This window comes from Strongylocentrotus purpuratus, unplaced genomic scaffold, assembly GCF_000002235.5.
Source record: "Strongylocentrotus purpuratus isolate Spur 01 unplaced genomic scaffold, Spur_5.0 spur5_scaffold_14, whole genome shotgun sequence".
Lineage (NCBI taxonomy): Eukaryota > Metazoa > Echinodermata > Echinoidea > Camarodonta > Strongylocentrotidae > Strongylocentrotus > Strongylocentrotus purpuratus.
The window spans coordinates 8,588,434-8,704,362 of NW_022145599.1; the positions used below are offsets into that span (position 1 = coordinate 8,588,434).

The 115,929-nt window shown below is 37.0% G+C and overlaps 5 protein-coding genes and 4 non-coding genes across 9 annotated transcripts; 7 read left to right on the forward strand and 2 right to left on the reverse strand.

Annotated features, from left to right (window-relative positions):
• Positions 1 to 12,969: 12,969 nt before the first annotated feature.
• Positions 12,970 to 44,076, forward strand: LOC581157 (collagenase 3). The gene is made up of 8 exons (XM_030984127.1): positions 12,970 to 13,553; positions 13,998 to 14,380; positions 37,389 to 37,597; positions 38,135 to 38,293; positions 39,395 to 39,537; positions 40,172 to 40,352; positions 41,110 to 41,364; positions 41,798 to 44,076. Exons 1-8 carry the CDS (start codon positions 13,419 to 13,421, stop codon positions 41,929 to 41,931), a joined length of 1,599 nt encoding a protein of 532 aa, XP_030839987.1. The 5' UTR covers positions 12,970 to 13,418; the 3' UTR covers positions 41,932 to 44,076.
• LOC100893587 lies at positions 15,538 to 22,870 on the forward strand. The gene is made up of 6 exons (XM_011682257.2): positions 15,538 to 15,768; positions 17,003 to 18,824; positions 19,262 to 19,408; positions 19,685 to 19,885; positions 20,320 to 20,452; positions 20,775 to 22,870. The coding sequence occupies exons 2-6, from the start codon at positions 17,007 to 17,009 to the stop codon at positions 21,092 to 21,094; spliced, it is 2,619 nt and encodes an 872-aa protein (XP_011680559.1). The 5' UTR covers positions 15,538 to 15,768; positions 17,003 to 17,006; the 3' UTR covers positions 21,095 to 22,870.
• LOC105445996 lies at positions 23,665 to 26,821 on the reverse strand. Its single transcript, XM_011682258.2, has 3 exons — positions 26,319 to 26,821; positions 25,583 to 25,699; positions 23,665 to 25,189 (listed from the first exon to the last, which is right to left on the reverse strand). Exons 1-3 carry the CDS (start codon positions 26,485 to 26,487, stop codon positions 24,150 to 24,152), a joined length of 1,326 nt encoding a protein of 441 aa, XP_011680560.1. The 5' UTR covers positions 26,488 to 26,821; the 3' UTR covers positions 23,665 to 24,149.
• On the forward strand, positions 30,409 to 30,518 carry TRNAI-UAU. The gene is made up of 2 exons: positions 30,409 to 30,446; positions 30,483 to 30,518. It is a non-coding gene; the product is annotated as a tRNA-Ile (tRNA).
• TRNAI-UAU lies at positions 30,776 to 30,885 on the forward strand. Its single transcript has 2 exons — positions 30,776 to 30,813; positions 30,850 to 30,885. It is a non-coding gene; the product is annotated as a tRNA-Ile (tRNA).
• On the forward strand, positions 31,114 to 31,223 carry TRNAI-UAU. The gene is made up of 2 exons: positions 31,114 to 31,151; positions 31,188 to 31,223. It is a non-coding gene; the product is annotated as a tRNA-Ile (tRNA).
• TRNAI-UAU lies at positions 31,452 to 31,560 on the forward strand. Its single transcript has 2 exons — positions 31,452 to 31,489; positions 31,525 to 31,560. It is a non-coding gene; the product is annotated as a tRNA-Ile (tRNA).
• Positions 44,077 to 46,639: 2,563 nt separating the features above from the next.
• LOC100889086 (nucleolar protein 12) lies at positions 46,640 to 52,593 on the reverse strand. Its single transcript, XM_030984129.1, has 5 exons — positions 52,248 to 52,593; positions 50,502 to 50,653; positions 49,516 to 49,631; positions 48,922 to 49,115; positions 46,640 to 47,244 (listed from the first exon to the last, which is right to left on the reverse strand). The coding sequence occupies exons 1-5, from the start codon at positions 52,328 to 52,330 to the stop codon at positions 47,088 to 47,090; spliced, it is 702 nt and encodes a 233-aa protein (XP_030839989.1). The 5' UTR covers positions 52,331 to 52,593; the 3' UTR covers positions 46,640 to 47,087.
• Positions 52,574 to 103,782, forward strand: LOC583360 (TATA-binding protein-associated factor 172). Its single transcript, XM_030984128.1, has 40 exons — positions 52,574 to 52,672; positions 53,489 to 53,566; positions 54,074 to 54,197; positions 56,814 to 56,931; positions 57,301 to 57,465; positions 58,117 to 58,280; positions 58,710 to 58,846; positions 61,263 to 61,386; positions 61,965 to 62,123; positions 62,950 to 63,042; positions 63,648 to 63,824; positions 64,347 to 64,487; positions 64,982 to 65,233; positions 65,678 to 65,785; positions 66,467 to 66,616; positions 66,923 to 67,074; positions 67,427 to 67,595; positions 69,811 to 69,921; positions 70,638 to 70,696; positions 71,454 to 71,618; positions 72,158 to 72,275; positions 74,392 to 74,718; positions 75,179 to 75,452; positions 76,263 to 76,369; positions 77,054 to 77,255; positions 77,967 to 78,115; positions 78,668 to 78,820; positions 79,304 to 79,593; positions 80,198 to 80,275; positions 80,736 to 80,865; positions 82,508 to 82,649; positions 83,162 to 83,292; positions 84,104 to 84,226; positions 85,174 to 85,322; positions 85,931 to 86,080; positions 86,871 to 86,948; positions 87,545 to 87,674; positions 88,499 to 88,590; positions 100,338 to 100,446; positions 103,209 to 103,782. Exons 2-40 carry the CDS (start codon positions 53,556 to 53,558, stop codon positions 103,380 to 103,382), a joined length of 5,685 nt encoding a protein of 1,894 aa, XP_030839988.1. The 5' UTR covers positions 52,574 to 52,672; positions 53,489 to 53,555; the 3' UTR covers positions 103,383 to 103,782.
• Positions 103,783 to 115,929: the final 12,147 nt, after the last annotated feature.

Sequence of the window (115,929 nt, forward strand, 5' to 3'; positions counted from 1 at the left end):
GTTTTGACATTTATTTCAAACTGAGTCTCTCTCAAATGGAAATGAATTCGGGAAAAATTGAGGTCATCGAACCATTGGATAAATTTTCATCACCATTTTTTTCCTTCAAATTCTAAACTTTTTGTAAAATTTCCATTTTCTATTTCAAACAAATGACAGAGTCAGCATAATTCATTTGCATTTATCATAATATACGTTCATACTTGACAAACAGCTGTGTCTTTGTAGCCGTTATGCCGCTGGGTGCTCTCTACGACATTAATCGCTATAATTTGAGCCAAAATTGTGACAAAATAGAACAAAATGGCCTTCTAATGGTCAAGATTCATGAGTGATAAGATCAAGCTGTGTCTGTGTTGGACCCTGTAACACTGCCCCAGTTGTTTCGTATTTTTCTTCTCTTGTTTGTTAAGCAGTTGTTATAAAAGATTTCTACATCAGAGCAAGATGCACTCCAGTTGATGTTTTCATTGTAGTGTCATGGTCAATAGTGAAATAAAAAAAACAGCTCAGGGCACAGGACATTATAAACGACAGATAAAGGAATCTCCGAAGAAAAGTTGTAAAACACATCATTTGAGTACATAATACATCCTTGATTATTAGTAGAACGATTCAAGCCCCCCCCCCCCCAACTCGGATTATCATCCCGGACAACTATCCCCATCAGAAATCTACCACCGGACAATTACCTCCAGTAGTATATCCGAGGGTAAAAGTGATAACCATCCAACAGCACAAATGGATACATATACTATGAATATTTAAAAGCTTTTTCGAAAAAGATAAAGAAATCTAAACAGGATTGCGAATGAAAACTAGGATCATAGCAATAGGTGGCGCTATACCACTTTTGATGTAATGTTGCTAGCTCCCCCCCCCCCCCCCAGGAGAAAAAAATCAACAACAACAAATCGATGAATCCCTTACAGTAACGTAAAGAAGTGTCCTAATAATTTTTAATTTGCATACAGGGTTTAGAAACTTGTCAAAGAAGCATAAACGTATAGTATTAAACTGATACTTCAACTTTAAGTTTAAGATATTTGAAGATGTTCAGACAATGCTTGCGATTTTCCGAAATGCACCTCCTTAGTGACGTTAGCAGAAACTGCAAACGCAATTAAACAAATGCATACTCTTTATAAGAGGAAAACAAGGAAAACAAGGGAACAGAGAAAGAAAAGATAATGAATTAATTAACTGAGGAGGAATTCTTTTTAAAGAGAGAGAAATAAATACACAAACAACGATCGCATATACTTTTATAGGATCAAGCCAATTGCAATTTTAATACCTTGTTTTATTGCTATTTTGAAATCGTCAATGTTTGCAAATTTCAAAAGGTAATGGAAAGGTCTATTGAAATGTTTAATAGGTTGATTTTTCGACAGTCTTCGCTATCGTCTATTGAGTTTTTTTATAATTTTTGTATATACTGTATAATGGTTATACGAGCAGTGTTTCGTCTCTTGACTAAAATAATCTTCCTTTTCGATGTTGTGAACTTTTCAAGGGAGGGAAACCAGCGAAAAAAGATTTCAATCGTCTCGAAACTTGTCGGGGTAAAGACCCTGTTCCCCAACTTTATACGTCTCTTCAAAATCAAATGATATAGGAATAACAAAGATGCCAAACGTAAACAGAAACAGAGCTAAGATCTACAGATGTGACAAGGGTTTTGCTGACAGAGGGCGCTATTAAAAACACCGATGAAAAAAGGATCGATCGCTAACAGGATGGATCTGCTGATAAAATGTAAACTTATTATGACATTCTCTTTGTCCCACACTTAAACTCTTTTAATGTTTCCGTCCTCATTAATTTAGGAAATTGTATTCACCTTCATTAGTGATGATACTTATTCCCTTATTCTCCAGTGTCTAAAATAATTTCCTATCCCGTCCGTCGTTCAAGTTCTGTATTTTGTTTAATTATTTCTAATGAAAGCCGACCTTAAAACTGATGGTTTCAATGTCGATACCAATGAAATTAGGATACATCAAGCGAGATCAAAATGATCTTTTCTCGGAAATGCTGTCAAAATAATACATTTCTTTGACAGCGTCCAGCGGTGAGACGAAAATAATAATCCAATTTGCTGTATCGGTACAAAACAGGAAACAAGCCCATACTGCGTTTGCAAATTAAAGTTTACTGAAGAGTCACTGTCTCCTACATACCTATTCCACTACACATCATGATCGTATTTCTAAATTTAGATTAGATTTGATGATTATATTTTCTTAGGTCGTTAAAGTATTATGCTTTTGGGTGAATTAATGCATTTGTTTATAATGAAAAATAACAGGCGTCATGATGATTAAAATAAAATTATATTTTTTCTCACTATAATTATATTTAAAAAAAATATCACATCTTGTATTAAAGGTAGAGTTGACAATTCATGTAAATATGCTACTAACCAAATCCAAAAACTAAGAAATGTTCTTTGTGTTATATTATGTGACCCTTTTTGTCTAAATGATGATTTCTCACCCTGGTCGAATTATTTTTGTCTGTTTTAATACTGAAGCGGGCGGGCTTCATTTAATATTTTCGCTGCCAGAGAGAGATTCTTCGAAAATCTCTTCTGCATTTCACTTGAGCGACACTCCAACAATATTTTGCTAGAAAGGGAAAGCGATTTGCTGCGCTCTCTTTCTCTTTTTCTCTTTCTTGATACACCTGCTTTTGTGTCGTTTTGAGAGAGAATGTCGACTCTTTAACCTGTATAATTCACTTGAGTGACACTCGAAACAATCTTTTTGCTAAAAAAGGGGAAGTAAAGGGGTTTGCTGTCCGCTCTCTCTCTCTCTCTCTCTCTCTCTCTCTCATTCTCTCTCTCTCTCACTCTCTCTCTCTCTCTCTCACTCTCTCTCTCTCTCTCTCTCTCTCCTCTCTCTCACTTTCTCTCTCTCTCTCGCTCTGTCTCTCTGTCTCTCTATCTCTCTCCCTCTCTTAGTACACCTGCTTTCCTGGCGCTTCGAGAGAGAATTTTGACTTTTTGACCAGTTCAACCCCCTCCAAATGGTAATAATGCGCTACTGACAGCAACGCAAGTCTTTTAACTTCGAATATATTTGTAGAAATTCTAGGAAACGACTAATGATCATTCAATTACGATTAAAACCAACCTCTTTATTTCGGACGGCGAAAGTAGATGAAAAAGAAAGCGATGAGCTATAGGAAAGATTGTCTGGGGTTTCGACGATTGTTGTCGCGAGGATGGCACGAGCGGAAAAGGAAATGGACAAATAATGAGTAGAAGATAACTCTTTAGCAATTCAACATCAGAATCAGGATAACGATGATTCTATTTTTCCATCTGTCACAGACTGAGACGCATGCCATATTGATGAATGCTCTCTTGATGAAGTTGTTTTGGCCACCCAAACGGTCATCCGATTGATGACTCATATAAGTCATAAACAGGAAATCCCTTTTTCCATTCTAGAATTGATATGTCATGAGTTTTGTCCATCATTATTTTGCCATCGAAAGGTGATAAACTTGGGGCTCGGATTTGTGATTGACAGAATTTTAAAAAGGCAATAACCTAAAACTTTCCATACAGGAATTTTGGAATAATCGACTACGCCGAAATAACAATACAAAATTCACGAAGTTCGATCAGAAAGGGCGAGGACCAGTCATTCTCTCTGTCTGTCTCTCTCTGTCTGTCTCTCTCTCTGTCTGTCTCTCTCTCTCCGTCTCTGTCTCTTTCTGTCTCTCTCTTTCTCTCTCCCTCTCTCTCTCCCTCTCTCTCTCTCTCTCTCTCTCTCTTACCATGACCTATAAATAAGAGTTTATCAAAGAGATTATTAATGTCAAAGCTTGCAAGGACTCTTATAAAATCCGGTCAAGATCTTTCGCCTGTGGATTACAGCAAATGCGAATATACATCAAGTCTACCAATATTCAAATAGATGCTCGTAGGGGAAGTGGAGTTTTTTTTCTTCTAATAAATGGTGTTAGCCGAGAAGAACAACTCGGCATTTTGCCCAGCTTCATAGCGTCTCCGATATTATTTTTGTAGGTTGTTGTTTTAAATATTCTGTTATTTCTTTCATTTCAGTGAAATCAATATTCTGTAGAAACATGAAAAATAAACAATCCTGAACAAGGTATGAACATAAATTCTTACAAGTCACATGTATACACTTATCTTCGTCATTACGTACTACTGTTCTTTTTACATAAAAGAATGGCAGATAAGTTATACATGTATATATCATAATAATAGTTAACTTAGAACAACAGCTAACTTGAATTTAAATGATATGGCAAGGTCGGAATAAAATTTTAAACATACCTATCATTTCTATCGTAGTAAAACATTACACGATGATTGTTTCGCATGCAAATGATCATTGCCGTCATTATAATCCATTGAGGGGGGGGGGGTGGGGGCGGCGAATCGTAAATCATGAAGAACAAATACTATTTTTCATAGTGTTTATTTTTACATTCGACGGCAATTCTTTTATGTAAAAAGAACATTGCCGTCATTATAATCCATTGAGGGGGGGGGGTGGGGGCGGCGAATCGTAAATCATGAAGAACAAATACTATTTTTCATAGTGTTTATGCAATCGTTAAACGTTCCTATGGCCCGGTTGCTATGGAAAGTTGTGATTCCTTGAATGGATAGAAGCCCAGCCTGTACACAACACTGGCATTTTAAAAGTTTAAAATAGACCATTGTGTATTTTGTTTATCCAAGTGTCCTGCCCAGTCAGAAGGAATTTCATTGGTCTATTTGATGTCATGGATTTTAAGAATTCGTTCTTCTCGAAGTTCCGACATCCGTATTAAAGAAATTCTTAGCGCCCTCATTGTGCACATCCTGCATCACTGTGAAAGTCATTAAATCGTTACGGAACGATTTTGGGTCAGTGATTCAGGAGCTGTCGATACGTCATTCACAAATCAAATCAAGTGCGGTCATACCAATCATTGGGCTAATATTGAGCAATTCAAATTATATCAAAGTGTTGAGATTTGTCTCAATGTGTGGCAATCTTAGTCTTGTCTGCAGGCGCAAACGGGTGACAGTCGTAATGCGTAACAGGGTGTCTGAACGAAAAGACTATTATGCAGACCCAGATGCAGACTGCACGGTTATAAGCTCTTATGTCGTTATTTGACACAGCCAGAGACTGACAGAGTTAGGCTCTGCTAAAGACTTTATGGAATTGTGTTTAAGTGTCAAATAAGAGTCTGTGCCTGGAGACTAATCTCATTCCTACTCCACTCGAAGAAGACGTTTCTAATAACTATAAATTGGGCATATAATAGAGTTGTAACTAAAACAAGATCTTAAAGACTTTCACAAAATCATTTCAAGGACAGTTTCAATTCTCCATTGTTGCTTTTAGAAATCACGTTCGGATTATGTAATATGCCATTATTATGGTTGCACATCGCAAAAGGTGATGCCCTAGGCCATTAATATAATATTGCCAAAATGTTCAATTCTTGAAAGTCTATGCAATTAACTTACAATTTATTGAGTGAGTGGAGTGTACACAATCTGCCCGTAGCGAAACAAAGATGATTATGCTTTTAAAGCCCCACTGCACTACGTATAGCTACTTGCACCATCTATATAGCAAACAATGTCTAATCGGTGACCATTAGTACTCCATGATCCCCTTTTTCTTATGTTATTTGGGAGCTGATTTGATGAGATAACCACCTGTCAGTAACCTATTATTTTTATCTCCAAATAGTAGAACTCTAGTAAGCGATAAGATTTTGTATATATATAGTAAACTTTGGAGGTGTAAGAAATGTGAGAGTGTCGTGAGGATCGTCCTAATGTTCATCTGTCATACAAGCTTTGATAAACTCTGAATTATAGGTCATGGGAAGTGTGAGAGAGAGAGAGAGAGAGAGAGAGAGAGAGAGAGAGAGAGAGAGAGAGAGAGAGAGAGAGAGGATAACTGGACCTCGCCCTTTCTGATCGAATTTCTTAAATTTTGTATTGTTATTTCGTCAGTAGTCGATTATTTGAATAATTTTGAGCATTGCATAATGACATCATTATTTAAGTTAAACTCTAACCTTCTTCGAACCCTCTTAGTCGTCATAATATCATCTGCTCTCCAAATCCCACTCACGATACTTGAATGTATTGTAGGCACTCTAAAACAATCTGTATCCTATCAGTATTTATCATTAATATGATTAATGACAAAAACAAACAGAAATGAAGATATCGCAAAATTTCAAGGTTGTATTATCATTGTGCAGATGGTTCGAGATCAAAACGATGTCACGGCATGCGGAGTTCAAAAAGAACATGTCCACGACATGAAAGTTTCGGATGTAGGTTTACCTCGAAACAGAGCAACTCCGAGAAAATCACATTATCTGGGGTTGTCTTCACTAATTTCCTGTCAAGGAGGGAGCACGACGTGGTAACTGCTTTGAAACTGGCTGAAAGAGGGTTCATAAAAGTCCCTTGCAGAGAAGTATATAGATATGAGGTAGCCTTTTCTCGGATAAGTTTATGCTTGTTATTATTAATTTAATGAGTATTGAAAGTTCATGTTAAAAAGAAACATGAGGTTTGGTTAAACAGCACAGTAGCTGTTGTAGAGGGCTTGTGAGACTCAAGACCCCCCCCCGCCCCAAAATCAGCGAGGAACACGTAGAAAATGAATGCTGAATCCCCAAAGCTCCTCACAACCCAAGTATTAAGCCACCCCAAACAAATTCTATAACCGCGCTCGGAGACAGGAGAAAAGAGTGAAGAAGTGCAACAAAAAAATACAGAGAGTACATGAAAACAAGAGGCACGTATTGCGGATAAAACACACAAAAGAGAAGGATCATCATGAATTTAATTTTGATCCACCCAGACTCATCTAATTAAAAACAAAACAATACATTTTGGAAAGACATTTATCCAGGCAGTCTTCCATCAACTTGCTGACCGGGCCCATCGCTACTTAACTCTGGTTATAGGACAACAAGCAATAGATAATTGGCAATTTTTGTAAAATGTGTACGCCTTGTGAAGTGCCTCGATACAAAAATTTCAAAGTATTTCAAAAGTCAAAATGAGTTGTTCCTCGGTAGGACAAACGTACCTTACCCGACCTAACAACTCGAGGGCGAGGAGTGTGAGGCAGGTAAACTTTGCGGGTCATCCAGTTTGTCTTTTCTTGTTTTGTATTACCCCCCCCCCCCTCATCCTATTGACTGACTTTCAGTTGTTAGCGTAGTCATAGGTCCTCAAGATTAAAACTTCTTTTGATCAACAAACAACAAACAAGGAACGATAAATCTTTAGTTTTGTTCGAGTTGTCCTTCACACTTTCTTACCCGTTTTAAATAATCCTATTCCAATGTACTAAACGCTTGTTATTTGGACATCACTGTAGTTTAATACCACGCTCTGTAAAGTATGTCCGGATTTTGGGCGTCTTATGTAGAGGTCAAAATATACGGATTAAGAAATACAAATCAAGCATAATTATCTTTAAACATGCGTATATGTGTATTGAATCTTCTTTTATTTAAAAAGCGACCTTCATTCTGTAGGGATAAATTGTTTTCGACGAATACAAAACGACAAATGAAAACAACACGAAAGCAGTGAGTTTCTTTGTAGAACATAGTAAAGAAGTTTGGAAAAGTCTAACAGAACAAAGTTTGGATCGGAAAGCGAAATCATAATGTATAGTTCTGTTGTCCCACTGATTAAAATAGTTATTATTTATTTATTTATTTATTATTTATTCGGCAATTCACGAAAAATATAACAATGTAAATATAACAATGTATTAGAAAAAGGTTCATGGTTTTAAACGGTTCCAGTTTATATGAAATAAAGAAGAAGATAAAAGCAATAGATCATCACCTCTTGCATTGTTTTATCTAGTTTTGACTTCCAGACTAAATTGAATTTAAGGAGTCTTTCTGCCTCGAAATTAGAGGTCAGTAACCTATTGGAAACACGAAGAATACTTTGACAGTTTGCCAGCACTAATCACAGTATGTGGTGACCACTGCTCGCCTTGATTGGGTTATCACGGTTAATCAGAGAATGATTGTGGAATATCGCGAGCAGGGGGTAAAGGGGGAAGAGGAGTCGTATTCCAAGCAATCTTTTTCACCTGAAATATTTACAAAAAAAGCTCCCCTATTGTAATTCTTTTTCTTTCAGTAAATTTTTCAGAAGAATAGGTTCACGGTTCTCTGTATTTACTTCGAATGAACTGAGTTTAATGGGAGATTTTCATACCCCTTCTTGTTCTCAGTATTAAAAAACAAACAAGGCAAAACTAATTAATGTGAAAAAAAATCACGAATTTTACTCAATAAACCATTAAATCAAATATCAGGTAAAATTATTTATTTTTATTTTTATATAACTCGCAGATATCATCTAAATTATACTCCTAAATATTATGATAGACCTGTATGCGTTTTGGACAAGTTCTGAAGTGTTTTAAAAATATAAATCGGGATCAGACGGAGAGCTTAAACTTTATTTGAGTGAAAAGACCAAAAGAAATAACGGAAAAAAAAGCAGAGACATGACAAATATTAGGAGAGCAAATAAGGAAAGGGAGAATAAAATTAACGAAATAAGAGAAATGAATGAAGTGTTAGGAGTAGAGAAGTAAAGAGAAAAGAAGAGAAACTATAAGGTTAAAACAAAAGAAGAGAGGAGATAAAGTGGGAGGAAGAAAAAGCCAGGGTGGCGGAAATGAATACTATCAACATCATAGGATGCAAGGAGCCCACCCCACCCCCGTTTGAATCCCCCAAAGCAATAAGACTTGCAATGGCTCACACATCATGAGGATGAGGTATACACCCATTTACCTCTTGTGTGGGAAGGAATCACCCCCTGCCAACGCCCCGCTGTCACTTATCAATTCTTGATATGCCGCTGTATTTAATGTTTGTTAGTCTGTATGACCAAAGAGAGATCTCTTTGGTATGACCAATGTCGGAAGATGGGTGGGTGTTACCTGATGGCTTCATCAATATCGAGGGGAAGAACCGATTGGGTAATCGACTTGACATTAATCATCACACCTCATGCCAATCCTGTGGTCTATTAAACATAATATCTCTCGTCTTTCCCCTTGATTAGGAATCTCCTGCTATGATCAACGCTCAAATTGAAATCCCACCTGCTGGCTTTTATTCAATAATGTTATTTGTATTTCACTCTAAAACATCTAGTTTAACATAACAACCGCTCTGACATCATTGCCATTGTCGAGACTGCGTCCTTTTCCCCCTTTTCTTTTCTTTTTTTTTTGTTAGGAGGGGAGGGGGGGGGGCAAGAACAAGAAGGGGTAGGAGGGGTGGGGTAAATGGAATAAAGTGAAAGAGAGAGGGAGGGGGTCAGGGAGAGGTGCGTATTTGTGTGTTGGGGGTGGGAGAGAGAGAGAGAGTGAAGAGAGAGAGAGAGAGAGAGAGAGAGAGAGAGAGAGGGAGAGAGGAAGAGAGAGAACGGAACACGCAAAATATCGAGACTTAATATAATAGATCAATCGTTTATTTGTAAAATGCTGTACAAACATTATTGCGGCAAAACCGAATTGCGATCAAAACCATTATATTGAATATTAAAAAACGGGTAAATCAAGGGTGTGTTTGAAGACGAATATTGATTTTAAGAAAACAAATAGTTTGAAGATGAATATTGATGAAAAACCTAAATTATTGTGTATTCTTTCATCAATATTCGTCTTCAAACAATTTTTTTCCTGAAAATCCTTGCAGAAGTCAGTGGTAAAATAATGACATCCTCGTTCACTTCTTTATACAAGTGAAGTGAATTTTTGTCATCAGATTTTTTTTGGCTCCCAAAAATTTAGAGAGACTTGAAGGAATGTTGTCAATCGCTCTCATTCAAACTCTTTAAAAATGTATCACATCAACCCACTAATGCAGCATCATTGGTTTGATGACGTCACAATCAGCTTTAATCGATTGATCTTCGGGTAAATGCTCAATAGTACTCATGACACCGGTACTTCCGTAAAATCAGTCATTTATGCATTCTGAAGGTCACATTCTATCTCTAAACGCTAAAAGTAACCTATATTGCGATAGATACTAAGAAAAAGAGAAATCTATGGAATGCACAAGTCGGAAGAACGTGAAAATGATATTACAAACAAATGTACATGTATGGCAATAAGATATGGAACTATTGAGGAACTGGGAAGACGGATGGATCAAGACGTCGAATTAGCATATTACGGATGACCGTTAACCGTGACCGAAGGCTTGGTTAATTACCACTCAGTGGGAGGGGGAGAAAACGGAGGGGGGGGGGGTAGACAAAAGGAGAGAGAGGGGGATTAAGTGGTAAGGCAGACGGTAGAGATTAAAGGACCAAGATTAAAGGGGTGAAGAGAGAAAAAAAAACTAACCAACTGGGTTGAACTTGGTTGAGAACATGGATTTCATTAGCCACTTTCAAATATTTGTAAACTCTTGAGCCCCCCCCCCCCTTCCCTTCTCTTATTTATTCATTTCCCCTCCGGACCTGCCTCTGTTTCGATTTGCCCCTCGGACAAGAACTTGTTATCCTGGCACCACCTGCATGGACAGAATTGGTCAACTTTTCTAACGACCAAGATCGAAGGTTGTCTGAAGATGCTGACCAAATATGGTCGACACTGTATTCGTGCACGATCAATCAAGCGAAGCGTATGACTGTATCAATAGCTCGATCGATATCATCAGTCATGTACCGACTATTTGGTCGTCTGCTATTTTTGGAGTAGGCTTATCAATTCATTTTGACGCTTTAGTGTCCTCGACGGTGGCTCCTGGAGGCGGGAGGGCCGTAACTGTCCTACGCTGATAAACAGCAAACAAAAAACAAATAAACAAAGCATATTGAATAGATGAGTAAATAATAACCCTGATAGGTGGGCTATCTGTCTGACATTTTTGTTAACGCTACGATACATGCAGACTACAATGCATTTTATGAGATTCCAATCTTCGTAATTTTCTCTGTAATATGCAGGATTATCAACAACCATTATAATTCTTGGGGTCTCCTTCAGGGTTTCATCTACAATTAAAACAGTTATTTATCTTCTTTCTTTTTTTATTCCAAGTAGCGGCCTACCACATTATGCAAAACCAAAGTGTCGTTCAGTTTTTATTTTTCCTTATTTGGAATCATTTCATTCCCCCCTAACCATTCTAACTTCCGTACTTTCATTTTCTGATTTCTAAAGAAACATGGCACTCTTATAACGTAATTGCAGTTTTAAGACTTTTGTTTTTACTGATTATTCATAACTTTTTATCCTTAAAAATTAATCAAGTAATAAACATCGAGAGTAAGTTGCTGGCAGGAAGAAGTTAGCGTGTGAAAGGAAGAACCTAAAAATGTCTTGCTACCTACTAAGACGGATCAGTTAAACCGACATCAAATGGTTTTACCAGTCCTTCCTAAGCAGATTATCCATTATTCGATCAGACTTAGGATGTAGTTGTGTCCGGATAGTTCGAACCGTTACCTAATTTCGGAAGTTGTCCATTGCCGGTTTGGCTGCGTGTGCCGCGTGAATGAAGCTGCTGCGTGCGAATAGTTTCACCGGAAATTTTGGGAACGATGATGGTCATATTTCATCTGTTAATTATTTTGACAGGAATTAATAAAGAGGTAATTAACCAGGGTTGTAAAAACAAAGAGAAACAATTAACTTAAAAGTAACCATAAACAAAGGGAATGAAAACGGTCGCTCTGACGTAATACATTGTATACAAAGTCATGTGCAGCGTGGCAGGTAAACAAAACCGCTGAAGATATAGGGTGTAGAACCCCGTTCTTGCGCCCCCCCTTAAAACCCATTCGTGCATACACACTATACACTCCAAAAAAAATGTAAACTTTTAGACCCGAAAGGCACATAAAATTGTGATTTAAAAAAAATTGACGATGGTTCTCCTCTAATTGAGTCCCCTCTCCCCTTCAGTTACAAAATCCTGGACCCGCCCCTGAAAGAGCATACATCATTATTTTTGTTACCAAAGTAGTATAACGTCTGAATCAAAACAAATCATTATCATCGTGTAAACACCAACACGTGTAAGACGTGTGATAGGGTTTAGGGAAGGTATAATGATGCTTTAACAAGAGGGGCGGATCCAGGGTTGTCAGAACTTAGGGGCAACCTTTTTTTCATATTTCTCAGACCAATTCTTTATCAATCACTCCAATCTTACCTGATAGAGGACGGGTGGAAATGGATGGGAGGGGTGTAGGAGGGCGGGAGGGGATGGGAGGGGTAGCCTAGGAGAAACAATTATGTCCCATTATTACTCAAAAATTGAGTAAGTCCCTTCGTTACCCCTACCCGCCTGTGATAGGTGGTTCTGTTAATGCAACTAATGATGTACAGTTGTCTTTCCCTCCTTTTCTCCTTTGTATATTTTATTAATTTAAACAAATCATGAGAATCACATATTTACAAGATTCGATAAAGTGAAGAAAAACAAATGTACAGTTGACTTACAAAATGCTGGAAAATGTTTGCATAATATCAGGTTCGTTCGAATATGAAGATTTGAATAGATTAAAATAGATTTACTTTGATATATTAATCTAGGCATATTCATTTTCTTATTTGTTTTCTTCTTCTCCTGATAGATGTACGAGAAAGATCTTTACGAACATTAAAGTAAGAGAGAGAGAGAGAGAGACAGAGACAGAGACAGAGAGAGAGAGAGGCAAGCAGAGAGATAAGCAGACAGCTTTATTCTTTGAAAAGAGACAGAAACCTAGAAAAAAGGAGAGACTTTTGTTATACTATGTTCTAAATTAAATCAAATCAAATCATTACCCTTCTCTCGCTATCGGTATTCCTCGTCCGTGATGAGTCAACCGCACATGCGCATCGTCGGTCTGCGCAACGGTTAGTGAAGCAGACGATCGAGCCAACTAAACAATCAAATTTACAAATCGCTACCCCCGCCGATAACTTTACCATGACGTCACTCAAAAAGGCGCTCATAAATACGGGTGAACTCGCAAGTTACACAGCATTCAGCAGCAGATTTAGTCACAACAAAAACATTCAGTCGAGAGCCCTGTGAGGAGAAAAGCAAATAACAACTTCATCACTGGAAGATTTAGTTCAGCGTGCATTATTGATTGTGTTGACTTACTAAAGTAGAAACAAGGTCGAATCGAGTGATTATTTGAGAAGGCACACAAACATTAGCTCCGTCGAGTGGACAAGAGCGAGCTTTTAATTCATTCGTGTGGCATAAGTACATCTTCAAGATAACGTCTGCCCAACTTATTAAACTTTTATTCATGGTGATATTGTGAGTTGGACACAAGGGAATCTTAGAACAATCAAATTAACAAGAGATTCGTATTCATAAGAGAGACGGTAGATATTTATTTCATCATGGAAGGATACAGGAGGAGTAAAGCATCATTAAGACATGTCATCGTGTTGGTTCTTTGTTCATGTTTAATGTTAAACCCAGCACATAGCGCACCAGTATCAGACAACGAACTAGCGGACCTCAGGTTAAGTTTGGTAAGTTAAGTTTTTATTCCAAATACATTTGAAAGGGAGATTTTCTCTGATGCATTCTCTCTCTCACACATTCTCTGTTATAATTCCTCTTCCGGTATAAATGATTAAATTTTTTAGTCCGTTTTTGACGCTCGCCTCTATTATCTTCCATCTCGTTGTTGGTGCCCAATATGTACGATTGTTTTCCTTTGTAGTTTCAACCACTTTTATATAAAGTGTCTCTATTAATTCAATAAAACTGGGAAAAATCAGCATTTATATACTATGCTCCATTAGCCCTTTCATGCTTTGTTTTACAAGATAGGAAGGTCAAGTTATGAACAAGAATGAGACAGTTAAGTAATATCAAAGTCAATGAATTGTTATTCGACGTACATAGAATTCAGTCTCATATTGTAACTACCATTTTACCTTTTTGTCTCCAAATCTCGTGGATCACTACAGCCCTTTTTCGAGAAGTACGGCTACCTGTCTACGAGCAACATCGAACCAGGAAAAACTCCAGGTGAGACGCTGGGCAGCGAACAGTTTCAACGCGCCGTCAGCGAATTTCAACGCTACGCCAACATCGACATTACGGGAACCATTACGGAGGACACAAGAGTTATGATGATAAAACCGCGCTGCGGTAACAAGGACACGCAACCGAATAACCGCGTGCGACGTTACAACGTCGCGGGCGGTAATTACCGGTGGAATAAAGAGACGTTGACGTATAGGATAGTGAATTTCCCGACCATGCGTAAAGCTTCTTCAGTCAGCGAAGTCCAAGTTCGTCACGACGTCCGGATGGCTTTTAAGTTGTGGAGCGACGTCACCCCACTTGTGTAAGTACTGTTCTTTTCTTTCTTTTTTGTTTCCTTCATTCTAAGGGTTGTTTTGCGTTGTGATCCTGTAAACTAACCCATAATCTTGCATGCCACCCTGTCACGATTCTGGCTATAAACCTGTTCAAATTTATCTTAAAATATATAGTAAAAACCGTGCTTCGTAATGAGCCATGACCCATTTTCCACAAAACGGGTTAAACTAAAATAATGGGTTGTAGATTTTAGCTCTTTCTGATTTATAGCAACATGCCATTTCAACTACATTTAGTTCCATAGTTTACCCCTTGAGTTTGACTAAAAATTGATAAGGCCAATGGATGAGGTCTCTTAAATTCTATACAAATTCTGAAGAAATAGAAAGTTTGTTTTTCTGCTCTGCTGCACTGCTCACCGTTTATTTACATCCATCCAAATATATATCAGTGCGGACAACAACTGGAATGCCATGAATAGCTGTGGTCTAGAAAATCAAACATTTCATTGATAAATATGCCATGAAAATGATGGATCACTTGCTGAAAATTGTTGGTGAAAATCAAAGATATTGTAGTATTATGCAATGTTATGCATATACCCATCTTGTAGTCATGGAAACAGATACAAATATAAACCTATCTGCCTTATACTATTTACATCGAGGGACACGCATCTGTTGATAAGATGGGCGTGGCGAGGATAAAGTCTACATTTCTCATTATTTGTCACTGGTTATTGGTATTTTTTAAATCTTTATGATACTATAAAGGGTTATGTTGTTCTTTGTATCAGTGTTCAATAATTATTCATCATCTCTACTATCGCTGTCATTTTCTCATTGACATGATCTCTCTGTAAACTCTCAGTAGAAATAATTAGCTTTTTAGAAAGTGAGTGAGAGAGTGAGATGGAAAGGGAGAGAGCGGAAAGCATACACATTTACATAACCCGTAAAGACGGTGGGTAGTGCATTTCCAAGACACGCTCTGACCATAGACCTACCACCAACCAACTGGACAATCATCGCTGGAAAACTGATCGATTGCACCTGTTCCGAGCTGATAGCGCGCTGACCGATGCTTTACTTGCACTTTACTCAGTTTTACGACTTTTCGCCGCGGGGAATGTTTACACTAAACCCTTTTGCTCGATGATGGTCACCGCGATCTCCCCGGCCCTCTTTTGACGATTCGCTTATAGTTTGCATTCATCAACTCGATTTTGTGTTAGCCATACTACGTCACCCGGAAGAAAGTGTCATGCGCAGTATAACATTGGTGTTCATAGTATAGCAGTATTTATGTGCAGTTTCTCTTTACGATACTCCGAACAAGCCTGAAAAAATCCGATTGAATTTCACCAATCCTTCTTGATTTGACATCAATCCGAAGATCAACCGTTCGATAAAGGTAGGTACGACTTCACCTTTCAAAAACTTGCTTAGATTCCCTGTTTTTTCGGATATTTCCGCACATTTCTCCATCGTTTACATCTCGTATTTGTATACTTTGTATTCCCGTCTTCACGTTGAATGTTGTATTAGCGATGTGCAGTTGTTTGCACATTCAGAAAAAAAATACTAAACTTGAGGCTTATTTCACCGATTTTCGTGAAAATTGTAATGGTTACGTCACGCCTACGCATTTTGCAGGGCATTTTCTACGGAAAAGTGTTGCTTATCACATGCAAGCGTACGTACGAGTACGAAATGTAATGTTTACTATAGATTATGCTAACCACCGGTAGAACAATAAGTAAACTAGGTCTAGGCCTATTACAATTTACAAACAAATAATAACAAGCTTTCCCATTGCTCGTTTGTCATTTAAAAAATAAAAGAAAATTGAACTAGAATATGGAAGACTTGATTTTTACTTACATAAATAACCACATGTGGGGATATCCGGGGAAAAGTCTAGCCCAGTATTCTTCCAGGCCAGTGTGTGTAAAGTGCATTGACTGATTGAGTGATTGAAAATGTAAATGGTAACGCCAACGGTTACGGTTTACTTTTTTTTACTAGTTTCAAAGCAACGCATATAAATGATAAGACTAAACAAATGTAAAAGTAAGAGTCTATGTCGACTATGGCTCAATTCTGGTTCGATTTCAGATTCTCTGGAGACTAGACAGGACAGGAGGCTTTATGCCACAGTAGAGTCTAATTTAGTTAACTTTTTCTGTCCCTGGCGTTCCAATGGTTGATAATTATGTCTTATTTTGTATTGTGTACACTGATATGTAATGTTTTCCTTTGCCGAATAAATAATAATAATAATAATAATAACTGGGATAAATGTAATTAAAGCCTTATTATGTAAATTTCAGCATGAAGTTAGATATTGTGATTGACTCATGCTTGTATTATAATTCATGACACCTGAATATGAATGCGAACATCTACATGTATTTCTGCTTCGCACCAGTAAAATTAAAATTGGTTAATTTAATAAATTACATATTTTATATTTTACTTGGCAATGAGTGGTGTCATCTTATTTTAACAATAATAATAATTTATATCTATTGTAGTTTTGGTGTCCAAGAAATATTTATTTAACTTCTTCTGTACCAATTTTAATGATACAATCAAGATGGAATTATATATTAACCATTTCCCTTTTTGTGTGTGTGCTAAAACAGATTGATGATGGCATCTAGGCACGGAGAGCTCCTGAAACAGTATTGCCGGCTCTGTGGAACAAAGACTGCAATAGCTGATAACAGGAATCCATACAAGAAGGAAGCGTTTGAAAGGACTATCCAAGAGGCACTTCATATCGATACAAAGGAGGAAGATGGGGATGTTTTTCCACCCTTTATTTGCCTTACATGCGAAAGGAAGCTGGCACGATTCAAACTTTTGAAAAGGAAGAAGAAGGTATTTACAGTCAACATTCCTTTGAGAGAGTTTAAGCAGCATGATGACACATGTGAGATGTGTAAAGAAGTGGATGGAATTGCTCCGACCCCAAATGTTGTAAAAGCAGGGATGGAAGCAGCGGAGGAGTATGGGCTGTCGTTCAGCAAGCAACATGATCGGATTTTGATCTTCTCAGTCATTGTAAAGGAGCACAATGTCTGCGTTCCAAAAAGCATCGCCATATTTGAAGACAGGACATGGGAAGTTGCCTTTGTGGGCAAGAAAGTAGCACCTTCAGCAAATATTCTGCATGGTATCCCTCTTCTTCTGGATGAAGAATCTGTCAAGGGACTTGTTAGATCTGTAGCCGAGTCCAAGGTATGTGTTGGAAACAAGGACTTTGTTGACTTTCTTAAAAACAAAAACATCAGAGGGTACGTAGTCGATACCAACTCGGAGGAAACAGTCCGCAGCATTAATTGTAAACTTGTGGCCGAGGACAATGGTAAATGCAGCGTGTGTTCCATCCAGAGGAGTGACTTATTATCTATGAAGAATAGGAATAGGTTGTCTTCACCTATGAAAGCACGTGTTTCGTCAAAGGCCAAGTTGCAATCTCTGTCGAAAAAGCAACTGATATCCAGAGCTAGGAACATACAGAAGGACAGAATGAAGGTAAAGAGTAGCCAGAGGAGACTTCAGGACAAAATAAGGAAAATGTTTCGAGAGGAGAGTGTGCCGGTTGGAGACACGGAAGAGATTGAAAAGATGGTGAAAGGTGCAGCGGGGGTGATTGAAGAGAATCTTGTGGATAAGTCGGCACAAAAGCTGTTGTGGGAGGAGCAAACAAAGGCGTTGAAGACAGGAGACAGGAGACAGATGCGATGGCATCCATCGGTTATTCGATGGGCAATTGCTGTGCACAGCAAGTCCCCCGCAGCATACAAACTTATCAAAGACAGTAAGTTTTTGATATTACCTGCAATAGGAACACTTACAAAGTATACACATTACACACAACCGAAAACAGGAGTCCATCACGATATGATACAGCAAACTATCAAAGAGATGAATTTGAAGCACGAGTTCCAAAGAAATGTATCACTCATCTGTGATGAAATGAAGACTAAATCAGGCATAGTGTACTCTTCTTCGACTGGAGAACTCATTGGTTTTGTAGATGTAGGCAGCATAAATAATGAGTTGCGTGCATTTGAAAAGCGCCTAAAGGAGGACACAGATGAACTTGCAAGCCATGCATTCATGATCATGGTTCGTGGCTTGTTTTCTCCCGCGAAGCAAGCTGTAGCCCTTTTCCCAACTTCATCTCTACGCAGCGGGGAAATCTATGACTGTGTCATGAAAACAGTCTTGGCCGTCGAGACAGCGGGGCTGAAGGTACGAGTTGTTGTGGCGGATGGGGCATCGTGTAACAGGAAATTTTTTCGGATATGCACTGATGATGTTCACGGCTACTACACCATAAACCCCGCTGATCAGGACAGAAAAATCTACTTCTTCTGCGATGTTCCGCATCTGTTGAAAACAGCACGCAACAACCTGGAGAATTCTGGATTCAACCGCAAAAGTAGGAACTTGCAAGTAAGTGTGTTAATGAGCAGTGTCTTATTTAATCTTTTTCTTCAAATTAAGAAAAAATACCTGTGGAAATGTTAGTGTACATGAAAATAGAGAAATCCATATTGGAGGTGCGTCCCATGTTCATGTCATGATTTTTTAAAATATTTTATTCCATGTTTATTTCCTTACAATACACACACACCTACAACCTGTACATGTACATTGTATACCTACAGTACCTTTGCCCAATACTCGCTCAAACATATTTGTAACAGATTATAAATTGTACTGTATTTTCAATTATTTCAATTCTGAAATTAAATTTACATTTACCCCTCTCTCTCTCTTTATTCATATAGTCTGTCATATAACAAAGCCTTACAAGTATCAAATTTTATTATCTGTATTACAGCTTGATAAAATGAAATAATTCATGCTATATCTTTGTTTGATTTCAGTTTGGCGAGAAGCACATGCGCTGGACACATCTAATTCAGCTTTATGAATGGGACTGCACCTCGGACTTGCGACTCCTACCTAGATTATCGCATGAACACCTGTACTTGAACCCTTCCCTCCGCATGAGAGTCAAATTAGCAACTCAAGTGAGTATTCAAATTTGGTTTCCACACTTCTTTACAGAGATGACTGAGAATTTGATAATCGTTAAGTATTACATTTTTGTTTTATTTTTAATTTTTTTTTTAAATTTTTAAATTTTTTTTTGCGGGGGGGGGGGGGGGGGGGGTTGCGCCCTGTTAACGATATCATGGACATATTACAAATGTGCAAATAAATGTATATATCTATCAACTACGTTGTCACATGTTTTTTCACAGTAATTTTTTATTTTTGTACATTCTTGTTTAATTATTCTCCAGGTGTTGAGCAAATCGGTTGCAAACGCACTGAAACTCAGGAGTGACAACACCGGGGATACCTCTACCGATGGAACTAGGCAGTTTGTTGAAATGTTCAACAAGTTCTTCGATTGTCTGAACGTGTCCACTGCATCAGAAGGCCAACGGAAGAGAAATCCCAATCTCTTGCCCTACCGTGATGTTGACGATAGCAGATTTGAGGTACGATGTATATAAAGTAGTATAATTCTAGGCACTGGCAGTCTTATTCATGTTAATAAATATGTCTTTATAAAATGACACATTGTTTATGTTTACATACAACATTCAAAAATGTTTGTGGCCATATAAAGTTATTCCAGTGCAAAAAAAACGAAAAAAACAGGGAGGCTATGGGCATTCTGTCCCCAAAAGAACCCCCTGAATTTACAAAGAGTTCAATGCAAAGCGATCTTAGAGTGTGATTTTCACACAGGCTTCAAAATTTCTCCCTCCAAAAATAATTCACTTCATTTTCCCTTATTCTCACCCTATCATGTGGCATTAATTGTGATTTGTGCTAGATAAAAATATTTGAAATATTTTAAGTTCACTGTGGCCTTACGCCAACTTTCTGTTAAATGTTTTGGAATCAATTTTTCAAATTTAAATTTCAGTGGCTGAGAGACGTTTTCTTGCAGTACCTATCTGACTGGGAGAAGGCAATTGCTGATTCACCCAACCTGTCTGCAATTGAACGAGAAAGAAGATGCATCAGCAAAGAGACACGAGATGGATTGAGAATAACTGGTAAGAGTTGCTTGTCTCCCTTCCAGGACTCAAAAGTCATGCCAGGCCACTAATTGTAGATACATTTACTAACTAACATAAGGAACCTTTTTATTTGTTTCTTTTGGGGGGCCAGAAATCAAAATCATTGTGTTTCTAGTGAGTAGTATCTTTTTGAAAATCACAGTTGAAATGTCTTCAGTGATTAGCAGTGCAATACAAACCATAAATATCTGCTAGATTTTTAAATAGATACCATTGATTGATTTATTCTGTTATACAATCCCACTTGATATTAAAAAAAAATTATTGAGTGTTCATTTCTGTTTGTTTATGATTGCAGTGAATTCATTCGTTGAATTGACTAAGGAGCTGTTGGTGGAAGAAGGTGTACAGTACGTCTTGTCAGAGAAATTTTCACAAGATCCTATTGAGGAATACTTCTCAAAACAGCGAGGTGCAGGAGGTTCTAATGACAACCCTACTATTCAGCAGGTAGCAAATAACATGTTGACTTTGCAGGTTGCAGGTGCTGCTGTCAAAGCATCAAAATATGGGAATGTGACCAAGAGTGATGGGACTGATGATGTACAAGGACTCCCACTTCCCAAAAGGAAAAGACATGTTGGCAACATGGAACATGGTAGTAAAAAGAGAAAATGATTGAAGATGATTTCTTGTCATTTTGATTTCATTCATTTTGGCTTGTACATCTATGTGTACAATGACATTTTTTGAAAGACTATTCCATAGAAAGGGACATCAAGATTTGAAACAAAGTCTGTTTACGTCTTCCAGATGTGCCAACCCGAGTCGTTTTAATGTTAAAGGGAATCACCAGGCAAAGAAGAACACATACATTTTGGTAGCGTTGAATTATATTAAATAGTTGCCCAACATTCTGTAAAAGGTTGTGTAATTTATAAACAATACAATTTATTATCACCGTGTAGGGAACCAAAATGGCCTCATGCTTCCGTTTGCACCAAGCCTTTTTCATGTGTTCGTTTGGAGACAATGTAATCGTGGAAGATGCCTTCGTCCTAGACAAATTGTAGATGTTGACACATGAACTCAAGCTTTTATTAGTATGGTAATGTGTTTTCCAGTTTGTTTGAAAACCCATTTTTCTGAACTTGTTGGTGGAAAGGACTACTAAAAATGTTACCTATTATTATATAATAATATTATTAATTATGGGGTACTTGTTCCCTTTAAATTGGAACTTTTTATTATATCAACGTTGCTGCTGAAACGTTAATACATGATTCTTGATTAGATCACCTTAAGGAAATTTCACAAGATTACTGTTTCATATAACTTTCTCAAGTGTAAATGTAAAATTTTTGTAATTACTATGTCAGTTGCCAATCAGCAGGGAATATTGTAGTTGTGTTTAAAGTATTAACAACGATTAGAAATGGGACCCAGTACTGGCCACTTTTTCTTGACGATGGCCTGCTTTGCAATATATCCACAAAAGTGGATCAAAGATACATTTCCATGATATAAGTTGGAAAACATTTTTGTGCTATACAAACAATCAAAATTATTTGTTCATCTCTACAACAAATGTTATTCATGACCACAGATTACCTAATGTAGTCGAATTTTGACGGAATGTTTTCTTGTGCATCTTTATCATGAACTAGGTTACATTACAAACATCCCAGTTATTGAGACAGTGCTCGATACATGTATTACTACCACTGGCATAATGGTTTGGAGGTGTTTTAAATTAACTTCAGGCCATAATTGCTTGACCAGCAGACAAAGGGGGTGTTTCACAAAGATCTTTAGTGAAACTTAACTTGAGGTTAGACTTAGAATTAATGGAGAGCCGTTAATTTCCTTGAAAAAAAAAAATGTTTTGTAATATACGGCTACAAATGGCTTTCCATAATTTTAGTTCAACCATAGAAATAAAGTTGATGGTTCAACTTAGGATCCATGTGAAACTCTCCCAGGCCAAGAAGGAAAAAAGGGTTAAAGTGATCCATTAACTTTGCCAAATTCAACCAAAAGCACTTGGAGCTTTCACACTGCTCTTGTTCAGATTGTGGTGACAGAAGAATTACTATCAGAAAGGTGATACTTTGTGGATACACATAATCAATGTACCATTTTTTCATTGGGTAAACATTGTTCCATTTTGTTTTTAATATGTATATACAAAGAATCTTATATGAGTATATTATTGAAGTCACAAATATCTTTCTGGGAAAATCTTGTAAATTAATGTATCACTTACTTTTATTGAGAATTTGAGATGTGTGATAATTTCAAATGGATATGACTTGTTCATTTTTTAACTGATTCCCATGAGATGTTGTATTGAATTTTAAGTAAATACATGAAACAGCATATACATTTATAGAGGAATTTTTTTATTAAAAAGTTGTTAATAAAAAGCCTTTCAATCATGACAATCATGTAAAACTTGTGTTGAGAGTAATTTATTATTAAAGTCCATTAAAACTTAAAAGGTATATGCAAGTTACCTCAGGCTAGCTCTTGAACTGCATATTGTGCATTACTAACAATCACAGTATATTTCAGTTACTTCTCATGAATTTTATTCCCCCCCCCCCCCAACACACATTCAAAAGATGAAAAGATGATTTCTTGGCGACATATCTACTTGCACATATCTTTTATATACAAAATTTCTTAACCTGCTAACGACTGACAGATTTTTATACAAAATGTATTCTCCATGAACCCAATTATTTTTTCGGACCAGTCCTGAACTGGTTAAATGGAGAATCCTAGAATATTATGTACAGTCGAACCTCTTTAACAAGCTGTTTTGTGAGTTTCCCGATATAATGAGGTCATTTACTTGGTCCGATCTGCTTATTGTGAGGTTTCACTGTATAATGTTAATGTCAATGTTACCTTTATAGATCTACCCATTAAGGACGAGAGCTAATTCAAGGCAAATTGATCATTATTTTCCAGAACAAATTGGCAATAAATACAAATCATTAAAATATAATCAAAGCTGGTAGAGTATCAAAATACATGTAGGGATAAAAAGGGAAATTTAAGCCTTTTCTCCTTGTACACTTCATATAATTAATAATCATCTTGCCGAAGTGTAGGACTACCAAGCTAGGAATAAATGGGCCATCGTCCTTGATGGGTTACTGAAATACCTCGAGTTAAAAAATATATATAACATGAATTTGTAATTGTTATAGTTTATTCTACATGTAGGACAAAAGTAGGACAAAAGAAAATAATTTTTAAAAATTCAGTTAAAAAAAAACATTTCCTTTTCCCTACACCTGATAGACTTCAACATAATAGCAAGTCATAAAGTACACATCATTAGAACACTTATACTCACTAAAATGTAAGCATACTATTTAAAAGAATATCATATTTTATGACGCGCATGTAACTAAGAAAAATAATTCACAACAGTTTATAACGCACATTTCACATACGATGTAAGAAAATAAAGTAAAGGTTCAGCTTACAAATCACATTTGCATGTTAATAACTATAACCACTATAACAAAACTGTATGTGCACAACGTACACCAAAAGAAAATGTGTCTCCTAGAAATATTACATTCATACAGGTGGATTCGAATTTCATCTGAGAATCTAACAACGGGCTCTGACAACTTTAAAGATAACTGTTCTGACAAATGAAGACCTAATACAACATCACAGGCAGTGTAGCGGCGGTTCTACTAGCGGTTATTACTTATTTCTTCAGAAGTTCTTTACGTAGACTCTTCTCCCCTTTAAGAGATGTTTTTTTGGTATCTTTACGAAGTAAATTGTATGCTTTTACAAAGGCAAATATTCGGATTTTAACCCAGTAATTAACAACTGATATAAAAAGGGGTTCAACATCAATTTTTACAGAGCAAGATTGAACCAAGGATTTCCATATTTTTAAGACATTTTCATTATTGCGGCATTTGGCAGTTAGATTTTCTTTGAGATTCTTATTTTTTAACGAACACATATTTTGATTAAGATAACCCTTGGATATCCTTTCCAAAGCCCAAAAAAATCTAAAAACATCATCAGTGACTGTAAAAAGCCCTCCTCTGTTTTGCATCTCCACCCATGCCACTGTGTATGACAAAAATGATGGGGCCATTGTCTGTTTGTCATTGGTTGATCTCCAGGATTGTAGTATCGCCACATACTCCTTGGCAAGTGTCTGCTTGGATCTTTGATACCGCTTTCCTAGGGCGTACGGTATAAACCCAGAAATATATCTAAGGATCTGCGCTTCCCGATCACCATCGTCTTGGCTCTTCTTACGTTCCGTGTCTTCACAGGATGAGTCCTGCCGTTTCCCTACCTCTAATACTACCTTATCTAGTGCCGTCTCAAGGACAAATTGGTATAACAAAGTACCGACAATTGCTTTGGAAGAATCTAGATTGTTATCTTGGAGAAATGTGTTCCATTCCACTTTCTGCTCCTTACATGTCCTCAATGAATGGAACCGTTTGAAAGTCTCATCCTGTAAACCTGAGCCAATGGGAGTCTTGTTCAAATCCTGAACCATATCTAAAATATTGTTTATTGTGTGGGCACAGAGTACTGCAAAAGATGCATCTCCTTTCCTGGCTATCATTTGGCATGCTAAATTCCGCACATCTGAACCATAGCCATGCTCGCCTGAAAATTGTTCTGCACTTGACACGGTATCTAAAATCTCTGCCACAGTTTCCTTCGACGCACCCTGTAGTTCACAACGAACCTCATCTGTCATGACAAAATATGCTGCAAAATAATAAACAAAAGGAAAAACTTAATTTCGTTTTATTACAAAGAGATATTTGACAATAAAATACTTTGAAGTTAAACTATAATAATGTCTCATCAATATTAGGGATGTAGTATTAAACTATGCCAAACAAATTACACTAGTAGGACCACCAATTTAGATGAAACTATCAGGGCTGGAATGTATTTAAAGTCTAAAAAAAAAAAAAAAAAGTATTTTGACAGAAATTACAGTAAATAATAATACGCATTTAACATTCTTCTACCGATTCCCATGCACATACCATCTCCAAACTTGGTAAATATTATAGTCTGAGTAAATTAGGCCAATACAAATTAACTTAACTAAATGTACAAATACTTATGATAGAAATTGATTACAACCAATACCTTTTGTTTTTTTTGGTGGATGATCCTTGCCCTTGGATGTTGCCTTGCCCTTGGATGTTGCCTTGTTCTTCTTTGTTGGACGGTCATTTGAAGCACCTCCACTTTCAGAAGCTGTGGCTAAAAAAAGAAAGAAAAAATAAACAAAAGTCAACACTCAAGAGGACTTCTTTAAAACAGTGAAGAACAAATCCAGATGACGACTTGTGCCTGGTCCTTGATCTGTACAGACATGGGGAAAACAATTATTTGCATTTATATCATTTTCATAATTTTGACAAGAGTGACTTCATATATAAACAAAGTATTGTACAGTTAATAAAATAATCATTACTAAATCTACTTTTTAGGACAATTTTTTTTTTTTTTTAAATTTAAAATGCTGTTCGCCTTCGTGTTAACAATAATTTAATTATTCTGATTAGATTTAGGCCTAGATCTATCTGCTTATCTCTAGACTAGTCTAGGCTCTAGCTAGGTCTAGATTTCTAGAGTTCTTTTGTTTATATTATGTAATTTTAGAGTTACATAGGGTCTAGTCTACGTTTTTTCGTGTTTTTGAGTTTTAAGTGTAGAGATTATTACACACAATCGTTGATTCTTGATTTCAGCTCCGATCATCCGCAGCATCGTCCGTGTCCACCACACACAAACGTTTAGAGTCTAAACATTATTATTTTGCAACATCAACAATAATGGATGGGACTACACAACAAATAATTTTAATAATGCCGGTTACCTGATGACGCACTCCGTTTAAGTTCACTCGAATTATTAGCGGAATCATCCACTGTATGTATGCCAATCTCATCATCATGCGGATTCAGTACAAGATCATTCCAGTCCTCTAACTCTTCAATACTAATATCGGAGAAATCTTCCATCGGAAAGGCCATTGGCATTGCCATGACTATCGCGTACACAGCTGATCTAGTCTAGATATATATTCTCGTACATGCACGGTAAATTGCATCTCAGGCGTACGCTGCTCCCGAGGACCATTCGGAGACGATGTATCGTAATACACCAACGTGGCATACGGTATAGAAGCAGCGTATGCGGAATTTCGCTGCCGCTTGCGACCTACACAGAAACGTAGACATTGAAGAAGCAGCGAATGAATTTCGATTCGACAGCTGGATAATTGCGTAATGATTTACTGCTCTCGCGAGACTTCTCAGCTGTCGCATTCTGCGATCAGGTTACGCGCGGTGACTATCATCTTTTCAGCCCAAACGCTTCGATGATTGTCCAGTTGGTGGTAGGTCTATGCTCTGACTAACTAGATAACTAGTTTAGGACCAATCATCCCCCAATTGGTTTTGTCTGCTTAACCCATCGAGAGCTACGGGGAAACAAGTCACAGTAACTGTGTAATGACTGTCATGTCAATGTCGATTTGGGCGATATCAACAGAGATATGCCAATCAACCAATAGTATGACCAAGGGACAGCTCAGACAAATACAAACGGAGTCCAGGAAATTACGAAATAATGATCTTCGGTTTTCAATGGCATCACTGACCATGTTCTTTTACAGTTTGTGATGATGACGGGTGGGTTTAGGAATTCGAATCACTGTGGACATTGCGAACATTAAGAATAAACTAACAGCATGGTATAAAGGACGAATCCTTTACTCATTAATACTGCCCGAACAATGCATATAAGAAAAAATACATGCCTATAAGATGACTGTAACAAAGCTCATTAATGTTATGCCTAATATCCAGCTGCAGTGGCATATCCAGGAAATGATAAACAGGTGAGGGGGGGGGGGGTCCTCCCCAGATTGGAGTGGGTACATGAGTCTTAACCGGCAAGGATGCTATTTGCTTTTGTCTGATACTTCAAATAGAAAAAGGGGGTATGCCGGCTAGGATACGCCACTGACCTTTGATAAAGAAGGGGCGCTGCGATCACACTTTAATGAGGGTGACCTAACCCTCCTCCCCCTTAGCAACGCCTCTGTAAATGTCTTCCTATCTTTTCTAATTAGCATGTCTATTGTATATATCTTTCAATGACATCTTGAAATTGTTTTATCAAATCCTTGGTTTGGACACGTTTATATAAGATATCTTTTTCAGTGAAAGTGCATTCATAACTATGCAAGGGCGAAATTACAGATAAGAGATAGAAGAACAACGAGTTGATGGTCACTACCAAAAATACCGAGAGGAGTGATGTGGTTTTGCTTCCTTCCTTTTATAGTGTGTGGTAATCATGTTGTGCTGACACATTACGTTGTTCTTATAGTATATAGGCGTGTAAGAAGAAAAAGAAATACATTTTAAGTAGTGGCATATATATACGGAGGAGCAATAGGGTCTATGCCCTCCTCCCCCAAAATAAAATAAGGCTAAAGAAATAAAAGTAAAACAAAACATGAGAGAGAAAGAAGGGAGATTGGGAAAGAAAAAGCGAGAAAAAAAAATTATAGAACGACCCCCCTCCCGTGATTCTGATTGCGTCGAGTTGTCATTATCGAGACTCTGACAGGCATCACTCATAATTATGTTTTAAATGATGGCAACTCATGTACTTTTCTTTGAAAGTTTGAATGTTTAGAGTTCCAGTTTTCCTCCTTCATGAAATAAGTTAATTTGCGTTTACTTAGAAACCGTGCAACAATAATAATTCTTTTAAACAAGAAACTCATCTTGAAGTTCACATTTGAATGTGCCATTCTCAATAAATCAAAATATATAGACACTTTACAACAGGCGATTCATATTGCGGACCTTGAAGAAACAAGAAAACATAAAACGGTTACGGTACAATTGTTTCGATTGTCGTGGTCTACCTCGACTCAACGTTTTCTATAAATTTCGAGAATTCAAGGTAGAAAAAAATGAAAACATAAAAACAGATTTGACAATTCACTGGATACGATTGACAGACACATAAACATTAATCTTAATGCAGTCTTTTGCTTCATTACAAACTACGCCCCGCTATGATACTTGATCAAAAGATAAAATTAAAAACCACAGAATTATACCCCCTATTGAAAAGTAAATTGCCTCGGAATACGTTGAAAATTAAACACAGCTATCAATGATCATACTGTATCGCTTGCATTGTTCCACCCACGTCACGGATTGTAAACTTTATCATTTCTGAATTGATCCTAAGTGGCACTTGCGGTGTCTGTCATACCAATAGACACCAAACAACAAGTTGCCTGTTCCTCTTTAAAAGCTAATGCACATATAAATAGAAGTTAAATGATGATTTCACATAAAAGGTATGCCAAAATCGACGTCAAGTGTTTAAGAAAGAGACATTTGCGATCGAAATGGCTCAAATATTAACTGGTTTTAAAACCCCCATTGTCCATTGTCAATAGTTTCTTTCATTCATTTGGGGTAAGTTCGATTTGGTGTCAGCGCAAGTTGATGCGTGCGGTGTTGTGGTTTTGGAGTAGAATGCTGCCAAACTGTTGTCATTGTAACGGCGGATTCAGCGACGGTGCGAAAGAAAAATAATGACGGTGTAACTTTTTTTTAGAAAAACACGATCAGGAGCATGTTTATTATCATTAAAAGTGTAATATTACTATTAGAACATGCTCAAGTAGTTTCTCTTTTCGCTGCATTTACAATGTCCCAATTACAATTCAATTTACGAACCAGCCGTCAACATGTTTCGAAGAAGAAGAAGATGATGATGATGATGATGAGTCACGTTTTATAAATACATGGTTATTATTTTCGCTCCCTATTTTGTAAATTCATCACACAGACAGCATCTTCTGTATTGCTTTTCGAGCAAATACCAATTAACCCCGATTCGTTAGTTTATCAGTCTAATATCACTGCATGTACAAATATTGTTGTTTGGATAATATACTCTGATATAAATAGTTACAGACTAATGTTGTAAGATTTGCGCAGTAATGGCGATAAAATACCGCAACTTTATATACGAGCGGTGAAATCCAAAATAGATATAATTATGTGGAGAGCTGATTTGCATACAATAACATTTTGATAAAAGATCACTGTGAAAGGAATGAGCGAGATGCCGTTGATAATACTGAAACTACTCATTTTCGCACCCTAAATTAATGATTAGTCTAAAAGGGCACAGGAGCGCATCGCTATAGCATTGTTATGGGGGAGGGGTAGTTAGCTGAATTATTTTTAATCAAGGAATGATAACACAGCAACCAAAATCAGATTCTCAAATTTCCCGACCAGCTTAGGTTAAAATCTATTTGTCAGATTTAAAAAGAAATAGACAACAAGTCAGATTATTAATTTGTGCGGTTTGTCACCCCAAAAAAGTATACTTCCGACAGAAAACTTGTTCTGTGTCGCCACTGTTTTCTAAAATATTCAAATAGAAATGTTATCTATTGTCTGTCTGACGCATGTTCTGTTCTCTCCATCTCATATCGATTAATTTAATGTGATTCGATCTAGATCTAGATCTAGATCTAGATATCTAATATATCTGTAAAGCGCTTGTGCACATCGTTGGATCGGTGTATTGAGCGCTATATAAAAAAACGGATTATTATTATTATTATTATTATTATACCATTTCGGCTTTCATTTAAAGTTTTACATTATGGAAGACATATGAAAAACGAACATAATGATGTTATAGCCAAAAATAAAACATTAAATAAGACATATATATTTAGTACCGTTAGTGTAGAACAAGCAATTCCAGATAACCGCTATTATAAATGAAACAATAATTGTGGTTGCGATTCATTGATTTGCTGTAGTTCTGTGAAAATAACGTAGAAAAAAAAGCAAAAAATGCCCAATGCCGTCTTTGGTTTCATATCTTTGATTGCAGCTCAAAATTAATCCTCTCCAGTGGCGCAATTGGTTAGCGCGCTGTACTTATAGACAGTACCCAGCGACCGACTGTCTACGTTGTAGACTTGCGGAGGTTGTGAGTTCGAGCCTCACCTGGAGAATATGTTTTTCTTTTTATTACGGGGAGATGTGGTTTAGTGATACATGGTCTCAAATAAGCGTTCATATGAATTGGACTGTCTCAAGTTGCGCAATAGTGTATCACGCTATATCCCACTCCCTGTGGCTTATGCGGAGCAGAGGGGTGGGGGGGGGGGGGGGATTGGTGGGTTCGAAACTTGATGAAAAGGATCGTCTTTTTATTAGGGGGAACTTTTGTTCACGGTCTTAAGCAATTAAGCGATTTAAGAATTAACTATCTCCAGTGGCGCAATTGGTTAGCGCGCTGTACTTATAGACAGTACCCAGCGACCAACTGGCTACGTTGTAGGCATGCGGAGGTTGTGAGTTCGAGCCTCACCTGGAGAATAGGTTTACTTTTTATAAGGGGAAACTGTGGCGTTTATGAATTCGACTGTCACAAGTGGTGCAATGGTGTATCGCGCTGTATCCCACTCCGTGTGGCTATACTATAGGCTTAGGGAGATGGGGAGGATTTGTGAGTTTGAACCACACTTGATGAAAAAGATTGTCTTTTTATTAGAGGGAACTGTGGTTCATGGTCTTAATTAATTAAGCGATTTTAAGGATTAACCATCTCCAGTGGCGCAATTGGTTAGCGCGCTGTACTTATAGACAGTACCCAGCGACCGACTGGCTACGCTGTAGGCATGCGGAGGTTGTGAGTTCGACCCTCACCTGGAGAATAGGTTTACTTTTTATAAGGGGAAACTGTGGCGTTTATGAATTCGACTGTCACAAGTGGTGCAATGGTGTATCGCGCTGTATCCCACTCCGTGTGGCTATACTATAGGCTTAGGGAGATGGGGAGGATTTGTGAGTTCGAACCACACTTGATGAAAAAGATTGTCTTTTTATTACAGGGAAATGTGGTTCAGGGTCCTAATCAATTAAGCGATTTTAAGGATTAACTATCTCCAGTGGCGCAATTGGTTAGCGCGCTGTACTTATAGACAGTACCCAGCGCCGTCTGGCTACGATGTAGGCATGCGGAGGTTGTGAGTTCGAGCCTCACCTGGAGAATGCGGTTTTCTTTTTATTAGGGGGATCTGTGTTGCATGGTCTTAACCAAAATTAGAATTTAACTATCACCAGTGGCGCAAATTTTGTTGGGACCGGCCTGTTCTATAGATAGTTAGTAAACCACGCGGTCTGGATGTAGACGTGAATGTTGTGGGTTCGAGCCTCACCAAGGAAAACAACGTTCTCCTTTTTTTTTCTTTTTGTTCAATGGACCCAGTTAAATGGGTATCGGGATCAAAACTAACTTCAAGTTGTCATACCTTTTTGCTATCTGACAAATAGATTTTCTAATCTCAAACAATATAATGTTTGTTCATATTGTGTACGGGTATTTTGAGTGGGCAGTTACCATCCCCAGAACGAAATTGAAATGTCAATCAAAATATTTCGGTATAAAAGAGACGATTTTATGCTTTACCAAGCATGGAACCACCATTGTAATGTTTATTGATGTACAAACTAAATGATATCATTTTGTGTGATAATTACATCAACTATTTCGAAGCCTAACAGTTGGAAGCATTTTTTTTAACTCGCTTTTTTGGAAGCTTGGTTCTTAGAATTAGTATTTATGTCTACCTTCGTATTACAACAATCCTGTATCCAGTACATTAGACAATTATGATCTCGAAATTTCTTTGAAAATGTTATCACCAGCATTCATTCTCTTATTTTCAAAGAACTAAATTATTAAAAATAATCGATGAACTTGAAGGAAGGATACAGGATGTACGTCACACAAGGTAATAATAATATCTTACCTCATAAACGTAATAATTACGATTAAACGCGGTAGAACACAGACCAACACAATGTCCTTGTCCACTTGTATAGAGATCTTTATAGTCGTGTTGGTTTTCAATGGGTCCTGTCATGATTTGACCAAATTCATAACTTTTTTGAGGGATATACAAAGACTTCTTTTCATAATTCTGTCCAGTTTAGATTTTAATGATCTTAGTCTTCTTGACATGGTTACAAAGGCAGGGTCACATCTCTCTTCAACGAAAACAAGGAAATATTCCCTTTTCATATTTGTCTAACTTTTATAACAGGACTATTAATCATTATTGAAGAATAGAATACAATCCGTCTTCTGTTCATGAAAATTGACCTGGATTCGAATGGGATTGACCATGCAGTATGAGAACTATAGAACCATATAGAGCCAAATCTGACATGCGTATCCAGACATTTTTAACGGGGAGGGGCGGCCGCGGCCACTGCAAAACGATATTTTGTTTGTTGGGCTTCCAAAATGGTAGGGGTGGGGTCGCTTGCACATCTTTTCCCTGAATAAAAAAATGTTTGAATACTATAATAAAAATGAGAATTTGAAAAGTGCTTCTTTTTATCATTCAGAGAGTTTGTAGAGAATACCAGATAGATTATTTGGTGATGTCAAACAGTGCTAGATTCTATTTTAATTATCCTTGAATATGAAGTGATTAACAGTTAACACGTGTATTGTTGATGTTCAGCATTGCTATGTGTGTCAGTTACTACGTGGGAAGTGCTCTTGAAATCTTAACATACAATTACTTCACGTATTCTGACGATTTGTCATACACTATTGAGCAGAGTCAATAGAAAGAAGATGCCATTGAATCATGTTCAAACAAAGCGGGAATATTACAGTCAGGTGGACATAATAATTATCATAGATCAACCACATTCATACGTTGGCGTGGACCACAGCGGAATTCAACAAAAGTTCTCCGTCATCAATGCTGCAACTATCAATGAAAGATAAAATAGTATTAGTCAAATCGATTGAAGGTTAAACCTACGAGACCAACATGACACATATATTGAGGGTTCTTGAGCTGATTTTCAGAGGCTACACTATAGCCCTATATATATAGCCCGAATTGTTCGATCTTCCGTTATGTACATCATGTATTTCTGTATTTTGTCGGTCTTGTTGGCTGTCAGTATTGTGGACCTATTCTCTATTTTCTTATGTATTTTCTTTTCGGTCCAGTGACCATTTTATCAGTGTCGGTTTCAAGCATGGCTACCGATCTCCAGGAAAGACCCGCTCTGTTTCGCACCTCCGTGGTTAATGTTCGTTGATGCAGAAGTCATGTCGATACATTTAGATAAGCCAGTTGTAAGGGCGACACATGAAATCAATAATTGAGTCATTTCTTTTGGGGAACACACTGCCCGAGATCGAGACTGATACACTTTCGGAGATGAAAAGAATTAAAAGATAAAAAGAGGACCACCAGGAACGGATTATGGATTAACTTGAAGGATGAATATTGAATGGGACTTTTAATCGGGTATGTTTAACTAAATCGGGCCAAGTCAGACTGAAGTGTGAGATTTCATCTTTTCTGATTCGCCCCCTCTCCGTATATTTTGGAGAAGCATCTAAACCAATACTGTATATTCATCTGAGAAAATAAATAAAATATTCATATAAATGACTGAGACATAATGTGCCAGAATAGATAACCATACTCATTTTAGAGCCTTAGTTTTAAAGAAAACTATCAAGTACTTTAAAGATATTCTATACTTTATAATTATATTCTTTCCGTTTTCAGAATTCTTCTGCTTTAGAATTTAGGCTTGCAGCCATCAATTCACCATATTCAACCTATTACATTCGATTATAATGCTTGTCAAAGTTTACGAAGTATTCTAACCCCTTTTAAATCACAAACGAGGTGTGACCGCTATACAGCTTGTCCAAAATTACAGGGACTAAGTAATTGAACTGCTATTTTACTTGACTTCCATTGAAAACTTTATGGAGTTGCTGACCACATCTTTTTATCGTCTTGAAAAGCCTGACCCGAGAAGAGATAATCTTCAGGCTCCTACCCCTCTTTCACTATTCTCCATTCAAAATGATAAATTTCATATACATTCAATAACGACCTCCATGAAGATAATGGGACCAAAATATAATACTTTTAATGGCTCAATCATCCCATTTTTCAAAATAATGAAATTATCCCGCAACAGGTTTTTGACGCGTGCATTGACGAATTATCTTTGACAAGGTGTTTTATTTAGCACAATAGCAGTGGATGAATACAAAGATGTTTGGAGGTTAATTGTGTTGGGGTAGGGGTCAATTAGAGGCTTGAATTTATTTCGGTCATATCGGTCTGGAGAAGATAAATTGTATTTGACAGAACTGATTGAAACATATTATCATTTTGACCCTCTCTAATTCAAAACGTAGCATTGGCTGCTATGATAATATGGCACAATAATTGTCGGTAATTATTCCTGCACTTTTTTCTGAGGTGATGGTTTTTAGTGGTTGTGGTATCAGTAATGCCATCAGATCGATATGTAAAGCCAATATGCTCTCAAATACAACAATGGCCTCTAGAAATAGAAATTTGTTGGGATACAAAAACGTTATCATTCCTTGTACAGTCTGTGAACTGTTCGGTGGTGTTTATGTATACAACTAATATTATTATTGTTATCAAGCCATAGACATAAAATAAATGCAAACATGTAATAACAAAGAAAAGGATTTACGGTACGTCATGGAAGAATTCATATCAAGGTTAGTCCATTATGACCAATCAATGCCCTAAAGGCTATCACTTTCGAGGTAGTATTTTGGAGGACAAAGAAAAGAGTCTGCAAAATACAAAAAACAAAAGACATTAAAAAGGAAGAAATGCATGTACCAGTAGATCCATTTTGAACTGAATTTAACCCCCTGACTACCAAAATCTCTCATTTTCATAGGCTTAATACAGGGGGAAAATTCAATTTCCGTATAGGCAACGGGTTCAATACCTGAAAAGTGGTGTAAAGTGAGTCCAGCCATCGTTGGGTCACTGAGACGAATGGGGGAAGCTTCTGGCTTATTTTACTCGGGAAATGAAGTGCGCATTTACAAGGCTTTGATGTAAGGAGGGGGGGGGGGGGGGGTGCTGCGAGGTGGTCAAGGCGTTTCTTTCTCTCGTTCTTCTTTTCCTTCTCCCCTTTTCATTTTTTGTTTCTTTTCATTTTTTTTTCATCACTCAATTTGAGGGGGAGGTGGGAGGGGGCACGAAGGCACGTGCCTCAGCCCATTCAAAGCATATCTTTAGTTTTCATTGAAAAGTTTGATCGTTTAGGAGAATCCCGATGGAATATACTGGATGAGACATTCAACTATCTTTTTCCCTGACTAAGATTTTACACAATCATGTTTTTGAAACGCAATCATTCACCTTTGTCAAGCAGTTATCTTCGCGTGACCGAGATTTAAAAAAAGAAGTCATTGCCCCGACAAAAAGCCATTTGAAGTTCATCACCATTAGGTTTCTTCTTTTGTCATAATTTCACTTTTAAATCGAAAAAACCTATTTTGTCATCACCTCTTTTGTAGGCAGGCACTATTTATCCTCACAGAGAGTTCCAATGTTTATTTTTCGGATTTGAATGTGTCATTATTTACATTTCAGATCTAATTGTAGTACCGAGAAAATAATACAGACCTAAAGTGTTTTAACATCTAACCCCCGTCCTTCATTCTACTTCTGTCGGAGCACGACATTTTCATCCTGTTTCCTCTCTATGTTTTCGTTGCGGGTTATACATTTTCTCGGCCCATTTTATCGGTCTTTGCACTATGATTATTTTCTCAGAAAGGAAACAATAGTAAATTTAGAGTTAAACTAAGTCACATGATCATTTAGGGTAATAAAATTATCTAAAAATTAGATAATCACTATCATGACTCATTCAGTTGAAGAATATAGGACGGAAGGAGAAAAAAAATCTGGTAGTGGTTTATGAACGCACTTTTTTATACTCTTGTAAAGTTTATGGGTATAAATCTAGACGCAGTGGCCTAGATATGGGGACACTGGAGCAGCACCCCCCCCCCCCCCCTCATTGAGTAAACGGGAAGGAGAGAGAGAGAGAGAGAGAGGGGGTAGGGTGTAGCGAGGTAGGGGAACGGTTAGGAGAGAGGAAAATGATTAAACAATAAAAATGACAAAAGATGACGAGAGGATCCCCTCCAATCAGTGTCCTTATCAATTCGTCTTTCATTCATCATATCGGACGCCAGTGCCCCCTTAATGGATGGACCCGGGCTACGCCACTGCATGTGTAGACGAAAGAGTTTATGACACGACTCAAACCTTTTTCAGTTGGCGGGTGGTGGATGCCCACATCCTATGTGGTTTATAATTTGGGAGAAAAAACGTCAGTCTCTCGGATCTTTCAAAATACAGTTTCATTTTCGGCTATTATCATTTAACCTCATTTTAATCAAATCAAGGATTGACTGCATTTAGATAATAGATTATCGTGAGTGGTTTGATGAACTTTCTCTCCAGTCCTTTGGTAAATGGGTACCAGGTGAGTAAATGGGTACCTGGTAGGATTATTCCGTGAAATGCACTGTGCGCTGATAACGACTACCGGAGCTAAAGCTAGGGTAATAATTTCCAAAGCTCTTTGGAAGCGCATATAGGGGCGTTACAATGTATTATCAAGAAGTTTCTCATTTTAATCTCCCCATGCACAATGCTCCTGTTTCTCTCTTGAAATGGCAATCATTTTTGAATGATTGTATGCAGTGTTGCAATACATAGAATTTCTCAAAACTTTTTTCTTTCAGGTCTAATTATCACCGTGAAGATTTATTGTACATTTTAAAGCATGACTGTAAATGAATAAAACTTAGTCAGGAGAAGGTTAAAGAAACTGCATGAAAGATCAAGACGAGAATAATCGTTAAATAAAATATGAACTAAATGCAACATCGTCCCCCACTCCCCATGCACTTATGATGATACAGATGTTATTGTTACAAATAAAACGAACCTATCATTATTTTATTTTTTAAACAGATTCATCGAAGTCCATGATGACACAGTCGAAGTCGACATTGAGCTGAAATTCGGTAGCCGTGTTCATACATCCGTATACGGCGACCCCGCCTTTGATGGTGAAGGGGGTACACTGGCACATGCATTCACACCGAACAGCGGATGGGGAAAAACAAACGGCGACGTCCATTTCGATGACGATGAACATTTCACACATAAGATTTATTCTGGTGAGTTGATCAATACTCATGAAATATTTTCGCAAATTTTGAGTCGTAAATGCTAATGTAAAAATGTTCTAATTATTGTTACGAGTAAATTAGTTCACCATCAGTAAAATGTGGGTAAACGGTTTTAATCCAAATAGAATTATAGTGCATGCACCCATTAGCGAGAAGCGTTCAAACCAAAAAAGAAACAACTTCAAGGAAACTCACTTATCAACTCGTGAAGACCTCTTCTTTTCCCCGTGAAAGTATTATTTCTCTCACTTTTCAGAGTGGCGTTTAGGCTCGGGAAAATTAAAAGAACAGGGGATCTGCAACATGCGGGTCTGTCCAGGTACATTCTGCCCCCGTCTTGGGAGGGAGCAATTCACCACTGCCCCTGTATTAGAGTAGAGGACCCCCCCCCCCCCTCTCGCCACCGTTTATCAACTTTATTGTGCGCGTTTAATTAATCGTCTTCGTATTTTCTGCATTCGAGCATGCATGCCATGCAAAATGTGAATAACGATTTTTGATTTCTTTTTCTGTTTGTATAAACAGGAGTGAACTTATTTTACACCACCGCCCATGAGATCGGTCACGCTTTGGGACTCGATCACTCCGATCAGAGGAACTCACTCATGTGGCCATGGGACAAGGGTTACATCCCAAACTTCCGTCTTCCTCTCGATGACAAACTCGGCATCCAGGTCGTCTACGGTAAGGTCAAATGATACTCATGCCATTTATGTTCTTCTCCTACTTCTCCTTCTTCTTCTCCTCCCCCTTCTTCTGTTTTTTTCTCTTCCTCGTCCTGCCATCTCCTCTTTATTCTTCTTCTTCTTATTGTCATCGTTATTCCCGTTTATCTCATTCTCTCTCTCTCTCTCTCTCTCTCTCTCTCGCTCTCCCCCTTTCTCTCTCTCTCTCTCGCTCTCCCCGTTCTCTCTCTCTCTCTCTCGCTCTCCCCCTTTCTCTCTCTCTCTCTCTCTCTCTCTCTCTCTCTCTCCTCTCTATACCTTTTGTTTTTGTTTTAAATAAAGTTTAAGTTTGTATTTTTGTTTATACCCCAAAGACGGCCTGATTATTCCTCTAGGCCAAAAAACGCTTTCCTCTTTCTCAACATTTTTTCAAAAATATTTCAAACTCTATCCAAATTTGCATTTTCTGTCCATTCATGGTCTGATTACAAATTTGTTATGATTATCAAATCCAACCGATCAGGGGGCAACACCAAAAACAAGACCACTAGCGCAAGCAGCTCGAATTCCGCCGCACCAATGCAAGATCAGGATGGGCAAGAACTCCTCGAAGATGGACCAACTCCACAAGTTCAGACATATACCAATTGGCCCACTATATCAAATAATCATTACTCCGAAGGTATAGCAAAGGACAAAATGTCACTAATATAATTGCACATTCTTTGCACAAATGCCGTTCAACTAATTTTTTTGGCACAAATGCTTTGCATGGACTGCGGCTGCTAAATCACAACTATTGGCACTGTTTAAAAAACGCACTGCTGTTCAAACCCAGAACCACAATTTTGCATTTAAGAATCGCCCCATCCCCATTTGGCTTTCTGTGAAACAAAATGTTATACCGGTAGAGAGAGAAAGGGTCGCACAATAAGCATAGATAAAAATGAGCTGCTGTTTAAGATTACTTAAAGGACGAAAACGCAAGATTAACAAATGAAATCCTCAACTTAAAACCATGCAGGGCAAAGAAAGCAAAAACAAGAGAAGAAGCTAATTTGCAAAGTTCCGCCATATTATTCCAAACTTCTTAACTCATTTCCCCCTTTTTTGTTTACAGGAAAGAACCCCTTCCAGGTGTCTACTGACCCCCCTCCCACCACCCCGGGCACCACCACCCAACCCCCTATCTTGATACCACCATATTGCAACACCACCCTTGATGCTGTGGCTGATATCAGGGGTAATCTCATGGTTTTCAAGGTAAATACCGAACCCCACCCCATCTTCCTGTATCTGATAATCTCGGAGGGAAATTATAAATTTGATAAAGGAGTGTATTGATAAAACGTGGAGATTTGTGTAGATAAAGGGGCATAATGTTATGCATGTTTCCTACCAAACACATCAATTTTCTAATCAAATTGAATTCTTTGTGTGCTGTTCATTTTTACTAAAGGACTACGAATGTAATCAATTTAAATTGATCTATAATTCTTTATATAATATTATAAGAAGAAGACATACAGAAACTTATGTTTCATTTATTTCTTTTTGCCTATCCATTGAAGCAATCCTTACAAAATGATTAGGTCGATTTGCTTTTTAAAAATTTGATCGGTGTATTAAATCAGCAATTTCAGTCCGACATTCAAAAATTGTAAACAAAAGCATATCCTGCAGAGTATGGCAGGCATTATGCCCCAACCTAGTCTGGAAAAGACTGCCTCATGTTTGTCCTCGTATCTTACTAATCTTCCTGATTTAACAAAAGAAATTATTGCAAAGAGTAAATTGTATACAACCATAGTGGTTAACTCTGATCCACATTATTATTGGATGTATTTCTTGCTCTAATATTTTCTCAAAATCCATTTTCTGTACACTCTTTGAACAGGATGAGAACATGTGGAGGTTCCGTCCCAACTACAACTCTGAGGGGTACCCCGATCGCACCTTCCCTCTCGTTCCCGTTGATCCAGACATTGGAATCCTGACTGAACAGTTCTTCAGGGGCATCAAACAAGGCATGAAGGCAGTCTACGAGAGGCAAGATGGTCGCATCGTTTTCCTCAAAGGTACGTTGTTTAAGGTGGAAGGTTGAAGCTCTAACGCTCAAGGATCATCACAATTTCTTAAAGAGAACACCTCTGATGCATCATTGGATGTTCCAGATACCAGTATTTCACTCATGTATTATCTGTTCAGAGCAAGAAGGGCATTAACTTGTATACTTTGACACAGACTTAAAGCCCTTCTGTCTTCCATACTTTGTGACACGGACGGTATACCAGCTGATGTAGAGGAGCAATTTGTCATACCCTAAGAGCCTACAAATTAATGTACTGTACTCCTCAAGACTCCAAGACCATCAGAGTACATCTTATCACTAGCAAGAAAATTTTATCCACCCATCCCCCCCCCCCCCAAAAAAAAAAAAAAAAAAAAAAAAATAAATAAAAAAAATAAAAAAAATTCTGCATCTTCTTTTGGAAAGTTGGAATGTGATATTATGTCCTGCACATCCAATTTAAAGCCCCATTACACTACTTATAGCTACTTGCGCCCTCTATATAGCAAACAATGCCTAATTGGTGACCATTGATCCCCCATGATCCTCTTTTTCTTATGTTAATTGAGAGCTGATTTGATGAGATAAACACCTGTCAGTGTCCATGCAGGAAGGTCTGATCCCTCCTGGCCAAACTAGTGCAGTGGGGCTTTAAGGATGGGATGGGAATGTGTGCCCTCAACAATAATCTAAAACTCTGTCGGACATGCACCGCTAACGAAATCTTGTATTCCTCTCCTTACTATCCTCACACATACCAACAGCACGCAAGAAGTGGATATTCCAAGGTACTACCCTTTACGAAGGCCCAGTTCGTGTCAGTCCAAGTCCAGATGGCTACCCCCTCACTGTTTATGCTGCCCTCTATAACAAGGACGATGGCAAGACGTACCTGTTCAAAGGTAGCAAGGTCTGGCTCTATGACGAGCTCACAGGGCAGGTTCAAAGGTCATCGATAACAAAGAAATTCAAGGATCTACACTCTACAGTCAGAGTTAATAGTGCTTTCATGTTCTATGGTAAGTTCCTTTCGGGGGGGGGGGGGGATAAAAGTGCTAGATAATATAGTCTATGGTCTGCATTTAAAACAAGATGATAGCAAATGATGTACTGTTAATGCCTCCGCAGTTATATGGGAGTACTGATTAAGATTAACATACCTCGGTCATAAAATTGTCTTTCTTCCTGTAAATGTACTTATTATTTCTATAATATTGCTACATGTATGAATATTTCTCCAAGTTGTGCTACTTAAGTTATTTCATACAGGTCTAATAGTATATTCTTTATAATTTGTTTTCTGTATAACTTGCATTACTTCATGTGTATGTAACACTCTAAGAAGAAAATGTGAAATGCTACATAAAAGTCAGTTATTGTTGTGATAGTCATAAGTAATATTCTAGAGTTGTAGTAAAGCAAATCTAATCATCATTTCTGTTTCTCCAACAGGTCATAAATTCCTTGTTGATGGACCCGACTACTACGAGGCAGATGTGGCGAATAACGTGGCCAATGTCGGGAAGAGAAACTTTGGAGTAAACATTCTTGGCTGCCCTCCTACAACTCCTCCACAATCATATTAACCCTTCTCGCTCTGCTAAACCAACAAGTAGAGGATCGTAAACTGTATAAAGCACAGACAATCTAGTTTTGAAACTGACTTTCTCAATGAGAGATGAGTCCATGGTTTGGATCATCCAACGTTAACCAGTTGACCACTGGATTCTGTACTTCTCATAGGCTTGGTACAGGATCCGATTGGTTCCTGGATGCAATGGGATAAGGATCTTCAAGAAGAGAACATTCATTTGGAAGGGTGAAGGCTGGCACAGCTGTATATTGAGGATAGGGGTAGAGATTTGCTGAGACTTCTGGAAGATCATCAATAATGCATCTTCCGATCTTCGACGAGATAACAAGATAACAATTCCTTTGAAATCTAAATGTTGCATCTATTTCAAATGTGATATTGCTGTATTGAGAATAAGGGGTGGAGGTTTAAAGGAATTCCAACTGCAATGCTGAAGCATTTGTCCTGAGTTTCGGAATGTTACCAGTTCAGGATCTTCAAGAAGAGAAGCCGGGTGATGGTCGCATCCATTTAGTTGTGAGACTGTAGGATGATAAGGGATTAAGACTTCAAAGAATCAAATTTCTGCTGAAGCAGTTTTCCTGAGAATTTGAAATTCACCAGTTAAGCATCTTCAACACAAGAAAACTCTTTTTAAAGTTGCTTCCATTTAAACATGAAACTGTCAACAGAGAGAGGAAAGGAGGTCAACATTTCAAGGAATCAAAACTTTACAGAGGAAGCGGTTTCCTGAGATTCTTGGAAACTTCTTGTCTTGCGTGGAAATGAAGTCTCAATGCCAGACGCAGAAAGGAAATCTTGCATTTACAACCATTGCCATGTTTACTTGAAACTTTTGACTGCTGCGGCTGTGTAAACCTGCAGAAAGACCTTGTACTTTTCATTTAACTACTAAGATCAATCGTTGAATCTTTTTACTGGTTTCCTCTAAGGTATTAAAAATTTTGCCCACTCATCCTTATCAGTTTCCCACAAGGTAAATATCTGGGACCCGTCTCACAAAGCCCTTTTTCAATGACAACTGACAAAAAACAGTGACAACTCTGCTGATAACCAATCAGAAGCAAGGATTTCACTAGCTTATATTAACAAAAACTGTCATTTGTCACTGATGTCAAGTTTTGTTAAACGGGGGCCAGGTGATGGTCATTCCTTTACTCTTTCCTATTAATATTCAAAGATTATAAACTTATGTTTCTCTGAAGCTCTTTCATTCTAGTTATTGACATGTCACCCAAGTATTATGGGGCTTTAATTTACTAATCCCCGACTGTTTTTTTAAGGAGAGATTCGCTTACGATGTATATACCTTGACCTCACATTTGTGTGACTTTATTCCTGTTTGGCATAACCATAAACTTACCTCTCTCTATCTCTATCTCTCTCTCTCTCTCTCTCCCTCTCTCTAGCACTTCAATTCTAGTTATTGAAATGTCATCCAAGTGGTATAGAACTGTAATTCACTAATTCCTCAGAAAGTTTTTAAAGAGTAACTTACTACAAATGTACATCATATTTGCATGAACACATGTACAGTTTATTCGTCTTTGCCCAAATCAGTCCATAAATCTGAACAAGTTTTTTAAAATAAGTATTAATTTAGGGATTGATTCATATTTGTTTGTATTTTTTGATGTATAAAGGTCAAAACGCACAAAAGGAATCCTTTTTTTGTTGATGAGATCAATCTCATTTCATGAGTATGAAAGTTTCTTCATTGCTCGTTATCTACCTCTTCACCCCCTATCACACACGATGTGGTGAACAACATCGAAAAATTCACTTCCTTGAACAAATGAAACCAGTTCACATGTAAATAAATGGCAAGTAGAATAAAAAAGAATAAAAAGAGAAGCAGGTCACAAAGACCCCTTATCAAGATTATTCTATGATAATGAAATACAGAAAAGTAGACATGTGAAGTACACTTCACTTTATAAGTTGATTGTGTTTTGCCATGCAGGTTTTGGGGATGTGGCTCACTGCATCATGTATGGGTGCAACTTTTGGTACCTATCTTTTGACTATTGAGGAACTACAGTGTATTATTCAGATTGTATTGTTAAGTGCCTTATTTGTCTTTGCCCCTCCTGATGGAAGATAATATTATTCATCATCAAACAGGAATCGTTAAAGAGAGAAAGGCTCATAAAGGCAATGTGATATGTTCATGAATTCAATGCGATATATTCATGATTTCAAGGTAGGATTATAAGAACCTACCAAATAGTTTCATTTCGCAGTATTAAGACCGTTTGTTATAAAGATTCAATATTTAAATGGTGAAAGTATCACATCCACAACCTTTTTTCCAGCTTCCAAATTTTCAGTTCCGATAATTAAAAGTGTTCAGTATTTTAAATGCATACTTTAAAAGAATAAGCAAATTTAGTTCTCAATGTACAGGTATATGTATAGAAATGCTTTATTTCATTAAATAGGAGACTTACATTTCTGAATATGAAATAAAACTGGATATGACAAGAACCAACCACTTTCTTTACATCCAGGTTTACATAACCTGAAGTGGTGAAACATTCTGTAGTCGTAAATATACAGTGAATTAAATATACTGTGATGCTGTTACATTTCAATATGCTATTTTCGCAATTTAATCAAATTGAATGCACAAGTATTTGTTGAGAATCATTACAAAATATTCATTCACCTATTACGAATAAATGTATTTCAATAGTCAGATTGCAAATTGCATACATTAGTTGATGTTAGGTAGGACAAACATTACAACTTGCCCTACCTAGCAACATGTAATGTATGCAATTTGCATTCTGACTATCGAAATACATGTATTTATAACAGGTGAATGAAATAATTTGTAACAAGACACAAAGTATGACAGAGTTAACAACAACAACCAAAAAGTTTTTTTATTAACTTTTACATCACTCTCACATCCGAAACTAATTTCAAACTGACGTATTCCTAGTCTTTGAGGGGAATGGGCCCCTTTCTGTTCTTGTCTTGGTCTAGTTGGCGAGACTGTTGTATTACTTAGCTTGTTTGTGCTCAATAGTGTTCAACTTCCTACAAACATTTGAAGGCTCAGTAACAACTACGGTGATATAACAATACTGAAACGTACAAATTATTTTTCATACCTCAAAGTTGCATTCAATATGGCAACCATAAAGTTCTAATCTGGTAATACTTCCCTGTTATGTTTGTCACTTATATGCCAACAAGCTTATTATGAAAATTAAACGCTTTACTTTTCTGAAATAACTCCCCAAAGTAATATCAAGCAGTGTGGATGTAAAGTTATACTTTTCCAATATACATATTGCATTAATGGGTAATGCTTATCTATTGACCAGTCATGAAATAACAAACACAAAAAGGAGAACAGTTGTAGATATGTAAAATAAAATGACGAAGCCTCTATTTTACTTGGCATATTTACATGTATTTTTGAACGAAATCCATTTTTGATCGATTGTAGGTCTTAAGAAAGTTTTGTTTTGTAAATATCTTGGTTTTAGTGGAGAAACATGTGGTGCTTCACTATAATTTATTTATTCATGCAGCTTTGTATTACATGTATCTATTATTCAACTTATCGGTGGTATTATTCCCAATAAAATTCTTTTGCAGTAAACTTCTAGAAAATTGATTTATGTGTATATTTGTGTTATCCACAGAGTGAGAGTCATGTGTAAAAAGTCTTTAAACTTTTTTTACAAAGTCAGTTTTTGAAGAAAAAGTATGATGAAACCAGCTTGTTGAAATATGTTTTTAAATTGTGAATAAAGAGGAATAAAACCTAATATGGGGAGGGGGGTATGAACAATTCAACAGCAATTCTGAATCATTCTGTGTAATATTGTACAGACACTACACAATGGAACAATAACTTCCAGCCTACTGACTACATTTAAGTGATGAAACTTGTAGTGTGGTGACTGTGGTCATCATATAGCCATGCCAGAAAGCCAGAAATATTTCATGTCTCATTCTTTTTTTCTTTTTTGTTGGGGGGGGGGGGGATAAAATAACAGATTAAACACACATGTAGTCACCCAGGACACACAGTTCGTGAAATCACCATTCTATATTTTGATAAGAAGTTGAAGCCTGTATCATGTTTTACATTTTGTGTTACCATCTCCCCCCTCCCCCCTCACACCCCCCCCCAAAAAAAAAAAAAAAAAAAAAAAAAAAAATCAGATTTCTTTACCTTCACTGTGAGTAGCAAGATACAATTATAAGCTGCCACAAAGCTATATATTCTCCAATAGTGAAATGACAAATAATAAAAGGAATACAAAATTCTCCATGAAATTACAGAGAATGGTCCTTATAAGAATTCAAATATACTTAGGAAATGATAACACAATAAAAAAAGTTAATTAAAAATGCTTCCTATTTGGGATTTTTAATAAAGCAGAAGAGCGAAAAGAAGGTTGAGTTCTGGGGAGAGGTGAAAAATAATTTGTCAGCGTTTTCATTGTTGTAAGGCAAGTGAGGAAGAACATCAGAGATAAAATGTTTCCTGAAAAGCATGGCTCTTCAAATGCCTCCATATTCTAAATATGACAAGTAACAGCATAAAAATGAGGCCCGATTTCTATGCCACATGTTTGTGTAGTCCCATATACATCTTTCTGTGTACATTGCTTGCTACTTTACCAAGACTGGGCCAAATTTCTTATCACTTTGATGAAACCAGAACCTTGCAGTACACACGGATAATATACTGCATGATAAACTTTTTTTAATGGATTCCACACCGTTTCTTTCACAATGCAATCGCATGACCAGAACTCAACTTTATCTTTGAATTCCACTTATGGAATGTTTCAATAAAGGGTCACATCAATATCACTCTACATGCAGCTGATATTTAACAAAAATAACTTTTTCTTTTACAAAAGGATAACGTGGTTCCAATATCTGACCAAATAAGACCAGGACATTGCAATCGATCTGAATTGATGGCATGTCCTCCAATCGATGGCAAACTCGCAAACTCCTATCTCTTGAGTACAGACTTGTCATTGATATCAAGTTGCAATCAATTTGAATTGATTACACAACTGGGCCAGGATATTAATGCGACCTTCTTCAAAATTGACAATATTTACTGATAAATACTAAATATAAAAAGAAAAGAAAATACATTGGCTTTTGTCACCGTTTTGATTTATTTGCTTCGCCTCGTTTGATGAATTTGCCCAATGATTTTTTCTTCATGCTCCTCATCTTTTTGACCGTCTGCTGGGAAGCTCCTCGTTTCTTCTTCACCATTTGTTTCTTGATCTTCTGTCGTCGCTTGTTGAATATCTCTCTGAAAGACGATTATAAAAGAATGATAAAGAATGATAAAGAATATAAGTTTTTCAAATATTCTTGACTTAAATACTTTTTTCCCCATCCTTTTAAAATGATATCTTTTAAGGTTTAAAGGTTGCAGCCAACCTCAAATGCTGTAGAACTTTGCAGGAATTATGAATATGTCATGTATGTCCTATCTGTGAAATTTAAACGTTAGCAGTGTCCTCATATTCAAATTATGCAAGGAAACCCGTTTACTTGCTAGACTTCACTGTCAGACACTATTGAGTGACTGACTGGCTTTTTTTCTTCTTTGGTAATAACATACATGAAAAGAGTTGTAAAGGGTACATGAGCATTTGTTTACATCAATAACCCACTTCTTGTGATGGCCAAGATTAAACTGATTGAATCTTTGTGCAGCATAAAACATATGACCATTCGGTACAATTGTCTGAAAATCAAGACTATTACTTTTGGGCTCTATAGCCCTAAAGTCGATTTGACAACTAATAGTCGTTATTTTCCCACTTGAAGACATTTTCAAGCCCCACCTTTTTTAGGGAAGTTCTAAATTAGTATTATCTTTCAAATGCAGTTGGAATTTAACTTTTTCAATTTTTTGGCCTGCAAATGGGACATAGTACCTTTAAGTTAGTGGATTAAAGTAAAGAGGGCCACTATATATGGGGCAGAAAATAGAGGGAAGTGAATGAAAAAGAGGAAAATAGTTTAAGACAGAAAGATGGACAAAGATAGAGGGCTAGAGAGGGCTGGAGGGGGCTGGAGGGAGAGGGCTAGAGAGAGAGAGAGAGAGAGAGAGAGAGAGAGGGAGAGAGGCGGATAGAGATAGAGAGAGAGAGACAGAGACAGAGAGAAAGAGAGAGAAGAGAGAAAGAGAAAGAGAAAGAGAAAGAGAAAGAGAGAGAGAGAGAGAGAGAGAGAGAGAATGTGAGGATGGAGGGAAGACAGGATTTAAAGAAAACACAAAGGCGTAAATATTCATAAATGAATGATACACGCCAATAAAAACTAAAAAAACAACACATACAGAGAGACAGGGCGTCAATCAAAAATCTAAATTAAGTATACATGTAAGGAAGAACATGATGGGCATTTCAACAATGGACATTGCCTGAACAATCCTCTGTGGCATCTAGGAACAAGCCAGTGGAAAGACAGGCTCCATATTTCGTTAGGGTGTCTATCAACAGAGCTGCCAACCTTGTGCGACCAAAAAAAGGGATCATGATGGCAAAAAAAAGGAATTCATTAAAACAAAACTTACAACCATGTGTGACACACTTCCAATGCAGAATTGTCCATTCCTAATACTGATATTTCCATATTAGGACCAATAGTTTATTTACAAGTAGGTATTTTTTTGTTGTTGTGTTTTTGGTATTATCTGTGTTTTTATTCTTTTATGAGTATATTTACGCCCATCACTTTTTTTCTTTCTTTCTTTTACTATTTGTAAATTCGTACTCTTCATAAATCTCTATTGAAGTTTTCTATTGAACAACATTTTAGGGCAATTAGTTGATGTGCGGTATCTGCAAAAAAAACAACAACAATGTATTTTATGAAGTAAAAAAAGGATTTTGAGGAAAAAACAGAATAATTCCAGGAAAAACGTAAAGGTTGGCAGCTCTGTATCAACGATATGGCATTTTACAAAGTTTCTTACTTCTTTTTGTTCTTTTCTGCTTTCATTTTAATAGTCTCTTCATCTTCACTTGCTTCCTCCTCTTCTTCATCGTCATCCTGGGTATGTCTTCGAATCCCTGCATTATCATCATCTTCATCTTCGTCATCTAGTTCCTCTCCATTGATGAACTCCTCCTTTCCCTCCTCCTCCTCCTCCTCCTCATTGTAGTCAACCTAGCGCAATAAGTAAAAAGTATATAATTAAAGTAATGACTTTAATCAGTGTCTTAGAATTCCTGCATCATGATCACCATAATGTATACCAACCTTTCACAGCAAAATTTAGGAATTTCTCAATGCCATATTAGGGATAAAGTCTAATTTGTATACCTTTTACACATAAATTGTCAAAAATTGGAAGAAACTAGGATTAATAACGTTAGTTTGAAGGCAAAATATTTATTAAAAAAAAAAAATCCTCTAAAGTAGAAATGGCCAACATCCATATCTCATCCTTATCACCATCATCATCATATTCCTTTTCCAAGCAGCCATCAAATTTTTTGAAAATAAAAACAAAATCGTTTCATGGCTTCTTGATTTCTAAATGATGTTAGTGAAGTGAATAAGTTACCTGATTTTCTCCTATTCCTCCATGTTCTTTCTGGAGATCCAGGGTGGTCGTCACGGTTACTGTGTGTTCCGGATGATCAATCACCACATCTTCCTTCTGAGATTCAGTAGCTGGTTCTGAAAGACCAACAAATGTATAGCAAGATTAAACGATTTCCACATTTTCAGACAAAAATTATAAATAAATATTACCATATGATTTCTAGAAAAAAAAATGTTTGTAATGTCCAGATTGATCGGAGGACTTCCAATCAATCCAGATCAATGGCAACTCTTATAAGACTGGGGGGGGGGGGGTGTTTCATAAAGCTGTTCGTAAAGTTACGCATGACTTTACGAATGACTTGTATATGAAAAGCCAAATTATTGATTATTATTTATTAAGTCGAACTGAGCAGATGTAGATTAACATTCTTATTATAACAACCATTTTTAATGCAAAGTATATTTTTTGCCATAAATTAATTGAGGTTATTGGAAATATCAGAAAAAACTTAGGGCATCCTATCTGGCACTTCATATACAAGTCGTTCGTAAAGTCATGCGTAACTTTACAAACTCTTCAGGGGTGTTTCATAAAGAGTTCGTAAAGTTACGCATGACTTTACGAACGACTTAAATATGAAGTGCCAGATAGGATGCCCAAACTTTTTCCTGATGTTTTCACAAAGTGTGACTATATTTCCAATAACCTCAATTAAATTATGGCAAAAAATATACTTTGGATTAAAAACGGTTGTTATAAAAAGAATGTTAATCTACACCTGTACAGTTCGACTTTAGTTGATGCAGTTAAAAATTGATTGAGCATCCCATTTAGCATATACAGCCAGAATTAAGCCATTGCCTACAGGAACCACATGATCTCCCTATATTGAATACCGGTAAGAGAAATCAGTCTTCAATGGGTGAACTCGGTATGAGAATCTGTTCATGCTGAGCTTCAACCCATCAAAAGACGTTACCCGGTAATCAAAATCAACTTACCTGGGAGTCGGATGTTACTCAGCTCTTCTTCTAGCGCCTCTCTTCTCTGCTGCCTCTCTTGTCTTCTCCCCTCCCTTCTCTTCTCGTCCGCTTCTTGTAGAGCAATCTTCTTTCGTGCATTCTTTCTCTTCCGAAAGCCAGTCAGAAAGTCACTGTCAAAGCAACATAAAACATTAGATAAAATCATAAAAATGATGCCCCAGGTGATTTTATGTTGCATCATGTTTGTTCTTTGACTAGTATAAAGGTGACAATATGGTACAGTTTTACAGAGTTTGATTTTCTTGACTTTCCATTTCAATCATATGTTTTAAAGGTTTGAATCCCAGCCCAGCACTAGTAACATCCTTTGGCACTCTCCACCAAGGTCTCCATATTGGGTCACTTTCTTCTTTAAAATGGCAGATTTAAAAAGCTTCTCACGCTACATATATTACCTTTATGGGCGATGTAAAAAATCCTGCAATCCATACAATGTGCGTAACTTTTAGAGGGCATTGAATGAGAAAAAGCTCCCCCCAATGAAAGGATAAAAAATATTCTTATTAAGATTTTCTTTTTAAAAAGGCTATATTTGCATAAATCAGACAATAAATTGAGGTTGCATGGGGTCCAGACAACCAGGTTCCCTGGATAACCTGACCAACTTCTAGCTGTGGTCACCTTGGCTAGGTCGAGTTAGTGCACTTAGTGGGGTGTCTCTCCGGACAATTCAACCAACTTTGTTTTCTCATGGTTTTCATATGAACTTATGACACTTATTTTACTCTGAACTGTCATGAAAGTGATGAAATATATTCATATAAATATCATTTTACAAAATCATGACATATATGAAATAGGATAATTACAGACATATGAATTTAACAGACTTGGGTGTTAATTGTTACGAAGGTACGTACGTAAGCAAATCACGATCACCCCGGTATCAAAATCAGATATTTTAAATTAAATTCCTGACTGATTTCAGAGTGCTTTGTATGAGAAGAAAGAAGAGTCCACTAGCGAACTCCAAAGCAAGTACGTGTGCGATGTTCGTCAGGTGCAGGAACTATAGGGGTGATTTTGTTTACATGTAGCTGCCTCTTAGTCTTAGTAAGAATCTTACTCAGAGTCTTAGTAAGAGTCTTACTCAGGGGTATGGGTGCCAATTAATGCTAGGTGATATCAATATCATATTGCTTTAGATCGACCTACATACATGTATAGCCCTTAATTTAAGGCTAGTTAACTTCAGGTCTCAGGGTCGAACTGTCCGTTGGTCGGGCTGTCCCCGAACCTCTATTTTTATCAGTAAAAGAATGCATGGGAATCATAAACAAGGATATCCTCTTTATCGCGGACAAATAATTGCGTCCTAAAAAATAAGGATCGTCCACATTTTTGCGGTGATGCGAAAAAACAGATTATGCATAAGATAATAACCCCAGTTCACCGTCTACTTTTATGAGGTGTCTATCTTCCCAAAGATTATCGCTCATAACGTGAAAATCTCTGTACCTTATTCTTGGACCAGTGCCCCTAGGTCCTACTGTAATGTATATTGCCATTTATTGGTTAAACATAACATTTTCATTCATTAACTGATTTAGCCTAGCTAGTCTACATCAAAATCGCATTGACTTCATTGGTGACTTTGTATCATGTTTATGTGGACTCTCTCTCTCCTTTCTTTATCAACTTTTATTTAAGACATTCTTCAACATGTTAACTTTAATTAATACGAAAACATAGGGGTCTACTTACTTTCTGCTGGTCTCATCAAATTCCAGTCGAAATTTAGTCTGCTTATTTCTTGGATTTTTCTGCCTGTACTTGTCACTTGGCATGGTGGTGTAGACAAAACCCCTGTTTGATAGAGTCTAGATCTATACAGTGTGAAATGATACAGTTCTTAGCAGTAATAGTTTTCTATGCAGGTTAAACAAAAATCAAGTATAATCACGAAACACAATCGACAAGAATGAGAATGTGCCAAGAATGTCAGGCGATGCAAAATGCATGCACTTTTAACTGTTGTTTACACCTGCGATGTAACCACGTGTGTGTAGCTGAAATGACCTTTCGCATGTCAACTTTACACGATTGACCTTTCAATCGCTAGCTTGAGTTTGCTCTCGGTAGCGATGGCGAATTAGCATTCCCATCTCGGACGTAGACGTAATATTTGGGTAAGTTATTAGCTAATATCGCTAAACAAATTGTTCGTGTGTGATGATATGATTGTCTGCTTTTGATGGAGTGGAAGTGTGCTTTATTAAAGTAGGTATTCTTTCTCAATTATTCCTCAAACTTTCACTCCGTTGAACGGTGACCTTTGTCTGTGTGTGGGGCTCCCGGATCGGGATAGGCATGCCATTGCCTGTTGGTTCCCCTAAGCTTCCCGGGGCTGTGAAGAGAGATTAACGCTGTGACTGAAGTTTGCGTTGTGATATGTGCAGGATGTGTGTGGCTGTGCACTGTCTGTGCTGCAGCTGTGTCTGAGCTGAGCTGCGTTATAGACAGTAATAACCGCCTGGTATGGGGAATTGTATAAATAAAACTGACATTTGTCAACCTTCCCCATACACACATTCATATGCCAGACATTCATAGACTCTGCTCAGCTTAGCAGAACAACTGTTGATACATGTACGGTAGTAGATCTAGTTACCAGAGACATTGGATTGATTTGGTTAGACGGGAGCTTTCGGTCTATGTCCGAGACTACTTCACTTGTATTGTCGATGTACATTGCAGATTATGAATGTAATGTGATGTTGAATATAACATTTTTATCTTTTCATAATATCCTCATTAGTTTTTGAATCTATTTGTTTGATGAGAACAATAATTTGCATTCCTTTTTTATAAATATGAGTGAACTTCTTAAAAAATAAAAATATAGACTACAGCACTACACAGTATAAACTGTAATGAGTGTTTACTTACTGGTAATCCATTTCAAATGTAGGCCTAAATGTGTTTTGTTTTACTTTCATTGATAGAAACCCATGGTATTAAAGCTTCTTGCATTAATTTGATGTCTCAGTGATCAGGAAGATTTAGATTAGAATGGCTACTAGGTAAGTTATCATTTTATTGCAAGATATTATAAGCAGCATGATGTGCAAATATTTTCTGTAATTTGTGTGCATTAGGAAATCATTGTGTAGAACTGTAGATAACTTGTTTAATCATTGTTTCTCCTTGTTTTTCATTGCTCAAGATTGTGAAACATGTATTACAAACGTCAATAAAAAAAGATAAGTAATGATTAGAAAGAATAGGTTCATCCCTCAGCTTTAACACATTTATTTATGGTCCATCTAGGCCTACACTAAGCCACAGAGTTGAAATCAGAAAAAACACAGGCAAAATGATAACTGGAAGAAGAAAAAAAAGTGTGCTTTTGACAGAAGCTGTAAATTAATCTTATCGTATGCTCTTCAGGGAAACACTATGACTAAAATGCAAACAAAAATCCTATTATATTTTCATAAACATATTTCTAAAGTTAAATGTTTGTTTATTTTTTGGCATGACCAGAGATGAACATTCAAATGTTTTCCTCCTTGTTTGTTTTTCTCCAGACTCGACAGACTGTTCCTTCTCCTGGAGACAGGGTCTACCCATGTCACAAGAAGGGCTGCTGCACAACAGCTCGGAGAAGTTCAGAAACTACATCCTCATGATCTCCATATCCTTCTCTCCAAGGTAATTCAAGAAAACATTTAGTTTAAGTAACAATTATCGTTTTCACACCTGGTTCAGATAACCCGGGCTATCCTTAGCCCGAGCTAAGAACCAGGCTAAGGATAGCCCAGGCTAAGAAATTTGTTTTCACACCTGGTAAATTATCCCCGGGTTAACAGCTAGCAATTGCGGGGTTAAGCGCAGCTAGCGCCGCAATTGCCACGCTAACCCTACTCGAGAGCAGCGCCAGCTTAGGCCGGGAACTTGCAGAGCTAAAAACCCTGTTAGCCCCCCCCCAAAAAACCAGGTGTGAAAACCGTAAATGAAATTTTAAAAAATCAAACAATATCCATTTCACAATTATAATATATATCCGCATATATTTATGAATAAATACAAATATGCAAAATACTTCTGGAAGTGAATATATAATTGCTAAGTAATAAGTAAATACAGCATGCTGTTAAATGTCTGAAGCTTTTCCGATGAAGGCGGCGGCGGCGTCAACATCAAAAACTTAACCTAAGGTTAAGTATTTGAATTTTTAATATAATTTTTTAAAGTATAGGTTCTTACTTCTTAGTCAATGAAACTTTGACTATAGGGTAATCAAGTATCCCCAATCATGTGAGTAGAATTTCAGATCACAAAGTCAAGGTCAAAGGTCATTTCAGGTCAACAGACTTGGACTATGTTGTAGCATCATCATCGAAAACTTAACCTAAGGTTAAGTTTTTGAATTTTTGATATAATTTTGAAAGTATAAGTTCTTAGTCAATGAAACTTGGACTATAGGGTTATCAAGTCTCCCCCATCATGTGAGTAGAATTTCAGGTCACTAAGTTAAGGTCAAAGGTCATTTAAGGTCAACAAACTTAGACTTTGTTGTGGCATCAACATCAAGATTTTCAAAATGCTTCTTCTTTATTTTTCAACCGATTTTGATTCTGATTGTTTCATATGATAGGGCTAGGAGGGGGATTTAAAATTTCTACACAGAATCGTGAAATTTATTATCTATGCTAATTTATGCAAATTTATTCCAAAAATAACAAAAATTGCTTCTTCTCCCTCATTTCTTGACCGATTTTGATTTGGTTTGCCTTATCTGGTAGAGCTAAATTTGGAACACTAAACTTCTAAACAGAATTTTGAGATTTTACTCCACTGATTGATTATGGTAATTTATACAAATTTATTCCAAAAATAATTTAAAAATCACAAAAAATGCTTCTTCTCCTTCATATTTCGACCGATTTTGATTTGGTTTGCTTTATATTGTAGAGCTAACTTTGGTACAATAAACTTCAACACAGAATTTTGAGATTTTGCTCCATTGATTATTTATGGTACTTTAAAGGGCATCAATTTTTTTTTTTTGACCAGTTCAAAATTATACCACATAAAATTTACGATATTTGTTGTTGCGAGATGCGGATGAGCGCTACGTCATTGAAGTTCTGGTTTATCATATTGAATTGCATTATGCAGGCGAGACCACCGAGAGCGTTTCCCTTGTTTCCATGTATGTTGGCAATTTTCAGGATCTGAGGCTTTCAGCAAATTTTGCTATTTTGTATATATTTTGATTGATCTTAAGTTCTTAACATTATCACAACATGGGGAACTTGGTTGTTACAAACATACCGGTATCAATCAGATGTATGGTTATTTTCATTCAAGAACCATAACAGTTTGTATCACAGAATTATCATGAAATAATGGTATTAAGGAAAGTTTTATCGCGATGAACACTAATCTATTATACAAGTTTATAAAGCTTGTCGTAGAGGAAGGGTTAAGGCATTACCATACTGGGGAGCTCATATACTTCTAAAATAGCAATGTGAAGATACAAGAACATGAATAAGAGAATGACATCATCATTCTTTGGCTGGGCGAGTATTCTGTGTTTGAATCTAATCCTAACAGGTTTCATCTTACAGTAAAATAAAGATTAATTATTAATTCATGAACAAATATGCGGAGAAGAAACAAGATTAGGGGAAATTTTGTAATGTGATATGAGGAAGGAAAATGTACTAGTAATTAATGATGGTGGTGCAACTTTGAAAGACTTCCTGCTGACAATCCAGCCAAGCTGATAAGGAAATTAAATGAATAACATTCACTACACAAGTATGGCGCAAGGATATTGTAGAAATAAAAAAGAAATCAGATCATAGAATTGTAGTGATGTTGATGGTCTTGTTCTGTGTGTTCATAGGTCAGAATTATTTCTGGTCATGAATTGTAACAAACCTAGATTTTAATGAATATTGTCACCCACATTGCCACATAATGATATTGCTGTTTACTCGACAGTGGGATGTCCGTGAACTTGTACTTTTGAGTTTGTGAAATTATCCCCTGAGCTCTGGCATCTATCATTAATGCAAACCTTTTCTTTTCTTTAATGAATTGTATAGATGCTAACAAAGTTTCGATAAGATTTTCTGAAATGACAGATTTTATTAACTCATTGTAAATGCAAAATCCAAATTACTTTGAAACTCGAAAAATCCCCACACTTGGTTCAAATGGTAAGTTTTTAGGTGAGTCCAAATCTTAAAGAATGCTAATCACTTGATTCTTCACCTAACCCGTACTCAACCTTTCTTTTAATAAACTGGACAGGTTCATGGGTATCTGAAGAGTGGATCTTGGGACACAAGGATAGCTGCAGGGCAAGCTGTGGAAGCCATTGCTAAGAATGTACCACAATCACATCATCCCATCAACCCCATCAAACCAGGTAGCTCCTACTTCAAAGTCTCTTGAAATGTATACCCTATTATTAGTTTCTTAAACTACAAGAATGCAGTATGTGGGAATCCAGTTCTCCAGAGTACCCCTCTAAATATATGCAGACCAATCATAGTCAAACCTGTGTGATACATGTAGTACACATGGTTGTGTGGTGCGATGATAGCAATTTTTTATGTGAAGGTTTATATGAAGGCAAGCTGTCATCCTTGGCTTCTATTTGTATCTTTTGTACAATGTGTGAGTATGTGGTATATGCTCCAATCCACAACATACTATTTGCCTGAAAGACTAAAACACCAGCATAAAATATTGATGAATTATGTGTCTCTTCAACTTTTTTGTCTCGTTTTCTCAGAACCAGGCGTAGATGGTCCACCCAGTATCGGCGTAACTTCTGCCCAGGCCCAACGTGAGGCCAGTCGTCTGGAGTTCTCTAAGTTTGATGTGGCTCGGGTCTTGGAACAAGGTGCCTCTCTCCTTGGCTCAGCAGGATCAGAATATGAGCTTGAAGTTGATGTTGGTACGTACTAGAACTTCTCTCAGTTTCACTTGTTTGTGTATGATTGGGTCATTACAGACTGATGTTTTTTCAATTAGATATGATTACGTAAGTCTGGGACCAACATTTTACATTGCCATCCTGAAGATGTAATTCAGTTTCAAACCTAGGTATGTCAGAGACAGTTTGTAGGTGAAAGCAGATAGCTGGCTGCTCTGCTTACCATACTACAAGACCAACTTACTCTCAATTTGGAAGCCAAATCTTGATACATTTATGTGTCTCCTCAGACATTGGTTCATCTTTTCCCTAGCTTCATGTAAAATAAGTTGTTCCTCCCAGGTATTATAAAGGGTACAGGGATTATTCTTGACTAGGTTTGGGTACAACCCTTTCTCTGCCTTTGCAGATTACAATATTTTACATTTATTAAATTTTGGGACAAAGAAACCTTGCATCTCTTTTAATCAAATACCGGTTCATAGAGTTTGGTATCATGGAGCGTTGTTGGTATCAAGATAGAAAAAATAGAAAAAAATGTTGTTGAACAACATCTTTCATTGTGATACTGATCTAGAAATTGGCTATTCATTCTACTGCAATTGTGGAAAATGTGGAATAATTATAAGCTTTTTTGTTTCCATAATGCTGTTTTCCTGTTTGTGTTTGCAGGTGGTGATCCTAAAGAAAGGTTGGCCAAGCAGAAGAGACTTCTACAGAAGAAGCTAGGTTTAGATGTTGGTCTCATCGGCGTTGAAACGGATGACCTCTTCACCGATGATGACCTGAAGACCCTCCCTCAGACTCCCATGAGCTCAAATCTGTTGAAACCTCCAGTGAGTTCTAAAAACTTCTTTTTGTTCTGTCAATGAAAAGCTTCTCCAATCTAACATATTTTTCCTTGTTCTTCTGGCCCTTTGTTTGTGTGTTTGTCTTTTTTTAAGGGGCATTTCATAATATAGTCATAGGTTATACCTACTACTTTCAAAACATGTTATACATTTTTTCCAACTGAAACATAGATCACTAAAATATCAGATCTTGCAAATCTATACAGAAGATCATTTTGGCCTCCTCAAAATTTTGTCCTGTCTTAGTTTCTTGAATTAATGTAAATATTTTGTTGTGTGTAAAAAAAAAAAAGCTTAAAAGTATGATACTCTGTAATAGACATTTACGTGAACTTTGATTGTTTATGAGACACAAAGCTACTGGTTCATGTTTAATATCTTGTTATCATAATTTTGCTTCACTCTAATATCTAGGCAAGTGCAGCTGACATTGTAGCCCAGGAAATGGCTAGCCTTGGTCCTGGCCTGAGTTCTAGAGAGAAGAACAGGGCTAAGAGAAAGGCTAAGCTGCTAGCTAAACAGAGGTCCAAAGATGGTCTAGAAGGAACCAGGTAAAAAAAATGTAATATATTTGGAATTTTCACGAGCCCTCGATAAACTGCCTTATAATGTGTTGTTGCAGGAGTTAGCCATTCAGTTCAACATCAGTGGTAATCTCTGGCATCGCCATCTACTCTACAGTCGCCGCCAACGAGTAATCTATAGAGGTGCTGTCTCTGAATGGGCTAGAGTTCCAGCTGGTGTCCCCCAAGGGAGTGTGATTGGACCGCTTTTGTTTAATATGTTTATAAACGACTTGACATCTTTAGTCGACTCTCCTAGTGCGTTGTTCGCCGACGACACTATCATATTTAGGCCAATAAGATCAATTGTTGATTCAATTACCTTGCAAAACGATCTCACTAAAGTCTCTAATTGGTGCTTATCTAACCGTATGTCTCTAAATGTCTCCAAAACGAAAGTGATGAGATTATACGCAGCGCGCAAAAGGGTTTACCCGCCTGCTTACATTTTGAATGATCAACCAATTGAAGTTGTCCAGAAAACCAAATATCTTGGAATAATTAATACCAGTAACCTGAAGTGGGATTCGCATGTTGATTATGTTGTCTCACATTCAAATCGTATGTTAGGTCTCATCACTTCTGTTTCTTGGGGTCTCTCACCACCAGCCCTACTTTATCTGTATAAAGCACTTGTTCTTCCGCTTGTTGAATATGGTATACCAGCCTGGTTCCCTGTCAATCGTAATATATGTGACAGATTAGAAAGCATCCAACGTAGAGCAACTCGTCTGACACTAAAACAGTTCCGACAACAGATGCCCTACAATCAGCGTCTAAGGTCACTTAACTGGTATACACTTGAGTCTCGTAGAAAGTACTTGCTGATGTCATTCATTTGTAAATCACTTTACAGATTCATTGACTGTGATGTAGTTATACAAAATATCCTGATGATAACACACCGCCCAAATGAACTGAAGTTTCATCACCTACTTGCCCGAACCCAGTGTTTGAATAATACTGCTTTGTATCTCTTTCCTCGATTCTGGAATTAATTCCCTGCAGAACTTCGTAATAACTTTCTATTGTCACAATATCAAACTTGGCAATCCAAATTGAAGAGCCAAATCTGCTGTCAGTTTTATTAGGTTTTTAGTATATATACATGTGTTTTATCTGCTTACTTTATTGTAGGATGATCAGATATTACCTTTTGTTTTTAGATGATGATACTTGTATTCTCCTGCTTAACCTGATTATTTACAGTAACCTAAAATTACAAATTTTACTATCATCAATTGAACAGCTTCCGTAATTTCTTTGCCTTGTAAGTACATTACAACCTGTTTTTCTATAATTTGTTCGATTTTGTTCGATTCTTGGTTTAAAAATTAACATGCCAAAGGAATAGTTTGTACTTTACAACTCTTGCCAAACATCTGCATTTCTGCCCCTTAATAATTATCTAATATACTGTACAACACAAAGCACATTTGTATATTTTAATTAATTGGAACATAAAATATCCATGTTAAATAACTGTACTCTCCTAGCCTGTATTTTGCTACCAAGATGGAGTCCATCGTTCTTATTTGTTTCACTTCATAATTGTCTAATATGAAGACATATTTTTTGTTGTTGATAACTTGGCTCTTTATAATTTTCGTTAAATAACAGGAAATAATTTCTACTTTATTGACTAATTTGATAATTAGAGTTTGTTCTTTTATCATTGCCATAATGAGTTTTGCTATTCTCTTGTTAGTTGTTACATTTTATTAATGTAGTGATCTCCCATGAGTACTGCAAGTCGAAATGGGGGACATTCACGGTTTCGGTGATTTAGTTTGCCTGCCCCATTCCTGGCAACTTGTAAATGCTCATTGGAATCACGATAATGTTTCTTTTAATGATTTTCAACCTTTATTTTGTATGATTTGTTCTTCTATGTAATTCTTTTATATAAACTTTGTGTTGCCGAATAAATAATAATAATAATAATAACAATCTTCAGAATACAAATTTTATTAGGCCATGAATATAGGGAAATGGAAATGCAAAGATGTAAGATGCCTGTCAAAATATGTTTATTTTGCTGAAATGCACAAAGGGTGTTGTGTTCTAGTGTCTGGAGCATTTGAAGAGAGTGTTACTGCTTATTACCCAAAGGTCTTAAAATGATAATTGATCAATGTAACAAATTGTATGGTTTCCTGATAACTTGATTTAATTTAATTCAATATTTGTAGAGTGCTTAATACTTGCTAGAAAGATTTCTAGAGGCATAAACGTGATCATTTCAGACCGAAGTGATGATTGAAACTTTGCTGTTTCTGTACAGGCACTATCAAGTATCTCATGGGTGCTTTCCCCTGTAAACCTCAAATCCTCTGCTCTTTGTATGATTATACCAGTTTATTTGAGAGTGACATTTCTTGATTGACTCTATCTCTCCCTCCAGCATGGACAAGGAGGAGCCGACCAAGAAGCGGTTGAGAGCCGGTAGTACCTTCGGCAGCCAAGCCAGTATGTCCTTTGACAAGGCGGTGGTAGAGAGCCTTGATAATACCATCTTCCTGGAAGAGGTAATAGCAACAGAGGGAGGGAGGGAGGGAGGGAGGGAGGGAGGGAGAGAAAAAAAAAGATAGAGAGAGAGAGAGAGAGGAAGAAAAGGGGGATTTTTAAGTCTATTGAAGTCTGTATTTATAAACTGCTCTAATGGGACAGGAAAAGCGATTTTGATGGACGGGTGGTCTTTCTATACAGGGTGAGAATCACTGTTCAAGTGAAACAAAATGATGGTTTTTATAGACAAGTGGTCACCAAAGCACTTTTGGTTGTAGTATGTTCAGGGGAATTCTTAGACTGAGAGGTATTAAGCACTCACCAAGCTGGTGAATTGTTTATCTGAAAGGACACAGGACATACGGAATAATGTCTTTGTGAAAGTTTCATCAGTTTTATTGCTCTTTCACTTGATATTGTAATACGGCATTTATTGTGGTTTCATTTCCTGATTTTGCCTTTTGCTTCTGAAGTGGTAGCTGTACACAGACTGTGTTACCTTGATTTCTTTGGCAAACACTGGTAAAGTGTCACAGAAAATGTTAATACCATGCACTTGTTTACAACATCAGATTAACAACTTTGTCTTCACTGACAGCCTGGAGACTGGTCATTTACATCCTTCTGTGAGCAGCTGACTAACGACCTGTTTCACCAGTCCTGGGAGATCAGGCATGGGGCAGCTACGGGGCTCAGAGAGGTCCTCAAGGCCCATGGACAGAGTGCAGGAAAGTCAGCTGATACTTCTGTAGACCAGGTAGGAATGTCATCCCCTCCCCCTCCCAAATAAAGGGTGCTGGCAGGAGCCAGTTAGAAGAGTTTTGCCTGATATCGGGTACTGTAAGTCACATCAAAGTTTCTGGCTTTTTCAGGTTTTTCTTGTACAGAACATATATGAGAGTACAACATGTCCAGGGGGGTGTTTCACATAGACTAAGATTAAATTAAGTTGGACTGAACTATGGCAGGCCATTCATGCCACTGGTTGCTCTCACCATCTGTCTCTCAATTATGATCTTTAGATAATATGTTTTTCTTCAAATATGAACTATTTAAAAATGTAGATTTGTGACCATGATTTGTACGTCCCTTGAGAGACCGATGCCAGTAAATAGTGAGAGAAAACAATGGCATGAACGGCCTGCCATAGAACTTAAAGTCGATCTTAGTCTTTGTGAAACACCCCCCTGGTCTCTTCAGGCTTATTGGGTAAAACCAGCTGATATACCTAATAAAGGATGATGAGTAAATTGTATTAACAGATGTTTCAGAACTCTGTGATTGTTTGCTGTTGAATGAAGAATATTCTGGCCCTGGACAACCAAGGAGAAAAGTATTAGAAAATGTGAATTCAATTTGTTGTCATTATCGTCCTATAGGTCATGGCTGACCCGTTGTGACCCATGTGATGAGACTTTTCTATCGGCATCTGTCTCTTGCGATCCTGTAGAGTGTAATCAATTCAGGAGGTAATAATTCCAAGGTGCCTTTGAACATATGTAGCATTTGAATATATATCAAGTCTTGTAATTGATTTCATTGCTGTCAACAACACTGTCTCATGATTTTTATTCACCCTGCAGGATGTTCTAAATCAGATGTTTTTAGAAGATATGTCACTTCGACTGCTCTGTGTGCTTGCCCTTGATCGCTTTGGAGACTTTGTCTCAGATGAGGTAGGTTTTTATCTCAACAAGCAAGTTAGTAAGAATGAGAAGAGAAGAGGCATTGTACCTCATTGTAAATCCCATTTAGATCAGTAGTATTTGGGCGTTCATAACAGTAATATAATATCATTTTATGCACCAAAGTGTGTTTCTGGTATAGAGGCGAGAGTTTTCATTTCAAAGCTTAAAAAACAATTAAGTAATGAAGTGACTCCATAAATGTGGGAGTGGATGTTCTAAAATGGGCACCTTTCCATCATTCTGAGATCTTTGAATATTTGGAGTCCTTGGTACTATGTGTGAACAATGAACTGATCAATTTCTTTTTCTTTTCTTTTTTCTTTTTTACCAATCTGGACCAAACCTGGACCCTTTTAAGAGCAGAATTTTAAGTTTGAAGTCTTTGTCCTTGTGTTGTTAAAGTTGAATATTTGATAATTCACATTGGAAAACTTTTTGTTTTTAGGAAGAAACAAAAACTTATAGTGTAACATTTAGATCATTGAGTATAATTTTGTTGGTGTCCCTTAGCTCAAACAAATGTTAAATTATACCAGTGTCAGAAGGAAAGTACCAATGATTTATAAGACCAAGTCTTTCACATCCATTCCTAGGTGGTAGCCCCGGTCAGAGAGACGTGTGCCCAAGCTCTGGGGGTGGTCCTTCATCACATGACCCCCGAGGCTGTGCATGGTGTGTGTACCATCCTCCTCCAGCTCCTAGCCCAGAACCAGTGGGAGGTCCGTCATGGTGGGCTTCTGGGACTCAAGTATCTGCTGGCGGTCAGGAAGGTATGATCTCAAATATGTCAGACTTTTTGAAGAAACAATTGATAAATTGTTTCCCAACACTTAAGATTTATTTGATGTTATTGGTATTTACTCTTAGCAGATTATCTGTTCATCTGACATTAGTCACTGGACATAACCAGCCTAAAGTTTTTATTTTTTTCCACAGCAAAGAGTTTAAAAAAAAGGAAAACTAAATTTGAAACTAAGTAAACCTTTATTATGTGAGATGAAATAGAAGTTATAAATCATTAGTGATTTACATTGGACTATGATTGATTTCATAACATTTAAATGGATTATAAACTTTCTGCTAAACCTTTCTCAATGATTTGTGTTTGTATCTACCGGTAGCTAAGTTTCAACTGTACCGGTGAAACTGTCTAAGACAGGAATCTGATTTGGGACACAATTTGGGATGAAAATGAATGTTTCTCCACATTGAATTCTTTACGTAGCTTGCTAATGTCTATCACGAGCTAGAAACATGCATATATCTTGCCTTGTCTCTATGGTGATAACTAGGAAATGACGGAGGTTCTTCTTCCTGCTGTGCTGCCCTCTATCATCCAAGGCCTTCAGGATGTGGATGATGACGTGAGGGCCGTATCCGCTGCGGCCTTGCTACCTGTCACTCATGTACTCATTAAGACAAGTCCACAACAGGTAAGCTCTTGATCAACTTTATGATCATTTGATAGAAGCTATGAACTTGCAGTTCCAGACAACCATTTTTTAGTAATTAATCATACATTTCCAGAAAAGGGGGTCCAATGATTTTTTTTAAAAAGAAGAAGTTTCCATGAACCTTTTAAATTAACAAACAAAATTATAATTCTATGTTCAGTATCTCATTAATCAGAATAAACCTCTGGAGGTTATGATGCGTTTCTATTATTTGTGTGTAATCAATATTATGTAGAATTTATTAGACTGTTTAAGCTTTTTAACACCCTGCTTCGTTCAAAAAATCATTGCTGCATTGTTAAGCAATAGCTCCTGTATTTTGTCATTAATCTTCTTAAACATATAGCCTGTTTATAGGACATCTAGTTTGTATTCCACTCTGTACCTCTTGTGATTTGATGAAGCTCTGAAACCCTATGGAAATCATCCCATAGCATCACCATGGCAACCATTTCTCCCCTTTCTCTCTCCAGGTGATGCAGATCCTGCACACGCTCTGGGAGACCTTGGTCGAGCTGGACGACCTGACCGCCTCCACCAACAGCATCATGAACCTCCTAGCCTCCCTGCTCTCTCATCCTTCAGTCTGTATCCAGTCCAGTCTCAGTCAGCCGCTAGAGACCATGGTGCAGAGGCTGTGGCCCTTCATGAGGCACAACATCGTCTCAGTCCGCAGGGCCGTCCTGGACACCCTTTACACACTGCTCTGTACAGAGAATCCACAGGTATGCACAGAATCCTTCTGCTGCTTTGTCTCTTGTACTTCATGTCTTTATTGTTAAACTTTTATCTACTTCTCATGCATTGTTAGTAATGGAATAATTCTACTGTACAAAGCAAATGATTCAAACAATATCAAATATGTCTTGGGGGAAACCATAAAACCCATACAATTGTGGCATGCATGGCATTAACTCAATGTTCCAAGACTCAAAGTCCTTTTTTCCCTTTAGCTAACAACATGAACAGCTCTTTATGTGTCTTATGAATTATTGTTATCATCATTTGAGAAGTTAGTGATATTCCCCATTTGTCCATTTTTGGGGCATTTCTTCTTAACTTCTCATAATCCATTTATGGTCAGACATTTAAGTATACAATCTTTAAATGAAGGTTTTTTTGAAACATTCCTCATAACATTCTCTTTTCTCATCGTGTCCTGATAATAGATGCCTGTAGCAGCTTGGATTCCTTCTATCCTGACTGACATGCTGAGACATGTCTACCAGAGATGCATCTTGGAGACCAATAGGGATATCCTAGAACTTGTCAAAAAGGTAACAGATCAACTCCTACCACATGGTGTAAACAAATTCTTTCCTTAGTGGGAACATATTGTATGATGGTTCTACAATACATGCCATAGTAACAATTGCTCCTTGGTCAGTATCCTCCTCTTACCGATTCCCAAGTTGAAATCTGGACCGAATACTATACCCTAACCCTAGCCCTAAACCTAAAGTAAAACTCGGGTGTCTAACCCGATATCTTTGAAGAAATAAAGCCTAGACAAATTGTTGCCAGATCTACAATGTTGGGTTAGTGTGTTATCCTTTGTCACTTTTATCATTTGCTGTCTCAAAAAATATAACCAGGCTTCAGGATGATGATGATGATACACAACAACATTCACCTTTGTTGAATGGAAAATACTTTAGTCTGTGCTGGAATAGCATGTGTCTGCATAATGTATGATCTTCAGTCAAAGGCTCATTTGAGATGTACAGGCATATTAAACCAGCTTTGATCAAACTTTATCAAAGCATAGATATTTTAGGTTTATTTATCTGTAGCGTTGTTTAAACAAAAGTTAAATTTTACAAAATGGAAGCAGAATTTATGACTTGAATTTAATACTTACTAAGTTTTTGATGACCTTTTGATGAAAATGACCTTTGATATTGGTGGTTTACTTTTACATCATTAATGATACATACTTTCTATCCAACCACCTGTAGGTCTGGGATGCTCTCCTTCAGGAAACTCCATTTGAGTTTGTGGTTCAAGCGGCCTTCCCCTGGGTGAGCACCTGGCTGTGTCTAGCCATGCAACCTGCTAGAGTAGCCATTGACCCACAGATGATCATTGAAGCAAAGCACAAGCCTAAGGTAATTGATAGCCAAAGTGCGATGTGCTCAAAGTCTAGAGATTTGATGGTAACTGCTGTAACACCAGAAACTTTCACAAAATGATAATAAAAGCCATGGCCACTGTAGTTCCAGAGGCATCACGTTTTCGAGGTCGTCTGTCTGTCCATCTCATTTTTTTCTTTACTACAATAACATGTTAGTACTGTAAATGGATCAAGTATGCACAAGCATGTTCGGATGCATTCAGTAGAGTCAGAGGTGTGTAAGAGTTCAAAGGTCAAAGATCATATGTTCATAACAAGTGTGAAATCAAATTGTTGACAGGAAACGAGCAAGTCACCCGGGAAGTCTTCATGGAAGTGCCAGCAGACGATACTTGAAGATGATGTGGAGTACATCGGAGGGGACATCTCCATGACAGCATCTCAGCTGGATCAGGAAGAAGCTGTCTTGCTTGCAAGGGCAACTGCTGCAAGGTAAATGAAAACAGGAAATACAGCAAAAGCAAAAAAAACAACAGCATTCATTTTGTAATGTGGAGTTCTAAATATGTTTGCTGTACAGAAATAGATTTATCTTGTGATCACGCTTTGTGCACAATTTTGTTTTTCTCTCCATTTTGTAAATTTGGTTTCAGATAATAATGAACCCTACCTAGCTATATATATATATATAATATAACTTGTTACATCTTTAATATACATCTCAATATTTTCCTTAAACTCGGTTGTAATACTCTGAACGCTTTGGTCAATTGTGTGTAACTGTTACAAGCACAGTATAAAAACATTCATCATCACCATTTATTATTTTGTATCTCCTCCTCAGACTCCTCGGGCGACTAGCTCCCTACCTGACCCTCACCATAGCTCCCAGTGAGGATGGTGGACTCGACCCTTTCAGTCAGGTCCTCCAGTTCCATCTCAACACCAAGAATGCAGTGCAGCGGATGCAGGTTGCCATGGTGATTGAAGAGTGGGCCAAAGCAGGACTACAGGTAGGTTGTACAACATCATTTGCAGGAGTTTTCAAGCGCTTGTTGCGCAATGTTAAAGATAAAGTTGAGTTCTGGTCATGCAATTGCATTGTGAAAGAAATGTTTTGAAATCGATTAGAAAAGGTTGATCATGTAGCACATAAGTACTGCAAGGTTCTGGAATCATCAAAATGATAAGAAATTTGGCACAGTCCTTATAAAGTTACAAGCACTGTACACAAAAAGATGTATATGGGACTACATGAACATGTGGCATAAAAATCTGTCCCAACTTGTATGATATTACATGCCATATTTAGAATGTTAAGGCATTTGAAGAGCCATGCTTCTCAGGGAACATTTTTTATCTGATGTTCTTCCACACTTGCATGATACAATGATAACGCTCACAAATTATTTTTCACCTCTTCCAAGAACTCAACCTTCTCTTTAAGCATGACATCTATGTAAAAGGTGTACCGTAAAAATCTCTGTGTATAATGCACACTTTTTTGCCGCTGAAAAAATTAAAAGTCAGGGGTGCGCCTTATACACAGGTACAAAAAAAAAGTGTTTTTTTTTAGTTTTCGATTTATGGCGCTATGCCTGCCAATGTCTCCCAGCTCAGTAATCAGTGTGTTGACTCACCACTCGGAAACTACAAACAACACTAAAATTTGTCTGTCATCTTGGTTTGAAAGTAATCTTTCTAATAGATCTCAATATGTAGTTTATAATAATAATTCCTCAATTTTTTTATATAACAAATGGTGTACCACAAGGTTCTATCCTAGGACCTAGGTTCTCTATTGTTTTTAATTTACATTATTGATCTTACACATTCTTCTAAAAACGACATTGTTACTATTATTTGTGACAAGTTTACAAGCACAAATCAGCGCCTTTAACTGCACCTCGATGTTAAATGAAGGTCCTTCCCCCTTGGGTTTTCGGCAACAAAACAACAACAACATAACAAAAAATTATATATATATATATATATATATTTTTTCCCTCCCCAAAATAGCGCCTTATACATGGAGATTTACGGTATATAGCATATCACTTCATCACTATTTAGATGCAAGATAAGTCCATGGTTGCGTTTATCTAGCAAATTTTTGGCTAGAATCAGGTTTCTCAAACGTCTTTCAGGCAAATTTAGAAGTAGATAAACGCAAGGCCTTTTTCAAACGTCTTTAGATATGGGCATATCTAAAGACGCAAAAAGGTGCGTTTTGAATGTGACATACAGCCAGAATCACGTTTCTGAGAGATCGATAAACGCAAAGCTGTTTTGAACCTCACATACAAATATGACCACCCAGGTGTTGTGTACAAGCATACGTGTAAAGTTGACCTCCGAGAAACTGTCTGCTTCCCGGGTCAAAACAGCTGGGCAGACTCAAGGCCTTTATTTTGAATCGTGAAGGGTCGATAAACGCGACATCCCGCAAATCACGATCGTATAGTGGGGTACGATAGTGGGGTTCGATAGTGGGGTACGATATGTACATATCTAGTGGCAAGCCTAGATAAACGCGCTCCATGTCATGATGACACGATATGTCTGTGTGAGAGAAGGGGAGACTATGCAACATCTCCTAGCCTGCCCACATCTCCCAGACCCTTGCACCGCTGAAGATCTGGATGATCTGACCCCCCTGTGCGATGCAGTGCATCCGACTCTGGATTGGGACAATTTCAACCAAGAGCGAAAGTTGTGGCGTAGTGACACCAGGGGGGTGTTTCACAAAGATCCTAAGTAGAACTTAACACTAAGTTGGACTTAAAAATTATGGAAAGCCATTAGCATCCCTGAAAACATTTTGTAAAAGTTATTTTAAAAGGCATAAAATGTTGATTCAAATCATTCATATTTTCTATTATCATGGGAGATTCTATGTTCTTGATGTGGAATTTTTAAAATGTCTAAAATACTTGAATTTCTGCTTTTGAATATATTTCATTTTAAGGCTCCAATGGCTGTCCATAATTTTTAAGTCCAACTTAGTGTTAAGTTCTACTTAGGATCTTTGTGAAACACCCCCCAGAAGAAGAAGATGAGCCCATGTCTGGTTGTCAAATTGTCAAATAACGTGTAGTGCATATCAACTTTAGGAACCATCTTTTATTCTACTAAAGACGTGTGTTTTATGATAGATTTACTATATTTAATACATAATGAGTTATTTAAATAAATGACTTTAAAAACTATTATGTTTGTTTCTCAAAGAACTGCAAATGCCCTGATGGCCTCAAGTCAACCCTGGTAGAAGTCTTATCCAGTACAGTCTATTTTGAAGAGGTTACCAATCCTTTTATGAAATTACAGCTAGAATGCAAGGTAAGCATTTAATCCTTGTGGTACTGTAGGTGGGAATCTTGCCCAAAGTTTAATCTTGAATATGTTGAATATATGCAAGAGCTTGTCTCTTACAGTGAAATTCAAGATTGGTTTTTGAATTTGTAATGTATGTCTGTAAACTGGGTTGGAGAGTATGAGCAAAAATCATTATGATCATCAAGGAAATGTATTTTCCCACCTACTTTGAGAAATAAGAAAAAATGCTAATGGCAAAGGTGACACTTATTGTAGGGGCTAACCTGTAGCCAAGTGTTAGTATCCAAAGTTCTTTGGAAGTGCATAGAGATATATGATGTTCGTTCGTTTGTTCGTTCGTGTCTCCTTAGATCAAGATTAAATCTTGATCTTCGGAGTAGTTGCTACAACCGGCCGTGTTAGACACGTTGCCCGGATTGCGAGATAAGGACTCTTGTAGCGTGCCCCCATTTAAAACAATCATACAATAACAATTAACATTACATTTAATTAAAAGTATGAAACAATTAAAATTACTCTCATTTTACGGGAAAAAATATTATATATATATATATATATATATATATTATGAATCAATTGATTTGATATGATGTTGATATTGCATTATCAATGATGATGTCAGTAATGGCTATGATGTTGATCGCGACGGTGACATGGATGGTGGTGATGATGCATTTAGAAAGGAGAATATTTTATGCGAATCTGTATTTCACTCATAGAGCCTTGTCGTGTCATGGAGAGCAATCCGACCTGACATCTTGCAAACAAGTTTCCCAAGGTAAGTCATGTAGGAAAAGGTCCTCTCTGACCAAATGTCTCTTTCCTTTTTTTTTTACTTTATCATCTTTAAATAAGAATTGGACAATCCAACAATTGCATGCCACTGTGTGTTGAACTTGTATTTTTTTTAATGCAATCTTTTGCCCGTCTATTTTGTTTGTTGGAGTTCACTCCAAATATACATGAACGTGACTTGGGGACTTATGTATTTTACGACAGAGCTTATAATGACCTTGTGGATCCAAATGTACATGTATATTATATCCTGAAGTAAGAACCGCTTTTTCTATCCTGTCCGTCTCCTAAAAACATGCCATCACAAAACAGGCCAAGTCCAGCAAAACATATCAACTGACATAATAATTTGTTCAGAAAGGGCACCACCTTCTCCATTGATCAATTTGGTGATTAAAAAAGTCTGATAGCTTCAAATAAATCGCACTTGACCACTTATGATTAATCATGTGATATGGATCTAGGAGTGAGTTCAAAATATGTTTTACCATACCCTAAAGCAAGAACCGTATTTATATCTCATCTGTTCTCATGTTCAGTGCCTTTACTGTAGAACAGGCCAAGTCATTGTACAACTCGGTCCCGCAGCACATATCAACGGATATAATAATTTGTTCAGAAATGGCACCACCTTCTCCATACAACATTTTGGTGGTTACAAAAGTCTGTAACGCCTCTAATAAATCATACCCTTGTTAAAGCAAGAACCGTGTTTGTATCTCATCTTCCTCCATGCTCAGTGCCTTTACAGTAGACCAGGCCAAGTCATTGTACGACTCGGTCCAGCCGCACCTATCCCAGACGGTCGGTGGAAGCGATAGCAATCAAGACCTACAGAGCAAGGCTAGACAGGTGCTGGCATCTGTCAATGAAATCAATGAACAGCAGCAGAAACTCAGCATCAGGTAAAAAAATATGTGAATGTTTACTATTTGTTTGTCTGTTTGTTTGTTATAATTATGTATGTATTGTTAATTTTGGGGTCAACGTACTATAAGAATTTTTTTTGTTTGTTAACCCCTCATTCTCATAATTTGTTTTTGTACTACTTATTCTGTATCAATTTCTATTGGTATTACTCTGTTGTGTATTTATTTCTTTGTACATGTATGTTGTTTTTATTGAGAATGAAACGAAGACTGAACTGAACTGAAAAAACATTTATTCAACATAGGAACATTTCTTTGTGGTGTGTTTGGACAAATACCTCACCAACATTTACTCATAACTTCAAGAGATTAATCTAACATGAAAACTTGAAAGGTGATGCAAAGCAATTGTATAGTTTTTATTTTATTTTTCATAGTTGTGGATGTCCCTTAACCTGTTTTTGCTAAGTAGTTTATTCAACCACTTTTATGCAGGAATTGGCACATACAATGTTTACTCTTGTGTGATTAAACCATGTTATTGCCATGAATATCTCATCCCATCCTACTCTTAGAACTCAGTCCTGCGTAACAGGAGCCCTCGTCTCACTCCAAGCCTTACCCGATAAGCTGAACCCACTCATCAGACCTCTGATGGACGCTGTGAAGAAGGAAGAGAGTCCTCTTATGCAGGTAGGGTTACCACCCTCTAGATGCATCAAGTTGTAAGTCTTAAAGGGATTGGGTAACTTTGTCTCAGATTCTAAAACAAAATCCTGGATTTAGCTCATGCTGCAATGATGGCCTGTCTGATTATCAAGATATTTATGATTGGACATCGAAACCAAATTTTGCGTTTTCCTAACGGTTTTCGTAACACTACGGTCTATTGGGGAAAACCAGCATAGTAAAACCGGTCACTCAAAGATTTTTACTTTTTTGAGGCACTTCATGATCATTTTGAAGCGCAAGTTTTTTAGGGCTTCAATATTACACAATATCACAGACACTGATAACACGTAGGGCCATGCATCTCAGATTTAAAATTGATAACCGATGCCTTTAATACCAGAGTGACTAGGTCATCTGTTGATATGCTTGCATCTAGGCTATTCTATTCATAGAATGTCAAACAAATCGAAGAAAATAGAAATTGAATAACCTACATGTTTGCAAAATGCATGTTTTTCATTGCAGAGAAGGGTATACAATCAATGTCACCCTGGTCTATACACATTTTTCTTGAAAGTTGAAATACGAAATACCCAAATTTCCTGTTAGATATTGTCATCTTTGAGCCTTCAATGTGCTAGAGGTCGTTTTAAACCATGTGAGAGAAAATATATCACCTGCCCTTGTACATGTACACTTCATTAAAAAGTTTCAATACACTGTTGATTTTTTATGCCTCCGTTACGAAGTAGCCGGAGGCATTATGTTTTCGGGTTGTCCGTCCGTCCGTCCGTCCGTCCGTCCGTCCGTCCGTCCGTCCGTCCGTACGTCTGTACGTACGTCTGTACGTACGTCCCGTTCTCGTGATCACGTTATCTGAAGAACGGATCAATGGATTCCTACCAAACTTTGGTCATATATGTATCTAGCAAAGTCGATGAACTGATTAGATTTTGGGGTCACGAGGTCAAAGGTCAAAGGTCACAGGGCTCATTATGTATGCAAAAACAGCTCGTGATCGCGTTATCTGAAGAACCGATGGATGGATTCCTGCCAAACTTTGGTCATGTATGTATCTTGTAGAGTCGATGAACTGATTAGATTTTGGGGTCACGAGGTCAAAGGTCAAAGGTCACAGGGCTCTTTATGTATGCAAAACGGCTCGTGATCGCGTTATCTGAAGAACCGATAGATGGATTCCTGCCAAACTTTGGTCATGTATGTATCTTGCAGAGCCAATGAACTGATTAGATTTTGGGGTCACGAGGTCAAAGGTCAAAGGTCACAGGGCTCATTATGTATGCAAAAACAGCTTGTGATCGCGTTATCTCAAGAACCGATTGATGGATTCCTGTCAAACTTAGGTCATGTATGTTACTTGCAGAGCCGATGAACTTATTAGATTTTGGGTAACGAGGTCAAAGGTCAAAGGTCACAGCGCCCATTATGTATGCAAAAACAGCTTGTGATCGCGTTATCATTAGAACAGATTGATGGATTCCTGCCAAACTTAGATCATTTATGTATCTTGCAGAGCCAATGAACTGTGTAGATTCTTGGTTCATAAGGTCCAAGGTCATGGGCTCATTATGTATGCAAAAATAGCTTGTGAACGCATTCTCATTAGAACTGACAGATGGATTACTATTTAACTCTGGATATCTTGCAGAGCCAATGAGCTGAGTAGATATTAGGATCATGAGGTCAAAGTTCAAAGGGTCATATATGTATATGAGAAATTGTTTGTAATCACGATATTCTGAGAACCTGTTAATGGATTACAATTGAACTTGAATTTGAAAAATTTCTTCTGTTTTGGTTTGTAAAATTGCTCTATGACGGAGGCATCATTTTCGACTGCGCGCAGTCGAATTCCATCTAGTTTATTTTTATAATCCCCCTTCTAGTCTGAAAGATCATGATTTATTGATATATTGAATATATTTTAAAGTTTGGTAAGCTAAATGAGAATCAATATAATTTGTGTGTTTATTAATAGTTTTGGTTGGTAAACTACCGTATTAAGAGCCTAATAAATGTTTTGTATTATTATTATTAATATCTTCCTGTTTTAGGAATGGTATCAGATTGAAAATTGAAAATCGAAATTTGATATGACTATTTTTTTTTTAAATAGAAAAGAGGAGCAGGAAACTTGGCCCGCCTCCTGGAGCTCTGCTCATCCCGCCAGCCTTGCCCTAACCCCAAGATCATCAAGAACCTCTGCACCTGTCTCTGCTCCGACTCCTCCATCACCCCTCCCGCCTCCCAGCCCCTCCGGTCCTCCTTCTCCTCCACCACCACTGAGCCCCCATCAAACACCCTGGGGGTGCCTATGCCGGGCCCAGGGGGGTCCAGGTCGTCCTCGCCCATGACGGTCGGGAGCGGGGAGGGGAGCAGCTTGCAGGCGATCATCCCCTGTGATAAGCTTCATGGGGTTCTTACGCTGTCCAAACAACAGCAGGTAATGTTTGAACTATCCTTTGTTCTTCTTGAATAGACAATAGGAGTTTTATCATGATTGGAATAAAAAAATAGAAATAATCAGTATATCTTTATACAACATACACTGCAGGTTACGAAAAGATAATTATATTGATTCCTGTCCTGTAGCCAGACTTACAATTTTACTAGAGATTTATAACTCACAGTTTGGCTCTCAGCAGATTCTTCATGATGTCTGTTTATATAAATGTTTTGTCTTTGTGTGTATTACTACATGTATGACAGTCTATACACCACAGATCTTAGGCAAGGTACAAAAGACCTTGGCCTGCACATCTTCAAATTAAAATAGGACAACCAGGGCCCTGTTTTGAATCAATCGCAAGTCCTCTTATCAATCGCAAGTTTGCAGTCTCCTATCTCTTATTAATATTATCTCTTTGTAAGACTGGGCCCTGTTTTATCTTTTACCGATACAGCAAGCTGTCTGGACTGCCGCCAGCAGACGAGCAGCCTTCATGAAGTCTCGCAGCCGCGACAGCAGCATGCCTGACATTGCGCTGGGCCTGGGCGCCGATCCCGGAGGGGAGTCGTCGGAAGCAATGAAGCAGGCAAAGATCCAGAGGAGAGGGGCGGAGATGGCCCTGACCACCATCACGGCTCACTTCGGCAGCAGGCTGCTGGAGATGATAGGCAAAGTCTGGGAGTCCATGACGGGTCAGCTTGTAGAGCAGATTAAGCCAGGGAAATTTGGTGAGTAAGAGTTTCGAACACTAGCGCTTAGAGACTTTGATGGTGAGCGCTTTATGAGCAACTTTTTATTATTATTATTAAAGCCTCATTTATTCCTATTTGACATTGTAAATTGCCTCCAAAAAAAAAAATAAGTATAGAGACCTTTCTTCTCTACATGCCATTCACAAACATATATCTCTCTTGAGGTATCGGGGTCAAGTCGTTAAGTCACTGGACTGTGAATCACGAGGTCCGCAGTTTGAGTCCCGCCAGGGCACTATTGTCCTTTGGCAAGACATTAATCTACATTCCCCACACTCGACCCAATAATAATTGCGGAACGCCAGGAGTGTCAAGTCTAACACATATGAGCGCTATACAAGAACCCACTTTTGATATTATTATTATTGGCTACTTTTTCCTCTTTCACACAACATCAAACAAATCTGAACCCATCTGGGTCCTGTATTAAGCCTATGTGAATGACAGAATTCAATAGTCAACAAGTTAACATTGTCTTCTGAGAATCAGAAGTCGACAGGTTAACATTGTCTTCTGAGAATCAGAAGTATTGTACAAAGAGTTGAAGCCCTTCTGGGCATCGTTTTCACAAAACCGTCATAAGTACAAGTTCACCAACATTCTTTTGAAACACATGTTTACTTTTATTAATACATGTGTTTCAATGGAAAGTTGCCAAAATGTTACTTACATGTATGACGTTTTGCGTGAAAGGCTGCCCTGGTTATCTGCAGATGCTACATTCAGTTACCAAGATCTGTGTTGACTTTGTTTCTTTGTTATTGTTTGTTTTTGTTGCATATTCAGATCAGGCATCTTTCCTAGACAAGGACCATCAGGCCCAGGAGCTTGTTAGCACTATGCAAGTCTTTGAATCTCTGGCTCCTGTATTACATTCCTGTTATCATCCTAAGGTTGGTATAAAGAAGTCTTATTCTTCTACCAGTCAATCCAGTTTGTAGTACCAATAAGGCATGCAAAATTTGGATGAAAACATGGAATTAATGTAATGGAATGAGAGCCAGGAAGGTATGATGTTCATAAGGCCAATTGCCCTTTTTGTTAACCCCACATTCCCATAAAATATTTTGTTTGCTCCTTCCCTTTGTATTTTTCTTGTAATCGATCCTTTATCTGTATATCATGCATATCATGTTTGTATATATATTGTTTTTTCATGGAGAATGAAATAAATGAAATGAAGGTGTTATCTCATATGATGTGAGCTTTGGCTCTTATCAAAGAGCAGATATTATGCAATTATAAGATCACTTAAAATGTTTTGATACAGGTCATCTTTAAACATTTTTTAAGAGATTAGAGAACAAAACTTGAATCTTAGTGAGAAATGTATAATTCTATTCTACTTTTTGTTGTTTGATATTCATTTATCCCTCCTAATTACATGTCTATTCATTTCTTTGTAATATAGAGGATACATGTACAAGATAATGAATATAATTCATACATATCTTGAATATCTTGAATAGCTTGGTTTTGAATCACCAAAAAATAATCAATGTAAAGTTGACATACAAAAGACTTTCCCAGAAGCTGCTATGTTAACCGATGCAGTTGTGCCTATGAATTCCGTGCAGTTGGAGGAACTCCTTCCCCATTTCATCACGTGCCTGGAGCACCCCTACACATCGGTACGACACATGTCATCCCGCTGCCTGGGAACCATGTGCAAGGTCATCACCACGGCAACCATGAACCGTCTCCTGATGGAGGTCATCCCCATGCTAGGAGCGCAGGAGGATGAGGTCAAGCGAGAGGGAGCGGTGGAGGCTTTGGCATGTATCCTTCAATAAAGCAGGGCTCAACGCTAACCTTTCTGGAAGGGGGTCTGGATTAAACTTTGAATAGTCTGTACGCATGAGCCCTATGTAAAAAATTCCAAATCTTGGGGTCCGGAATTAGATTTTGGGCGCCCATATGTCCTGCATGCCTGCCTGTTGGTGTCAAGCCCAGGATAAAGCCAATACCGGTAGTTTTATTTTTATTTTCAGTACTGCTTCAGACAGTTAACAGCTTTTGAACTAAACTATCCAGTTTCAATGTAAGATACAGTATGCCTTGATTTGTGAATATAGTATTAAATAGAACCTTCCAAAATAGGGAATCTCTACTTCTCATGATTTTCAAATATTGCGGTCACTGGTGTGATATTATGTATAATGGTACGACTAGTGACTTTCATACTTTGTTAAGTTTTAAACCACAGAAACATTGTTGTTTAGTAGAGAAGGTACATGTATTGTTTTACCTTGTCAATCTTGTTATTAGCTTGTTCACTCTATCCGTATTACAATCCTTAGTTTTGATCTAAACAGGTGTCATTGAGCACAATGCTGAATTATGTCATCAATGTTCCAATTTTCCATTTGATTGAGTAGGCTGGTATTCCTGCCATGACTGAAGCCCTCATTTTTTTCTATTTCTCTTCAAATATGTTAATTTTTGATAGTCTTATTATTGGTGATAAATCCTTAGCTTTGATCTTAACAGGCGTCATTGAGCAGCTGGGCATGCACATCGTGCCCTACATTGTCCTCCTGGTCGTACCCTTATTAGGCAGGATGAGTGACCAAGTGGACAGCATCAGACTGACCGCTACTCAGTGCTTTGCCACCCTGATCAGGCTCATGCCCCTAGAGGTGAGACAGCTTTCACTGGTGGTAATGAATAGGGATAGTGTTTGGCCAAAACAAATCTATTGGTTCAAACATTAACAAAAACTACAAATTACCACATGGTTTTTGTAGGAAATTAGCAACAGCCATGATGCTAGAAGTAACAAAAGCTGTTATCAGGGCTTGTATACATTTTGCATGTTAAAACGACTTCTTCAGTTCATTCCTGCGATTTACTTTGAGGAAGGCAAGATGAAAAGCATTAGTATGTCTGCTTTCGTTGCTATTTTTGTAATTTTAAAGTACCAATGATCACTTCAGTTCTCCATAATTAATTGTTCTGAAGGTTTGGTTCTCAGGAATGAAAGCCGTTTTGGGTAGGGATTGCTTTTTTCCTCACAACATAGTTTTTTCCCCCAAGTAATCTAATGTGATCTACTTAATTTTTAGTATATGTAATTTTGTTTCTATATTTTATTATTTTGTTAGCAACCCTAGATATTAAATATTTACTATTATAACACAATGCTGAATTATGTAACGAATGTTCCACTTTGCCTTTGATTGATTGAGTAGGCTGGTATTCCTGATCCACCCGCCATGACGGAAGCCCTCATTGAGCAGAAAAACAGGGAACGTTGTTTCTTGGAACAGCTCTTGGATGGATCCAAAATAGACCCATTCAAGGTTCCTGTTCCTATCAAGGCTGAACTCAGGAAGTACCAACAAGTAAGTTCATCAACCCTTTTCTTTGAAAGTGGAGTATTTCTTGATGAGTTTGTTTCTCCTTGGACAAGGCTCCATACTAACAGGTACCCAGTACACATGAGCCTTTACATTTTAACCTGGGGCCCTAGCGAGTTTGGAAGAGGCCTCATGTACCTTGACATTTGCAGTCTGAACTTTCATTGACAAAAACGTAGTGTGACTTTTGGTATGACAAAGTGATACATTCTTGTATGAATTGTATTCTCTCCCCTCAATCTTACCCCTCCTTCACCATACCCCCTCCCAAACTTTTAAATCAACTGTTACTGTCCGTTTCTCTCTCTTTTTTTCTTTTCTTTCCCTATCATGCTTGTTCTCTTTCTTTTCTTTTCTTGCCCCCTTGAAGTTTATTTCTTGTTAAACTAGTAATTTTTTATTAAATTATTCAACAAAGTAAACAAATTGTACCCTTTTACTCTCACATTCATATCTTCTATTTTTTAGGATGGTGTTAATTGGTTGGCATTTCTCAACAAGTACAAGCTACACGGCATCCTGTGCGACGACATGGGTCTGGGTAAGACCCTCCAGTCCATCTGCATCATGGCTGGAGACCACTGCAACCGAGGCACCGCCTACAAGAAGACCAAGAGCGCTGATAGCTTACCCATGCCCTCTATAGTTGTGTGTCCTCCGACGCTGACAGGTCACTGGGTCTATGAGGTACAGAAGTTCTGCTCAAGTCAGTATCTGAATCCGTTGCACTACACAGGTCCTCCAACCGAACGTACAAGGTGAGATCTTTGTGATATAGATTTTGCAGTATAACTATGTAGCCAACAAATTTTGCTATTTGATAGTTCATCAAAGAGATAAACTATGTCCATTTTTTCTTTACATCTATGTTTACTCTGTAAGTTATTAATCAGATTATTGAATTATATTTGAAATATTTTAAGAGGGGGTAAAAGAATCCAATAGTAAAAATTGATGAAGGAACAAAGAGGTACATGTATGAGGAAGAAGAAGTAAATAGTCTTTCCCGGCTTTGGTTGACTCATGGAACAAGCACTGGATTGCCGCTGTCAACCTCTGAAACACGTAACTGTATTTCATGTTCCATATACTCTAACGATGTGGCAGTTTATCGTTTTTACCCATAGCTGATAAAGAGTTAACTACCTTCATTGTTAAAATAATTTGTTTCAGTTAAGTATTCAAATGCAAAATTAATATTAAAATTAATTGCAAATTATTGTACACTCATTCTTTTTGCCTCTCTCTGTCTCTCTCTGTACCTCTGTCTGTCTTTCTTTCTGTCTCTAACTCTGTCTACCGTCTTGGTCTTTTTATCTCTCTCTTTTCCTCTCTCTTCATTTTTATCTTGCATTCTTCCAGGTTGAGGAGCAAAGTAAAGAAGCATAATCTTGTTATTGTCTCCTATGATATCGTCAGGAATGATATTGACTTCTTCAGGTAATGATGTACAGAGGCTAAACACGTAAAAGTCACCCAAAAAATGATAAAACTGTGCCAGACTGGTTAGGTTCTAATTCAACCAGTCACAGCAAAACTTTGAATGAAATTTATGAAATTTAAATTTATTTTGGCGTTGTCTAATTAAATATGCAATAAATCTTCAGGGGACTATTGAGAACAATTAAGGTCATTAGAAGATTAATTCTACGTTATACAACTTTCTAAAGGCAGTTTGCATGAAACGAGGTCTTCAGATAAATTACAATTTGAGATCTATGTTTTGATGTTTCAATTCGATTTTCGATATCCAAGTCTTCAATTTTGATAATAAGTCTAGATCTGAACACCCAAGGACTTTAATTCCATGTAGTACATGTTCTACATTGAGATGCAAGTTGAATAGGTAGAGAAATGAAAATGAGCACCACTTTTCTTCCCCCGCCATGTGTCTTTGTAGGACGATAGACTGGAACTATTGTATCCTTGATGAGGGTCATATAATCAAGAATGGTCGGACCAAACTAGCCAAGGCCATCAAGCAGCTCAATGCGTGTCATAGACTCATCCTGTCTGGCACACCAATACAGGTAAGGTTGGATCATGTATTCGCCAGTTACATAGTGCATAAGGTACTGTCTGAGCTCCTGGCCCTGTGAAACGTATAAATAGTAATGTGCACTGATTATCTGAAGTTCTTAGACACAAACAGTGAAAATGCAAAATATTGAATTATGATGTGCATGTTGCTTTGGGGCCAGTGACAGTCTGTAATTGAAGATCCTTTGGTCATTGGTCAGGTTCCTCACAGCATAAGGTTTCTGGAGCCACTCGCACAGTGGGAAGGCATCACCCCCCCCCCCCCCCCCCCCCCCCCCCCCCCACTATGAAGCAGATCAAACAGGGTAGGCCTGTCGGTCGGTATGAATGAGAACCAATTTAGCTTTGTAACATCAAGTGGCGTGCTGCTGGAATATTTTTTGGGATAATACTGATTGGCATACTCTGCTGAGAAAGAGGGACGTGCCGGATCTGTTGATAATTTCCCTCTGCGGCTCTCTTTGCAAAAGACCAAAACTTGTCATTAATCTGCTTCTCTTGGAAGCTTGCCGATTTTCCTTCTTGTTTTTTTTCTTCTTCTAGTTGCTTTAGATGGCTGACTGCTTTAATTGCATCAAACGCTTTCCTGTCCTCTGTGTTGCGTTTCCCAAGAATGCATTCTTTGAAAGGGCATTCTTCTTCTTATGTGCTACCACTAGAGTCTTAGGCAACTGTTCCATTGTACATTATTGGCACTCCCATCTAAAAAACTGTTCTAACATTTTATCATACCCTTCATTTGACACACCACAACACAATTTGTGTACCCATTTTTTACACTTTGTACATTGGAGATCTTTCTGATTTACCATTACCGACTTACAACATAAAACACATGGAAATTTCCTAACCATCCTTAGGAAGAAAAAAAATATCTACTATATTAATTAAGTAAAATCACAACACAGAAAATACTAAATTACAAACTTAAATATAACTACAAAATCAAGCAAATACAATAACAATAATGTTGATGTAAGTCCGTTTAGATCGTTTATCAATTGTAAGATGGTCTTCCCATATTGTTCAAGCAGTACGCGACTTTGTAACCAGCATGTCTGGTGGGGTCTTCTTGCTACGGCCTCCTCGAACTCTTCAGCCAGGAGCGCAGCTACTATAATCAGCTCGCAGCGGTGCAGCCGATCAAGCCATAGCGGCAGATCTGCACTACGAGCACACCGGAGCTGTTGCGAGAGGATATGTTGACGTAGCTGCTGCCGCCTACTGTGTACAAGACAGTGATTACGTAGCTCGGACAACACGGCTTCTCCAGCCTCGAGATAATTAAAAGTATCTCAGAATGCAGCTTTTCACCACCAGAATCCTTCCTTTTTTGCCGAGTAGCGACGCTCATTATTGAAGACTTGTAGATATATATTCCACAAAAGAAGATATCAAATATTAAGGATTGAATATGTGTTAAATGTCAGTTCAAAATTCAGGAGGTTGCCAGTAAGACGTGCACACGTGTTTTCAGTACATGTCTTTGCTGTTGCATGGTACCTCACCCCTGATGTTGCCTTACAGTTTGTAGTTTACTCTCAACATGAAAAAATGCTATAGAATTGGCACATGTGACAGCTTTCTTAACCGTCACCATTTTCCTTTTCCTACCTTTTTGATGTTGTGCAGAACAATGTGCTGGAGCTGTGGTCCCTCTTTGATTTTCTGCTGCCTGGTTTCCTTGGAACGGAGAAGCAGTTCATTGCCAGGTTTGCTAAACCCATCCTGCAAAGTAGAGATGCTAAGAGCTCTTCCAAAGAACAAGAAGCAGGTCAGTTACGAGGTTGATGATGATGTTGTTGTCTGGGGCATAGATTTGGGGAAGGAGAAGGGTAGATCGAAGGGTGGTGGTTGTGGTCATTGTTTTGATTTTGTGCCAGCTGCATAGCGCATTTTGGGACCCTCTCAATGCGCTTTACAGATATATATTATTGACCCGGTCATCGGATTCAGGCCTACCCGCACATGATGTATGTACATTCTCCACTTCCTGGGGATCATTCCAGCCAGGCGTCATTTTTACAAGCGCACACTTGCTCATCTAACCACATTAAGGTGATACAGGGGTAATTTAAGGAAGGTAGTTTCAATGGTAGTTTCAGGGGCATTGATGGAAGGGATGCGTGTGGTCCCTTTTGATTTTATGGTACCAGCTTTCTTTGGGACAGAGAAACAGTTGATTTTAAGGATTGTATTATAATTGTAGCATATTTTTATAAATAGTAGAGTTGTGATCCATTTGCAGTTAATTGACACATCTTTGAATAATGTTTCCAAACACAGGAGCGCTGGCCATGGAAGCTCTTCACCGTCAGGTTCTACCGTTTCTCCTGAGGAGGCTCAAAGAAGATGTTCTTGACGACCTTCCACCTAAGATCATTCAGGATTATTACTGTGAGCTCAGTCCACTACAGGTAATTAACTCTCAACATATGAAAGAGAGAGTCTGATGTTTCCAGAAGAATTCATTAAGAATTTGAGACCATCCTTGATATTCTTTTAGGGAGATTGCATTGTACTTAGAAAGAAACAAATAGATCAAATATGCAAGATATTTGTTGGATGTGTAAAATTTATCTATTTTATTTGACCTAGATCAGTGAGTACACTTAGGGGCCATGATTATTAATATTTTTACCTAGTATTTTCTTTTAACCCTGTCAAAAATTAACCTCATTCTTCTCTTTAAGAGATATCAGAGTTGACAATCTCCAGGGTATAATATCTGTAGAGCTTCCAGAGACATCTAGTATATGAATTTTATTCATCATCTATAGTGATCTGTCAATTCATGACAGGTTCAGTGACCCAAACATAATTCTACATCACGTGTCTCACCAAGTACCTCGGTCTTGAGCCATCCGTTTAGCATTTAATATCCTGTTGCTCCACATTCTGCGATAAAATCATCTAGAAAGCCTGTACGAGGTCTTACCCCCTTCTTCTTTCCATGTACATTGTAGACGACCTTCTATGACTCTGATCATCAAGCCATCATCATGCCGCATTTTGTGTCCAAGCCATTTCTTCTGTCTCTCTCTGATCGTTTGAATTCCATATAAATCTAGAAAATTATCATATTCATTGATAATCAATTTTTGTTATGGTTGTGTTTTAAGGTCATTTTGCACCATTTATGTCTGAGAGGGCAGCGAATGGTACACAAGACCTAAATGTGATCTTTTCATGTCCCTCTGAGTTTTGTTTTATGGTTATATCTTGCAGGTTCAACTTTATGAGGACTTTGCCAAGTCTAGGGCTAAGATGGGAGTGGTGGAGACCATCTCCTCTGAGGCTGAGGATCAGAAACCTAAAGCACCTGCTGCTGCCACGGGACATATATTCCAGGTTTGTTATAGTTGTCGAACAGGTTCTTTGATATACAGTAGGCTTGCGGGTGCACCATGTGAGAGAGAGGGAGGATTGAGCAGTCCTGAAAAGGACTCTCGGTAATCTTTCTGTAGGGTGTGTAGTCCTGAAAAGGACTGTTGGTGTAGTCTTGAAAAAGACTATTGGTTTTTTGACATTAACATTAAGGTTCAAAAGGATAATAAGACAATTAATGCTGTAAAAAAAATTATCTTTTGCATTTAGTAAAATTATTATTTAAAAAATAAGGGAGTTTAACATGAAATCTATTGCATCTAAAACATGACAGAGATTAAAAGAATTAAGTGATTTTTAAAATTTTTGATTAAAGATTTCTATTTGGGATCAGTTTTATCTTTCACTTGTCATTGAGTCGTAATTCCGCCTTGAAGAAAATATGAACAGCTTAGAATGTCTTTCTGGTCATCTACTGATGGCTTTGAAGGTGTCACAATTAAATGCATGATTATATTTATCAATTGTTGAAAAGGGGACAAGAATGGGATGAAAGGAAATGGGGGAAGGTAGTTTGCAGGATTATTAAAGTTGGAATATATTGTAAATATATTTTATCACTGTTTCCAAATCTAAAGATTGTAGTCCCTGTTGCATCTTTGTTATGCTTTATAGATGTGTTGTGGTCTAGTGGATGAGTCGTTGGACTGTGGATCACAGGGTCTGTGGTTCAAGTCCTGCCACAGCACTATTGTCCTTTGGCAAGATATTCATCTACATTTGCAACTCTCCACCCAGGTGTAAAATGGGTACCGGTAAGAAGGAATTCCTTGAATGCTGTGAACACCGAAATTGGCTGCCTAGCAGACCCAGGGTAATAGTTGGAGCGCCTTGAGCACCATTTTTGGTGGATATGTGCGTTATATAAGTAACCAATATTAATATTATCATTAATTTATTTTCCTCTCCAGGCTTTGCAGTATCTACGTAAGGTCTGCAACCATCCGTTACTCGTCCTGAACAACAAGCATCCCCAGTATGAGACGGTTACTAAGCAACTGAAAGTACAGAAATCATCCCTCCATGACATCAACCATGCTCCAAAACTCATTGCTCTCAAGTAAGTTGTATAGTAAAAAATTATGCATTCGTCAGTTTTTATATTGTGTGTGTTGTTTACTGTTCAGGGGAAGAGGGGGGGGGGCTCCTCTCTCACACTATCTTCCTTTTCCCGTCGCATCTTACCTATCTCCATTTTGTTTAGTTGACTTGTTTTCTCTGCTTCTCTCTCTCTCTCTCTCTCCCTCTTTCTTTCCCTATGTCTTTCCTCTCTCTCTCTCTCTCTCTCTCTCTCCTCTCCCCCCCTCTCTTTCCCTCTTTCACTCCCACATTTTGTTTCATTTACTTATTTTAGAGCCTCACTTTGCTCTCTATCTCATTTTGTCTCATGTCTCTTTCTTTTCCTTTCTAAAAGAAGCATCATTGACACAAAAACTTGGCAAAGTTGATTACAATATTTTCTTATCGTCTTGATATTCTTTTCTAATGATAACATATATTCTATAGTCTTTTTAGGCTGATGTGAGTTTTACCGTGAATAAATAAATAAAATTTAACAAAAAAATATATATATATTAAAACTTATATAAAAACAGCCAATTTGTCCTGTATATAGAGTGCTCTGTAACTTTAATTAAATGTTTATATATCATTTTTGTTACTAACTAGACAACTGTTATTGGACTGTGGTATTGGTGTGGATGCTCTAGGGTCTAGTCCAGGTTCTGAGTTGACCCAGTCTGTGGTCAGTCAGCATCGTGTACTGCTCTTCTGTCAACTCAAGGGAATGCTGGACATCGTGGAGAAAGACCTCCTCAGGTTAACATTATTTTGTTGCCTTGTTGTTGATGTAAATGTATTTGAAAGTTTACCTAATCAAATGCACATGTACACTGTAGTATTGGTTTGCATGACTTCATATTGATTGTTTTGTAAGGTGATTTCAATCTAAATTCTTAATCTGTCAATGATCAACTTCAGGACTATGTTTCTTTATTAGTATCAGATTTACTAAAAATAATATCGAATATTTAGGAGCGCTAAAAACAATAAGTACCATAGCGCTTACAAATACAAATATATGAAAAGAGGACAAAAATGTACAGTATAGGAAGTATATCACATAGATCATTGGGGGAAAAGGTGAGTTTTGAGGGATCTTTTGAAGGTGGCAAGACAGGTAATTTCCCTTATGGAAAGAGGGATGCTGTTCCAAGTCTTTGATGCAGCTACTGCAAAGTGTTTTTCAGCTGCTGAGAGTCTAGATTTGGGAATGTTAAGTTTACATGTGTCGGTTGCTGAACGAAGATTAAGAGTTGGCGTATATATTTGGAGGGTGTCATTAAGATATTCAGGTGCCAGATGATTGAGTATTTTAAAAGCATACAATGATCTCATTAACATGCCAGTTAGGTAGCTTAAAATCTGTGTGATCTGTCTCAGAAGAACTTTTGATCCATTTACTTGATGGAATGCTGCTATATTTTGTGATAGGAAAACTCTTGTTTCATCATGTAGTTGTATGAATGAGACCAACCTTCGTCCATCAGGATTGTCTCAGTTTGTTATCATTTGAGATGATGTCATATTCAATATTAATATCTTCCAGATCTCAGATGCCATCTGTAGCCTACCTGAGACTAGATGGCAGTGTGCCTGCTGGCCAGAGGCATGACCTCGTTCACAGGTTAGTGTTTTTGTTTGTTTGTTTGTATTTTTTTCAAATAGTTTTTTAAATGTTTTTGTTTGTATTTGTTTGTATTTATTTGTATGTATTGTTATTTGTTTGTATGTATTTTTTATTTGTTTGTATGTTTTTTGATTTGTTTGTATGTTCTTTTAATTGTTTGTGTTTAAAAAAAAATTGTTTGTTTTTTTTTTTATTTATTTAAGGGGCATATTTAAACCCATATTTTCCCCCCAATGAGTGGTCAAAGTCAGAGCGTCTTTATGTGAACAAATGTAATGATATGGAAAATAGGTGGGCCCGTTGCATAAAACTTACCATTGATGGTAACTTTTCCATCAATGGCAACTACCATGGTAACAGGGCTCAACAGCCAATCAAAATCAAGGTTTCCATGGTAGTTACCATTGATGGCAAAGTTACCATCAATGGTAATTTTTGTGCGACGGGCTCAGATGTTTAGTTATAAAGTTTGTTACTACTACAATCTGACAGCCGTCTCCCTTCTCATATCATATCTATGTTGATCTTTAATAGTACTGTTACATTGGGTTTGAAAAGTTATATTATTCAAGATTCGTTTTGTTTTGTTCCAGATTCAACAATGATCCATCCATTGACATTCTTCTATTGACCACTCACGTTGGTGGTCTGGGGCTGAACTTGACCGGGGCAGACACGGTCATCTTTGTAGAACACGACTGGAATCCCACCAAGGACTTACAGGTAAGGACTACTATCAAGATTTTGATAAATCGATCATGGTTTCTTTCATATTTCGATGAGCCTTTTGCTTCCAAGTCATCTGATGCTTTTGACTCCTGAGGGGATAATAACCAGAAATACCTAAATCTTATGGAAGAAGGGTGTTATGGTGAACTGCATACCCAAGCATCTAATCATTAGCAAGTAATCCCCTCTGTATCCATGTACCATGAAATAATATAAATCAAAATATCAAAGATGATGTGATAAAAATGATCAGGGTCCTGTTTCATCCAACTTGTTATCAATAGTTTAAAAAAACCCTGATATAAGCTACTGAAATCATGGCATCTGATTGGATGAGAGCTGATCGTTATTGATAACAAGTTTTATGAAACAGGGCCCGGTTCTCTCTGATGAAGGTGATGATAGGATTTTGATGCAATAAAAGATGAAGGCTATGAAGAAGTAATTTTTAATAAAGATCAATTACAACAAGAAAGGTAATAATCGTGATGATGATGGTGATAAAAAAGATTGTGATGATGATGATGATGACGATGATGAAAGTAATGATGATGGTGTTAATGATGATGATGATTATGATGATGATGATGATGATGATGATGATGGTGATGATGATGATGATGATGATGATGATGATGATGATGATGATGATGATGATGATGATGATGATGATGGTGATGGTGATGATGATAAAAGTAAAGATATGTATGTTGGGGATGATGAGGATAGTAGTAACTATGATAGTGGTGTTGGTGATGATGAAAGCTATGGTCATGATATCAGTGATGAGGAACATTCTTTCCGCTCAATCTCCACAGGCCATGGACAGAGCTCACAGGATAGGGCAGAAGAAGGTTGTGAACGTCTATCGTCTCATCACCAGAGGTACACTGGAGGAGAAGATCATGGGGTAAGTCAAACCATTATAATAGTAACAAACCTGCTTATAAAGACCACACAGGGCAGACAAGAAAAATGGTCTTTATAGGCAGGTGGTTTTTGTGTACAGGTCCCTTTTAGGCAAAGGTCGGTTTGGTCGGTCACACTAAATCCCGACAAGAAATTGAAGTTTTGCACACCACTAAAATTTATCCATCTTCAAACTCTTAAGTATTTAAGTTTTACCAATCATATTCTAGCTCATCCTGAATCAATCCGAACTGCCGATATAAATATGGGTTGCAAAGCAGTTCTTTGCATGGGGTTGTTGTTGCCAGCACAGCTAGCTAGCTACAATAACCCCTAGTTATCCATCCTTCCGACAATAAACCAACACCCTTGACACCTACTGCCTAATTTCATAGCCCCTAGGAAGTTTTATGAGGGTACCTTTAATTGGGGTTATTTTCAAGGGGTAATTATACTGAGGTACTTGACCTGAGGTGATTGCCCTTCGGGGATGGGTGCCAAGCTTTCTTGTTAACATGATCATTCATTAAAGAATTTTTCCCTATCAGGTTCCCACTTCACCTTTAATAGTCAAGAGTGGTAAATATTGATCAATGTCTTGCCCTATACTGGTAGTGCCATAGCAAGAATTCAGATCACTTTAATAGACCATAGTCGGGTGATTATTCATTAGACCCCCAACACTTCTACCCAACAACGCTTCTTCCTTTCAAACACATTTGAACCCTCTCCTTTGGTTATGTGACACAAATTTGAAAACTTCTACAGCTGGCTGAATAGCAAAATGTTCAATTAATCAACCGGATTCTCATTTCCTGTTTTCCTTTAGATACTTTAAATGATAATGACTTAAAGCTGTATGGAACTGAACAAGCCTTGGCTTATGCCAATCTTCAGCAAATGTTCTTGTAATTACTATATTTTAGGCATTAAGAGATGGAAAAGAAACAAAGATGTTAAGTCTTCTTTGTATCCATGTACATGAATGGTATCAGTTGTCACATTACACTTTCCTTGCGACCCATGGTTAGATGAGGAACATAATCAAGTGGACCATGAAATGCATTTAGTTAAATTTTTAATGTACCAATAGCTTTAATCCTATATTCCTGTTTCCTTTAAACAATGATGAGAGAATTAGCTCTTACCGTAAAAACCAGTAACTCTGTGATGTTGAACTTGGGCTTTGATTGTTAAGGAACGCTTTTATTGCAGCAAGGAAGTTTCAAAATGGCAAAAATGACATGTTGCTAATCAATTATTTCTTGGCACGAAACTTTGGCAAATCTCAAACATTGCCAAATTTGCAGGAGTTACATGTATATACATGCGCATGAAAGTTTATGGTTTAACAGAACATTTATGGGATCAAGACGATACAATTAATGTCACAAATTGTTATTCTTAAGGAAAAGTGTATGTTGTTTTATGGGGAAATATAAATCAGAGTTGTGAGAAAGACTAGATTTGGGTTGAATCACTAGACATGTGCTATTTTAGTTCCCAAGGTCTGATTAACAGGTGACTTTAAGTTCTTCACTAGATTTGTGTGTGAGTCTTAGTATGTGTCACGCAATGGTTCACCATTGGTTCAACAAGGTCATAGTCAAAACCATGCCACTCTGTGCTTTTTTTTTAAAGAGTGCATCCATACATTTTATCTTCCTGAATAGATTAGAGCAATGTTTGTTTCCTACTTAGCTCATAAAATATGAAGTACAGTGAAACCTGTCTATAAAAACCGTCCAAGGGAGACAAGAAAAGTGGTCTTTGTAAGCAGGCGGTCATTATGTACAGATTCCTTTAGTACATGTATGAGAAACTATTTCAAGGGAAACAAAAAATGTGGTCTTTGTAGACATGTGGTCTTTCTATACAGGTGTGACTAAAGCATGTTGGACTGTTTATGGACAGGACAAATCTAAAAGCCTGATTCGGTCAGGAAGAGATTATCCATACATGAATCGTTTGTATTATATCCCCCTTTCTTTCTCGGGGGAGGGGGAATGAGGGCTATTGTGGGCCTTTGGGGGTGGGTATTCAGAAAAATATGTTATCTTGTGTAAGTGAAAGTATGGTGAGGTTAGGTATTCTGAAAAAGCATTTTACCTTATGTTGGTGAAAGTATGTCGCTTGGGACAGGCGTGTGGTAATGTCTGCTCAATGCTAGCTACATGCGCATGCGGAAGAGTATTCTGAAGAGTATGTCACCTTGTGTTAGCGAAAGTATGTGAGTTGTCATAACAACTTTAATTTGGGATAAGTCTTTGTGGTTAGGTCTGCACAAAGCTAGCTGCATACATGTACATGTACGCAAGTTGTTGGGAGAAGCACTTGCCCAAGAACCAATAATAAATGTGTGTCAGTGTTTTTTCCATGGAAATTTCAGTTAATTATGAACTTTAAAGACCCTATCTGATGAAGAAAAAAAAAGCTGAATGAACATAAAATACAAATATAAAGGAATGACAAATATTTCCCCTTTCAGGATTGCACAAAAGCAAATTTAAACCTCATTTTCTGCATCCCTCCAAATAACAGGTCAACAGGGTTCAAATTTTCTGCTGTTACGGTGAAGACATAACATGTGGCCCTGATCAGCTCGCTTAGTATTGAAACTGAGGCTATGAACGGTGCTTGATTAATGCAAAGTCATTGTGAATACTGGTATGCGTATTCCACATACCGTAAGATGTTGTCATCAAGTCGATAGTTAGATTTTAGCTGTTACTCCTCTGACAGACACTAAAATACCATATGATTGATATTATTGGAATCTATGGCTGATTAGCGTACAGTTGATATACAAATCATATATTTAATTTTTCATTTCGACAGAGTCTTTAATATTACTTTCCACTTACACAAAAGATATAGTTTACAGAATACAACCCCTCAACTTCACTCATATACCAACTCCTTACTGAAGCTCAATACATGAAAAAAGAAGAGTGTATCAAATTTAGCATTGACACACCCAATGAAAGGAAGTGCCATTGATCAGAATCTGAATAATAAAACAAATATGGGAACAGTGTACTTTATCTAGCTTGACATCATCAGAGATTACTTTTGCCTTTAAAGTTGAAGTTAAATTTTTAACCTTAAAGTCATGTCATTCTCAACATTTAATACTTAGTATAATCATGGACTTGTATTATTGCATAACTTTCTGTCAATTGCTGATAAGGGTATATTTTAGGTTTGTACAAAACAAGTGGAGTAGTAGAGAATGGTGCTTTAACATCGCTGTCATATGACTGATTTGTAAATTAATTTGGTTTTCTTCAAACAAACAAAATGATAAATTTTCAATGTTGATATTTGTGTGATCTTTCGCAAACTTTCACTAACGTGGTTCTTTGGCCTTGGGTTTTCTGGTTTAGTTCCCTGTTCATAACCCCACTCTTTTTCATTTTACAGGAAATACATGATCATGTTTGATGGCTTTGAAATATGAGTAAGAAGTTCCTTAGTGAGTGTTCAGGACACTGGTGTTTTTTGTTTAATAGTGAAAGTATGTTAGTGGTGAGAACAACTGTAAACCTGGATAAGTTTCGTGTTCATGTCTGCGCAAAGCTAGCTGCATACATGCATTCAAATAGTTGGGAGAGAGACACTTGCCTGAGAAACATCACTGAGAAGTGAGAACATTCCTAAGTGGGTAGTCTTGAACATTTTAAATTCTGTTCACATTTGAAATCATTTTCTAACTACACACACAATTTACACAACAACAAATGTTATTCACATTGTAACAGATATCTGACATTTTTTTTAAACTCACAAGATGAATGAATTATTTTGTTATGAGGAAAAAAAAAGAATTTTAGAGACAAATTTGCAAGAATAAACCAATAATGGTTTTCATGTTTATAGAATCAAGCAAATTTGTTAAATAAGGACTTGGATAGTGAATATAATAAGCTCTCTTTGAAGTGAAGCTGGCGTACATTTTCACATTTTCGAATTAAATATTTCATCAATATTCGGTTGAAGATATCCAATGTTGTAAGGATCTGCCAGACTGCCACTCAGAAAACCCCAAAATAGACCAAGATATGAATCTAGCATTCTTACTCCTTCAACGCCCTCCCATCTAGGTACAGGTGGCCTAATTTGATTTAACCTTGTTCTTCAAGGCTCAACTACATAATCATAGGGGAAACCCCTGATTTTTCCCATTCATACTTCCCTGTTAAGAGAGGTTTTGAACTTTCATATTAGTTCTATTACTTTAATTGTCTGGCCCTATCCAACTCTTGTCAACAGGAAAGATGTAATTTCTCAAGAACTTAAAGGAGACCTTTCATCATTAAAATTATGAAAAGTTTGCTCTTGATGATGATTTGGGTTCTATGATGGTAACTATCAGCTTAACAATATTCTATGAAGAGAAATTACAAGTTTATGTACTTTCTATAAAATGAAAGTAAAAGTGATTTGTTAGTAGACTGTGTGCAGCTGTTTTCTCTCATTTATTTTGTTGATTCTCCTGTACTGATCACCCATGTAATGTTGAACTGTTTTTGTTTTCTTTCTTTCTTTTCATTCATTTTTTAAATTTCTTTTAAAATTATATACATATATATTGTATTGTTATTAATATTATTGTTATTTATTTATTTATTTAAAAAAAACATTTAAATTTTTTATTTTTATTTTATTTTATTTATTTATTTATTATTATCATTATTATTATTATTATTATTATTTTTTTTTTTTGGAGGGGGGGGGGGGGAGGGGGACGAGGTGAGTTTTATTATACATATGTGTACTAGCTATACACAAATTATTTTTCAGGTGAAAGGTTCCCTTTAACTCCTGTAATCACTTAAAGATGATGAGAGAAGTGAAACTGAGAATCAAGTCATGTGCATACTCTGAGATAACAGTTGGACTTCGTGGAACGATTAGTTACGATTAAGTGTGAACTAATGATCTCTTGCAATAATATTAGTCCCATGTACATGTAATAAAAGTGTTTTACTACACACACATCCTTTCGTTTAGATTACCAAGAAGTGATATGGCGGAACTTTGAAATAATCCACCTCTAGTACATACAAACCTTAGCTAGATGCTAGAATGAGGAGGAAAAATCATCATTTTTTCTTTGTATTTCAAAGAAAGTGCTTGTACATATGACATTTTTATTTAATGAAATGTTTGTTATCATATCAATCATTAAGCCCCCCTCCCAAAGTTTTCAACCTTTGCGATCCAGGATCATGTCTCTCTATGTGCACTTGTTGAATCATACTGGAACCCCCATTCTCGCCTCATGTCATGTGACATACCACCTGACGAATGTGTCATATGACAGTGTGGATTTTAGTGCACACGTCCATGTCACATCAGATTTTGCGGCTTGGTGTTTTTTATTCATGAATTTTGTTTTCCAAAGTGAGAAAGGCATGCAATGTACAGTAATACATCCATTCTAGCACTGGGATAATGCCTACAGTAGGAAAATTTGTCAAATAAAAGTATCATTATCACACTATTTCCTATTGCACACTATCACCTCGCAAAATACATTAACATGCATAATAGCCATTGCTATGTCAGACATACCTCAGTATTGCCTAGAGAGAAAGATTGTGATGTGCTATTGGGTGAAAGATTGTGTTGCTCTTTATTTGCAGGTTTTCCTTCGTGTAGGTTACCATCATCCTGTGAAAAGAAAAGGCTTGTTCACAATCACATATATACTGCAGTAAATTAAAGGTGTTTTCTTCTAAAGCGTACTTAAATAAGCACTGTGAACTTCACATTTTTGTATCTTAGAACACACAGATTTAAAAGTCAGTATGTGTAGGACCATTGTTGCATGCAGAAACTGTTTTCATCCCCACCTCTGATTCATTTAGTACACACAATAACAAAAAAAACCTACGATTTACCATCGCATATGTGAATGAACCTTAATGAAGGTAATCATCTGAGGATGTAGGTGTATGTTTCATTGGAGTTCTCTTTATTTCGTAATCAATTAATACAGTCCAATGAGTAATTCTCAATCAGTGTCATTGGTCTGTATTTCTACAGAGGAAACACCCTAATCGAACTGCTTTTCCGGGCAAATGTCAATTTTATTGTCATGCAAATCCTTGACTTTGTAGATGTCAACCATAAAAGGATTGTTTTGTTATTAGTGTTCACATTGGTAGAGCTTGAGTTAACAGCAGTCCCAGTGAAAGTGACAATCACAAATCGAGGCAAAACAGGAAGAACGTCAGTATAACGGTGGGATTTACGTAGTTGTTCTGATTTTACTCACCTTTCCAGTGATGTACATTTCAACTGTAGGGGAACGCCCTTTGGTGTCTGTTCATGGTTGCATACATTCTTTGTAAACTTCTACTAATAAGGCTGAATTGATCAGAAATGTCAGTGACTCAATAATGACTCGTGTTTTCTCAGTCTAACAACTCTTTTTGATGTAAAGTACATGTAAGTGGAGTTGCAGTGATATATTTCTGGATTGATTCATTTCAATCTTTTTTTGTTCTATGGTTAGAATAGGATGGTTAGAAGCTCCCAACAAATTCATAGCAATTCTTTATTTTGTGATGGTACTCATTTAGGATTAACAAACAACAATATTTCATCATCCAGTACTTCATGGATTATTTGATTCCCTCTGTATTCTGTAATGATAAAAACTTGTTTGATTTCCCGGTGCTATCATTTTTTTTTTAATGCATTAGTTACTGTGTGAATTTTAAAAATTCTGTTTCTATGGAAGAAAATTATCTTTACATTGTATCCATTCCCACCAGAACAATGAACAGAAGGTTCATTTATATTGCTATTTGGTCCAATGCCAAGTGGGCGAAATGGTTTTGACTAATTGGTCATTGAACTAAATGACTATTGGACTATTTGAGTATTGGACAAATTGGTTATTGGTTGAAATGTTGATGGACGAAATGAGTGTAGACTAAGTGATGTTTAGACCAAGTGGCAATTTACCAAGCAGTACCGTAATGTACAACTCCACTGTGCAGACAGAGTGCAGCAACCACTATAGACAGCCCAACAACTGTCGCTGGTGATGGCTTTGAATAAATACGACTGTTTCCTGGTTGCCGGGGGTAACAGGAAGCAGGGCAAGTGGGTCTGTTTCCCCCCTCGGGCTGGGTAGGAAATCCCGAATTGTCTGAGTCTTATTCTCACACAGCTGATCCGCTCATTAAGGGCAAAGACACTTGTTGCTTGCTTCCGCAGCTCCCTTGAATCATCACTTTGCAGTAACCTGTTTGTTGCAAAAGAATTTTAAGGTTCATGTACATGAATATTTATGGTAGAGCAGTGAGGTACAATGGCTTTTTTTCTTTTCTTTCTTTTTTTTTTTCTTCTTCTTTTAGTATGATGAGTTTGAAAAATGCTATCCTTTGTCTCCTCTCAAAGCAAACTTGAAATGGAATCAATCTCTCGCGAATACATCCTGTAGATTTGGCTGGAGATATTAATTTGGGGGAATTTTAACACTCACGCTGTACTGCCTCAAATGATGTTGCGACTCCAATATTGTCTACTTACGAAAGTCAGTCGGTGGATTTACATGTATCTCTCAGAGAGTAGTCTATACTTGGATAGCTATAATACAGTCATACCTGTTTATAAAGAGCAAACAAGAGAGACAAAAAAGTAGTCTTAATATGCAGGTGGTCTTTATGTACAGGTTCCTTCATTACATGTTTCAATTGGAAACCATTTTCAAGGGAAACAAACAAAATGTGGTCTTTGTAGACACGTGGTCACTCAAGCAGGTTTTACTGTATATCAGTTTCAGAATGACAAATTATGTTTCTAGAAGGATAGACACCTTGTCTAGCAATTAAAATGCAGGCGATATATATGTGCCTTTGTAACTTTTAAGGTTTGCCACAAAGTGCAGCAATTTGGGGGGTTAAAATTCAACCTCACCCATTAAAGTTAAAGACCGGTTCTGGTCATGCGATTGCATTGTGAAAGAAACGTTGTGGAATCGATCAGAAAAGGTTGATCATCTAGTATATATAAATATTGGTGTGTACTACAATGTTCTGGAATCATCAAAATGATTAGAAATTTGCCCCAGTCTTGGTAAAGTTACAAGCACTGTACACAGAAAGATGTAACGGTATATGGGACTACGCGACACGTGCGCAACACGTGCGCGATATCTATCAGGTCCAAATAGATATAATAATTTAACCCAATATATCAATTAGTAGGCGGTTTCTCTGCAAATTTGTATCATCACGTATTAGTCAAAACATATTCTTTCACATGATTGGTAATAAGAGCTTCCGTTTCATTTTTTGAGAGGAGGGTGTTTCCAAAACTGGATTTTACCCTGAAAATTCCACCTCACCCATCAAACCAAGCAGTATATGCACAGACTGTCAGCTCTCCTTATGAATGAGAGCAACATGTTTGAGGTTGAAGTTGAGGTCGTCAGGGCGTGGCCAGCCAGTCTCTCATGTTGTACTTAGTTGATCTTTTAACAAGCTCAGCCCTTCCTCTGCAGACAAGACAAAAACAATATCCAACTTCCCTTCCACCGCCATGTTTACCGACATGGGATAGCAATGTGTGTTCTTGTTTTTTAGCTTGACTTTCCCACGGACTATGATTATTTTTTTTTCCTTTTTTTTTTAAAATTAAAAAAAAAAATCTTTAAAAAATGTTTTAACCATTTATGATTATTCTGTCTGGGAATGAAAACTTCTTGAAAGTATAGTTAATAAGAATATTTACAAGAATATAAATTTGCAGTACATGTCGATTGCATTGTGTGTTGATGTTCACCCGAATGTGTTTGACCACATCATCATTTCAGTTCAATTGTGTGTGTGGGAGAGGGGGGGGGGGGTGAGCTTCAAAATCGAATTATTCAATCTACTTAGGAACCACAATATATGTATAGGCAAGCATAGACCTACTTCTGAAATTAGATAATGGGAAAGATCATATTTTCCACTTTATCTCTGAGGGAAACCATGTTGTAAGAAGAACATTATTCCCCACAAGGTGAAAATGGTGCACATATTGCTGGCAGACATGAATATGATAACCAGAGTAACAGAGTTTGTTAACCAAAGTGCTTCAGAAAAGTACTGTTAGTATTTCATCAAGTTGCCGTATATGAATTTGGTAGTCTTTAAGGCTGGTTGTAATTGCTATTGTCAATTGGTCCTGGTACTATGACAACAATAACAACAAGGAAAGAAGATTGTCTTCTTCAGGAAGCCTGCCTGATTAAGTTGACCTTGAGAATGACATTCACACAAGCATCATATATATATATATTGTTATATATATTTTATTGTCTCGCCTGCGTAGCAAAAAGCGAGACATAGGCGCCGCTTTTCCGGTGACGGCGGCGACGGCGACGGCGGCGGCGGCGTCAACATCAAAAACTTAACCTAAGGTTAAGTTTTTGAATTTTTGATATAATTTTTAAAGTATAAGTTCTTAGTCAATGAAACTTTGACTATAGGGTAATCAAGTATCCCCAATCATGTGAGTAGAATTTCAGATCACAAGGTCAAGGTCAAAGGTCATTTCAGGTCAACAGACTTGGACTATGTTGTAGCATCATCATCGAAAACTTAACCTTTCCAAAATTTTTCAACCGAATTTGATTCTGATTGTTTCATATGATAGGGCTAGAAGGGGGATTTAAAATTTCTACACAGAATCGTGAAATTCATTATCTATGCTAATTTATGCAAATTTATTCGAAATCACAAAAAAGGCTTCTTCTCCTTCATTTTTCGACCGATTTTGATTTGGTTTGCTTTATATCGTTGAGCTAACTTTGGTACACCATATTTCTACACAGAATTTTGAAGTTGTTCTCCATTAATTAATTATGGTAATTTATGCAAATTTATTCCAAAAATAACAAAAATTGCTTCTTTTCCCTCATTTCTTGACCGATTTTGATTTGGTTTGCCTTATCTGGTAGAGCTAAATTTGGAACACTAAACTACTACACATAATCGTGAGATTTTGCTCCATTGATTATTTATGGTACTTTATGCAAATGAAATGAAATTATGTCCCTTCCAGGGCATCAAATTTTTATTTTTAGACCAGTTCAAAAGTGAACCACATAAAATTTCCGATATTTGTTGTTGCGAGATGCGGATGAGCACTCCGTCATTGACGTTCTGGTTTATCATATTGAATTGCGTTATGCAGGCGAGACCGCCGAGAGCGTTTCCCTTGTTTATTTTAAAGGTAATTGAATTGGAAGAAGAAAACAATTTATTCCAACAATACAAATGATGGGCATTGTTCTAGAGAACACAAACGTACATTGAATTGGCTTAGTATCAAAGTAAAATAACCAGGACAAAGTAAAATAACCAGGACATTTTCCATCCTCACAGGTGTAAGAACTCTCCCCCCCCCTTTTTTTTTTACCCCTTTGACATGTACCGGCACTGTTAAAACTTTTAAAACCTCTTCTGTACCAAAATCAAGAATTCTTAACTTTCTTTTGATATATATATCAAGGAGTTGATTTTGAGTTTTTTATTCTCTGTTTCTTCGTTATATGATTTTTTTTTCCCTTCTCCTATGGGAACAAACTACAGCTCTTGCTTGTTTATGTTTCTAAAAAGAAAAAATGCTATTTTGAGCATCTAGACACAACATGACTAGCCTGCCCACACCATGGAAAAGTCAAAGGTTGACACTGCATACATTTATGTATGTAAAACAAGTCTCCAGAACCTTTGCTCTTATTTTTGTCTTAAAACTTGTTATCAGAGTTTACATTCAACAAGGGATTATCTGACTACTTTTGGAGTCAGAGTCAGAGTAGAGATCCCATGTCTGTGAAAGTATTATTGAATGCTTTATATCTCATGATCGGCATCTCTTATTACAGGAATTTTTAATTGCAAAGATATGATTTAAAGGTATCTGGAGGTCTTCCAACTTCCATTGATGAACTAAGAAATATCTTGATAATAACAATAGTATTATTATTTTCTTGTATAGCGCATATGGCATTGTGTGTGCATGTATGATGTCTACATGTTAATTATTACCCTGGCTATAGAGCCAGCCTAGTTATCAGCACATAGCATATTTCAAGGAAAAAAATCTTGCGAGGTACTGACATATACATGTACATGTACCTCACCTGGGTTGAGTATGGCAATTAAAGATCAATGTCTTGGCAAAGTATGTTTGTGTAGTGGCAGGGACTTGAACCCTAAATCGTAGTACTTGTGCACTAGACCATAGCACCTCAGAGAACAAATAATTCAAGTGTGATGTCATTTGTAATCATGAGAGCAGATGAGAATGGTGAGATAAATAATTCCTAGTTTCTAGTTTCTCTTTTGGATGGATCCCAAATAGGAAGGAGGGAGTTGATCGAGGGGGAATATATACAAATCGTTAGTTAACATCCCATTGGAATCACAGCCCAATAGTGTCTCCCCGCCCCTGATTTAAAGCGCCTGCTCATATGAAGAGTCTTCCTTCAGATCTTCAGGTCTGTCGAGAAATCTGTATTAAATCGTTTTCCTTGGTCAATTATCTATCACTAATTGTGTTCCTAATCCTGTCGATGGAATATGTGGTGATATCCTGAACCTCGCACAAAACTGATTGTGTTGTTTCCAAATAGGAATGAACAACTACCAGTTAACGTACATGAACATGCATGTGCCGTTAGATTTGAAATGTGATTATCGCTTCATTCCTGTTCTTATCCTTATTTTTCTCTTTCAGACTTCAGAAGTTTAAGCTGAACATTGCTAACACAGTCATCACCCAGGATAACTCCAGTCTACAGTCTATGGGAACAGAACAGCTCCTCGACCTCTTCAACTTAGATATGGTATGTTCCTTTCATTTATACATTTCCAAGCGACATGTCGAGGGGTCAGTGACACAAAGACGTAACTCCATTTTGGCCATTTTGAGCACTTGGGCCTTTAAGGAGTTAAGTCTATGTTTCACTAGCCATTGACTTCAATGCGGTGTTGGGTGGAGTTCAGTCTTTGTGCTTCCTGGAAAGCCCTCATTTTTCTGAACATATTTATATCAAATACTCATTTTGGCAAAATATGGAGCTACGTCTTTGTGTCACTGAAGCCTCAATGTGTGACTTGGCGTGTATTACGTCTGACAAATTGATAAAGAAATAGTTTTGCTCTTCAGAGAATTCTTAGAATTATGAGATACATTATATTCAAACTTTAAGACCCTAATTGGCATCATAAAAACTTGATACGTGTAGTTATTATAATTTTAAATAAAGAAATGGTTTTGCTCTCCCAAGAATTCTTAGAAATATGAGATACAGTAAATTCAAACTTTGAGATATAGTATACCCTTGTCATCATACACACTTGATACATGTAGCTATTGTTATTTTAAATAAAAAAATGGTTTTACTCTCACAAGAATTCTTAGAATTATGAGATACAGTATATTCAAAATTTAATATATGGTATACCCTTGTCATCATAAACACTTGATTCATGTAGCTATCATGATTTTATTTTACATGTAGAACATGTTGGTCTGACATCAAAAGCAAATAGACAATAGTAGAAAATAGTTTCACTTTTTCCACAATTCTCATATTTCTCAGAACTCCCAGGTGTGCACATCTTAAATAGATATGATATTCTTTCCAATTTACAACTGTGTAGCTGCATGTACTATGCTTCATACATGTAACTGGTAGGTCTGAATAAAAAGGACCACAAGTCTTCAGATTCTTTGTTTCATTTTTGCCAGAATTCTCAGAAATTCTGGATCTATTTACCTGAGCAATAGTATATATTTTTTTTCCATTTAGGTTTGAATTTAAAAAAATATTTAAAAAAAGTTTGTATGTCTTTAGAATTCTCAGACTATGACTCTAGACTAGAAGGTCCAAGTGCCGCAGAAGCTATCATAACATTTTGTTGGAAGCCTTTAATGAATGAAAAGATTAATTCATCTGTCATCATCCACTTTCAAATCGATTACAGAGCTCTCAAGCAAATTTCCTGTTACATACTCCACATTAATACTAGCGAGATAATTTTGCACATTCCCTATACAGATTATGATACCACATGTGATCACATTGAAGTTTTATTGCCTTTAAAAACTGGCTTTCATGAGTGTTTGTAAAGTGATACAAGCAATGACATTTTTTTAAATTAATGCAACCATCACCTATTAATATGCTTAGCACATAAATGTAGTTTGTGGGTTTAAATTGTTCTAGTAAGTCTGCCTGTGTCACTTTTCAAGTTTCCTGATAAAGTGTTTTCATCAGCTTCAACCTTAGATTTGCTCATGTTCTGTAGGATTTTGCATTGATATAGCTGATTGCCATTGATACAAACAATAAAAACATGTTGCAGTGCAAAAAAAGTTGAAAAGAGTCACCATTAATGAATAAATATGATACAGTGTTTGTGAATACCGGTAAGAACTAAGTGTACACTGTCTTTAAAAACTCTAAAGAATATTCAAAGTTTGTAGAAAGAACTTGATAGCTGTGACTTATTCCTTTAATTTTTAAAGGGTGAAACAGCTTTCAAGTTTTTAGATGAAGAGCTTTTTGCAGTATATTTATGCAAATGTATTATTATTTTGATATGAGGTAAATAAGAAAGCATTGAACAAAGGAAGAAGAAGAAAAAAAACTTTACATACATCATGATACAATGTACATGTATATTATACACTCAGCAAAAAATGTATCGCTGAAGAGGTTCATCTAGTTTGTGATACAATTTTTGAAATAATTCTTCTTTTGAATATTGGTGAACTTATACCCCTTTCAAACTGGCCTGACTTTCATCGGATGCATCCGGACGCATCCGATGAAACTGCCAGTATGAATGCTACAGAGGAGAAAAAGCCGATAGAATAGCTGATGAAAAGAAGAGAAATAGGCGATTAAATTCTCCTGCTCAAGAGCATGAGAAATGTTCATTCTATCGGTGTGACACCGATGAAACAGCCGCTATGAATGCATTCGGGAGAAAACAGTGATTAAAACACCGATTAAAATGGTCAAAGGTTGCAGTGTACACGCGCTTTATCGTAACCAGCTTTGTTTGTTCAATTATGGTTGAACATGCTGCATGCTAGCTAGATGGAGTGCGGGCTTAATAATTACGCAATAATTCTTCACTTCCGGCAAGGGCTCGCCACAGCGAGTGAATTTCACCGGCAGTATGAAAGCGACAGCAGGGAAAAAGGCTGTTTCACCTTTGTCTACATAAGGAAAATTTAATCGGTATTTTCATTGGTGTGAATCCGATAGAAGCCAGTTTGAAAGCAGTATAATTTGTGCTGATCACAAGCATTCTGACTTATTTTTATTGATATTATTTTGTTTCCTTGATCTCAGACAAATTGTTAGTTGCTCCTATATATGTAATATTACATGTACATCTATTTGTGGATGGCTGTCTGACTGTCTGTAAACACTTGAAAGCAAATATGGTACTCTATTTACATTTGTTTCATTGATATTGAACAAAAAAGATGAACTGTTCCTATTCACGTTAATGTAGAACAAGATATCCGTGTGACAGTGTGATATATCAAACATCTTTTTATTTATTGTTTATTTTTTTAATTCTATAGAATGGCCCTATCGGACCTGGGGAGGCAACCATTGAGGGGAATGGAAGCAAGAGTAAGCAAGGTCCAAACTCAATGAACTCCATCCTCTCCAACCTCGGTGATCTGTGGGATGAGAGCCAGTATGAGACCGAGTACAATCTTGAAGACTTCATGCAAAGCTTAACGTCAAGATGAACAGGTGGGACCAGGCTGATGTGTTGAGGACAATGCGTGGAAGCGAAGGAGTGGGACTAACTTGTGTTCTCCGCAAGTTATACATGTACATGAAAAGTGGAGTGCATGGCTGCTGCAGTTTTTGGCATGCAACAACACAGTGCAGACAGAAGAAACTAGATTTGTTTGGAAGAGCATCTGACTTTTCTTGTCAAATTAGAGAGTTTATGCAAAAGAATGAATGGATGGGACCATGGCTGAATATGTTCGAAAGTCATTTCGTAAATATGGCATGCATGGGGCTGATCTCATTTGCTTGTAGAAAATGGTGCAGAGAGGATGACACCAATTTAAGCCTTTGGGACTGAAGTGGTAAGAAGGGGTGCCTTTGAGTAAAGCGGAGACGGAGCCTTGAAGAATGTGTGTAGAGAGAGAGAGAGAGAGAGAGAGCGCAAGTGAATTGAGCCAAGGTGATACCCACAGTAAAACTGCGGGACTGAGCTAGTTTCGCATTGCTGAGTAAAACCACTTTACAATTGTTTACATTTGAAGAAAGAGGGCATGTGTAATACATGGATGAACATCCGCCTGTTGGACAGTGGCATATAAACACTTGAGAATAAACATGCTACTTCATATCAGCAGAAATGGAAGATTTACACATGTAGATCCTGCAAATGTACTTGCCAACCAAATAGATTAATTGTCAAGTGTCGGGTTTATAGTTTCAGGATAGACCAACCCTTCACTTGTAGATGATCTGGGCAGCGTTTCACAAAACCATCATAAGTACAAGTTAACCGTCATCCCATCGGAATACATGAAAGACCAGTATTGGAAACGCCCCAATTTCTAAAAATGAAATGGAAGCTCTTATTACCAATCATGTGAAAGAATATGTTTTGACTAATACATGATGATAACAATTTTGCCGGGAAACCGCCTACTAATTGATATATTTGGTAAATTAGTTTATCTACATGGTCTGTGAGGGATAAACGCATGTGTTGCGCACGTGTGCGTATAGTCCCATATTCATCTTTCTGTGTACAGTGCTTGTAACTTTACAAATACTGCGCCAAATTTCTTATCATTGTGATGATTCCAGAACCTTACAGTACACACCAATACTTATATGCTAGATGATCAACCTTTTCTGCTCGATTCCACAACGTTTCTTTCAAAATGCAATCGCATGACCATAACTGGTCTATACCTTTAAGTTTAACACCCGTTTATATGGGATGTCGGTGAACTTGTGCGTACAACCCTTTCATGCAACCTGTACTCTATCTTAGCATGTACATTAGTATAGGAGGACATGTTCTGCTTGTGTATCGTCTGTTAAGAGCCAGAAGGACGTTCACTAACAAGCTATAACTTCCTTCTTGCCCTCATCAGATAGTACAGTGAAACCTGTCCATAAAGACCACCCAAGGTAGACAAGAAAAGTGGTCTTTATAGACAGGTGGTCTTTTTGTACAGCTACCTTTTAATAGTACATGTTGCAATGAGAAACCATTTTCAAGGGAAACAAAAAATGTGGTCTTTGTAGTCAGGTGGTCTTTGTAGACAGGTGGTCTTTCTATACAGGTGGTCCCTAAAGCAGGTTTGACTATATATCATTCCATTTGAAGAACTTGCCTCTGTTCTGACCCCTGTCCTCTGTCTTAATCAGAGTTATTTTTGGTGGGGTCGATAAACTTTTGAGTATGGTATGACTCACACCTCCACCCAAGAGACAATACCTGGGGCCCGTTTCACAAAACTTGTCATCGGTAACAAGTTACAGTCTTTGTTATAAGCTACTGAAATCCTTGCTTCTGATTGGTTATCAGCAGATTTGTCACTGACTTTGGTCATTTGTCATTGAACAAGGCTTGGTGAAACGGGTCCCTGGTTAGCATATTGTAAAGAGAGCTGAGACAACCCATGCATACAGTTAACAACTAAATTATTCATATCCCTTGTAAAATGTGATGCCTTTTGTGTTGTTTGTAACTCAAGAATGGACGCTGGACTGGTTGAATTAGGGCCTTTGTTAAATAATTTTAGATGTAAGCTTTAATATTTCACATTCTCAAGAAACCTAAATTGGGAGAAATCAATTTTTCACATACCGGGTACTTATAAATTACAAAAGTTGGTAAGGATATAAATAATTTAGTTGTTGACTGCACATGTATGAATCTGTTACTGATTGTTTTTATTGAGATACTCTATTGAGAGGGCATTGTAGGATTGGAAAGATGGATTTCTCTTGGATTCATGGATACATGAAGTATAGAGTAGTATTTATTAACTCTATGGACCCTCTGTCGGGGTATGAGAGTACAAACAAAGAAAACGTATTTAAAGAATATTACACATACATTGGTTTGATGGTTTGTTTTACCCGACTGCTAAGAAAGCATGTGTAAATTGTGTATGCTTATAAGTAAGCAACCAGAGGACCAACGGCTTTAAGTCCTCTCTGAGGGACTTGGCAACGAGAATTAATGCCTTACCTAAGGGCACTAGCGCATCGACTTGGTTTGGAACCCGGGACCTTCCGGTTACGAGACCACTGCTCTTCCAATGAGCCACCGCATCTCCTCAGTGTGTACAAAGTAGTTACATATTGTATTACAAAAATTTATTTAAAAAAAACATATTTACAAGACTAGCCGTTCTGGCTTCTTGACTATTCTACCATTTCAAGTATATCCATTTCTATTTCTCTTACGTTCTATACAATGGTATTCTTCAGTCTTCTTCATTTGTTGAAGCCAAAAATAAGAAAAAACTTATCACCAAATACTACATTACAGTAGGTGTGTCAGACGAAAATGGTATCATATCAAGTATTAACTTACTTGATACTAAGGATTTATTTGTATATGAGCTGCATCAGCATCATGGATGAATTATTTTGTAATTTTGATACTCAGAAGTTGAATATTGAGATGCAATTTGTGATTTTCTAAAGGCATGAATGGAATGTGGACTTGAGAGCCGAACAAACATTTGTTGATTATTTTTTACTTGGATGGATTTATGCATTCCGTAGTAGAAATCGGTCGTCATTTTTTCTTTCCATGATTGAAATGTGTTTCTTGTCAGTTTTTTGGCAGCGACAGCAAAGAACCAATTATGGAATCAATCCTCATTAAGGAGTAGGATTAACCATAATGCTGTCCAATAAACTTAGATTTGACTATGACATTTCAGTCCACAATGTGAGGGAAATGATTACCGTAGATTTTCCTCTGTTTTTTAAGTGACTAAACTAAATGTGAATTCATCCTTCTGAAATCCCTTTATTATCTCAACAAATCTGTGTCAAAAATTGTTCAGCTGTAAATTTTTCATTCATATGCATCGATAAATATTTATATCTGATGCTTTATATGTGCAATTGATATCTAAACCAAAAGGTGAAGTGTACAATTTCTGTTTTTTCTCCATTGTTAACTTTACATAGCATTATTGGCGCTACATGAACAAAGTAATCTTTGAAACCTGACAAGCATTTCGTCTGCTTGTTCATTCTTATTTTTGTTGGCAAATCCTTGACACTTATAAATTTGTCTTGTTGAACACACACCTTAGTCTAATTATTATATTAAATATCTTTATATTTTGATGTATCTTCCTTATCTTGATACTTCATTGGGGATTTCTATGGCTTATCATTGAATGGGATGCCTCAGAACGTCTTATTCAATTGCTGCCTCTGAAAAGTCCAAGTGACCCTGATATACTGATGCATGTAGCACCAGAGATTCAGTTCAGCGCCAGTTCAGAAGTGCTGGATTACAGTTCATTGGGTCATGAATTGGAATATTTATTTGCATACAGGTTTGAATGTAGGTGTTCATATTGATACCTCGTTAAGTAGAGATGGAAAAAGGTATGCATAGACAAAACAATGAAGCATTTAGCCATTTGCATGTACATACAGACTATCCAACTTGCATACTAGTAGTCGGTGATCTCACAACCTCATCAGAGATAACAAAAAAGGGGTATTAAACTTCATAACTGTTCAATTATTTATTATCAGTATTTGATGGATTCGCAGTATGATATATATTCTCTTTGCTATGAAAAATACAGTATACATTTACTTGTTTATGTGCGTGGCACAACGATTATGATATGCAGAAGAAGACTTGGTTCTCAGGAATAATTTGATTACATCACATGCTGAGCATGTTTGGTTTACAATTGTGAAATAAAAAAATGTGTTTAAAATGTACACTTTTATACAAATGCCAATGGTCAATGTGTTAAAATGAATTTATACTTGTAAAATACACAGTAATTTGTTCGAAAGATATTTATATGGAAAAAATGGAAAAACTATTTGCCTTTTTGTTCTTCCTCTGTTTTCTCCTTTTCAGTATGTCTAAAAATTACTTTCAATTTCGTTTTGTTTCCTTCCAATACGTGAAGCTCTGGGTTATTTTTGTATGGTTATATGAGTAAAGCAGATATGACAATTTACATATTGTGTACCTAAAATTGTTTTATACAATATACATGCTATAATCACACAGTTTTACATATTGCTACTACTATTTCTATAACAGTTTGTAGATCTATGAAAGTATTCATTTTGGTATAACATCGAAGAAGCTTAAGTTTTCATTTCATTTTTTGGCTAAGCAAGGTATTTTTTGAGAATTGAATCTGTTTGGAATTGTATACTTTTTCTTGACAATGCCAGCATCAAAGGAAGCATACTTAAAGGGGACATCCACCCTGTTGTTAAGTTGGTTTTAATAGAAGAAACAGGTCAGTGAAAGTTTGAGCAAAAACAGATTAAAAATAAGAAAGTTTATAGAAGAAAGGTGTACAGATCAATTCTTCTTTGGTCGTGACACAACCAATGTCCAGTGCAGGAAGCATAATCTAGCCTTGAAGTTAAAGATAAAGTTGAGTTCAGGTCATGCAATTTCATCGTGAAAGCAACTATCTGGAAAAAAATGTTCATCATGTAGCACATAAGTATTGGTGTATGAAATGAGGTTTGGGAATCATCAAAATGATAAGAAACTTGCCTGGTATTGCTAAAAATTCACATGGACCATACACCTAAATGTGTCTATAGAACTACACACACATATAGCATGAGGTTGTGATCTTCAAACTCAAACTGTTACTTGTTGTATTTCGAATATGAAGGCATTTGAACAGCCATCCTTTTTAGGAGACAGTTTTTCTATTATATTCTTCCACACTACTATGAAAAGAATGAAAGAGCTCACATATTATTCTTCACCTTTCCCAGAACTCAACCTTCTCTTTAAATCCTCTTAGATCTTCAAGGCTTGTGGTAGACAGTTGGACAGACCAATTACAATGTTCCATTACTTATTCCTCCCCAGACATGTGTCTATCATGATATGATGTCAACCTAGGCTTTATCTGTGCTAATTTACACAATTTTCAGGAAAGGAACGATCGAGACAAACATTGAAACTTTTGGTGGCTATATTTAATAAAGGCAAATCGATGTATTTCCAGAGCACTTTTGCAAAGGATGTATTATCTCCTTTTAAAAACTAAAATACTGTACCATATAGATGTGTACTTACATGAAATGCAAGGTTCTGTACATCACAAGTGTAGCTACATGTAGTGGCGTATTTATTTTGTAACTCCAAGTGGCAACATATGTACCTGTTGAATGTGTATGAATGCTGAAACGTTACTTTGAATTGTTGATCCCACCTAGCTGGTCGATTATTCTTTCTTGAAATGTTGAGATCAATAAAAAGAAAGTCGTGAAATGGAATATCTATTTTGCTTTTTATACAATGTCTGATTCATGAGGAGAACACAAGTGAGCTCATTGAAAGTTAGGTTCTGGAAGAAACTGGTGGGATGTTAAAGAGAAGTGGATTGAGATTGATGGGTCATGTGTTGAGAAGGAAAGATGATGAATCTGTAAAAAGAGCATGGGATCAGGAAATGGATGGCATAAGAGGAAAAGGGAGACAAAAGATTTCATGGAAAGTTTTGGTGAAGAAAGAAGCAATATTGTTGGTATAAATGAAGAGGATGCTCAAGACAAGAAAAAGTGGAGGGAAGGAGTGTCATCATGGCACGAAAGTCAGTAACACCTTGTAAGAGCAAAATTGCTGACTTTAATACCTGATGGTGATGATTAAAAACCAATGTAAAGGTGATGTCTTAGTTTACACAACTCTTCCAATTCACTGAATATGAGGCGAATATTGAAAGGGTATACAAAATTCTGCTTGTGCTGTTTTTTTCTTATGCTATCACTAGCAAAAGATACACATTTTTAGTATTGGAAGTAATTTGCAGTTGACTCTTCATTTCACTCAGCTGAAAATTTTGAAATACTCTACTTTGATGTATTTGAAAACTTTTTCTGATAATTATGTGTAACGTTATAACTGATAAAACAAATTCTGGGCCTGAAGCCTGTATTGTTTATTGTTGACTTGTCACTAAGAGGTAATCGGAACTGTTGGAACATAATTCTGCTTGATCAATTAAATTTCGAAATGTCTTCTCCAAACTTCTGTCTAAACTCGACACAACATTGGCTTCTGACCAGACGTAAACATTCTTTCTCTTCCCTGCATTCACATGAGGCCTGTCCTCATCAGCTCGAATTTGCCAAATCTCCCGCTATTTTCAGACTCAGGATATTATCCCCAAGCTCGATATTGCGTCTTCACCAGACCGATATGCTCATCACAAACTAGCTCGGACAGGCGTAAATTAGCCTGCTATTTCCCCAAAAGCAGGATATTTTAGAAACAAGACCAATATTTGTCAGGATAATTTCTTGACCAAATATCCCGCTAATTGCAACTGCTGGCTGATGAAAACGCAAATTAACTGGCTAATTTGCGAGCGGGATAGTTAAAATAGCTGATTATTTGGCAAATTCAAGCTGATGGAGACAGGCTTATACATTCTATACAATTCAACAGCTAATACAAAACACAGTTTCACTATGTTCTCAAGTAGCAAGTACACCATAATTTTAAAAAGACCATCACACACATCTTGACCATGTTTAGTGGTTAATCTTTGCCGTCAGAAGCCTAGAAAATGAACTTCATATCATGATCGAGGCTGAAGAGGAGGGGCTCCTTCATATAAACTTAATATCACAAGGCCTTCAAAACTTTTGTTTTTAATAGAAAAAAAGTGGCATCCTTGAGGAGTCAAATGATAAATGAGAACAAGCTAAAATGTTTTTTTTCTGATTTTTCTCTTTTGCCAACCCAAAATCTTTGTCATCTAGTTTTAAAGAAAGGTTGTGTGGAGAAAAAAAGGAGCTTGAAATTGGGCAGTGTCCAGAAAGAATTTTTTTTTAGAACTTGCATGTAGAAGAAAATACTGCCACATTGATGAGGCGATTGGTTTGGTATATGTATCTGGAAATTAGGTTAATAGATAGAAAACAGTCAATAATGATCATCTGCTCTTGTGAAGCCTGTACCATGTACATGTAGTAATGCTCTAGATGAGCTTCAAAACAGCTTCAGATAATTACTCTGGCTATATTAAACGTCTCTAATTTTTGACTTTTTTTATCAAGGAAGTATGAAATGAAATGTGGCTTGATGTGTGGTTTCAAACTTCGCCGACTAGATCTTTTAGAAGAAAGCTATGAAACCTGTAGTTTCAATAGTTCCTTCATCATTTCACGCAGTCTGACATCCTTATCCGCATCCTGATTCATACCACAATGATGCATCATGTTTATTCAGAATCAAATTTCAGCCTCTTAAAGACATCTATATCTGGAGTTTCTATATATATTGCAATTAATACCCACTGTTCACTTAATTTGGACATGATTGAGTTTGAAATGAAAGGGAAAGCCAGCCTTGGTAGCAAACTACATGTAAATGAAATGAAATGATATTCAGATGGGTACAGTTTGCCAAATTATTAAAGACCGTCAATACTACTTGGCCAGAAGGGATTAGACCACACAGCAAGGTCACTGACAGGTGGCTATCTCATTAACTCCGCTCTCAACTAACATAAGAAAAAGAGGATCATGGGGGATCAACAGGCACCGATTGGGGAAGTTTTCTATATAGAGGGAGCAAGTAGCTACAAGTAGGACAGCAGGGCTTTAAGCTACAGGTTTGTTTGTCTGTTTGTCTGGGTTTTTTTTTCTTCTTCTAATAGGTGAAGGATGATGTATCATATAACAAGTGAAAGGAAAAAAAGTAGAAGATGGAACATATGATATTTTTTATTAATAACATGATGCAGAAGAGTTATAAAGAAAACATGTTTATTGATAAAGCATTTTTAAAAGGATCATGAACCAATTTGAAAAGAGAAACAAAAAGAATTGACAGATGAAAGATTAGTAGCTCAATACAATAAAAAGAAGAAAAAACACAGGCTGTCTTGAGCATTGTTTATATCATTTTATTTCTTTTTAAATAAAACATGAGTTGCACATGTAATACAAATTTATACAGTTTTACAAGGTACATGATCGTCACAATATGATACACAGCTTGGAAAGTATGATATCGTTACAAAATATTGATTGTGATAATTATACTTTTTGAAAAGAGAAAAACATACCCTAATTAAAAGTCTGATAATGGAGTAATAATTGATAATAGGTATACATGTTGAACAAACTCATGCAGACATGCATTCATGATCTGTTAGAATTTCCTCTGATTTTTCACAAAGTAAGGAAAGTTAACGACACACATAGAACCCCTTAAAGTGCGACTGTATTGCTGGCACTGTTTAGACACATATTGTGGAAAGCTTAATTCGATGACATTATTCTCAAAGAAGCATGATTTGCAGATTCGTGCCAGAAAAACATTCTATAATTTTCATGATATGAAGCAAGTGATGAATGCTGAAGATATTATCAGTATAATGTGAAACTTGTCATTTTTGAAAAAATATGCGTTGATACAATGTGACGATGTTATTTCAATAAATTCTAAATTCTCGTTGTCAGAGGACACATACTCTCAAACAATGTACTGCTTAATGCTAATGCCCATCAAGTAAACAAAATGAAGGGGGAAAAAAAAGATTTTTAAAAGATGAAGTTTGCCACTTCATATCAACATAATAATTCAATAACCATGTAACAACAGGCATTAATTTGGCAATAATATGATTGCAGGGCCCTCAGGGAGAACAGTATGAATACTGATGAGGCTACCCTGGGTAAACAAGACATATTATTATTATTATTATTATTATTATAACATAATCTAAACGTTTCATTTTACCTATAATAGCAATAGCCGAAACTTTTTTTTTTTTTTTGGGGTGCATTTAAATCCTTAAATATAAAAAAAAATTCAATTCAATTCAATTCAATTCAATTTTATTTCTGTTTCCAACAAAACATGTTGCTATCCCAAATTTATCATGTCTTTGTGTATTGCGAATCCGATTCAAATGACCTTTCGCTCATTTGCTCAGCATTTTTAGGGTGAAAATAAACTGGGTCGATAACAAGTGAAAAATGCAATTCGAGTCAAAACCTTGGCTAGAACATAATCTTACAGACACCATCTCTAAATACAGTCCAATCTTCGGCAGAAATACAGGCATAAAGAGTATATTCATTCAATGGCACTTTAAAAAAAAAGGATTTTCCCTTTAAAATGGATGCAGTGCAATAAGCATTTTAACATCAACATATAGTATTTCAAAGAGTAGCTGAATCGAACAGCAAAGGTTGCAGGAAAATACAGGGATTTATCTGTTGCTGGCAAGAACTAAAAAATAATAAATTTTTGATAGGGTACAATTAGAAAACTGACAAACACATTTACTTAATTTGGCAAATTAATAAAGAAAAAATGAAGAATTTTCCTTGAAAGCTCTGAACGTTAAGATACTATGTTGCTGTTCTGTGATAATACTGAGGAAGATATGTCTTGTGCAGTATTGGGTAGCTTTACATACAAGGACACCAACATATAGGAATTGTGCAATGCTGAAGGCAAAGGCAAGCCAATGTACAATACGTTAGAATACTTCTTGAATATTTGAATAAAAACACCAAAATATTCAAAAGTTAAGCTCCTGCAAAATATTTCTCCTGCATGAAAGCATTTGAGGTGGAAAAAAGATCTGAAGTTTGTGAGTTCCCTATATAAAATTTTAGTCATTTTAATGCAGTAGACATAAAGGAAACTTTTTTAAATAAAATTTGTTAAATATGAACATGATCATATTGCAGTTCTGTACTATGACTCGTACCACTGTTCATGTATGGCCTGAAATACGACATACATGTTAACTGTACTTCCAATACTACATGTCAATAGCAGCAAAAAAGATAAAGGAGACAGAAAAATACTTTACATAAACAAAAACAAACGATGAAACAAAAATATTTGGCAAGAACTAGACATGTGTTAATACCATATACCGGTTGGAAAATAAACACAGGAAAATAAATTAATGAGTCCCAACAGCTAGCACAGTTGAACCTGAAATAAAATGGCAAGAAACAAATACAGAATGATGTAAGCTGGTATAAATAATACGATGTAGAGGATGTGATGATTGATTATTGTACTTAGGCATTTCTCCGTCATTAGCTGTGATAGATGATTATCACCTGACTCTCGACATACTTTGAGATGAACTGTGCAGACATACATGTATATAAACAAATACTTTCGATATATTTTCGATATACATGTACATACAGATGTATCAATATAAGTTCAGCTTAGCAATACCCAACTCTCAGGAACTTTAATATAATTATAAACAACTGCAATGATGGTTGTATATGCACAATTACATTCTATTTGCTGTTATATCTCTCTAATAATTCATATGAATTTATAGGCCCTATCTTAAAGAAGTGTGATATTATGAAAGCCAAACTATATATCTGTGTATACATGTAGCTGTTTTTGCATGAACCTCAGTTGTTGTTTTTGTCTAGGGTTCTTTTCTAACTTTCCATGTTCAAATCATTTTCAGCTCACATATACCTTTTTTTTTAAACTGATAAATGCATCATGTTATAGGAGAAAATACTTATGCAAGCTGCATGGACAACCAATATGTGTGTCTATTTACATTTTAAGATATATACAGACTCAATATTACCAAAATATAATAATAGCAATAAGAATAAAGAAAAGATGAACCTTTTGCACCTTGTATTTGTATGATTTACAATGAATATAAAATGAATCTGTATGATTATCATATTACAATTTATATTTACAGTATATCTAATAAGACTTCTGCACGGGTGCATTCACACAGACAGACAGACAGAACACTGAGAAATGCAGATTAACTGATATAATAATATTGTGCATAAAGAGAAATAGGTGGTGAAGTTTTGAAGTGTATTCCCATTTCAAATACATTGCAACGGTTTGAACTGATACATGTACATAGTATAGGTTGAGCAAAGAGAAGAATTCAGGCAAACGAAACAAGTGCAGTTTTCATTGAATTATGCCAACGTTATAATGATTGCGAATATCAAGTATCACACTGTGGGTAATAATGGCGAGTACAACATTTGTAAAACTCTTTATATGCGACACACGTGATCTCCCGTGCCTCTTTGATTATTTGTTTTAAGTGCAAGATTACTCTGTATGTATAACTGTGTTTAAAAGAAGGTTTGGCGTGGAACTAATCAAGACCATTGTTGGCGAAAATGATATTAGTCGGTGAAAACCACCAACTAATTGTTTCATGAAACGCCCCCCAGAAATGTTGAAATTGGGGGGGGGGGGGGGGGGGGGGGGGGGGCGTTTCATGAAACAATTAGTCGGTGGTTTTCACCGACTACTATCATTTTCACCAACAATTCTATTGTCACCGACTATTTTCCAGGCCTCTTTAATTGGTCAAATTTAGTCAGTGCTGACTAAATTGTTGGTGAAAATGATATTAGTCGGTGAAAACCACCAACTAATTGTTTCATGAAACGCCCCCCAGAAATGTTGAAATTTTGCAAAGCCATTGTGCTGCACAGAGCAATCCTGCTGTCAATCGGTGCCTATTGTTTTGTGCAAAATTGCATGTGTGGCAAACAAGAAAGCAACCAAAGTAATAATTGGGTTTGAATGCCAGTCATGTGAATGTAAATGAAGGCAAGATTTTATATTTCATGTATTCAATCATCCATAATCCATGTTGCCTTGAAGCTTATCAAATACTACAAGTACAGTATTAAACAAATGTCTCAGCGGCCACCTCCATATAAATGCCACCTGTCTATAGTGGTCATTTATATAACCTCCCCAAGGAGGAAACATTGGTTGAGGAACCTGTCTAGAAAGGCCACCTGAATACAGTGGCCCTTCTTGTGTTTCCCTTTGGAGGCGTTACTGGACAAGTTGATTGTACATGATTCAAATGGAAAGTTCTTTCACATTAAAGGCCGTCTGTACTAGTTTGGCTAGGAGGGATTAGACCACCCAGGGTGATCACTGACAGGTGGCTAGCTCATCAACTCAGCTCTCAATTAACATAAGAAAAAGAGGATCAACAGGCACCGATTAGGCATTGTTTGCTATATAGAGGGTGCAAGTAGCTACAGTAC

Excerpts from the sequence above, each read along its gene's own strand:
- LOC581157 (XM_030984127.1), top strand. The coding sequence starts at position 13,419 with ATGGAAGGATACAGGAGGAGTAAAGCATCATTAAGACATGTCATCGTG. Across the intron at positions 13,554-13,997 it reads CGGACCTCAGGTTAAGTTTG|CCCTTTTTCGAGAAGTACGG; the intron begins GTAAGTTAAGTT and ends GGATCACTACAG. Across the intron at positions 37,598-38,134 it reads CACACATAAGATTTATTCTG|GAGTGAACTTATTTTACACC; the intron begins GTGAGTTGATCA and ends TTGTATAAACAG.
- LOC100893587 (XM_011682257.2), top strand. The coding sequence starts at position 17,007 with ATGATGGCATCTAGGCACGGAGAGCTCCTGAAACAGTATTGCCGGCTC. Across the intron at positions 18,825-19,261 it reads GCAAAAGTAGGAACTTGCAA|TTTGGCGAGAAGCACATGCG; the intron begins GTAAGTGTGTTA and ends GTTTGATTTCAG. Across the intron at positions 20,453-20,774 it reads AGATGGATTGAGAATAACTG|TGAATTCATTCGTTGAATTG; the intron begins GTAAGAGTTGCT and ends TTATGATTGCAG.
- LOC105445996 (XM_011682258.2), bottom strand. The coding sequence starts at position 26,487 with ATGGCAATGCCAATGGCCTTTCCGATGGAAGATTTCTCCGATATTAGT. Across the intron at positions 25,700-26,318 it reads TAAACGGAGTGCGTCATCAG|CCACAGCTTCTGAAAGTGGA; the intron begins GTAACCGGCATT and ends TTCTTTTTTTAG. Across the intron at positions 25,190-25,582 it reads TCCACCAAAAAAAACAAAAG|CATATTTTGTCATGACAGAT; the intron begins GTATTGGTTGTA and ends ATTATTTTGCAG.
- LOC100889086 (XM_030984129.1), bottom strand. The coding sequence starts at position 52,330 with ATGCCAAGTGACAAGTACAGGCAGAAAAATCCAAGAAATAAGCAGACT. Across the intron at positions 50,654-52,247 it reads TTTGATGAGACCAGCAGAAA|TGACTTTCTGACTGGCTTTC; the intron begins GTAAGTAGACCC and ends TTGCTTTGACAG. Across the intron at positions 47,245-48,921 it reads GCAGAAAAGAACAAAAAGAA|AGAGATATTCAACAAGCGAC; the intron begins GTAAGAAACTTT and ends ATCGTCTTTCAG.
- LOC583360 (XM_030984128.1), top strand. Across the intron at positions 63,043-63,647 it reads GAGACTTTGTCTCAGATGAG|GTGGTAGCCCCGGTCAGAGA; the intron begins GTAGGTTTTTAT and ends ATCCATTCCTAG. Across the intron at positions 78,116-78,667 it reads TCAGGCTCATGCCCCTAGAG|GCTGGTATTCCTGATCCACC; the intron begins GTGAGACAGCTT and ends TTGATTGAGTAG.